This window comes from Peromyscus leucopus, chromosome X (assembly GCF_004664715.2).
Source record: "Peromyscus leucopus breed LL Stock chromosome X, UCI_PerLeu_2.1, whole genome shotgun sequence".
Taxonomy (NCBI): domain Eukaryota; kingdom Metazoa; phylum Chordata; class Mammalia; order Rodentia; family Cricetidae; genus Peromyscus; species Peromyscus leucopus.
The window spans coordinates 68,131,658-68,275,836 of record NC_051083.1 but is presented as its reverse complement, the minus strand read 5'-3'; the positions used below and the strand labels follow the sequence as shown (position 1 = coordinate 68,275,836).

At 38.8% G+C, this 144,179-nt stretch overlaps 3 protein-coding genes across 4 annotated transcripts; 1 reads left to right on the top strand and 2 right to left on the bottom strand.

The window, feature by feature from the left end:
* Nucleotides 1-3,362: 3,362 nt before the first annotated feature.
* Nucleotides 3,363-8,140, bottom strand: LOC114682175 (TLR adapter interacting with SLC15A4 on the lysosome-like). The gene is made up of 2 exons (XM_028855988.2): nt 6,653-8,140; nt 3,363-5,736 (listed from the first exon to the last, which is right to left on the bottom strand). Exon 2 carries the CDS (start codon nt 5,692-5,694, stop codon nt 4,783-4,785), a length of 912 nt encoding a protein of 303 aa, XP_028711821.1. The 5' UTR covers nt 5,695-5,736; nt 6,653-8,140; the 3' UTR covers nt 3,363-4,782.
* Nucleotides 8,141-11,220: 3,080 nt separating this feature from the next.
* Nucleotides 11,221-14,520, top strand: LOC114682176 (SH3 domain-binding glutamic acid-rich-like protein 3). Of its 2 annotated transcripts, none has more exons than XR_005089980.1 (3): nt 11,221-11,537; nt 13,835-14,002; nt 14,369-14,520. XR_005089980.1 is itself a non-coding variant. In XM_028855989.2 (3 exons), the coding sequence occupies exons 1-3, from the start codon at nt 11,441-11,443 to the stop codon at nt 14,456-14,458; spliced, it is 306 nt and encodes a 101-aa protein (XP_028711822.1). In that variant the 5' UTR covers nt 11,221-11,440; the 3' UTR covers nt 14,459-14,520. The 2 variants fall into 2 exon arrangements, 1 of the variants encoding a protein (XP_028711822.1); XM_028855989.2 differs by having other exon boundaries at nt 11,221-11,488.
* A 16,983-nt stretch (nt 14,521-31,503) lies between these two features.
* On the bottom strand, nt 31,504-111,528 carry Sh3bgrl (SH3 domain binding glutamate rich protein like). The gene is made up of 4 exons (XM_028855986.2): nt 111,271-111,528; nt 50,081-50,266; nt 41,049-41,129; nt 31,504-33,820 (listed from the first exon to the last, which is right to left on the bottom strand). Exons 1-4 carry the CDS (start codon nt 111,313-111,315, stop codon nt 33,788-33,790), a joined length of 345 nt encoding a protein of 114 aa, XP_028711819.1. The 5' UTR covers nt 111,316-111,528; the 3' UTR covers nt 31,504-33,787.
* Between the last annotated feature and the right edge of the window lie 32,651 nt (nt 111,529-144,179).

The following is a 144,179-nucleotide window of genomic DNA, read 5'->3' as shown; positions in this document are numbered from 1 at the left end:
CAAGTTTTAACATTATGGTAAATTTTTGGACAATGCTCCTCTCTCAATTTACTTACAAATAATTTTTCTGTTTTCATGATTTTCACACACGCATAGCTGTTAAATCTTTTTTTTTTTTTAATTTAACTGGCTGATTTCTTTCCTTCTTGTTTTTACTAAAGACAATTATTCACCTAACTGCAATTATCCCAATTTATTCTACTGTAGTAATTCTCATAAAACTAGCCCTTCATTCTTCATGCAAGCACACATTATATAATAATGCTATATTAACTGAATGTACCATTTCAATGTTAGCTCCAATTTTAGGAACTTCAGGAAGACTGGCTTATTTGGAAAACTAGCCCTTGAGAAGGATCAAGTATGAAAATTCCAAGAATCTAGCATAGACTTTATCTTTCATGGCCACTGTTTCAGAGACCCTGACAAAGAAGTTACCCAAGATTGGTTAAAGCCTTTTCTGGGCCCTACAATTGGTAGCTGATATTCAAAGATGAGTATAAATTATACTGACCTATACAAGCACATAATAATAATGTGCTAGGAATCATTCTTTGTGGGAGCCCACAACTGACTGAAGTCTATTCTAAATTTGAATCTGAAGTCTATTCTGAGTCAATAGAGTTCAAGCTTGCTTGCTCCAGGGCTGTGAGAAAGTCCTGATTAGCCCACAGAGTCTCCTTGAAGGGCTGTGAGAAAGTCCTGATTAGTTCACAGGAAGGAACACACTATCTAGCTAGACGCAGGCTGCTGATGCCAGCCGGAGGTACATCGAGATAGAAAATGAAACTGCCTGCTCCTTGACGCAAGGCAGGATAGATAGTGGTTGAATGCCTGTGCTGTGCATTGTTCTACCTCTGTCCTTCAAAACTGTATAGAAGCTGACTGTGAAATAAACTCAGGGCTGTCCAGCATTAACTTGCAGACCTCTCGACTCTTTTCTGTCTTCTTCATTGTCTCTTCAATTTGCATGCCTCTACCCAGCTACCCAGCTTACTGTCGGCAGACTCCAACAATTCTTAACTTCCTAAACTTATTCCCTGTCAAGAAACATGATTACACCTTTAATACCAGCACTTGTGAGGCAAAGGAAGGCAGATCTCTAAGAGTTTGAAGCCATCCTACTCTATAGAGTGAGTTTCAGGACAGCCAAGGCTACACAAAGAAACCCTGTCTTGAAAAACCAAGATGATGGTGATAATAATAATAATCATCATCATCATCATCATCATCATCATCATCATGATTAGAATCACTAATATTGTCAATTTCCATAGAAATACAAATTAATATTTTTTTCACCTGGAACAATGAGACAGAAATTGATTATTCCACACATTACAAATATGCTTTGAAGCTAAGAGTACTGTCATATATGTGATACCCATAATGAAAAAATAGTATGAAGACTATTAAAATCCAAACTATACAAAACCACAACCATAAATGAATATTTTTTTCAAACACTAATGTAAGCAGATACGAAGTCACAATAAAGCTGCACACCAAACACATCATCTTTCTATTTTTTATGAGTTTAAAATACTTTTTAAGTTTTTGAGTATGTGATAATATTTTATTTTGATCATATTTATCCCTATTCACCAATGCCTCACAGATCAAACTTTCATGTCATAACCATCCTTGTGTCCTTATCTCCCTTTTTAAGGCATGGAGTCTCATTAGTGTTGGATGTGTATATATATATATCCTTGATTGTACAGTCATTCATTTACTGGAACTTATTATACCTACTGGGAGCCACATCTTAAAGAAAGCTAATTCCCTATACTGACAGCTAACAATTACCAATACCTCCTCAAGTAAGGGTGGGTTTCATATTGACCTCCCTTCTCTTTGCTAGGATTTTGTATGGCTTGAGTATGCAAAGATCTTGTGTATGCAGTCACAACCTCTATGAGTTCATACATGAAACTATACTATTTTGTAGGGAAAACATTATTTCCTTGCAGTCATCTACCAGTCTTGATTCTTATATCCTTTCTAAATGACCCCAGAGACTTAGAGAGGGGGGGTCATGTAATATAAATGTCCCATCTAAGGCTGAGGTCTCTCTGGTCACCTATTTTATGAACATTGAACAAGTGTGCACCTCAATGGCAATCTTCTACTACTACAAAAAATAGAAAAACTAAAACACCTTAGCTGATGAGGTTTGAGAGATGTACTAACTAATCTATGGGCATAGTGAAAAATCACAAAGGCCTAAATCCTAGGACTTTTCTAGCCATAACTTTTCATTTATTCATTTATTTATTTTATAGTCTAACTGAAGTTTCCCCTCCCCCCTCTTTTCTCAGTCCCTCCACAACACCTCCTTTCTGCCTCCCCCAATCCACTCTTCCCCCATTTCTATTAATATACTGGCAGGCCTCCCATGGATGTTGACAAAACACAGCATATCAAGTTATAGTAAGACTAAGCACTTTGCCTTGTATTAAAGCTGGGCAAGTTATCTGAAGATGGAAAGATCTCCCATGCTCATGAATCAGTAGAATTAACACAGTAAAAACAGCCATCTTACCAAAAGCAATCTACAAATTCAAAGCAATCCCCCATTAAAATCCCAACACAATTCTTTACAGACCTTGAAAGAACAATACTCAACTGCATATAGAAAAGCAAAAAAACTCAAGCTAGCTATAACTATCTTGAACAATAAAAGAACTTCGAGAGGTGTCACAATCCCAGATTTCAAACTCTACTACAACAAACTGCATTGTATTGACATAAAAAGAATCAGGTGGATTAATGGAATCAAATTGAAGACCCAGACACAAATCCACACACCTAAAGACACCTAATTTTTTACAAAGAAGCCAAAATTATACAATGGAGAAAAGAAAGCATCTTCAACAGATGGTGCTGGCATAACTTGATGTTGGCATGTAGAAGAATGCAAATAGATCCATATCTATCACCCTGCACAATACTCAAGTTCAAGTGGATCAAAGACCTTAACATAAAACTAGATACACTGAACCTGATAGAAAAGAAAGTGGGGAATAGCCTTGAATGCATTGGAACAGAAGACAACTTCCTGAATAGAACAGCAATAGTCCAGATACATCATCTTTATTTATTTAATTATTGCATTACTTTAGGTCATTTTAATCATGTGAGTATCGACATATAATAGGTATTTTAATGAAGTGGGAAAATATGCATAGGAAAGGCAAAATTTTAAATCTGAAGCTATAAATGTAGTTCTAAATTTGATACTAGCTAAACATTCTTGTTTTATATAGTACTATAAAATCGTAACACTATGGATATACCTATTACATAAATGAAATATTACTACATATTACTGTACCTAAGAAAATTATCCACAACATCAATGTTGTCTAAATACATTTTATTCAATTTTCAAAATTACAAACTTTAAAACCAATGTAGTTTCATATGGGTGATCTGTATTGAAATGTTAAAATCAAATAGACAGAAAATGCAGTATTCAGTCTCTGAAAGACAGTAAATCAGTTTTTCCAAAACCTTTGCTCATTGTCTTTCAGAATCAAACATCTGAGTGACTGAAATTGATTGGAAAAAATATGGCAGATGATGATATGAATAGAAGTGATGAAGAGAAAAGCAAGATATTTTACACCATTACTATTTCATCATAAAAGTTGAAGCTGCAAAAATGAAGAAAATGTTATTAAAAGTAACAAGCTATGAAGACATTGAATTGGTTCATTCTATAGAATCAAATAAAAAACAATTACTTATTCAGAGAGGATTATTAATACACAAAACATTAATATATAACACATTCAAAAAACTTTAATAACAGAAATCCATAGCACTGTATTTTACAAGCAATAGTGTAAAATGATCATTTCACTATTCATAGGAGAAATGTGAACTGTTAGCCCTGAGATCTTGTTTCCAATTTGGCAATAAAACACAACATTACATAAGGTGTATTGTATTAATTTGGTTTAAATTTCAAATTTTACACATTTTCTTTCATTTCAAGTCAAGATCATGATTGTAGAGAATCTGAATAGTGTAAACCATTGCCAGGAGAATCTCAGAAGTAGATAGTGCTTTTCTATACACTTTAGTCACTCAACTTAGGTGCCTTCCTTCCTCCCAGCCTTCAAAACAACCAGGCATAGAGCAGTGCTTTACCAGTTAGTCCTTCTGTCAGGAGAGTTCAAAATATCAAGTTTAATTCAAATGGAACTAACCGATTCTTCATTTTTCTTTAATCTTTCCTCTACCTTTCTGACCAATGCCAGCCAAGTTGTATTTTTCTTTCTATAGGTTCTCTCAATTTACATATGATTATGGTATACATAATGTACAAAACAAAATCCCCCAGGCTATTCTCCTTGTCTTGTAAGTGATCTTATATACCACATATAAGTGGGAGGTTATCTAAACACTGGTCATATGCCTCTAAACATTTCTGATACAGCTGCTATGGTCTCTTAAGTAGCTTACAATTATGGACTCCTCATACCACTTTTGTGGTAAACAAAGCTTAGTGACAATATGTACATACAGAGCGTACCATCCTGAATGTGCTAACTACTAAAGGAGTCAAAACAGAAAGAAAACATAAATGGTCATAATTCTTAGTTGTACTTATCTCCTACAAGAATTCAGATGTACAAAGATAAAAATCATTTCTCCAAAAAGTAACACCACCACAATGGAAACTCAATGAAGCATAAAAAACAAAAGAATACAGTGGTTATTTTGTTCTCTTATTTGATTCAGTCAATATTTAGTTGATTCCTACTACAGATGTCACACAAGTTCCCGACTAGTCTGGTTTGATATTTGTAAGTTAGGTGTGCTTAATTCAGTACTATTTCGATGGGAAGCATTACGAAGATTATAGAGTGCTAAAGAGTGGAGGAGTGCTTCTCGGGCTTTGGAGGCCTCTATGTTCTGCTCTTGAGAGATTTGAAGGCTAATTTGATTAACATTATTCATCAGTATATTAGAGGCCATGAGGTTGGTTATAGAGAGGCACCTGGTAAGATTTTCTTCCAAAAACTGTTTGTAGAGTTCATCTACCTTTTTTTCCATGTAACTATTAAGCATAGAATTAGAGAGGGGTTGCTTATGTAATAGCATACTTTTTTCTCGAATCTCATCCCCATTTAATAATTTTGAAGTGGATGTATTCTCTAGAGGCTCAGTTTTAGGAGAGTGGCCCATTGATATATCCACTGAAAGTAAAAGAGGACCATTACAAACATCGTCGTGGGCGTGTTCCACAAAGCAGCCAGAATCATACATGTTTCTAACGTGGTCACCTCCTATCTGTAGGTCAGGATAATTCTGGCAAATACTTGTACATGACCAAGACCGATATAAATCCAGCTGTGTGTCATCATGTCCCCTCTTTGGAATGGGCAATGCAATGGATACATTTCCTGGAAGAAATGTACTTTTGAATTTTGCAACAGGTAGCTCATCCACAGATTTCATTTGAGATGTATTATCATCTTCTTCAGTTAGACTTCCTTCTATAACTTTCTCTTGATTTCCCATCTTAAGAGGAGGAGGTGGATTGTCCTGTATATTTAAAATTTTACTTTCCCAATTTTCCTTTTCATCATTTGATGTCTTCTTACATCTTAGTGGCTTATGAAATTTTGCATGTTTCTCTTCTTTGTAAAGGAATTCTGTTAGGAAGGCTTCTCCAAGCATTTTCTTAGGCAAGTTCTTCTAAAAATATGAGTGGATATATCCCTACAATATAAAAGAACTAATTAAGGCAATTCACATTAAAAGTCAAATAAGAATTTTCTCTTAGATGAACCATGTTTTAGGGAAGAACTGTTGCTTAAAGAACAGAGAATAAGACTCGAAATATGTTGATTCCTTTTTACTACTGTTTAACAATTGGGAATTTACTTATTTCTGGCTCTCAATTTACTCACCAGTTAAATGATAATATTACCCTCCCCCACCTTTTCATGGGGCTATTGTGAAGATATTACATAGCACTCATACAAGTATTTAAAAAACGCAAACTCTGGGATATGTATAACTGTCTATATCCAGCTGTCTTTTAATATTTAGTTAGAAATTAACAAATGCCTAGCCTTTTACTGCCCAAAATTCCACTTAAAACACTTAACTTATGAAAATTTTCTGAACTAAATTATAAACATAGCTATCTCTTTTCTCATTAATGTAGGTATCTCAAATTTACTACTGTTTTTTCTTTCCATTTCTTTTTAAGTTTTTCTTTTTATTCTTTTGGACTCAAATCTTTCTTCCTTATTCACTTATTTCATTCTTTTACACTACCAATTAATGCAATTTTAAAAGTTTAAAATTTCCCTATAAACTCCTGTGTAAAAAGTTAGGCATGTTGGTTCACACCTGTAATCCCAGCAAACAGCAAGCTGAAGCAATAGTATAATAATTCAAGGTCAGCCTCGGCTAAATGGCAAAACCTGCCTCTTGCATACCAAAATAAAAGCAAACTATAGAAGAATGAAAACTATCATTCACCTTTATTCAAAACAGAGCTTTCATTTCACAAGTCTATAGTATATATAATACATGTTTCCAGGAAATCCATTTATGTTAATGTTTGAAAGAATTTGAGAAGAAAATGAAACAACAGAAATCAAACAAAGCAAGAGTTTGGACTTACGATGTTCTCCAAGTATCAGGATACCTAAGGATTTGGTCTTCTGAGATGCCAACAGTTCAAGCTGAGAAAAAGTCTTTTCTCTCTGGTTCACGTCTCAGTGTCTGCTTACATCTTACAACGGAGGACGACAGCTTTAGTCACGTAAATTGGTTCTGCTTTCCATTCATACCCAAGGACTGAAACCCTAATAGGAAAATTATGTGGGTTGGTCACATGTATGGCATGGTAATGACCATGTACCAAAAGAGGATCTGAAAGTGTTTATTCAAGTTTCCAATGACAGAGAGTGGGAAAATATTAACAGCAACAGTTCTTCATGTATGTTAAGACAGAAACAAAGTTATTTTCACTTTTAAGTAGGACAAGAGTGGACAGTCTCAGCATCTTTCATAAAAACAATTTGAAATAAAGCAAAGGAGCATCAAAAAGAAAATGAATCAACAAATTGTGATACACCAATGACATGAAATACTAAATTAAGCATTTCTTTAAAAAATACTTTTATTAATTCTTTCAGGGGTTACACCCTTTAAAAAACTGTCTCTCCCTCCCCCTCAGAAGCCACCAACTGTTGATAGACCTTCAGTTATGGTTGGAGGAGGGAGTCATGAGCCACTCTGCCCTTTATGTTAGAATGGTGACTTTCTTGATCTTATACAGGTAACCACAGCTGCTGTGAGTCCATGGGTGCGCTGGCCAGGTTCTGTCCTGAAGACACTGTTTTCCTCTGCTCCTTCCTAACCTCTGGATGTTACAATCTTTCCACACCCTCTTCCACGATGGTCTCTGAGGAAATGGAGCATTTCTAATGATTTTTGATACTAAATTGATTGTTTCTTTGTTTGATTTTATTGTTTCCAACAGGTAGCACTGGCTGACCTAGAATATGCTATGGAGAACAGACTGGTCTTAAACTTGTGACCATTCTCTTGCCTCTGTCTCTCAGGAGCTGGGATTGTAGACATGTGTCAACACACTTGGCTACATGGCAATCATTCTAAATTGTCATATAGATTATTAATTTAAGAAACACATTATTGTCCATTTTACAGAGGAAAAGGCAGAGAAAAGGGTTATGTATTTGTTGACAGTCACAAAACTAGTAAGTAATAGAACTAAGATTTTCAGTATGTAAAGTATGTGCACTACAGGGAAATAGACACAGTTTGACTCCACCATGAATTGTGTGTATAATATGTCAAACACTATTCAGAATATTCCACACATACCAATTTAATCTTCATAAAATTTCAGGAAACAAATATTGTTTTTCCTTATGAGGAAAATGAAACACAGAAAGAAGTTAGGGAACATGTTCAGTTTCAGAGAAGTGTAAAGAGTAGTTTGGGTTTGAATTCAAGTAGCTTAGAAATCAAACTTCTATGCTTAATTTCATTGCTGAACTAGTTTTGTGCTTTTCATTGCCTTAATATATGTCAACATGCTAGTGAAAAAAATGATACAAATCAAATTGTTTATAGTAGTTTCCTATGAAGAGAAAGTGACAGGAAACAGGTAAATTGATAATTTTACAACTTACTTTCTATATTTCTATATGAGTTGAATATGTGTGTAATTACTGTGTATGTTGTACTGGGATACTGAAAGACAAAATACTTCACATAGATAAAAGACTTTTCTATCATCTTTAGAATAAAGCTTACAAAGCTTACAAAGGTCACACCCATTTTTGAATGTCTTTTAGTAGCACATAAAAACTTCCAAAGAAGATTGACAAGTACACTTTTAATATACATTATATTTGGGGCTTGAATTAGTAATATATCTTTTTTATTATATTTAATAACTTTAAATGAATCAAAAACAACCTAAAGACAGATCTCATTTAGTATGTCATACCAATAAACTCCTTTTAGGTTGTCAAAGTTATCCTCCCGTGAGAAGTACTGCATTATAAGAGCCCAGTGAAGTGAGGAGACATGTCAATAGCTCACACTAGAAATAATAATGGAAGAATGAAGAACTTAGAAGATATATTCCATCAAAGCCACCACAGAAGACTATTTAAAAAGAAACTAGAAATTTTGAATCCCTCTTTATATTCCATCATTTTGGTTATATTCCATCTAGTTTCTTCCCTTCATCCCTACATCTCACAGGCACAAGTTCTATTAATGCCCTGTCCTTAAAATGTCTGCCTTTCAAACCTAACATTACCTTTCCATACTTGGATTAATAGCTGATTCTAATCTTGTCCCCCATAACATTTAGCATACTAGTTGATCAAACTTTTATATAAACCTAAAGTCATCAAAGTCTTCTGCTTACTCAATGATTAATACGAATATATATATATATATATATTTACAATTGTTTGTCTCAAAGTAAAATAATCTTAGGCAAGTTTTTCATTTAAGCATCATAGCAAATCTTCAAGGTATAATTATCTGCAATTTTATACAATAATAAAAAGCCTCAAAAGTATTAAAAATCAAAATCCAACATGAAACCAAACTCAATTTCCACTGTTCAACCCAGTTTCCATCTTCTAATTTCTCTATGTACTCCTAAATCTAAAGTAACCAGATTACTTAATTACAGAGACAAAGAACCAGAAATGATCCCATTTAACAAGCCTGCCATCTACTTGGAGCCTAATATCAGTGGTGTCTTCTGTAAGCATTTGGAGCCTAACTCTCACTGACCAGTGGTAACTGAACCAAAAGGACCAGTTTCAAGAAAGGTAAGTTACTCTGTAAAATTTGCTACTAATAAAACAGGAAGATAGCCACCTATGTACAGAATGTACTAACGGCCCGTGAGATATGACCAAAAACTTCCCTCTCAATTGCTGTGAGACTCCCACGTACTCTGAAGCCTTGTGATGTCTTCTCTGTGAAATCATCAGCCGTGTCTTTGCAGTCTATTTCAACAAATCCTCACTTTTACTCTCTGTTTTCATCTCTGGTGAATATCTTTGGTAAACACATTTACAGCCTGTGCATTTCTGGCTTTTCAAGATGCTATCTCAAACACAGCATTCATGACTGTTCCTTCCACCTTAAAATGTTTTATTATCGTATTTTCCCAGCAGTATACATGCCTCAAGTCTGTTAAGTTCTGTTATTCCAGGATGCTTGCCTTGACCCCCATAATATGGTTTGATTTGATCTGCATTGTATTTATCTCATTTTATGGATTCTCACTTGATTCCTTGAAAACAAATACTTTGTCTTATCCATTGATGTGATCTCTAGCAGTATGCAGAATCTAGCGCCCATCAATAGTAATACTACAATGAAGCCAACAAATTGCACATGTTCAATTCATTTGATCTCTAAAATGAAATTGTTGGATAGGTACCACCATCCTCACTTCAACAAAGATGAAATTTTAACAAACTCATTTGCTCCAATCTCACCGACCTCTTCCTCCTTCACCACTAAGTCTCATGATATGTATCCAGGCTGGCTGAAACTCTCTGCCCATCTAAGTATGTTCTCGAACTTCTTCTGGTCTTCCTGCTTCCATCTCCTTCTGAGAGCTGGCGTTACAAATATGTGCCACTACCCCTGCTATATATGGTGCTAGGCATGGACCCAGGACCTCAGAAGCACTCTACCAAACGAGCTGCATCTTCGGCCACAAATTCATTCTTATTAGTGGATAGAGCCACGTAACACAATATTGTCTTATAGAAAAAATAGCACACTTAAGACCTTCACTCCCATTATATATCCACTTTTGGCAAACTCCTTAAGTTACAAATGTTATCAGAATCTTCCACAATCAAAACAATAAATAAATAAAGCTACGGGCTGGAGAGACGGCTGTTTAAAAGTGTGTATTAGTCTTCAAGAGGACCAGAGTTCAATCCCCAACATCAGTGTCAGGTCTCTTCCAAGTGGTTCCCTGTAACTACGGGCCTCTCAGGGCTGCACTCATGTGCACACACCTTCACACAGGCACGGATATATAATTAAAAAATAATTTTTAGAAATCTAAAAAAAAAATATAACTAGGCAATATACAGTGAAAAAAATGAACTATGGTTATTTCGAAGAGGAAGCAGACATTTTACACCGGGAACAGAAGGGGTGGGGGAGAAGAGGAAGTACTAAGAGGGGTAGGGACTGTTGCACAAATTGAAGGGTTGGCCTCATGACACAAAGGGCAAGCCTGCAAAGCACATTTCAACATGGGAGCTGGGTGGGGAAAAGGAAAAGAGAACTTTTCTGTGATTAAAATGGGGGCAATGTTTCTATGTTGGTCTTGTCTTCCCTGGGTCTGTTTGTACCGTCCTTATAAACTAAGGCAACACGACTTTGTCTCTTTGCTTCACATGCCACACTGTATTTTAATGATTTTCCTCCCTTGTCTCTGTCCCAGAGGAAGCAGTGGTGGCCAGCAAGAAAGCAGCAGGCCTCCCTTCCTAAACAGAGAAAGAAACCCCGTCGAGTGCAATTGTTTTTTCTGGGATGGAGCAGATGGGCTGAGAAAAGAGGTGTTAGCTAGTTCTTATTACTCTAGGGAGCACAACCTCGCCTCCCCTCCCTTCAGAGCAAGTGGGTGGGGCTTTTCTGATCTCTAGTCACTAGGCACCAGCTTTTCTAAGAATGGGCACCAGCCTGCGCCACAAGGGGCATATTGCTCCTTAGCCAAGCCTGAGTGCAGGCCCTTAGCAACCCTCACAAAGAAAGCAAGACTCAGCCAAGCTCTGTGTTCAGTCTTCAGGAAAGCGGTAACCAGAAAGGGAGCTGACCTCAACTTACCAGCCAAGGGTTCGTTCGCTCACTACTTTTGAAGATCAATCGCACATTGGAAACCATGAGTAACATTAAAATTTATTATACCAGCGTATCATGCTCTAGGGAGGTGAGTAGGAAAGGCCTCAGCTGGAGGGAAGAAACAGGAGCAGATTAAGGTAAAAACACTGTAGTTGGGGACTTCAAGATTTTACTAAGAGTATCATAGCCTTTCTGCCTTTTTAACTTTTATTTTATTTTATTTTATTTTATTTTTTTATTTTATTTTATTTTTTTATTTTACCATGGTGAATGGAGGTGGGACATGCAAGGACCTACCAAAAGGCTGGTTAACTCTCTTATTCAGACTGTGCTCTAAGAATTGACTGATATGGAAAGTTTCTGGTATCTGGAACTCAACTACCTTAAGGAACCCATTAATTTTGTCAATATTTCAAGTGTGCAAGAAATAATTGAACTCCATTTAGGATGGGAGAAAAAAATGGCAATAAGTGTATAGCAAAAATTCCCAGAGAAAACCAAGCAACCCATAAAGGAGTCAATTGTTTATTTCTAAGAAGTTGATATATTTTGCATATGTCACACATTTCTTACACAAATTAAAGTTTAGATGAATTACTTTCAGCAATATTTAGGAAATATAGAACAGCGCTGCCCAATAGAAACATAATGAAAGCTACTTATGTAACTTTAAATTTACTAGTAGTCATTTAAAAGAGAAAAAAGTGAGATTAATTTTAGTGTATTAAACACAAAATATTCAAAATGTCATTGCAAAATGTAATCATTATGAATGTTAGTATGTTAAATATTCTTTTATCATATTGTCTTCAAAAGCCAGCATGTATTGTGCTCACACAAAAACTGAAGGATTAGAATTTTTGCTCTTAAATTTTTCACTTTTACAACAACCACTAAATGGTTGCCAAGCATTCATCACACCCTTGCTGCATTCCATACACTATATCTGAAGAGAGGAATGAGATTTGATCTCAGCCTAGGAAAAGTAGATTGCTTTTGTATAAAGCATGGTCAAGTAGATTAGTGTTTTTGCACAAAAACAAGAAGCAGTTTTAAAGAAAGTAAATTATGAGATATTTCACTAGTTTTAAAAGAACAACAACAAACAGCATGTGACTTATATACTATTGGGTATAACAGTATGTAAAAGACAATGATTTCAAATAAGAACCCCAAAGATGCAATACACTAAACTGCTGATATATGACACTCAAACTGTTGTGTAACCATCATCCTGCAGGGATGCTAGAATGGATTATTCTTGGTACTCAGCATTTCTAATACTGTAGATTTGAGGTGGAAGTGATGCTGATGCTGCCAGTCTGTGAATCATGCACAGAATATCACTGCTCTATTCAACTGTTCTCTTAATGGGTTCGTTTGGAAAGGTTAAGATAAATACTCTAAGAAGATGACTCAATTCCCATGCAACATATTTTGCAATTTAAAGAAGTAATAAGAAAGTGGAAACATTGAATTTTGGAATTTTAGAAATTTCTCTACTGTCCTTTGGATACAGACAAGCATTTTTGAAGTATGACTGACCCACACCTTCTGAACATCAAACAAAAAGCTTACTGACAGGCACATCTACAGAAATCCCACTTCAATAAGCTGGGGTTGGAGCTTGTCAAATGGTTTTCACAGTCTGGTATCCAAAGTACCATTTGACAACATTACTCAAGATACCACATGAAAACGCAGAAATCTCAGCCTTACCTAATATTTATATTGTGGTTATTCAGTTTTTGGTTATAAATTAAATTTAAAAACAACCAGCAGTTGCAATTTTACTTTAGACATAGTGTGTATTTTAAAAGAAAGTAAAGTATGAGAAATAGTCTGTTAGTGTAGGATACAAATTTGGCAATTCAAGCATACAACACAAGTTAGCCATTTTTATCCTTTCACTTTTTTTAGATCTTAATTTTATGAGGCATTTAATTTTTCTTTCCATTTGCTGACTATTGTTTTCCTTCTTCTATATACAGATATGTAAACACACAGGTTGTTTGTTTTAAAAGCAAGGTTTCACTATGTGACCCAAGCTGGCCTGTAAATTGCTCACTATGGTCATCTTTTTCATTTTTTAGAATGTATTGATTGTACAAACATTTCAATATATATGTGAGTTTTCTTATTTTGCCACACATCTTTTCAAAAACAAAAATCTGTGGTCCTGTTCAATTCCATATTGTGCAATATATGTGTGTGCAACATAATACATATGACCAATAAACTATACATATTATATATATATAACATATTTATAAACATGATCTAACAACAAAATTGCATAATTGTTTTTTAACCCAAGCTTGCCACCAATAATGGCTGTTCCTTTTTCATGACATAATGGATAGGCAAGACAACAAAACGTAAAAGCATTAGGGCAAATTGATTAATAACATTCTATCTCTTTTTTACTATCTAGGTAAAACAAAGACAAGACGAAGTTATGAGGATTTTGGATACTTATAAAGTTAAGTATGAGTTAATAGATATAGCTGTCAGTTCCCAAGTACTGGAAGAAATGCGGACTAAAGTTGCCTCTCCTAAGGCTGCACCACCTCAGATATTCAATGGCCAAGAATATTGTGGAGTAAGAATGAATAATTGTTTTATTGGTTATATTTCATAACATAAAGTCATGTATGTCGGTGGAAATTGATGTATGAGGTATGAAACTCAGGCTTACTTATCTACAGAATAACTTAATTGTGTTTCTAACAACAAGACAATTGGTATTTAATACTAAAAAGATTGTCACTTCTTGGCGAGGTATAATTAGGTATATTTTTTTATCATTCATTATAATATGCAATAACTGGTACTCTGGGGAAATTATTCACCTTTCTTAGCTAATGGAAGTTTGCAAAAGTCTGGGCATAATAATTAGCAGACAACACATGAATTTAATTTGTAATTAAGAATAATCAGAACTAATTAACTACAATTTTATTTTTAGGATTTTATGACTTTCCATGATGCCAAAGAGAACAAGGAAATTCTGAAGTTCCTAAAGATGGAGAAAATGGACAATTTTGATAAATGGTAAATCTATCATGTATTCTTAACTGTAAAAGAACTACTCCATTAAAGTACCACCAAAATACTGGACTCCTATTCTTTTTTTTTTTTTTTTTTTTTTTTTGGTTTTTCGAGACAGGGTTTCTTTGTGTAGCTTTGTGCCTTTCCTGGAGCTCACTAGGTAGCCCAGGCTGGCCTCAAACTCACAGAGATCCACCTGGCTCTGCCTCCCGAGTGCTGGGATTAAAGGCATGTTTCATTAAAATGATTTTAAACTGAACATTCTAAAGATTTGATTTTGTTCTCTCTGTGTGTCTCTCTCTCTCATCTCTGTCTCTGTCTCTGTCTCTCTCTGTCTCTCTGTCTCTCTCTCTGTCTCTCTGTCTCTCGCTCTCTGTGTTGGGGGTTTGGGAGAGGGCGGTGCCCAAACATACACACACATGTGCATGCCTACAGAAACCAGAGAAGGTGTCAGATTCCCTATTAGTTACAGGCAGCTGGGAACTGGCCAGCATGGGTACTGGGAACCAAACTTGAATCCTCTGAAAGACTAGCAACTATTCTTAACTGCTAAACCATCTCTTCAGGTCCAGCTGTGAACACTATAAAAACGTACTAGCATCCATCAACATGAAACTTTAAACAAAATCACTAGTAACTGACTATGGGCTTAAGTAGACTTCTAGTGCAATTTTCAGTTTGCTTTCTGCTTTATTTTTTAAATGTTTGTCACTATACTTAACACAGGCTTGCATACCAATAATGGTCAATTTCCATAAAATTAAAGACAAAAACACTGTGTGTCATCCTAAATCCTCATACAAAAGAAACACAGGAAGAAGAATAACTTCCTTTCTTAACATTCTCAGCTGGTTTTTCATACATTAAAATATGGGAACCAATACCTGAAAATAATTTCAGATTACCTCTTATTTCCTACATGATACACAATGGTGGACTTCTTCCAATCTGTTTATCCACTCATTTCTTTTCGTTGACAGGCAAATTTATTTACCCAAACTTCACCTCAGAAACCATAGAGTCGACTCCATACGAAATGAACTACCAAGCCCTAGATGCGTTGGTCTTAGCATTTCAGTTATTCTCTGCTTCTTCAGCTACTGCTTTCCTCCATAGCCTCATTATTTTAATCCATACTCTTGGGAATATATCTCAACTCCTTATTGTCCACTTCTACCATCATAATATTTGTCAATCACAGTATTGCTAGATTGGTGCTTTCAATTTTGACTGAATGTTGAAAGTTGTAAAACTATGATGTCATGGTCCAAATTGTAATATTTTAAATGCACAACCAAGACCAACAACAATGGCTTTAGAAGGGTTTTTATTAAAGGTAAGTTTATTTAAGTCTAACAATCTACAACAGAGTTTGAAATTACATAATGGAGAAAAATCAAATTCCTCACAATTATCTAGAGTGTTACTAAATAGTCAGATTCCTAAACCCTTTCTTATATTTTCAAAGCTGGGGTAAAGACATAGAAATTTAATTGAGACACTCCTGATGATTCTCAAGTACAGTAACATCTGAGAAATACAGGTCAAAATGCAAATTCTGTACACCTTCTCAGAAACTGGCAACTATGGATCACTTTGCTCCTACTTTTTAATTACAGCTACTCTTTCCCTCAAGACCTCTACTGCATTCTTTGTAGCTTCCTAAATGCATCAGCATTGCATTTTCTTGCCATTTTCCTACATTTCAGTCCATACACCCTCACGTCATCTGTTGACAATGAATTATTGATCTTTCAGGTTTAAGTCCCTCATGTTGGTCTTGGTGATGTCTCCCTAACAGAATGTAGCTTCATCTTCCTTTGTGATTCAGGTATAATCTAATGTCCACTTCTCTCATAACACTAATAACAAGTTATTACTGTGGACTCCCTTAAAAATAGTATCAGCCAACACTTTATCATGTCTTTCAACAATGCCAAATTTTGTTGAATAATAATAACAAATTCACAAGGTACAGTGATTTCCCTGACAGTAATTGCCAAGGAGTCCTGCCTGCCTTGATAGCTTTCCCTGGGAAAGTTCTTTTTAAAATATCATTATGCCTCCAGGCAGTGGTGGTGCACGCCTTTAATCCCAGCACTTGGGAGGCAGAGGCAGGCAGATCTTTGTGAGTTCGAGGCCAGCCTGGTCTACAGAGTGAGATCTACACAGAGAAACCGTCTCAAAAACAAAAACAAAAAAATTATCATTATTCCTATTGCCTGTGTGAATACATATAAATACAGCCTGCTGTGTTCATTTAGTGTTACTTGTGTGCCTAAGTTTTTAGGGTTGACAACTTGCGATTGTATAAGCTCTTAGGGAGTTCATCCCCAGGAAAGATTGATCCTTCCTTTCTCAGCAGTCATCACTTGCCTCTAGTTCCTCATCTAGGGGTGAGACCTTGTGAGAATCAGTAATTCCCAAAAAAATCTAAATATTCTCCTTCAGCCCACAGATAAATGTAGCTCTCATTCATCATCAAAGAAGTTTCTTTTCTCAGCAGATGGAGATCATTATAGAAAGCCATAAAAACTAGTCAAAGTACAGAAAACAGTTGACTGTCGTGTGCCCAGCCCCAGGTAATACACCTACAATACAACTCATACACCCACAGCTCAGAGAACTTTTTGGGGAAGGAAGAAATAGAAAGATTGTAAAAGCTAAAAGATCACAATGTCTGCTGTGAGGGTGTGTCTTTTATCTAGTACAAAGAAGCTAGTTCCAAAAAAGACAACATCAGTTGATAGTCAACATTTCTTAAATACTATGTGCTGGGCCCTGTTCTAAAGTACTTTGCATGACAAATTCATCTAACCCTCTCAATTCACGGTCTATGTATGAGTGAAATGAGTTGCAAAATAGAAATTTGCAAAAGACTACACAGCTAATGAATGATCCAGATTTGAAACTTCTTCCTAAGTAAAGAAGGTAGGAAGACAAGAAAGCACCAAGGGGAATCAGAAGTGTGGTTCCATAAAAAGAAGTTCTATGGTTTAAGACTTTTAAAAAGATTTTATTTTATGTGTGTATGGGTGTTTTGCCTGCATGTGTGCCTGTCCACCATGCATGTTCAGTGCTCTGGAGGCAAGAAGGCATTGGATCCCCTGGAATTGTAGTTAAAGGTTGTGGTGAGCTGCCATATGGATGCTGGAATCTGAATCCCGGTCATCATGAAGAGTAGCAAGTGCTCCTGACCGCTGAGCCATATCTCCATTTTAGTTTCAGCCTCCTTTTAGGCAAAAATTCCCAGTAAGAGAGAGGAATAGACATTTTGAAAACTAGCTACTTTTAGGGGTAATGAGATCAGAAATGAAGGGTTCATCTTATTTGAAAAGATTTTCTAGAGAAGCCCAGCACTCTGTCATGTGCGTCTAGGAGGATGAAGCTGAAGGTAGCCTCACAGAGCCCCATTCCTCCTTCAGAGTAAGGCAACCTTTCAAAGTTTCCCATGCCTCCAGAGAAACCAAATGAAGCCATCCAATGAGAACAACGAGAGCCTCATTATTCAGAACTTGTTAGGAGCTGGGCATTTTCACTTGTATTTTACAGAGATTTTCAAAAGCAGGCGAAAGAATGGAAAATTTTGTAAGCTAAAGGGAAGATCAGCTTTGCACCAATTGACATTTATTGGCTTTAAGATGCTGGAAGCAGGCTAAGTAGAAGTAGGCAATCCTATGTGATAACTGATTTTCTCCAAGTAAGAACAACAGTCAGGGAAGTAGGCACTTACTCATGAAGTCTTGAAAGTCTGGGACTGATTGCTACAGAGACTGGTTCAGACTCATGAATGATTTGACACAGAGACTGTGCTTTCTGGTTTTTCGGATCACTACAGGTTACAGGCCAGCATTGTGGGGGTTTTTTTTTTGTTTTTTGTTTTTTTCCTCGTGTAAGATTGGGCCACTCCCAGAGAGGCTCTAAACTATTTAACTGTGAACATGAAGATATGGAAGATTTTCTGAAGTTCAATAAATGAATGGTGGGAAACAACTGTGAACCCAGTAACCAGTAAGTAGAAAGCAACAGCAGCCACAGTGAAAAAAAATCAGTTTCTCCCTTAGGAAAATATGCATACCATGTGCAAATAAATTTTTTCTCCTGAAGATCTATTCTCACAGCTTTCAGATACAAACTAAGAAAACTGAGGAGTCTAGTTTGCTTAATATTCACTGGAGCTATCCATAAGATACTTAATCTGGGTAGTATAAACATTCTACTAGTTTTTCAGATGCAACAACCTAAAAGCCATCTGCTGGGAAGAGACTCTCCAGTAACATATTGAAAGGTGACACCCCTCATATATGTGTGCACACGCACATGTGCACAAGCACACACACACACACACACACACACACACACACACACACACACATTCTATTCTCTGAAACTTAGGAAGGTTAACTTATTTGGATAAAGGGTCTTTATAGATGTAATTCAGGATTTTTTTATTTAAGATAATGCAATGAACTAAATGAATCCTAACACTGATTTCCAAACACCTTTGTAAGAGTGAGGAAGAGGAAGACAAATCAGAAGGGAAAGGAGAAGGAATAAAGTGGCAGACTGAATTAACTGCTTGTACCAACAGAGGCTGAAAATGGGCAAAGAATCTCCTTTTCCTGTGGTCTTCCTGAGGTACACTGCTTTAAACTTCTGCCCTTCTGAACTATGAAAGCCATGTCTGTTATCTTAAGTTACATATTTTGTGGTACTTTGTTTTTGAAGTCACAGGAAACTATTACATCCTCTAAGTATAAGGTCATAAAATGATGAGAGGAGGTAATAAAAATGCTAGAGTTATGGATGAGGTCACAGAGGGAAGAGAAAAAGCAAAAATGATAAATAAGCAATCAATATGACACTGGAGTCAATAAATTAATTATAAAGGAAGATTGAAACACAAGAAAGAAACAAAAATAAAACTAGAATTATAGATTCAGCAATAACTTCTCTATTGAAGTCACATTAAAGTACATTGTTCAATTCTCTAACAAGCACAGAGTGACTTCACCGAGATATATGTATTATATACCTCATCTCTAAAAACATACATGGACTGAAATCTTAAAGAAAGCAGGACTAGTCACAGTAGTATCAGATAAAATGGATTTTAAATGAAAAGCAGAAAATGGGAAAATAAGTGAGGCAAGTCAGCAAGAATAAATAATACTTAATACATGTGAACTCAATATCATATCACCTGAATATATAAAGCAAATATTAATAAACATTAAAGGAGGGATATACTACAATATGGTAATAATATATGACTTTAATGTTCTACTTTTAGCAATGGAAAGATCATCCAGACACTAAACTAACAACCAAACTGAAATTAAACTATACTCAAAAAGTACCTAACATATACTGCACACACCTCTCATCACTGCCAAATACACATTTTTCCACGTGAATTGTATTATCTAAGATAGGTAATGTCACAGACTACAAGATAAGTCATAATATATTTTTTGAAAAGCCCTGTAAGTACCCTTTCTAACTTCTATGCAATAAAAATAAAGCTAGGAATAAATTGCTTGAAAAGTCTGGAAATGACAAAAATGCATGTAAATCAAACTGTCTACTTTTGAACAACCAATGGATCAAATAAAAAGTCAACAAGGAAACTTTAAAAACTCTATAGTAAAGCGAAATTGGAAAATCAATTTATGAAATCGTTTGGGATACAGGAAAAACAACATTGAGAAGAAAGCATATAGCAAACAATGCTTACATTTAAAAGAGTGGGCATATTTCAAATAAAAATCATTACTGTTTCTCAAAAAAAAAAAACCCTGAAAAACACATACTATCAAGGCCCTGGGTTCAGTATCCAGAAATGTAACAAATAACAACAAAAGACAGCTTAAACAGATCAACACTGCAATTATAACCTATTTCTGAATTGTTCACAAAAAGTGAAGGGGAAGAAATCTTCCAAATTCATTCAACAAGGCCAACATCATCCTGAAACTAAATTCATGAAAGAATACAACAAAGGAAAAAAAATTACATGTTGATATCTTTTTTTTTTTTTTTTTTTTTTGGTTTTTCGAGACAGGGTTTCTCTGTGTAGCTTTGCGCCTGTCCTGGAACTCACTTGGTAGCCCAGGCTGGCCTCGAACTCACAGAGATCCACCTGGCTCTGCCTCCCGAGTGCTGGGATTAAAGGCGTGCGCCACCACCGCCCGGCAAACATGTTGATATCTTGATGAACATAGATTTTACAGGAACTGAAGAGATGGCTCAGTGGTTAAAAGTACTTGCAAAGGACCCCGTTTCAATTCCCAGCACATTTCGTGACTCACAGTGGTCTGGAATTCCCAGAATTGGACACCTTCTTGCCTCCATGGTCAGAAGGGACTCATCTGTTGCACAGACATACATGCAGACAAAACACCCATTCACATAAAATAATTTAAAAATTAAATGTTCACCAAAATTATACCAAATCCAATCTAACAACTCCAAGATCAAGAGAAATTTATCAGAGAGATGATAAGGTTGTTCGCCATACATAAGTCAGTAAATATGATACAGTACATTAACAGAATAAAAGACAAAATCATATGATTGGGCCTGCAAGATCACTAAGCAGGTAAAGGCACTTGAGTTCAATTCCCAGGATTTACATGGCAAAAGATGAGAACCAATTTCCAAAAGTTGTCTTCTGACTTCAACTTGCTCACTATAGCACATACTGCAGCATCTGTGCATTCTCTCTCTCTCTCTCTCTCTCTCTCTCTCTCTCTCTCTCTCTCTCTCTCACACACACACACACACACACACACACACACACACACACACACACACACAAAATGTAAGTTTGTTTTTTTTTGAGGGGGGGAGAGGTTCGAGACAGGGCTTCTTTGTGTAGTTTTGGTGCCTGTCCTGGAACCCACTCTGTATACTAGACTGGCCTCGAACTCACAGAGATCTGCCTGCCACTACCTCCCGAGTGCTGGTCTTAAAGGCATGCACCAGCACTGCCTGGCACAAAGTAAATTTTTAAACTTTTGATGATTCCAACACATACACACAGAGCAGCTGATAAAATCAACATCCTACCATGATAAAAATGTTAAATTAAGTATAGAAGGAATATAAGCAAGGTCTTTTATAACAAGCTCCCATGTGGTTAACATTGTGCTAGATGGGAAAAACTGAAATAAGACCTGCAACACGGCAAAAATGGATGTGTGCTCTCAGCACTTTTATTCAACACAGTGCTAGATGTCTAGCAAGAAAAATTAATTTAGTGAAAGAAATGAAGTGTATCTTAATTGGAAAATAAGTCATTTTGTCATGCTGATAAATGCAATTGTATATACTGAAAACCTCAAAAATTTCAGCAAAAGCCATTGTGTTGGTTATTTTTTGTCAAATTCACACAAATCAAGACATATCAGGAAAGACAGAAACTCACTTGAGGAACTGCCCCCATTAGGCTGGCCTGACTGTGGGACATTTTCTTATTAATGATTGATGTGGCAGGACCCAGCCTATGGTGGACCTTGGCTGTATAAGAGAGGTAGCTGGGCAAGCCTGTATTCCTCCTTGGCCTCTGCTTCTGTTCCCAGATTCCTGCCTTGGCTTTCCTTGATCATTGGCTATGCCTGTAAGTTAAAATAAAACCTCCCTTTGCCCAAGTTTCTTTTGTTCAGTGTTTTATAACAGCAACAAGGAAGCAAACTGTGACATGAGGCAAACACAGAGACACAATCATATCCACATGTATCATTCCAAAACGTTGACCTTGCAGAAGCATCCCCAAACTCCAGGCCTAGGCCCAGTTGTGCAGCCAGTGTTCCAACACAGTCTGGGGAGTCTCACCACCCCCAACCGTCAAACCCCAGGTTTAGCCTGAGTCACTCACCCATCCAGCCTTGTGAATTCCCAGAACCTTACTGACCTGTTCCCTGCCCAACCCCCCAGGTTTAGCTCCAGGTGCACAGTCTGTGTGCTGGCCTGGTGAGGGCTCAAGATTCCACTTCACCTGTGCCCTCCTCACACTCTTAGGAATAGTTCCGGTAGTTCAGCTTGTTACTCTCCCAGGCAGATCCAGCCACTTGTCTCATTCACATACTTTCTTGGTTACCACTGAACTGGAATCACTCCTAGCCTTCCAATCAAAAATGAACACCAAGTATCGGAAGGATTGCCCTACCAACTCTTCATATCTGATCTGAAACAAAGCAAACCAAACTTCCACTTATCAGAGACAGGCTAGAAAGTCACATAGATGTACAACCAATGAACAAAGTTCATATGCCCAAGTCATACCACAAAAATACAAATACAAAAGACCAAGACAGTATGCCCCTTTCCCCAAACCCACTGCCTCCATATTCTCCAATGAGAATTACCTATATAAACCTAAGACACAGAATTTAAAAAAAAAAAACAGTCATAAATTTCATCAAAAATTCAAGGAAATTAAAGAAGACAAAAACAGCACAATGTTCTTAAAGAGATAAGAATCAGCTGAGTGAAGGACAAGAAAACACAAATATATGACTGGATGAAATGACAAAGACAATTCAGTATTTAAAAACTAAATTCAACAATGAGGTAAAAGCACTTAAAAAAAAACTCTGAAGCTTAAATGAAGACAGGACTGACAAACGGTGTTGAGACTGTGAAAGAGTATGGGAATAACTGAAGTGGAACTAACATTCATTTTGCTTTGTGGTATGGCCATGAGCCCCTAGGGGTCAGCGAGTAGAATGTGGAGGTTTGAATAAAAACTGTTCACCATAGGCTCGGGTACATGAACACTTCATCCCCAGTTCCTGGTGCCGCTTGGTGAGGTGCTGTCTCCTTGCTGAAGGAAGTACATCATGGGGAGCGAGCTTTGAGAGTTCCTAAGCTTACCTCTCTGCAGTTTGCTCTCTGCTTGTGTTAGTGGTTGAAGATGTGATCTCTCAGCTTCCTGATCCCAGTGATCATCTACCATGATGGACTCATCATTATGAATTATAACCTTCTGGAACTAGAAGCCCAAATAAACTCTTTCTTCAAGTGCCCTTGACCATGTTACTTTATCATAGCAACAGAAAAGCAACAAAACCTGAGAGGGAGGGATTCTAACAGGGGAACAGCGGATGTAAGATGGACAGACACAAATGTGGTCAATTTGATGAGTGAAATTCCCAGGACCCACATAGTGGAGAGAATCCTTCAGGTTGATCTGTGACCTCCACACACGTAGGACAGCATGACAGCATGTTCTGTCTCTCTCTCTCTCTCTCTCTCTCTCTCTCTCTCTCTCTCTCTCTCTCTCTCTCTCTCTCTCTCTCTTTCTCTCTCTCTCTCCTCCCCCCCACTGTCTCTCTCATACACATTATATATATATAAAATTTTAAAAGATTGGTACTAGAGAGATGGCTCAATGTTTAAGTGAATATACTGCTCCTGCTGAGGGCATGATTTCAGTTTCCAGTATACACATCAGGTGGCTCACAGTGGCCTGTAACTTCAGCTCCAGGGAGATCAATGCCTCTGGCCTCCAGAGACACATGTGAACAAACTCACTCACACACACACACACACACACACACACACACACACACACACACACATACAAATTAAAAATGAAACCTTAATAAAGTTTAACATATTTAGAATGTAGTTAGGGACTATTCTGGGTTAATAAACTAGTGGTTGTAGATCCGCCTCCAAGAACAATGACCTCACTAGCCCTGGGTAATTGCCAAGGTTTCTAGTACTAGGAATGAGTTCCCTTTTGTTGAGTGGGTTGTAAATGCAGTTAAAGAGCTGTTGGTTATACATAAGTATTCAGTAATACTTAATGGAAAAAGAGGCCATGAATTTGAAAAAGAGAAAGGAGGGGTACAAGGGAAATTTTCTAGAGAGTTGAGGAAGAGGGAAATGTTGTTATTATGCTATAATCTCAAAAAATACTTTTTCAAAAGATGCAATGGTTAAAAAAAGTTAGCACAACTGGAATTGAGACAACAGAACTAGAGACTTGGAGGAGGGCAGAATGGGGAGATGTTGACTAATTCATATAACATAGTTTGGCAAAAGTAATATGTCATGGTATGCTACTACATAGAGCAGTGTCTTCCGATATAGATACTGTATTTAAAGTATTTTTCAAGTGTTTGCCATAAAGAAATAATTTAGTGCATATGTATATTTACCCTAATTTAAGCATTACATATACTTGCATACATACATGCTCTGTGGGTATTGTATTCATAAGCACATACACACAAATACACATAATTTAAAAATAAACTAAAAAAAAAAACCTCTTCCTACAAAGAAACACCCTAAGTCAATACACCACAGAGATATTGCATGTCTGTGTTAACTTGCAGCCCTGTTCACAATAAAAGTTAGTCACATGTCCATCAACAGATGAATATAGAGAGAAAATGTCAGTAGTAAATAATGAAGCAATGTCATCTTCAGGAATAGGGGTACAATTGAAGACGATCACACTCAGTAAAATAAGTGAGACCCAGGAAGGCAAATATTACACATTTGTTTAATTCCATCAGAAACACTGGATTTTGTGTAGACACAATTATTCAGGGGATATGCATCATGAAAGTAGAAGAGTAGAAGTGAAACTGGGGAAGGGAAGGAACTAGCAGGAAGAGGAAGAGGGTAAAGGGAGAGGGTTGGAGAGAGCAAGTATGATCAAATACATAATATACTTCTATGCAACCCATTACAGTGTACAGTGAGCATATGCCAATAAAAATAAGTTAGAAATCAATTACAAACCAAATACATGTAGGAGGATGTGTATGTATGTATACAAATGCATAGATAGGTAGGAAGACAGACAAAATAGATGATGGATGGATGCATGGATAGATGATAGATAGATAGATAGATAGATAGATAGATAGATAGATAGATAGATAGATAGATAGATATTCACAAATTCTGTTTATTTAGACATATATTTAAAGCCATGATACATAAAATGGACTCCTTACTGGAGATTGTAACACAGTAAAGTTTGGGTTTCTCAAATGGGTTGTAGAAAATAGTTTGTATTTAATTTACAGCTTCTTTATATCCTTAGAGATTGTAGGTGGGAGTAACTAGCTATATAGTTCAGATGTGACTTGTTCAGTTTTCCTTCAGTGAAGGAGATGTCACACTAAAGTTAGAGTGTATCATAAAAACAGTCCTGGAAAATGACAGTACTATAACATATCAATATAAAACAAATCTACTATAATAGAAACAAATTAATAGATCTGATGTATTTCATTAATCATACCTTATTTACACAACAGTTCTATGTTTCAGTAGCCTATACCTGAAATAATGATCCAGTATTAAGGCTAACAATTAAATCAATCAGAAATAAATCAGTAACAAATGTCTACGTATATTACATCATTTATGTAGGTAGGTAGCTAGCTAGCTCTACCTACCTACCCACCTATCTAATGTAACCATCTAACCATGCATCTCTACAGTTAATTGGTTTAATTTTTATAGTGTGATTCAAGCATCAATCTATCAGCCTTTAAGTTAGAAGAAAGCAGTGATATCTGAGACACAAAAAGTTTAAAATACTGAATAGCAGGGCTTCAGAGATGGCTCAAAAGTTAAGTTTATGCATAGATAGGTAGGAAGACAGACAGACAGACAAAATAGATGATTTTGCTGCATTTGCAAAGGACCTGAATTTGGTTCCCAGCAGCAAAAAACCTCCCGAAACTCCAGCTCCAAGAGATATGACTTGCTCTTCTGTCTTCCTCTGGCACATGCACCTATGTAGCACATACACACACAAACATACAAAAATATGCAGCAAGTCTTTCTTTGGACCACTCGAAGAGTGACACTGAGACTTTTCATTAATTTTAAAGGCTTAGCCCTAGCTTAGGCTTGTTTCCAACTAGCTCTTGAAGCTTAAATTAATCCATTTACATTAATCTACTTTCTGCCACGTGACTTCTTACCCCTCCTCAGTATCATATATCCATATATCTGACTTTCTCACATCTGGCTGGTGAATCACCCCCCAACCCCCACCACCTCAGATTCTTTCCCAGAGTTCCTATCGCTCTCTGGACATCCTGTCTATCCTCTTCCTGCCTAGCTATTGGCCATTCATCTCTTTATTAAACCAATCAGAAGGTGCCTTAGGCAGGTGAGAGAAAACAGAGACATCTTCACACAGTGTGCAAAAAGATTATCCCTACAAAAATAAATACTTTTAAAACTACCGAGTATGTGAAATTACCAGTTTCTCAGCTAATTCTTTGTTACTCAAATACAGGATTGCAGAAGACACTTGCACGGTGTTTTGAAACAACAAACTCCACTATATATCTTCAACACTAGCCTTACTCAACATATTTCTTAAAAAAATTTTTTAATGAATCAGGTTTTAAAATCATTACCTACTGATTGCTTCAGAGTTAGGGTTATGGAAACATAAAAACCTGATGTAAGGGAAACTCCCAGGAATCTACAAAGATGACTCCAGCTAAGACTGCTAGCAATAGCAGATACATAGCCTGAACTGACCATCTCCTGTGACCAGGCAAGACTTCCAGTGGAAGGGTTGGGACACCAACTCAGCCACATAACATTGAGCCTACAGTCTGTCTTGCCTATGGGATGTGCTGGGGTAAGGGTGGCTCAGAGATTGTGGGAGTGGTCAACCAATGACTGGTCCAGCCTGAGACCCATGCCACAAGAGTGAGCCCACCCCTCACACTGCCTGGAGTACCAGGAGCCAGAGGCTAGATGGCCTAGAGATCTAGGATAGAATCAAACACAATTGGGAAAAAATGTAAATATAATGATGCCTAACAATATTCTGCTATACTCATACGTTGGTGCCTACGCCAATTGTCACCAGAGAGGCTTCATCTAGTAACTGATAGAAAAAGATGCAGAGACACACAGCCAAACATTAGGCTGAGCTTGGGAGTCCTGTGAAGAGAGGGAGGAAGGATTGTAGGAGCCAGAGGGGTCATGGACACCACAAGAAAACCCACAGAAACATCTAACCTGGGTTCATAGATGCTCACAGGGTCTGAACAGACAACAGGGAACCTGTATGAGACTGATGTAGGCTCTCTACATGTATGTAGCAGTTGGGTAGCTTTGTCTACTTGTCTAACAGTGGGAGCAGAGGCTGTCCCTAATGCTTTGTCTGGCTTTTGGGAACCTAGTCCTCATGCTGGGTTGCTTCGCCCAGCCTTTATACAAGGGGAGGTGCTTAGCCCTACCACAACTTTTTATGCCATGTTTTGTTGATATCCACGGGAGGCCTGCCACTTCCTGAACAGAAACAGAGGAGGAGTGGATCGGGGGAGGAAGAGGGAGGTGGGAAGAGGGAATAGGAGGGGGGAAGGGAGGGGAAATTGATTGGGATGCAAAATAAATAAATAAATGTAATTAATAATAAAATAAAAGATTTTACTTTGTAATATTTTCCCCATTAGTTCACAAAAAAAAAATCTTTCAGAAATACCTGAAAAAAGTTAAATTGAACAGGAAACCCCAGAAATAGTGAAGTAGTGTCATATGTACACATGTAGCACACTGACAGGGAAATAGGATTAATTATTCAGAAATATACTATAACCTGTAGCATTAGTTACAGTAGCTAAGTAATGGAACCAATCTATGCACCCATCAATGAATAAACAGATAAAGAGAATGTGTTGTGTATACACAATGCAAAACTATTCAGTCTTTAAAAAGAAGGAAATCGTCATTCTCATTAGCATGGATGAGCTGAGGGAAAGAAAGCAGGTACGGAAAACTATGCACTGCATGTTTTCAATTATATGTGGATCTAAAACAATCAAATGCATAGGCCTGCAGGAGAATGGCTGTTACCAGAGGCTGGGAGGTGGTGGTGGAAGGCATGGCAAGAAAGATCTGGGGAAAACAGTGAAGTTACAGTTATGACGGAAGAATGAATTTTAAGGTGATAGTTATATTAATTAGCTTGATCATTCCACACTACACAGCATTCAGTTTCTTGAACACCATAATAAAACATAATGCTACATAATTACATAACTTGTAGGAATAACTTTTAAAAAATATATTCTTATTGTTACCTCAGCTTTAACAAAAGTCAGGAAAATTCTATTAAGGATAAAAAGGTTTTTTTGTTTTGTTTTTTTTTTTTTGCAAATGGTGCTTGGACAACTGAAAATCCACATGCAAAATAAAATGGCCTTGAATTTATATTCTATCATACAGAAAAAGTAATTCAAAACATATCACACATATAAGTGTTCAAAGCACAACATAAAAGTATTCCATGAAAATATAGAAATAGTATCATCATGAACTTGGTTTAGTATTGTCCCCTTAGTTATAATAGCAATAGCGAAAGAAATAAAAGATCAACATATGTAAACTGACTGACTTAAAAATTAAAGACTTGAACTTCAAATATCCACCTTCAAGAAATGAAATTTAAAAACCCATGGAATGGAAAAATAACATTTCAAATCATGTCTACAATGATAGACAAGTAATCTTATTATAGAAGAAATTATTATAATCCAAGAATAAAGACATCAAAATTAAACAGAGGACTGGAAAAGACGTTTTTCCAAAAAAGATATACATACAGCCATAACTGTATAGAAGGATGGTCCACATATTTTGCCACTAAAGAAATATAAGCCATAGCTCTAATAAGATGCCATATACTAGCATCTACAATGGCTATAATAAAAAGAAAGATAAAACAACAAACTTTTCCCCAGCATTAGGGAATTTACTAAGTTCACACGCTGCTAGTAGGAATATAAAATAGTAAAGATCATTTGAAAATATTTGGTAGTTACTCAAATTGTTAAACGGAACTACCACACAAACCACATCTGCACATATATGCAAAAGAATTGAAGGCAGGTGCTCAAACAAAAATGTACCTTTGCACTCATAGTATTATGCATGATAAACAAAGATGGATACATGTAAAATATACACCACATGATTTATGAAGCAAAAATGTGGTTCTAGCTATACAATGGAATATTACTTGACAATATAAAAATGGATGCTGTATTCCCCAATGACTTACTACATGATGCAGCATAGATGAAATTCAAAAGCATGGTAACCAAAGGAACCATTAACCCAAAATCAAACGCTTTATGGTTCCATTTATGTGATACTTGCAGAACTATTAAGTCCATACAGTTCAAAATTAAATTTCTGGTTGCGCATTGCTGAGGGAGTAAGAACTAATAGGCAAGGATGTCGGATGTTGAAGTCTTTCACACATTCCGTGGCAAAAGCCACGGAATTTTATATTTTTAACTGGGTAAATTCTAAGTATATAAAGTATCTCAATGAACATGTTAAAAAAAAACAATTGCAGCAAAATAATAATTACATTAACAGAATGGTTACTCTTTCAAAAATATTCTTTTTTTAAAATTTTTTTTTTTTTTTTTTTTTTTTTTTTTTTTTTGGTTTTTCGAGACAGGGTTTCTCTGTGTAGCTTTGTGTCTTTCCTGGCTCTCGTTCTGTAGACCAGGCTGGACTCGAGCTCACAAAGATCCGCCTGGCTCTGCCACCCAAGTGCTGAGATTAAAGGCGTGCACCACCACCGCCCGGCTCAAAAATATTATTTTTTAAAAAATTTTATTTACAATACTATTCACTTCTACATAACAGCCACAGATTCCCTTGTTCTCTCCCTTCCTGCCCCCCTCCCCTTCCCCCCAGCCCACCCCCCATTCCCACCTCCTCCAGGGCAAAGCCTCCCCAGAGGACTGGGATCGACCTGATAGACCCAGTCCAGGCAGGTCCAGTCCCCTCCTCCCGGACTGAGCCAAGCGTCCCTGCATAAGCCCCAGGTTTCAAACAGCCAACTCATGCAATGAGCACAGGACATGGTTATACTGCCTAGATGCCTCCCAAACAGATCAAGCCAATCGACTGTCTCACCTATTCAGAGGGCTTGATCCAGTTGGGGGCCCCTCAGCCTTTGGTTCATATGGAAAACCAAAAAACCCAGGATAGCCAAAAGAATCCTGTACAATAAAACAACCTCTGGAGGCATCACAATCCCTGACTTCAAGCTCTACTATAGTGCTACAGTAATAAAAACAGCTTGGTATTAGCATAAAAACCGACATGTGGACCAATGGAATTGAATTGAAGACCCTGACATTAACCCACACACCTATGAACATATAATTTTTGACAAAGAAGCCAAAAGGGTACAATGGAAAAAAGAAAGCATCTTCAACAAATGGTGCTGGCATAACTGGATATCAACGTGTAGAAGGCTGCAAATAGATCCATATCTGTCACCGTGCACAAAACTTAAGTTCAAGTGGATCAAGGACCTCAACATAAATCCAGCTACTCTGAACCTGCCAGAAGAGAAAGTAGGAAGTAGTCTTGAACGCATTGGCATAGGAGATCATTTCCTAAATATAACACCAGTATCACAGGCACTGAGAGAAACAATCAATCAATGGGACCTCTTGAAACTGAGAAACTTTTGTAGAGCGAAGGATACGATCAACAAGGCAAAGCGACAGCCTACAGAATGGGAAAAGATCTTCACCAACCCCACAGGTGACAGAGGACTGATATCCAGAATATATAAAGAACTCAAGAAATTAGACATCAAACGACCAACAGTCCAATTGAGAAATGGGCTACAGAACTAGACAGAGAATTCTCAACAGAGGAAACTCAGATGGCTGAAAGACATTTAAGGAATTGCTCAAAAATATTATTTTATGCGTATGAATGTTTGTTGGTGTACTGTGTGCATGCCTAGGGCCGGTAGAGGCCAGAAGAGGGCAGCAGATGCCCTGAAACTGTAGTTGCTGACAGTTGCGAGCTGCATGTGTGTGCTGGAAACAGAACAGTTTCTCTGGAAGAGTCCTATGTGCCCTAAAACTGAGTCACCTCCCTAACCCCAAGAATGGTTCCTCTTCATGTATAGGAAGGCAAAGCTTAGTTACAGCAGGATGCCTAGTAAGATTCAGAAACAGGAATTGTGGAAGAGGGCAGAAGACCAGAAGATTCAAATTAATCAAACAGGAATCGCTTAATTGGTTTTATTGGAATTCATCAGAAGAAAAGAAGTATCTGTGTTACATAGAAAAGGATTAATGACGAACTTGGTGTATTTTAAACACCAACAAGTGATTAACAAAATCCATGTGAATTCTACTGTATTTTTTTCCTTTTTACATAATGAATAAAATCTGATTTCACCCAAACTCCCTGTATTTACTTAAGTCTTTCCCAATCCAAACGATCCTTGTTTCAAAATTCTTTATTCACCTATGATCAGATTCCCAAAGAAATGTTTGCCTTTAACACCACAATTAACAATTTATAGTGTTTTGTGAAAATGGACTTTCTGAAAATCAAAAATTCTAAAAGGCAAATGAGCTCCAAAATGTGAAATTACCAAATTACCAAGTCTGATTTGTTAACACAAATATGCCAAACATAATATAAAAAAAAATCAAGAATTTTATTTCCCAGGCACAAACTGTGGAGTTTCTTTCAAAACTCATCTTAATCCTCTGAATTGTATTTCCTTTTCATCGATCAGGCATGTTTCTCAGTTGACAAAATGAAATACTTTAATTGAAGAAGATTCAATCCAAATTTTTACTTTACATCTACAGATTTAAGTTGATTTCAGGGCATTATCCCATTGATAGAAACATCAACCAATGCATCTAGTTTTGAATAATGCCTGTCTGAAACAGTATTATTTAATACAAAACAAAAGTTAAATTGTTCATATTACAAGAATCACCTGCTGCATTTAGCAATGTTAAAGAAAATATAATAGCTAAAATTAGTTTGCTCACTCCAGAATCCATTAAAAGCACTCTGTTTTCAACAGGGTTCTCTCAGAAATATTTTTGTAAGATTAAAAAAAATGGAATACTTTCAACTCCAATACATAGTCTAAAATTCAGGTCACTAAAACACTGAGAAATTGCCTTCAAATTGTTTGTTGTTTGTTTTGTTTTTTTGTTTTCTCCTTTCCAACCAACTATAACAATTACTCATCAAAATTACTGTATATTATTTAGAGTCCAGTAACACATAATTTCTAAAAACATTTATTTGAAAGCATCAAATCAAGTTTGAATTTCAGTAAACAAAGCTATGGCTTCATTATATGCTTGATTTTTGCAGAGTACAGTCTTGCAAACAGCAGATATGATACAGTCATTTGAAGTAAAAGGTGATTGCTTTGAAAAATAAAGTAATACAAGACAAAGGTACAATATCAATATCTTCTGGTTAAGTGATTTGGGTCATGCTTATTTTCAAAATATTTCAAAAGTTGTTCCTTTTCTTTGGTACTTGTGCTTTCTGACAAAATCAAAGCATGCTAGCAATTCTTTCCACTTGGACTAATGTGTTTACACAATCTGTCTAAAAAGTTCAGCTATCAGGGGACAGTGGCATTCATGATCACCAGCTATGTTAAAGCAGGAGAAGGGAGCCACTAAGATTTCTTTTAGCAAACACCAAAGGAAAGTAAATCTTTAACAATGAGAGGCAATATTGTATAATGGTTAATTAAAAGCCTGAGCTCTTTGCAAGAAGGGCCAGTTTAAAATTAATTGCAATCTTCTTTCCATGACTGACATGTCCATATTTTTTTACTGAGGCAAGCAATTTAGAAGCATGATTCTGTTATAACTGTATAAGTAGATAAGGAGTCTGTCAGTAGAATGCATTCAATGATTTTCTTATGGGAAATCAACTATTTTGATCACTGAATATGCAATGAAAGGTTACATCTAGAAGCCTGGAAAATTTGTGGTTCGGAGCATATAAGTTGCTCCTATGTAAGAATGAGAATGTCACAATCACCATAGGAAATTACAATGTCTAACATATCAAAAACATAACCTGCAAATACATTTCAGCAACAGTAACATCACATCAAAATATTCATGTTCACTAAAGTTAATGAGGCAATTCCGGAATAAGAGTTTCTTTCTTTCTCTCTCTCTTTCTCCTCTTTTAATTCCTCAAAGTTGCAATGAAGATATCCTTACACTACACAGTAATATCAAAAAAGAAGCATATGGTTTTTTGTAAAATCCTTACAGAACATAAGATATCTTGGCAGATAACAATCCTATTCTATGATATCTACTTAGTTTTAACTTCATCTCTCACTTTTCTCACCACCATGTTCACATTTTTATTATGCTTGTTTGCATGCGAGCACATCAACTAATCTATTATTTCAACATTTAAGCCTATTTCTTTTGAAGCCAGGAGTTTTATAAAAGCAATGGAGATACGTTATTTTTCAAGATGCTGAAGGAAGAACACATAACATTCAAGCTTGCTGCTTTGCCTGGGCTTCTGCTTCCTGGAATAAAAAACAAACAAAACATACGTTTAAATGTCAGAAGGCAGATACTCCTATGCATCTTGGTTAAAATAAATTTGTTCAAATTACTAAGATTATTCAAAAGCACGGTAATTATTTCTAGAGGAAAAAAGGCTTTCAAATAATTAGCAGAAGCTTTCATCGTGACAGAAAGTGCTATAGAGGCTGCTGGGAGAGAATAGGCATTAAATTCTTACTCAGCTGTGGATTCTGTATACCAACCAGCTCTCCAGGCAAGATGGGACCACCGGTAAAATGACGGCGTGACTTTTATGGGGGGTTAGCAACAGCTTTCTGATTGGACTGGAAGCCAGCTCCACAAGAGGAAATTCATATCTGGCTGTGATCCTGGTAAAAAGCCATGGGCCGGGAGGTCACAGGTATTAGGAAGAGCCTACTACTGTTTCGCTAAGTGGTTATGTTGTATTCATCAAATTCCCTTCTAAATGTTTGTGTTTATGAGCATATAATTAGTGTTGCTTATAAACTTGGTCAGAGAAGCTTCTTTTTGCAATGCACAGCAGTTAATAACTTGTAAAATTACTAAGGAAAATGACTGTTGAATGCTCAGGCATAAATGAGACATCTGTAGCAACCCCTCCAAGTGTGAAAAATCACCTTGGAAAAGAGAGTGGGGAAAAAAAGAGCAAAAGGATTGGGAGGTATGTCTTTTAGGTACATCACGACCTTTGCACTCCTCTCATGAACTCACAGGGTGGTTACCTATAGAAGACGGGAGTCTGACAACATTCCTTCATGGAATTAAGAGAGGGGCTTATGAGGCCCCATCCATCCTTGAGAAGATATCGGCAGTTAACCATCAATGTTTGCAGTTAACAGTTGCTGAGGGTGAAGGAAGGTATTTTCTTAAATGGTGTATGCTCCCCATCTATGTTCATATCAGCAACCCCTTTTGAAATTCAATGAGTCACACACAAGGCATAGAACTAATAGTGGAATTGTATAGAAAGAAGAGGTTCAGGGAGAGGGAGACAAGGGAATGGGGTAAATATGATCAAAATACATCATATAGTTGTATGAAATTATCAAAATACTTAAAAAATTAAACAAAACTCTAAATAAAAACTAGCACATGAAATTGGAGAAGCAGTTACATAATAACGTATCTATCCTTGTCAAGTGTTTCTTCACGTAAATGCACATCACTTTTGAGTACTTCACATAAGTGCACATCACTTTTGAGTGAGCAGTATTGGGAAACAGCCTAGCTTGCATAGTCACACTCTGTCTTTCCTAATGAAAGAAATTACTGAGATGGGCATCTAAAACAAAAGGGTATTCTACATTCTAGATAACTGTCCATTAGAATGCATCATATAACCAGGCGTGTTTAATCTCAGCACTCAGGAGAGGCAGAGGCAGGTGGAGCTCTCTGAGTTCGAGATCAGCCTGGTCTACAGAGCAAGTTCATATTTAACTTTAAGAATAAAATATAATGTAGGACCAGTGAGGCAGCTCAGCAGGCAAAGGTGCATGCTGTCCATGATGCAAGCCTGATGATCTGAGTTCACATCCTGGAACTCACTCCTTTTGTCTACACATGTGCACTGTGGTACTAATGCGCCCTCTCATCACACACACACACACACACACACACACACACACACACACACACACACACACCAATAATAATGATAAAATCCTAATTTTAAAAAGAATAAAATACAAACTTCATCCTATACCTGCACAGATTTTGAGCTAAGTAATTCAGGATTCAGATCCCAGCTGTGCCACTCTATTGTGTATTCTTGAACAAAGTAAGTTATTTGAGTATCAGTTTCTTCTGTAGAATTATTTACAGACACTTTGCTCATAAAAGTGACGTAAGGTCAAAAAGATGAAAAGGGATATATACAAAATGTGCAGCCCGGTGCGCGACTCATTACAGGCATCAGTTCTTTCTTCTTTTTCTCCTCTTGACTGGAACTAAGTCCAAAGTCAGGTGTTATTAATCTTGGTTAGTAATCTCTTGGATGGATTATTTTCAATGAAAATAGGATTGTTTCACATACCACAGCTGAGGCAGATTCCATGGCCACTTTCCACCACATAATGAATCAGACAAAATTAATGAAAACCTTTTTCGAACTGTAACTCTCAACTATGTTAACAGGTTACTGCAAGAGCCTTTTGCAGCCCAATCAGTTTCTCCTTAAAGACAAGTATCACTGGATTTACTTTTCCATCAGAGTCTAAACTACTTTATTATTTCCTATCTTAAAGTCATCACTTTCACTACAAAGTAAGAACCGCTGGTGCTAAGAAATACTTTTGAATTAAAAAAAAAGACAGGAAATTAGTAGTACCTCTTTCCTCTTAAGTACACCAAGTATGCAGAAGGGATAACAAAGCAGATCTGTCTTCCACAAGAACATGCTTTATTGAAATACTTTCAGTGCAGTTCTTTTAGGTAGCAAGCTTTCTACTGCATTCGTTTCCAATCATTTTAAAGGGTATGCACTATTAGTTATTTGGAAAATAAGGAACGAGAGAACGTCATTTCTATTGGCTACTATTCCTTCCAGGCTCCTTTTTGTCCTATGCATAGGTTTTGAATAGAATTAGAGAATTATCCAGTAGAAACAAATCTATAATTCATTTTCATATATTTCTGTCATAAGCTACAATAGCTCCCTCTTATCAATACAGGAGATATTCCAACTTCCAGCGGACACCTAAAACCACAGACATCCTAGTTAGTATGGATTTTTTCTTATAAACTCATAAAAAAGCATAGTTAGAAACTACCAACAATAACTAATAATAGTACGTTATAACAATAGTCTCTAGTTAAAGTTATGTGACTGTGGTTCCCTCCTTCTCTACTGCCATTGGGCATGTGGTGCCTACAGACCGATGTGCCAGGCAAAAGGGCAATTGAGATCCTGTATGGAATGGACTGGGATGGTGAGGGATTTCATCACACTATTCAGATTGACAAAAAGACATACGTTGTTTGTTCTAGAATTTCCAATTAGTGATTCCAGACTAGAGTGGACAGAACTATAGAAAATGAGACTGTATAAGAGGAAGCCGAGATATATTTTTAAATGTCAACATGAGCTCACTAAATGGACTAGTAGTTTTTTTGTTGGCTCTATTGTTGGCCATTTGTTTCCAATATTATAGATAACAGACATATACATAAAATGTATGTTTAAATTATATGATTCTCATATTTTATTCCATAAGTTTCATTGACGAATTAATTTAGTTGATGCTCCTTTGAAACATTTAACTTATCTCCAAAAGTTTGACATTATTGATTATATTCTTATTCATACTTTTATTCATAAAGTCATTTCTAAATCTAAGATTACTTCATCAGACTATATAATGCTCAGTGTGAAATTTCTGGGTTAAGGAGTAGAGTAATATTCTTGAGTTTCTTGACAAATATTTGCTTTTCTCATTTTCAAAGAAGAATAACAGCTTATTCTGCCAAAAGTATGGTTTCAATATACTTTCCCAGCACAGAGTCTTACCATTTTGTTTTACTTTTACTAATTTCACATTTTACTACAATTGCATCTTATTTTACTACATTTCATTTACTTTCAGTATACTTTTCCAATATGGATTAACTACCTGAATTTCTTTTTGGTAAGATTTATTTTTATTTTTTTTAATTCTATGTGTAGGTGTGTGTGTGTGTGTGTGTGTGTGTGTCTGCATGTGAGTATGTGCACACATGTAAATGAGTGCAGTTGCCCTCAGAGGCCAGAGGTGTGGAGCTAGAGTAACATCTGCTTGTGAGCCACCTGACAGTGTATGCTGGAAACCAAACCCAGGTCCTCTGGAAGAGCAGTAAGTGTCCTTAACTGCTGAGCCATTTCTCCATCCACTACTATGTGAATTTCTTATCTGGTACACTTTTTATTCAGCTAAGTCTTTCTTACAGATATAATACCATGGTGGTTGTCACTAAAAAAAAGTGACCAGAATAGAAAAATAGTCTTCATAAATCAAACTGATCACTTTTAGTCTTGGGAAAATGTGCCAACATTCAAAGTTTCTCTTTAATCAATCCACTCCAGATGTCTTTTTGTTAACCCAATATATTAATTTCCTTTAACCAACCCTTCATAATATCCAGTGCTACTGTATTTTATTCCTTCTTCTGGGTTTAAATAATGACAGAAAAAGCCATAATAAGAAACCAAATAACTGCACTGTGACCTCACACTTTCTGGCCTGAGTTGGATTCTCACTTCCACTCATGATCACAGCCTACCCCTTGGCTTATCTTCAAAAACAGAATCCTTCCAATTCCCCTCATAATTCTAATGTTCCAAAATTCTTCTCAAGCCTCACAGGTAATTTCAGTTTTCCTCAGGATTCACAGGCAATTGCTCTTCCCACTCACACTGAAGGAAGAATACCTTCAAATATGAACTTCTGCAGCCTTCCCTCATATTAACATCTGTTTGTAATCCTTTCCTTGTGCCCACCAATCACACCAGAAGACATTGTGCCTTCTCATTTTCAAGACTAACTCCCCCTCCCTGCTAAGTTTGTAAGTTTGTTTTATCACAGGCTGAAAGCTCAAGAAGACCTGTAGCCCATTCCAGTTCTAAGATGAACAAGCATCTTGTTAATTGTCAAAGCTTATAATGTGATTCTGCTTCTTGCCTTCTCAATCCAGCATTCTCTTTGTTAAAGCTGTTTCACCTTAAGGCCCTCTCCATTGTTTTTGTGGACTCCTAAAACATCCTAAAGTAGAAATCTGGCTATAAAATAGCATCCCTCTAATGTTCACAGTGCATAGCTGTGAACTCCTACTAAATTTAGTATTTTAAGACAAATTTTTGTAGCAAAGTGGATATGTAATCTCATCACCAGGGAAGGATCAAGGCTGACTGGGATAAGATCCTGTCTCAAAGTAAGAATGGAAAATAAAGGAAAATATGTAGATTAAGTTAAATTAAACCATATCTTAAAATACTGAAATAACCATACCAGCATTCAATGTGGCAATGCATACACATGAGGCAGAGGATGGCAGATCAATATCAATATGAGACCAGCCTGATCTACACAGCGAGTTCCAAACTAGCTAGGGACAAAGTGAAACAGTGACAAACAAATGAACAAGCAAACGATAAAACAAAACCCACACCATTGCCTTCCCGGATTTTCCGGTGACCTTGGGTGCCTAACAGATAGAGGTGAAGCTACCAGATACAGCAATCATAACCTGGTCTCCAGCTTCTGAGCCAATCTTCAGCCTCCTAACACTGTACCCTTTGTTTAATGTAAATGCTGACTCTCATTTACTCTCACACACAGTTAATAAATGCCCTCCCTATTCTGAAGCCACACTGGACTACACTCTGTTCCCTCAATGGAAGACTACCATGTGCAGCTATGTGCCCCATGCAGTGCTTTTAATCGTTGTCCCTAGGAAAAATGACTTAGTGTCATTTTAGTATTTTGCAAATTTCCAACAGCTCAAATATGACCCTTCTACTGAAAATGTCTCTAATGTCCTCAATAAGAAATCATGATTACGTTCCTGAATGCCTACAGCACTTTATTTGTGATAGTTGTGTAGAATTTACCATAGTATTGAATTAAAATTACTTATATACACATTTACTATATAATCTTTTGCACATATACACTCACTAGGTTCTAAGAAGTCTATAAGGATTACATCACACTTTATGTTTTTCCACCATTAATTTCAGTGTTTCACAACTGCAGAAAAATATTTTAAGGTGTGTTACTTTTGTTTATGCTGCATTTGCTTAACTCTGTGAAGCTGTGTTACTGTGCCTGTCTAAAACACCTGGTGGTCTGATAAAGAACTGGCCAATAGCAAAGCAGGAGAAAGGATAGGCCAGGCTGGCAGGGAGAGAATATACAGAGGGAGAAATCTGGAGAGAGAACAGATCAGGAAGTATCCAGAGGAGGAGGACTCCAGGGGCCAGCCACCCAGCTACACAGCAAGCCACAGAGTAAGAGTAAGACTTACAGAAGTAGGAGAATGGGAAAAGTCCAGAGAAAAAAGGTAGATGAGATAAGTTAAGGAAAGCTGGCTAGAAACTAAGCCAAGCTAAGGTCGGGTATTCATAATTAAGTATAAGACTTTATGTGTGATTTATCTGGGAGCTGGGTGGTGCCCACCCCCCAAAAAAGAGCCAAACAACAACTGATAAATATTTGGTGAGTGAATGAATTCTAACTTTAATTGAAGGGGGAAAGTCATCAGTCAAAGGAAACAGACTGTCTTTTTTGGCACTCCCTCTGATCTGCATTAAATTCAATGGCTTAACTTGGGTCTCACTAATTATTTAAACAAAAAAACCCCACTTTCCTTTTGACTTGATTCAGTTTTTACAAAGCCTAAAATATAACATTTATCCATGGGAAAGGAATGTTTGACAAGGAGGGAGAACTTCATAGTGAGACAAACATATTTACAAACCCTGTTTGGGGAAAACGTAGATGGTATTATAGGTTCTCAATATTGAAGAAGGAACTAGAGTTTAAATAAACTGCTGAACATAAAATCTATTGTTAAGAGTGGAACACAGATTCGTGCCACAGAGGAAACATATTTTGATTAAATGAGCTGGTAGGAAAAAGAGCAAATGGAAAAGACAAAGGTCTACTTCAAGTCCATAGCTTTGGGGCATTTCACTGGACAGGCAATTTTGCTTTGCTTTCCTTCTTTATTTGGGCTCCCCTGGGAACACTGTCACTTGAAAAATTAATTTTTCTTGGCAAGGAACAAAATACCAAATTTAGCTGGCAATTTAGTGACCCGTTTTGTAACTCGAATGTTCTTATCATACTCAAAGAGCTAACTCTATCATTTACTCTCACACACAGCTAATAAATGCTGCAAAGGAGATGATCATAAACTGAGATGCTTGATGCCCACGTAGATCTGTGCATGACAGCTGCAGTAATGGAGGTTTAATGTTGACAATCTCTTATTTGAGAATGGATATATACATCTGCTGCCTCAGGCAGCTTGATGGAGAAGTTCCACTTAATACTCTACTTCCTGCCTACACAGTGTGTTCTATGCACATTCGTCTACACTATGAAGGATTAAGTGTACATAGAACACATACTCCTCTAGACTTAATCTGAATATTTAACAGGGAGAACTTTTACTGGCTAAAAAACAGCAGCAACAAGACAGTCAACAATGAAGGAAAGAGAGGAATCCTACCTTTGAACCAGGTGGTGCTGTCAAGCCTAAAAAGGCGTAAACCGCATTATTTTCTCGGGCTTCAAAGAAGGCATCATAGTCCTGTGTGAAAAGAAGACAAGAAGAATTAGCGGTCTGCAACCCAACACAGAACAAGATGTGCTCACAATGACTTGACTGGTTGACAGATCTGCTGTCTTCTTGGGCGCTAAGCTCCATAATGCTGAAATTCTAGAAGGAATAATAGAGAGACAGGCAGGCTTCTGAGACTATGTGTGTGTAATGCCAACTTCAGAAGCTGAGGAAAAAGGACCACTAGTTCAGACCAGACTGGGCTACACAGAGAAACACTGTCCCCCCAAAAACCAAAGAAAAGACCTGTAAAGTTAGGAGGAAAAAAGAAAGAAAGAAAACGGGGGGGGGGGGGAAGCCCAGACAAAGCATTATGAGACAAAAAGAAAAAAATCCAAAAATACCAGTAAGTTAGTTTTGTGATAGATTTCCATTTTGAGTTTTTAAAGAGTTCTGTGAGAGCAAATATGTGTATCTCTGCATCTATATGTGTTTCTTGTGATTTTTCTTTGACTCTTTTTTCCATTTGTTTATTTCTCTTATCTTATTCTGGTCTGTTTGTTTTTATTTAATCATATTTTATTTTACTTTACTATTCTGTTTTAGGTAACTGTTTGGTTCCTAACAATAGACAGCAAGAAAGGGTGTGGATTTGGGTGAGTGTGGATATGGAGAGGACACAGGAGGGGAAAATATAATCATGCATTGTTTGGAAAAAAATCTATTTTCAATTAAAAACAATAACAAAATACAAAGAGGAGAGGAGGAAGGGAGGGAGGGCTTTTGGATACACTGGTCTTTGGGGCAGAAAATGCAGAATGGTTTATTGCACATCACATAGGATTTACATCTGCTTGCACCTCCCTCCACCACCCAAAGCAAACATTCTCAGCAGCAGATAGCTTATTTCCAGTGGGAGACGGATTCCAATTCTCCATATTTCTGTTCTGTTACTGAATTTAATAATGATTTCCTCAGCCTGAAATAAAACTAATATTAGCTACATATACGTAAGGCCAGAAGACCAGTGAGACTGTGCTGTCTTTGCAAAGAGAATGAAATGTTCTTGAAATGTGAGCAAAAGAAGCCTTAACCCTGAGGCTATAGAATCTTGACATGTCTCAATTTGGTTCAGATTTACATAGTTGGCCCTAAGCCACTAAGCCTTCACCAAAAGTAGCAAGTAGATTTGTCTACAGTTGTAACTTGTAATCAACAGCAAACATAGTTAAATGTCTACTTTCTGTATGTTGCCTTGATTAGTGTGATTTCTAAACTTACTCAGAGACTGACACTTTGGCTGATATGTTAAAGCTGAGATTCTCAAAACTTGCTGATTTCTCTAGAAAATACGGTGTTACAGCTCTGAGGGGAAAGGTATCCAGCAGTAGGGAGCCAAGGAATACCACAAAGTCACACCACACAACAAACCTCACACAAGAGGCGTGGCTGCCTCTGCTCCAGTGAGAAGCAGTAGAGAACTGAGCAGAAGACAGGGTTTATATAGGATTTCTTTGGAGGCAGAATTTTCCAGGATGCAGATTTCCAGGGTGGGGGATTGGTGGGATTTCAAGTCCTGAGCTTGGCTGCCTGCATCTGGAGAGGCTGGGTCTGGCTGTCATGGCAGTTAGAGTGTTCTGTGGGCGGAACCTGGCAGTTGGAGGTCCTCAGGAGAGGGGCCTGACCATTCATGTGCCTCAAGGGGCTTACCAATGCCTCACCAATGGATCGTCTTTACAAGGTTGCTTTCAAGGACATTACTTTCCAGCACTTGGATCTGGACAAAAAAGGCATGGATGACCCTAACAGTTTGGACCTCAAGAAATATCAGAACATACAGCGCCATACTGGCATTTGGAAGGTAGAGGCAGGAGGATCAGAAGTTCAAGGCCATCAGCTACATAGTAATATGGGGGTTTTTATTTATTTATTTTTGGCCAACCAGGGCTATATGAGATTCTGTTTTAAAAACAGATAGTCTTTTCTTTCCCTCACAGCCTGCATAGTCACAAAGGAAATTTGGCTTTGTGAAGGATAATAATAAGAGAATAAAAAGATAAATTACAACATGTAGCAGGCTTTTTTGGACCACCAGCCCCCAAACCATGACACGGAGACTTATTATTAATTATGAATGCTCAGCCTTACTTTACTCTTGTCCCACTAGCTTATAATTTATTTGAACCTGTTTCTCTTCATCTACATTTTGCCTTGGACTTTTTACCTTTCTTTCATTCTGTATGTCTTACTTTCCTGCTTTCTCTACATCTGGCCAGCAGGCTGCTGCCTGGCTGGCTGGCCTCTGGAGTCTCCCTCTCTTTCTCTCTCATTCTCGATTTTTATTGAGCTTAAATTCCTCCTTCTACTTATTTTTTCTGCCCTCTTTCCCCGCCTATCCCTCTCCTGCCTTGTTATTGGCTGTTCATCTTTTTATCAGACCAATCAGGTGCCTTAGGCAAGCAAGGTGAAACAAACGTAAAACATCTTTACATAGTTAAAGTAATATTCCACAACAAAAACATGGAAGAAAATAATTGTAAATCGTGTGTGTGGTAAAATTTCACATCTAAAAACACATAAAAACCATAAGGAATAACAGTAGTAAAACAAACTTAAATCTGAGAAAATGACTAAACAAACACTTAAACAGGATAGAAGGATGACAAGCACAAAATATGTGTTGACACCATCATTTTGATCATTATATAAATGCAAATTAAAATGACCAGAAGATACCAAGACACCAAACTATTTTGGATTGGTTTAAAAGGCTTACAATAGGGCTAAGAAGTAGTCCAGGGCTTCAGCATAATACTGGCTGAAATATGCAGCAGTGTAGAAAAAGAACAGACAGACACAAAACTTCTGACAAAACCACGAGCTGAAGGGAAAGGCTGAATATCAGGAACCCTTAAACAAGAATGTGAAATGGCACAATCAACCCAGACACATTCCAAATCCTTTCTAAATTAAAAATACAATCACTGTGTTTGGCAGTAAACACAATCCCAGCATTCACTGCTGGGAAATGAAAATTAGGATTCGTACAAACATCAGAAAATAAATGTTCAAAGTACTTAAAATTACAATGGCTCAGATCTGGAAACAATGAAACTGTCTACCAATGTACAGTGGTTAAATGAAGTATCTGTATAATGACATACCACTGTTCAGCTGTATGAGGGAAACAAAGTATTAGTGCAGGCAACAACCTGGATCTCAAATACACCTAATTCACTGAAAGAAGCCAGCATCAAAAGACTACATACAGTAGGAATCCATTTACGTAACATTACCAAAGACAAAATTATAGAGATGATGATAATTAGTACTTGCCGGGCATTAGGGGTAGGCATAGCATATACCTATAAAGGAATATCATGAGAGTTTGAGAAATGCTTCTATACTTTCATTATAGCATTAGTTACAGAAACCAATGCGTGCGTTAAAATTTATAGGAAACCACACTCCAAAAAAGACATTACTATAGACTAGAATTTCAAACATTAAACTTAAACAAAGACAAGTAATGTATGTATATTTTAAGAAAAAATGACAAAAATTAAAATATATAAATGAAACAGAAATAAGTACTAGAGGAGTGTGTGTGTGTGTGTGTGTGTGTGTGTGTGTGTGTGTTCCACCAAGCTGTGAGACTTTAAATGCAGAAGTTGCCAAAGCTAAAAATACAAATAAATGTAAATTCAAGTTAACTCAATTAAAAATGGGCTGAAATACCTGCCTAAGACACACTCAAATGAATATCTACAAAATGCCATCAGGCTCATGAAAAAAAAAGTCCATCACAATGAATTACTGAGGAATTCTAAATTACAACTAGTGGAATACCACCTTTAACCATCCAAGAATGAGGTTTTTCAAAAAAACAAAATATAACGAGTAAGTAAACCCTTCCCCACTATTGCATGTGAATATAAATTATTACAACCCTTATGGAAATCATATATATATAGGTTCCTCGGAATGTTAAAAATAGAACTACCTTAGGCCAGCCTGGTCTACATGGCAAGCTCTGGGAGAGCCAAGGTTAAATAGAGAGGCCATGTCTCAAAAAAAAAAAAAATGGAACTCTGCCATGACCCAGCAATCTCCCATTGAGGCAAATATCCAAAGGAAGTGAGGTCATTATGGGTATCGGTCTTACACCTGTATGTAGCACTCACAGTGGAGGCAAGCGAAGTGCCTGCGTTTGGGGCCAGCCTGGCCTATAGAGGAGCCGGGTTTAAAAAGCGAAGAATGAAATTAAAAAAAAAAAAAAAAAGAACAAGAATGTCAAAGAGATTGCTACAATTGGATATTTACTGCAGCACTAGTCACAAGAGGCAAGAAATGGAAACGGCCTGTGCCCTGCAAGGGATAAGGAAACAAAGAAAATTCAGTATGTGTACACAGTAAAACACCATTCAGCCTTTTAAATAAAACCCTGCTATTTGTGACACAGATGACCCTAGAGAATTAATTAAAATACAAATACCATGTTTTTTACTTTTGAATTAATAAATCTACATATAAGGTTAGCATTTTAATGAGTATACAAAGTAAAATATTTCATTATGGAATTTGTGGGTGTGTTTATATGTATTTTGTGTGTGTGCATACACGTGTGTACATGTGTGTAGAGGCAAGAAGAGGTCACTGTCAGATGTGCCCTACCTTACACTTTGGAACAGGGTCTCCCAGCGAACCTGGAACATTAAAGGCACGCTCTGCCTTGGCCAGCATTTTAACCTGGAAACTGGGGAGGTGAACTCGGGTTCTCATGCTTGTGCAGTAAAAACTTAACTGAGTCGTTTCCCCAGCCTCACATCACGGGATTTTCAGATGTCATTTTGGTTGCTTTGCTTCCTCTCCTGCCTTCCCCAACCTGCTCCCCCCTCCTCCACCCACTAGTTCTCTTCTGCTTTTGTGTCTCATGGATACAGTCACCTTCTTCTTTGCTATTTATATTCCCTCCACACATGCCCTTTAAAAGTTCTTTCCCCCCTCTTCAGGGTCTTTTGTCTGGTTTATGACCTGTATCTACACACACACATGTGTGTGTTATAATACTTAGTTTAGACATTTTTTTTAATCTTACTGGTCTTTTGCTTGTATATTGTGGTTTCTGGTTTTACATTTTTATTGTGTGTGTGTTTGTATATGTGTGTTTCTAGTGCTCTTAGTCTCTTACTTGCCTGTTTGTTTTCTAAAAAGTCAGAAAAAGAAGGTGAAGCCAGATGTGAGGGAAGATGAGGATGATCTGGAATGAATTGGGGGGAGGGGAAACTATGGATCAGAATATATTGTATGAAAAATATTATTATTGTTGTTGTTATTATTATTTTGAGACAGAGAGTGTCTGTGTAGCCCTGGTTGTCCTGGAACTCATTCTGTAGACCAGGCTGGCTTCAAACTCACAGGGATCCGCCGTTCTCTGCCTCCCAAGTTATGAAATTAAAGGTGTGTGCCAACTTGCCTGGCTGAAAAAATTATTTTTAGTAGAAAATAATAATAGTAATTACTAGTTCCAACTAGTTTCTTGCAAATGTCATGACTTTGTTTTTCATTATGGCTAGATAAAATTCCATTTCATCCCATTTTAGCCATTTATCTGTTGATACACATCAATATGTATGTTCTCACATGTAAAATCTGAGCAAATCAAGCTTATAAAAGCAGAGAATAGTACCATTGATACTAACATATTTTTCTTACATCCTGGATAAACTTTTGAGGTCCTTACTCCAAAGTGAAACTAGCAGGATTCTGACACCAATTCTATGCTGAGACTGGTAAATTATTCAAGGTTTAAAACATATATACAATATCCCCACGTAACCAGTTGTAAGTAACTAAAATACAATTCAAAAGACTTCAGTGTATCAGGCATTGTGGCATATGTCTGTAATCCTAACACTTAACTGGCAGATACCTAATCATGAATTTAGGCCTGCTGGGGCATATAGCATCTTCCAGGTCACCCTGCATTACAAAATGAGATCTTGAAGACCCTGTCTCAAAAGGGAAAAAGACAGGAGTCATACAGGAAAGTTTTTTTTTTGTTTTTTTTTGGTTTTTTTTTTGGTTTTTTCGAGACAGGGTTTCTCTGTGTAGCTCTGCACCTTTCCTGGAACTCACTTGGTAGCCCAGGCTGGCCTCGAACTCACAGAGATCCGCCTGCCTCTGCCTCTCGAGTGCTGGGATTAAAGGCGTGCGCCACCACCGCCCGGCAAGTATTTTTATTATCAAAAATTAATTTAAAACAACTTACATAAGTCTTTAGATTCATGTGAAATAAAGCAATTCTACAATCTGTATAAAAATCTGGTAATATAATGCTATGTAGAGGATCTAGTTGCCTATCTCAAGTATTTCAGGGTCAAGTTATATTATCATTTGTTGGTTCCAGACACAGAAAAAACAAGTGTTTGTGAACCTAAAGAACATTTTTTTCCTTAATTAAACCAGATCAATTCAATTGTTCCACAAATGTTTATTAAGTATACAACTATATAGACTAACACTGTTCTTTTGTTTATTTTGAGAAATGGTCTATGTAATTCAGGGTGGGTTCAAAGTCCTTATCTTCCATATTTCCCGAATGAGCTGGGATTGTAGGCATATGTCCCATGCCTGGCATAAGCAGTGTTCTTGATGTTAAATATACAACAGTAGGCAAGGTAGTTTGCGTTCTGAAGCAATTCTCTTAGGGAGAAAATGTAAAGAAACTTGATTTACACCTCTGGAATCCCAATCACATTAACCAAGAATGCATGACACCATATTTTGTTACCATGTTAATTCTCATTTCATTCTTACAACAAGACTGTCAGAACTGAATTCTCCTTATAAATTTGCTATCTTGTATAGCGGAGTTTCACATATATAGGTAGACTAGGAACCTCTGTCATCATCTAGTCAGATAATCAGATCCTGTGCCACAGTTCAGTGGCATTCAGTAGGAGGTAATTTCCACCCAGGGGCTATCTGGCAATGCCTAGAGTCATTTTTCATGGTTCAGAAAGTGAATGCTACTGCCATTGCATGGGTAGAAGGCAAGGTTCCTGTGAAAGTTCCTACAGTGCACGGGGGATCTCTACACACCAAAGAGTTGTCCTTCTAAGGTGTCAGTAGTACCAAGGTTGGGAACTCTTCGGATAAGTAAAAGAAAATGAATAGGGAAAGCTAATTACTCGGTATCTCCAAGTAAAAAAGGGCAAACAGAAGATGGCAAGGATCCAGAAATTAGCAAATGCAAGATGTTGCTAGCAAAGCTGCCTGGTACTCCAGATAAGTATGAGAATTATTACGATGCACAAAGCACAGAGCATAACCACTAGTGGACAAGTTTTCTGTGAGTGACTGCTACAAGTTCTTCTCTCTGGGATTGCAATCTTAATTCTCCTTGTCATTCAACTCTCCCCCACCCACCCACCCCCCACCCCCCGGTCAGGCACAAAGCAACACTAGACAGAAAATGGATTCCTTTTCCACCAATACATATGTATTTGGTTTACTGGGTCTCACCTCCTGAAGTTTCACTTCCAGCTTGGTAATTCTTAGTGATACTTGCCCCCGTTTTCCCCACAAGATAATCCATTCCCCTGAAGGAAGAGCTAAACCAGGGAGATATGGCTTCCTGATGAACTCTTGTGACCCACACTGTGTTTGTTTTCAAAAATCAAACACAGGCTTTTCAAAAAGGAGATAGAAACAATATGTTTTATATTTTCAAGAAACTAAGGGGACTTTGAAAGTACTCAACGCACACGGAAAAAAAAATGACAAATGGTTGAAGATAGAAGATGTGCACATCTTTTTTGTGGCTTTACCATAATGCACACTTGGATCAAAACATCACATGGTAAAATGAGAATATGTACCAACTTCTATGCCACTAAAAAACAATAGTTCTAAAATGAACAGTCGAGATCACATATTGGATTACATTGGACTGACTGACCATTTTTTCAATTGTTTTAATTTTTAATTAAAATACTAATTTCATTGTTTTCCCTTTCAATGAATTCCCCCTTGAATTCATGGCTTCTATTTTAATTTGTATTTTGTGTTGTGTGTGTGTGTGTGTGTGTGTGTGTGTGTGTCCTAACTACGTAAATACAACCTGGCCATGGACTGGCTGACATTTGCAGCCCCTTCTAGGTACTGATTTGCAGAAATTTCATAAGAATAGCCTAGGTGCCTTCACCTATCTTCAGATATAGTTTACACACTGGTCCCATGTTCAATAACATATGTAATCTGCAAAAGAATTGACAAATTCACTGATAAAAAACTTCTGTCACTGAACTTCCCCGTGTTGGTCTCTACCCCTCCCCTACACTGCACTAATGAGCAATAAGAGGTTCTTTAAGAAAAGGCATCATCTTCAGTCTTCTATAAAACAGTGATGTCGAGGATTTGTACTGGTGCCTCTGAAAACATTGATTCAAGCCCAGGTGTGGTGGAAAGCTCCTATAATCCCAGCAATCAGAGATCAAGCAGGAGGATCGGTAGTACAAGATCATCCTCAGCAACAGAGGAATCTGAGGCCAGTCCCAACTGTCTCAAAAATAATAGATCTAGAAAGAAAGACTCAGAGGAGAGAATAGGACTGTTCATAAAAGAGGGAGTCCCACTGCAGAGGAACTTCCAGTGGAGAATCTACACCCCAGGAGTCAGGAAAGGAACATGAGGGTCCAGATGACAGCCAACACTCAGGCCATGGTCTGACTGGAATCAAACTGAAGAAACAGAAAGCCAACCATACGTCCAGTGTTTGTCCTTACACATTTACACATTTTGTTTGTTTGATTTTTGTTTCCGGAAAGCAAAATACTATGTAACTGCTTAAGGTGGCTGCAGAGGGCCGATGACTGTGTGCAGAAGTGGCTGTCCCTGGGCTAGGAGGGAGAGCTGAAAGGTGGAAGCTCATTGGAGGCAATATATTTCAATAAACAAGACTGAAACTGCTTCCTTACCCCACGGTACTGGCCTTCATTGAAAATCTGAGGTGGCAGGGGGTACCCTGTGGCTGGTCGACTGTTTTCAGGTACATTTTCTCTCATCCACTTCCGATTCTCTTCATTGGCTGCAATATCTTTTTCTTCAAATCCTATTTTGTTGGCTTCTAAGAAACCAAGCACATCTTGCTGTTTCTTCTTAATCTAGGAGCCAAAGGGGAGAGGGGAATGACACTGTTAAGCAAGTAGCGTTTATTCTTTTTCTTTCTTTTCTTGGACTCAACAGAGTTTTTTTTTTTTTTAAGAATATGTAAGTATATTGAAATCATATATGCATGCAATAACAATTAATGAAAAAAGAGGTCATGAATTTCAAGGAAAGTGGAGGTGGATGCATATGGAAGTGTTTGGAGGGATAAAGGGAAGGAAGAAATGTAAATGACAATCACAAAAATAAACAAAAATGACACAGTTTTAATAAAAAAGTAATGAGATCTTTACTAAAAGGTCAAAATAATTTACCATTCAATTCTAGTGATAGAGATTTCAACACTGTGGTGATATTTTATTTGTGCTGAAATGTGGTGATATTTTATTTGTATGTTAATAAATAAAGTTTGCCTGGAGATCAGAGGAAATAACAAGCCATTTTAAGTAAACACAAAAGTCAGGCAGTGGTAGCACATGCCCGCAGTCTAATTACTTGGCAGGCGGGGTCTCTGTGTTCAAGGCAACACTTGGGAATAGAGCCAAGTGTGGTGACACAGGCCTTTAATCCCAGTACCAATTATAGAGACCTGGAGGTCAGTACAGGTGACAAAGAAGTGAGGTAGCTGGGCTAAGAGCCAATGAGAGGGCAGAACAGCAAGGCAATAAAAGCCTGGGTAGACAGGAAGTCATGGCATTTTGGAAGCTACAGAGCTGGTGAGATAAGGTTGGTTGGTGGCTCTCACTATTTCCCTGATCTCTAAGGCTTTCACCCCTATATTTGGCTCCATGATTTTTATTTAATAAGACCACTTAGAAATTTGTCTATACAACACAGTTAATACTTATGAGTCAGCAGGCATGAATTTAGACATAGATCAAATTTGCAGGACGGAAGATACATTTTCCCTCAACATTGTCTTGTTGATGATGTCTCAAAAGTGAAGACCCTGCAGGTCCTTTTATCAGTCTCACTTTCACCTTTTTGCACTAAAAGTTCCCATATCAAATAATGTCAACATAATTCTAGCTCATGCCTATCTCTAACTGCACAAGGATGGTTAATTCAAGCACCTTAACCAGCAGAAATGACTCCACGTGCCTCAGAATCCCTTCAGCCTATTTTAATGGTTCAGAGCAAAATCTGCCTATATACTAAGTCTGTAACATAACCTGTACTACTCATTAGCTCATAACATGCACAGTTAAGATGCCTTTCCATGTTCCTGCTACTTCATTCAATTATTACATAGAGATTACATACTTGTTTTGTCTCCTTATCACACCAAGTTAATACTTCCTACCTAGGAGAAACCTCTGAAATGCATTTATTTGGAAACCTTATCTCACATATCTATGTTCATATAACTATGTTTCAAGCCACTTTTTTTTTTTTTTTTTTGGTTTTTTGAGACAGGGTTTCTCTGTGTAGCTTTGGAGCCTTTCCTGGAACTCACTCCTTAGCCCAGGCTGGCCTCGAACTCACAGAGATCCGCCTGGCTCTGCCTCCCGAGTGCTGAGATTAAAGGCATGAGCCACCACCGCCCAGCTTTAAAGCCCCTTTGTAACATATCTGAACTAACTATATAAAGAATATGTAGGAAAAAAGATTTTATGGAGTCATACTCGGAGGACACACAAGGCAGAAGCGTTTTAAAAAAATTCAAAGTAAAATATATTATAAAGAAGTAGCCCACACAGTGGAAATCAAAATGTGAAGAAAGAAACTCACATGCCAAGCCCTTCTAAATTCACATTTCCCTCCTGTACCTGTGTGTACATGCAGGGGTTATATGTTGGTCAAAATTATTTATGACTATGGCTACATATTTTATTTTAAATAATACAACCCAAGTAAAGTTTCTCAATTAACTCCAGTAAAAACTAGAATTTCTGGTGCCTATTTGGATGGAATACTAAAAGTACTTTCAAAAAGATGAATTATAATCCAAAAAATATACCACAAAATTAATTTTTCTAATACTATTATTTCTTCACTGATATATAAAATTAAACTTTCATTTCTAAATGGAAAATTTGAAAAATAATCATTGAGAGTCAGTAAGTGCAAACATCTAGTATACAGTATACTTGGAGGAAGGCTCAAGTCAGTGACTTCCAACCTTTGTCACATAGTAGGGAAGTTCATTCAATGTATCAAGTAATTTGTGAATTGTTAGTCTATTTACAGATCTGAGGAAATATAAAATGTGGTACTTTCAGGACCTAGAATTCCAACAATAAGAATTATACAGCCCTAGCAGATTATCATCAGAAATGGTACCTAACAATTATTTAATAGTATTTCTTAGATCTGTCATTAGTGATAAACAAAGCACTTTACTGGAGTCTACTTCTAAAGAAAAATAGCACTTGTATCCTCTGAATATTACAGTCTACTGGAGAGCTAAGCCATAGACATAAGCTCAACTGTAACACACTACTTAAGTTAGATGCTAACAGAACAATGCAGGATGGTTAACTGAGAAGGGACCAGTGAATTACAAAGCCAGTAAGACAAAAAGAGCAAGCAATAGTTGCTATTAGCAATGCCTTTAGGCTAAATGTAATAATGACAGCACCAATACAAGAGTCTCCACCCATCTCCGTGTTTTTAGTCAAAGAAGGTGAACTTAGTAAAGATTAATAAAACTGGGCTGGGAAGATAAATTGCCTCAGCACAAGATTCTGAATTTTTACCCAGAAACAGAATTTTTTTTAAAAAAAAGCTGCACATGATGGCACTCACATGTAATCCCAGCATTAACAAGACAAAGACAGGCAGATCCCTGGATCTCACTAGTCTCTGTGGCACACTCTGAGACAGTGTGGGACCTCTCTTACAAACAAGCCGGACAGTAGCTGAAGAAAAACATCATACACACACACACACACACACACACACACACACACACACACACACACCGGCCAGCTATGAAAACTGAGCCCCAAAGTGACAACATACTGTACTTAAGACAAACTGAAGGCTTAGTATTATAAAATAAGCTGGGTCATGTGCTCCACTTCTACATTTCTTACAAACAACTGAAATCTACAAATGAAAACCACAACTGTATAGTTAAATGGGTTTTTCTTTTTTAGACAAATTCCAATTTGTGACCCAGTCAACTCCCTTATTCTCTCTAGTTGGTTGTGTTTCTTTCAAATTGTGCTCAGGAAGGGCAACTCAACAACAACAGAAGGCCCCGCCTTTTCCTAACCTGTGCTAAGGATTTAACAGTGAGTGGAAGTGAATGAACAGCAGTAGAGTTCCCTGTCCTCACTTGTTTCAAAATACTCAGGTCACAATCAACTGAGTAAGTAAAACCTGCAATGCATACCAGTTTACAACAAGGCAACAATTCCGAGTTAAGGTAAGTGTTAAGAATTCCCTTACTCCAAAAGCAAGCTGCCTAGCAAACCATGGCTTTGACTGAGGGATTTTGCCTCAATGACTAAGGTGGAAGAGCAAATGAGCATGATTCCCAGCATCAACCTCAGGCCTCTACATGCATGCACACACAAGTGCATGTGTGCCTACACTCAGTCAAAAATATGCAAGCACACGTATGCACCCTACACATATACACATGAAAATGGAGAGAGGGAGGGAGAGAGGGAGGGAGGGAGGAAGGAAGGAAAGAAGGAAGGAAGGAAGGAAAAGAAAGAATTCCTCTGTCCAGGCATAGTGGTTCATGCCTATAATCCCATCACTTAAGGAGGCTGAGTCAGAGGATGATCACTGGGTTCTGAGGCCAGCCTGGGTTAGAAGCTGAGATTTTTGCCTAGATTCCCCCTGTATAAACTTTAAATGCCATGTGATAAAGGTACAAGACACTGCCTTCCCATGTAATTCCAAGAAGCAATTTCCAAGCCTTTCTCTATGCTAATACTTATGTTCATTTAAGAAGGGAGACTATTGCTTGTCCCCAATAACGCCATTCTAACCTATTCATCCAGGTCCACTCCCTGTGTGACGTTCTCAGCAGGGTCTCTACTGTCTCTTTCTGACTGCCAGCAGTCTATATTACCCAGTCTGGAGCAGTCCCACCTTATCCACATAGTATTAGGCTCCTGGTCATCACTGAAATTGAAGATAGGATTAAGCTTTTATGTACTGTATTTTTTCTGGAATATGCATGGTCATAATAAAGTATAAGTTATATATTAGGTACAGTAAGATAGCAATAAGAATTAATGCTAAAAATAGAACAGTTACAACAATATATTGTCACAAAACTTATGTGACTGTGCTCTCGCTCTCAACTAGCACACACAATGGGTAGTGCGTAGAGCATGGGTATGATGGACAGAGACTGCTCACATCCTGGCTGAGAGGAACAGGATGGCATCAGATTTCATCACACTACTTTGAATGGCAATTTAAATTTTACGAACTATTATTTTCTGGATCCATCAATATTTTGGACTACCATTTGCCACAAAAAGCTAAAGAGTGAAATCATGGAAATGGAGGAGGGGGCTACTGGTCACAATGTTTGATAACCATTTCATACGTTGAAGTTATAGTCCTTTGGTGAGATGTTAAGGCACCTGGGCATAGGGACCATGCCTTTAACTTCTGTCTTTCCATCCACATAGAAATAGACACAGAAATAGAGTTCCCACTCATCTCTTACTCAGTTTCCCCTCAAAGAAGTACATCTGTCATTAAGTAAGAAGGCAGCAACTAAACCCCAGGCTATTCGAATTTCACCATGTTTTCCTTTAACGCCGTTTTTCTGTTCCCTTTCGGGATACCACATTCTGCTTAGCCATCATGTCCCCTTAGTTTCTTCTGCTCCGTGACATTTCCCAGACCATTCTCCCCACCATCTCGGCACTTTTGAAGCATACTTGTCAGACATATGGCAATGCCTCTCAAGTCAGACCTCACCTTGTTTTACTCCCTGATAACAAGACCGGAAGGAATTATGAATTTGGGGAAAGAGCATATAAAGGATGAACAGCTTTCTCAGTCTACCATGCCAGAGCACACCGGATAGGAACATAACTTACTAGGCTGACATTAACCTTGATTACTTGATATACTAAATGGAGTATATGTCAGGTTTCTTCATGCTTTTCCCTTCTGTACATTGTGAATTTGAAATTAAATCATTTTCCCTGTCCACACTATGTATTTGGAAGTCGATAAGGCCAGCCTATGCTTGAACAAAGTTTTCTTTCTAAAACTCCAACTTCACAGTGAAAATCTGACAGTACTTCATCGTCAGAGAGCCTGGGAAAGTCGAGAAATTTCCCTGGTGGCTATAATTAGCAACATAGGCGACATTGCTGAAAAGTGATATGCACCCATCTTTGAGGTTAAATAGGGTGGCTTTCTCATAATTCACTTTTTATGTGTAAACATGTCTTCAAAACACATCCTTGGATTAAACACATCAGTTATCATATTAGAGATATGGGTACTTTAAAAACGAATTGGAGGCAACTGTTTACGAGTGGAGTTTAGTTAGGCCTTAGGCACCTTTCTCAGTGAAAGATATTCCACCTATTCTTGAAGTAGCGGTGCCTGTGAAATGTAAAATATGCCAGCCTACATTCCTTTTAAGTCAACATACATTCCTTCTAGCAAGATTTCTTGTACACAGATGCTGGTAATGCTGTGGAAACTTGTTCCTTTGTGCACACGCTCATTCAGCCAATAAAAGAAAACTCTCTTATCTAGAATTTACAATTAACATCTATAACAAGAACACATAAAAAAGTATGACCTTTGAAATAGTGTCTGTCACTGTGCGGCCCAGCCTGGTCTCAGGTCCTAGGCTCATGGGATTGTTATCCTTCAGTTCCTCAAGCACCTGAGACTACATGTGCAAGCCACTATGCCAGGTTTGCATATAGATTCTCCTCCATCCTTATGGTTTCCAAAATAACACTTGAAAGTCCTAGAACAAAGCTGATACAAAGTCGGTACCTTTAGACATCTCCAGAGCTCTGTAAAGTCCCTAAATGTTACCCTATTCCACATGCAGAGGGATCAAAGCTGTTCTAAGCAAAAACATAGAATAAAGCCCCGAAGTTTCCCAAGAATGAGAACTCCTTGGCTTAAAAACTATGAGCTCACTTGGATTCAAGAGGAATTCTGGGCTATCAGAAAGTGTTCCCTGCTGTTATTTCCAGATCCACCAGATTTCAAGTTGCAGCTATTCAAAAAAAAAAAAAAAAAAAAAAAAGCCTGGGTAGAGGTAGAGAGATGGCTCAGCAGTTCAGAGCACTCACTGCTCTTCCAGAGGTCCTGAGTTCACTTCCCAGCAACCACACGGTGGCTCCCAACCAGTAACTCCAGTTCCAGGGTGAGCACCGACACCTCTTCTGGACTCCACAGGGAGCAGGCAGTCATGCAGTGTGCAGATGCACATAAAAGACCCATACACACAAAATAAAGACATCAAAAATAAATAAGGCAATTGCTGGGAAACAGACTTGGCTTCTTATTCATATCAATAATAGTTATTGGGGATAGCAATTAAGTGTCAGTTAACTACAATTGGTACTTCATGTGTATTTTTTCACTAGACATTCATAATACACTGTAGTGCAGTATCCTGATTTTCATGTTATGGATTAGATTGCTGAGGTTCAAAGAGATTATGAAAATTTACCCAAAATCAGAGAACCAGTATGTGACAGAAGTTCAAATTTAGACATTCTTTAACCGCAAATTTTATGTTATAGCACTACACTTGCCAGTCTTCTCCCATTTTACCTTCTGTGCTTATGGTCTTAAGAAATTCTTAGGCCAGCAACATGGCACCTAAGCCAGACAACCTGAGTTTGATTCTCAGGTCCCACAGAGCAGACAGAGAGAATCAAGCTCCACAAGCTGTCCTCTGGCGTTCACACGTGCACACTAAACAAACAAATAAATAAAGAGGAAACTTTATATAATACTGATAAAATCTTATAAAGGGTAATACTCCTTGGCATAGTGGCTTGCACATGTAGTCTCAGGTGCTTGAGGAACTGAAGGATGACAATCCCATGAGTCTAGGATCTGAGACCAGGCTGGGACGCACAGTGACAGACACTATTTCAAAGGTCATACTTTTTTATGTGTTCTTGTTATAGATGTTAATTGTAAATTCTATATAACAGAGTTTTGTTTCTTTTATTGGCTGAATGAGTGTGTGCACAAGAACAAGTTTCCACAGCATTTGGAGAAAAAAAGACATCTGAAATACCCACTTCCAGTTCAGGATCCTCTAATAGAAGAAAGGGTTCAGTCTTTGACCCAGTCTGCTAATGTTATAGGGTTACAGACTAATTGAAAATGATACTCTTTAATACAATCTAGGCCTCAAGATCACTCACTGCTTTTATTTTTTATTTGTTTATTTTATTTTTAAGAATTATTTTTTTATTATGTATACAGTGTTCTGTGTTTGCTTGCAGGCCAGAAGAGGAAACCAGATCTCATTACAGATGGTTGTGAGCCACCATGTGGTTGCTGGGAATTGAACTCAGAACCCCTGGAAGAACAGCCAGTGCTCTTAACCGCTGAGCCATCTCTCCAGCCCCACTCACTGCTTTTATACAATAAAAATAACATAATATCCAAGCAGTGATATTGTACACCTTTCATCCCAGTACCCAGGAGGCAGAGGCAGGTAGATCTCTATGAGTTCGAGGACAGCTTGTTCTACAGAGCAAGTTACAGGACAGCCAGTGCTGTTACACAGAGAAACTCTGTCTTGAAAAACCAAAACCAATTAAAATAAAATAATAATAATAATAATAATAATAATAATAGAAAATTTAAGATCTGAAGGAAAATATAAGTTATAATTATAAAATATAAATCCTAAACTAATACATGATTTTAAATAATTAGATCTAACCAGCCCTTAATCAAAGTCTGGCATAACTCTGCTTCAAGGAAGTAGATGAATTAAGAATAGACTAATAAAGCTGGGTGGTGGTGAGGCATGCCTTTAATCCCAGCACTCAGGAGGCAGAGCTGGGAGGATCTCTGTGAGTTTGAGGCCAGCCTGGTCTACAGAGAGATCCAGAACAGGCACCAAAGCTACAAAGAGAAACCTTGTGTCGGAAAACAACAACAACAACAACAAAAAGACTAGACTAATAAGAGGAAAGACTAGACATGCTGAATGTGTTAGCAATAAGCTATATGTATCAGGTCCCTTTTTGCATTGTACCACGTATAAGCTCACTGTAAAGTATAATGTGATAATTACTATTTATCAAGCATTTCCTATGAACCAGGCACTGTGGTAAGCTCTTCATGTGTTTAGTTTATTTTATTCTCACAATAATCTTCTGAAGCAGCTGGTATTATTTTCATTCCAGACACTCCGACAAAGAAACTAATGCTCAGATGGATTAAGAAACTTGTTCCAAATCACACACTTGTCCAATCTCTGCCAGAGTAAAAATCACCACTTAAAAACTAAGTATACGGAATAACAAATAATGCACTGCCATGCTTGATGCCTCCTCCTAATTAGATCATCTGTTGACTTACTGAAGTTGTCTTGAGCACAGATGTGGCTCATAATAATTTTTGTAGCAGTCTTCATTTCAAAGCCTGGTCAAAAGTAGCAGCAAGAAAACCTGGAGTCTCTTTTTTAGTGTCCTTTTTTGTTTATTTTTGAGACTGTAATAGAATTACTCTATTTTCCCTCCCCTTTAAGATTCGGTGGTTGTTGTTGTTGCTGTTGCTCTTGATTTGCAGTGCTGATGATCAAACTCGAGGTCTCGTGTACTGTAAGCAAGTCTTCTACCACTCAATCACATCCCCGTCCCTACTGCGTTCTTTTTGAGAGAAGATGTCCATACATGGTCCACACTCACCTCCAACCTACAATCCCCTTGCCTCAGCCTCCTGAGTCCTGGCACTAGAGGCATATACCACCATCCCCCAGATCCCCAAGGGTTTTATGCAGTGTTAGTGGCTTGTGTCTAGAGGTTTCTGCAGGAAACGGCTCTCATATGAATTATATTGCCTGTACACACAGTTATCTCCATTTGAAACCTTTTTCAGGCACATAGACAATGTGAAATGAAGAGCATTATGACATGCTTCCACAAAAGTGTCAGTGACTCATGACTACACCAGACTACAGGAACTGACTATTCAGAGGAAACAGGGTTAACAGGTACCCTAGGCTATTCTTGCAACTTTGGGAGTATCCTTAAAGAAAAACCCTTCCTTCAAATGAATCTCACTGTTAGAAGCAACTATCAAAGTCCAATAATTGGAACTATTCTAACATTACAGCTCTTCCACTCAAAAATTCCAGACTAGTGTTACACTAAGATTTTCAAAATAAACCTGTTCATCTCAGCTCCCACTTTCCTGCCTTAATTACTATCATAAAGAACTCAGTAGACTTGTTTTCTATATAGATTTCAATCCTCTTTAGGAGAACAGCATCATAATAATAGAATAAAGGGAATTGGAATGGTTATAAGGAGCATTAAGAACAATAAAATGGTGATTTTACAAACAAAAATATGTTTTCCATTTATCCCTTTCTCTATGGAACAAATTCCAGCAGTCAGGAAACTGTGTCCTAAAGCCACTTCCTGCTAATGCTACAGGGCTTCTAATTCCGGTCAGACAGAGTCACCAGGCAGCCTTCCCATATAAGGATAAGCAAAAACACAAATCCTCAAACAGCTGATGTGAAGTCACAGGGCAGGCAGATGAGAACCAAATATGGTAGCTAAAATCTGCAGCTCACAAGATGCCTTTTGAAAAGAGAAGGCTGTAGCCATCAACTCTATCAGTTCTGAAATCACAAGGAAAGTAACACGAGGGTTAACCAGATAACAACTATTAGCCAATCTACAGTGTGTCACATCCGCTGGCCTTCTTTTCTTTTCCCTCTTCTACTGACAGGCTATTATGAAATGTGTGGCCAAGGGGTATGCATATAACACCAGAATGCTGTATCTGAGTAAGTCAAGTCATTCAACCTACCTCCTCCCAAAGAAGCAAATAGATTTCCAAAGTGTCTCAGGATACAAACTCTGTCCCACTACAGGAAAAGCTCACTGTGAGCAGAAAAAAAATTCACAGATATGACATAATTCAGTAAGATTAAGACCTAAGGGGATACATGTTCTCTTCACCTACAAGTAGAACCAGATTCTGAGAGCTTCACATAGACCTGAAGAGGATATAATGCCCCATATTCCTCTCCAGCAAAACAGGAGGATTAAAGAGCACACACAGGCATCATCTCTATTTCCAGTGATCATAATGTTCCTATTAGTGGGATCAAAGTCAAATGAAATTAAAAGCTTTTTCCCAGTGTGTGGTAACAGCCATGGAAATATTCATAATTCTTCATCTTGTAATTTCATGTTCAGATTCCTTGTTTAAGTAAATAAAAGAGAGCAAAATAATGTGCCTGAAGAAATTGTGTGTGATATACTGATGAGTTTCTGTTATTTGTTTCTTTTCAACAGTGGAGATTTGAAAGTTTTCTGCATATATGCCCATTCAGACTTAAATGAATGTCTGTGGTGTGGTTACTTGCAAGAACACTGTGTGTCCACTGAAAACAAGCACATGTTGTATGGTTGTGTAGCAACACGGGAAGATTTTACAACACTAAAAGGAAAATCTAGAAAATTATGTGTTTTGGTAATTTCAACTGTGAAAAAGCAAAAGAAAGGAAAGATATGTTCTTAAAAGCCTGGCAAGAATGTAAAGAGTCTTATGTGCTCCTTCCTCAGAAGGCCGGCCAGCGATGTACTTCTTTGTGCAATCCCCTCACTCTGAGGGTGGGAGGACTTCTTGTGTACAGTCCAGAGAGCACTGCAAAGGTGAAGAGATGTCACTGTAATGTCACGCTAGACAAGGGTCTCTTTACAAGACTCTCACAGGAGTCGCCTGTGTTTACAATGAAGGTAACAAATTCTGGAGTCTCACGAAAATGAATTCTATCAACAGGCACATGAACACGAAAGTTGATTCGGCCTTAACGCAGCCTCCCAGTCAGAAGTCAGTGAGAGCTCACACCTTGACTGCCGGTTTGCAGAGAATTCAACTAAATTATACCCCGACTGCTGACCCACGGGCACTATAATGTAATGAATAGATGCTGATTCAAGATGAAAAATTACAATAATCTGCTCTATAGCACAGAAAATCAATACAGGACAAAAGTGACTTAGCTTTGAATCTCTCAGAGAATTTCTACCTATTGTGTATGGCAGAGAAAGTTGACTAACCCTCTGAGTCTCAAATTCATCATCTGTTAGTTGAGACTAATAATAATAATAATACCTGCCTCTCAGAAATGCCGCACAAAAAAATCATAGAGAAGAGAAACTGTGAGCCTATTGCAGTACCTACCAGAAAATTAGCTAGGTTGTAAATTCAAAGTTGTCACATGGCTGGGACCTTGTCTATTTTGATCATCATGACTCACAGTTTATTTTATAGTTTATTTTATAAATACGTGGTGAAGGAATTAATAAGTAAATGAAAGTAAGCTCTAGTGTGTGTGTGTGTGTGTGTGAGAGAGAGAGAGAGAGAGAGAGAGACAGAGAGACAGAGGCAGAGACAGAGAATTCGAGAGAATCACTGCCCTCAAGGTATTAAACACAGTGAATGACTCCATGGTGAAAAGGCCACAATCCAGGAAAAATCCCTTATGGGATTTTATGAGAATGAAAGTGTGTAGATGAGGAATCAGACTTTGGAATCAAACATAATAAGATTTATATGTGCAACTCAATAAAACCTTTCTGAAGATGCTATCAATACCAATATAAAAACCACACATGAGGACATAAGGTGTTAATAGGATCAATGCAGTTGCTAGGAAGCCACTGTAAGGCAAATGATATGTAACATGCTGGACAAATGTCTGAGCTAGTGACCTTCCTCATATCACAGGGCTCTGAGAAACAGAAACCCACTAAAACTCCAAAGGACTACCGGGAAACCAAGTTCTCTTTCCAAGAGTTTGAAAGATGCAAATTACAACAAAACTCCTAAGGCACAAGGCTCAGAAGTTACATCATTTAAACAACAATCCAAAAGGTAATTTGAACCTAACAGTCTATTAGAAAGCTGATTGGAAGTTAAATGTTGTCAAATAATACTTTTGTTAAACGAAACAATTCTTAAGCCTCAAAGTCAATCGCCACATTTACAAAAAAAAAAATCTAGTCACATTATAAAATTGGTACCTTTTCTTAAATTGGCTACATTAGATGGCAATTTACTCCAAAAGGAAAAGAACTGCCACTCCCAGCATAAAGGTAAAGTATGCAGCAGAAGAAAAAGTGCCTAAGTCAATCTAAACCTCAACCCTCAAAACCTACCCATTCAATTTATTGCTTCTGTTCATGGTAAAATTCCACCAACACTTATGTCTGAGAAGAAGAGGTAACAGAAAATATTGTGAAATAGCAAGGAGTAAGAAAGTCATCGCCTTAACCTCAAAAAGTTCCCCCAAACAATTCTGCGAATAATACAAATAATAGCAATAATACCCACACAGGGCTGTATGCAAGTTCTCAGAAATGCACTTCTTAATTTCTTCCCATTGAAAGAAAATTAACCGCTGTCCTGTCTTTCCAAGGAAAGGAAGGTGTTTTTACTTTTGTCTCACTGCATTTTATGCCCTGTAAAATGTTTTTCCCATACACAAAATCTTCCCCAATATAATAAATGTATTTTAAGACATTAACTTTCTCAAATTCAAAAGTAGTATTATGGTAAAAAGAAAGAAGAGGCAAAACAGAAAAAGATTCAAGGACATTTGAACCATTGAGAATTGCATCAAGTCAGGACAGAAAGCATCTCAGGCCACTCACTCTGGAAAACCATCAAATGCAGAAACAAATTACAATCTTTTGCCATCCTGATCAAATTCCTAGAAATGGATCACAATTCCAAATCCATTTTTGTTATTGTTTGGGTTTTTGCTTGTTTACAAGGCAAGATTTTGGTATCCATCCTTTGCGGGTCTTGTAATTGCAATGTCAAGGAGGTCATCTTAAAGTCACTGCAATCCTATCTTGGTCTCAGGGAGAAAAAATGCTAGGAATAAAGTCAGGCACAAACAGGCCTGTGTCTGGCTTTCAGTTCATCTTTTACAATTCAATTTATTTATCCTTAATCTTTACTATTTAAAGGCCCAATAGCAATGGACCTCAAATCTCTGTATACTTGGATAATATTCGCAAGTACTTCTTTCTAATTTTGTATATCACATGTTCAACATTGCCAATAATGATGGAAACCCTGTCTAGCTAAAAAAGCAAGCCATTTCATTATTTATTTTTGTGCACAAATTTTTTTGCACATGGAAAAATTTAAAAGCTGCTGCCCAATTAAAAAGTCATCATCAGGTGTAGTTGAGTTAAGGTAAAGGAGTTCAAGTGGCTTTATGCAAACATTTGACACTGTAATTTGTTTTACTTTTAAAAAAAAATTGTTAGAAAACTCCACAGAGAAATATACTGATAAATATTTAGCAATCTAATTTTTTAATTTCTTCACTGCACAGGATGAGTTGAGAAACGATTATTGGTCTAGTTACACACACACACACACACACACACACACACACACACACACACACACACACACACACACACACCGAGGTATGCACAAACAGGAAAAAATGGACTGGAGATATCATTCAGTTTGCAGAGTGTTTGCCTAGCACTGGAAGGTAAAGGCAAGAGGATCATGGGTTTAAGGTCGTCCTGAGCCACACAGCAAATCGCAAGCCAGCTTGGGATATGTGTGATTCTGTCTCAGAGAAGAAAATAGAAAGTACTCGTCATGTCGAAGTCATTCTCCCTAGGCTTTTCTCAGGAAGCAATTACTAAACAAATACAAACTGCTGGTGAATCTCTGCCACATTTTTCATATTTAAAAGGCTACTCACTTGTGCAGAAAGCACTTTTAAACAGAAATAAAATACCAAATACTATTTTTTTCTGACTACCTTAGCTACAGTATTGTACCCCAGCCCCTGACCCTTATCATGGTGAGGTGCTATCATTCCTTACAAAGAGAATTAAAAGGCTTTACTTCAATAGACCAGAAAATTCTGTGTTCTTATGATAACAAATTCATTTGCTGTAGGAAAAGGGGCCAGTCTGAAGCCTGAAATGAACACAGTGCCCCAGATGACATTCCTGAGGGCACCACGAATGTACTCCCACACTCAGGACAATGAGACATGTTCCAGACTATCCAGCTGAGAAGAGCTGGCATGTATCACCTAATTAGTTAGGCAAGACCAGAATGAAATGGTCCAAAAAGTTAGTAAGCTAGTAAACAAAGACTGCTAAGAGAAAAGAAGTCTGGGCTGGACTTGCAAATTTTGTGCAATGTAATTGTTGACATAGTTATGTGGTCTTGTGACTACCAAAAATGACAGCATGTCCAACAATAAGTACTACTGACTTGCAAAGTGCTAAAGGGTCAGAAACTTTATCCTATTTGTTATCAAGCAAGCCTGCCATAATTTTTATGGTGCTGCAAGAAAACACAGAACACCCAAGACAACATTAGTTCGAACATCAGCATTTCCTTGTACCTCTTTCCTGTTCTACAGGTGATAAGCACGGTCCAACTAAGAGACCTGTATCTTTTATAATGAGCAGTAAGCAAACCTGCCCTTTGCTCTAGAGGGAATCACAATATGGTTTAATGATACTTGTATGTATAAGAAGAGAATACTGAAATCAGTGGATCTGCCCACAAGTTGTGCACAAAAACAAAAAAATCAGCAAAGGATACTGTTGCCAACAACCACCACTTACAATATACTTTGGCTATGAAATAGCTTCTCATTCTTGCCTTACAGGTTTTGCAAGGTGAAGCTAATCTCAGAATCAAATGCTGTGTTGGGTGATGCAAGCCTATAATTTTACCACCTGGTTAAGCAAAAACACTGTAGGAGTTCGTTTGTATAACAATTCAATTAAAAAATATAAATCATGGGTGTTTCAAAAATTCATGGAGCAGACTTAACTTTCTACCTCCAGATATAATGCAGTCCCTTGTAAGGTGGGATGTTTATTTGTGAAATCCATTCTTGGGGGTGAGGTTACATTTTAACTTTTCTTACTCTAAAACCAAATCTCCTTGTGTGTGCCAAAAGACAAAAGTGAATCATGACACCAGTGAAAGTCTAGACAAGCTGGAAAGCATTTATTCTCTCTCTAAACACTTCCGTCTTAGGCATCCTGATCCTGGTTCAGTGTAGAGTTGCTGAAATAACTCTAATTTTACTCAAGTTAAAAAAACCTACAACTGGCAATTATCAAAAGAAAAACCCTATTAAAAGTAAAGTGCATGGGTTTAGCAGTGTATCTCAGTGGTAGAGTGCTTTGTCTCTGGGCCCAGGGCTCATATCCCAGCACTAGGAAATAATACTAATAAAGGAGAGGACAGAAAGACTCAGATGACTGGTGTAAGAACTGAAATGTTAGACTCAGTCCAGGCAGGTCCAGTCCCCTCCTCCCAGATTGGGAGGGGGCAGGAAGGGGGAGAACAAGGGAATCTGTGGCTGTTAGTAGAACTGAATAGTATTGTAAAATAAAAAAATAAATAAAATAATAATAATAAAAAGAAAAAAAAAGAACTGAAATGTTATATAAACAAATTTTTTGCTTTGTTTAGTTTTTATTTTATCAGTAATAAGAATACGCATAGCTTAGAAGGAATAAAATTACAAGAATTAAAATATTCATTTTATATTATGTTTTTTTTAAGTGCTCAACTGATTGCTATAAATGTGCCCCAAATCTTTTTAGGTTCCAATAGGAATCCATATACCGCAAAGAGAAAGAGGCTGGGGCATATATAGGCTAGTTTTATGACAAGACAGTAAGATATATCTCACTGTCTTCATTAAGAAGTACAATAAGGGAGACTTATAAGGCGTCACCTAATGATCTGATGATACCAAATTCACTGAAATGTATTTAACTGCACTAGCATCATATGTATAATTAACCAAAGACAGGTAATGGAGTCCCTGACAATCATGGTGTTTGAAAAATTATGTTGCTTTGTTTCTTGGCAAATATACAGTTTCCTTAAACATGTATGGATCTTTGAAAAGATCTATATGACAAATGTTTGCTAATGATTCCTTATAGCATATGGCATGCTTTTAACACTAACCATTTGGTGACTTTATAAGAAAACAGAGCAAAAGCAACAATCTTCTAGAATGAATGAAACCCCTTAAAAATAACTATTTTTGTCTTGATGTAAAAACACAGAAAGGATTGAAAAAATAAAACAACTTAACATTCCCTGCTTTACTATTTTTACCTAAATTAGGGCTTGAAAAATAACTAGCAATTTTCATTTTTTTTTATTCAGTCCATGTTTATATGCAACACCCAGCAAAGTCACCACCACTCCCATATTCAGTCGGGAGAATAAGATACGCAAATGCTATTTCTGTTCCATAAAGATTTAAAATTTCCATTTGCCGTACTTCAGTGAAACACTTAGAACCACTTCCCTACCTGCTATTACACTGAACACTTCGACTGTCTCATGTTAGCTAATGAGAAAACAGTCTGCACAGTCGTAAACTCTCTTGCCAAACAACACAGCCAGCAAATGGCAGAGCAGAGCATTCGAACCAAACAGATCAGCATTTAAACATGTAATTACAACAAAAATTGTCCTGTTTACTTAAGATCCACACTGGAAATAGTTCCTCTCACGTAATACACATGTTGTCAAATACATTTTCCAGTATTTACTTTCAAGTCAAAATCTGAAACTACACATAGACATTAAATCCTATTGCATGAAGTCGTACACCAAACTCATTTTATGATAATTAGAAGAGTATTAGGTGCTTCTTGCTTCAGGAAAGTCTTAGGAAATTTCTTTAATTATGTGGTGTTCATTAAACCCAATAAGATTTTAAGATCCACATCAGAAACTCAAGACTGGAGCTTGGTATAATCAAATAATAATTTTTTTCTCTTTACCTAATGGTATGCTATTAAATACATTTTTCCCCTTGAGGCTACACTGAATACATTCATTTCCCAAATAAAGACACACATTCCACACATTCAGAAAATGGTTTGCTGAAATAAATCAAATTCTACTCAAGAATTTTTATTTAAAGAAAAACAATTGGCCATTTTTACTACAAAATCTTCATGAAATTTAAAAGCTTATGACCTAAGGACTCTGATGTTTGGTGTTAGCACTAAAATACAAGCAGGATTTTTTTCTTTGGTGAGTTTTGATTTCATAAATATTCAGAGTTCATCTATAACACGAACTCAGTTGGGATGAGTAGTCCAGGTCCTATTCTGTCACCGCATCCCCTATGGGATTCATTTACATGAAGGGGTAATTTGTGAGGACCTGGAAATTCTGCTTCCTTACAGCATCCTTCCTATGCAGCCAATTTTACCAAAAGTCAAGGCACAAATATTTGCTGTAACTACTACATATATATGGAGCTTGTTGGTAATGTTATAAATTTTTCCATGCAAAAGACAGCTGCAATCATTTTACCCTTTTCTACCAAGATGCCTTGTGTATTACAGTAACTTTCCCATTTGGCTTCGCACACGGGAGAGCCACACCTCCCTCAGGACTGAAAACGGTTTTCCTTGGAATGGTTTACTCTAGAAAGCAAATGTCTCTGGTTTCATCAGCATATCCAGTCACAGGAAAAAAAAAAAAACCTCTCACACTCTTTCATCCAACCAAGAGAGGGAAAATTTTGGATATATATACTGCATGCTTAATGCCAATAAATCTGGTACCATTGGAAAGAACATGCCTGCTACCTGTTTGTGAATACTACTTACTGAGAAAAACGAAAAGGAAATCCTGCATTTTTCAAAATGCTGTATGGCTTTCCTTATAAAGAGCCAGCATTTGGCCCTGAAAATTTGTATCAAGAAAGAAAACATTGTAATTCTGTAGCCTTTACATAAATCAGGCTGATACATGTAAGTGAATGTATGCTATAATTAATTTATTTTTAAAGAGGAAAATGAACTGGGATCCTTAGCTCATGTCAATAATCCCAATGCTCAGGAAGCTAAGGCAGGAGGATCAGCACAAGTTCAAGGCCAGATTAGTCCACATTAGAGAGCCCTTATCTCAAAACTAAAGTGGGGACCAAGGGCTAGGAACATAGCTTACTGGTAAACCATTTGTCTAGCAACTATGTGGCCCTGTATTCAATTCCTAACTCTGAAAAAAATGGAAGGGGGGAATACCAAACACGTGACTTTGCCTGAATGAGAAGGGAATTTGTTGTCCTTCTCATCCCCAGTGCTCTCTATTGCCCTCCTTCCTTCTCTTGCTGGACCCCTTCTCAAGATACAGATGCCCTCCCTTGTCCCTCTTCTCCCTTCCTGTCTTTTGTGTTTGTGTGTCATCCACTGAATTTGATCAAAGTTGCTTCTATGAGCATGGGTGGGAGGTTATTTGCTGGCAACTTAGCAGAGTTCATGTCACTGAAAATAATGTACTCCATGCCCTAGTGAACATTAGCTACCAATACTCCCTCAGAAAGGGTTGGGCCTCACTAGGTCCCTGGCCTATCCATAATGAAGTGCTCATAGGCCCAGTATCGTGCAAGGGTTGCCCAGGTAACCACAGCTAGAGGAACTTCATGAGAGCAAGAGCTATGTTGTGTCCTGAAGATGCCATTTTGCTGCACAGCACCCCATATTTCTACCGCCTTTTGTAAGATGTTCCATGAGAGTTTGAACTTAGCAGGCTTCTCTGCACTGTTACTCTAATTTGTTTGTTTCTGGAGGTTACATATACCACTACCAGCACTACCATTACCACCCACAGAGCTGACTGGAGTTTACTTAGAATCATTTCTTTGCTTTTGTCTTACAGATCTATGTATTATATCTCGCCTGTTCCCCCAACCATGGACCCTTGTTTTTGGAAGCCACTGCTAGTTCTCAGAATGACAGCCTTTCCAGTGCTTAAAGGCATGGCCTAGTTTTGTCAGATCCTCAGCTCACGCTCTCTCTCTCTCTCTCTCTCTCTCTCTCTCTCTCTCTCTCTCTCTCTCTCTCTCTCTCTCTCTCTCCCCCCCCTCCCTCCCTCCGTGTGTGTGTGTGTGTGTGTGTGTGTGTGTGTGTGTGTTTGTGTGTGTGTGTATGACCAATTTAACTATTTTTTAATGGTGTACCTGTCGTTCAAAATACAAAATGGTGAGTCACATTCACATGGATCCTGATCTAGTAAGTCTACACCACTCAGGAATAAAATTCTGAATACGGCCTCCCAAGAGTTCACAAGCAGATGGCCCTCATATTGCACAGTAAGAGACAAAGGAATGTTTACCCAACACTCAACATTGCGCTTCCTGTACTGCTCTCAGCAATGCCCATTCCCTCCACCTAATAAGGAAAGTCTTGCTCAATTTCCTTGCTCCAATTCCAATGCAGCCTCCTGGACCATTTCTCATACACCCGGCACATGTGCTCTTTCACAGTGAAGAAGGCACAGGACATGGTCTACATGGGGCACAAAGACGTAAATACAGAATGATTACAAAGACTGTGCCCTTGAGTTGACTATTCATGTTCTAAATCAGATACTCTAATAAAAGGAAATTACTACTGGCCAAATGACGGGTCAGGGCAGAAACCCAGACCACAAAGAAAGTCGAGACACACAGAAGCAATGTCAAGACCAAAGCCAAAGAAATAAAAAAGAATTATCAATTAGAAAATTGTACCCCTTCAGTAAGGGCGAGTCAGTGATAATCCTTCAAGGGGCTGAAGGCAAGAGATGGCAGACTGCACAGCTACTTAACTAAATATATACAGTTAGTATGGTGTCTATTATAAGGCTGGAAAGGGGAGAACAGGGAGGCAGGAGCAAAGTAGGCTGTGCCATAGAAGAAGGCAGAGGCCACAGGTCAGGTAATACGTGGCCAAGAAACTTTCATTTTTCAAGAAGTCTTCTAGGTGGTGACAGACAGGCAATTCTTCCCAGCAGGAAACAGTGACTACTGTATCGTACTGCTCATGCAAGGCACTGTTTTTCTCCTCATTTGTTACTAACCTTTGTCAGCTATGGCAAGTTTCAAGGACAACTCCTCAGACGGACTCAGCTACCTACAAAGCCCAAGCATTAAAAAGTCACTTTGTCTTTTTGTGCCACCTAAGCTCTGATTTCTGATGACCAGAACCTCTCAAAACTTTCTCAACGTGCACTTGCTTTCTGAGACAGATCAGGAATTAGCAGGCTGGGCCCCCGAATTACAGGGACTTAAACTCTCAAATTTAAGTTCATTTTCTGTGCTGAAGTTAAACACTATCACCACCACAATGATGTTAGTTTACATTTATTGAGTGGCTATTATATACTACACACATTGTGAAAAGTATTACATTACCCTTTAATCTTTAAAAGGCTTCTGTAAGGTTGGTATTAGTATCTTCATTTGATAAAGAAATAATATCTAAAGCTGGGCGGTGGTGGCACATTCCTTTAGTCCCAGCACTCGGGAGGCAGAGGCACGTGAATCTCTGTTAGTTTGAGGTCACCCTGGTCTACAGAGTGAGATCCAGGAAAGCCAAAACTACACAGAGAAACCCGGTCTCAAAACACCAGAGAGAGAAAGACAGAGACAGAGAGAGACAGAGACAGAGAGAAGAAATAGTATCTAAGCCAGGCATGGTGGTACATGCGTGTAATCCCAACACTCGGGAGGAAGAAGCTTTGGATCAGGAGTTCAAGGCCAGCCTGAGCTATATGAGTTTGAGGCTTGTGTGGACTATATAAAATCCTGTATAAGGAGACAGTCTCTAGGATGAAAAAATTAACCACCAGTAAAGAGGAGTTTGAACTACCAAATATGACTTGAATCCATGTAGCCAAAGACTATGCACTGAAGTGCTCAATTCTACAGTGTGTGGAAATCTAAATGTCTCAGGACTACTCATCAGCTAATAAATATCAGCAATAACTACTGAAATGTATTTAAGGTGCTACCATTCAACTGTTGCACATCCATACTCATTTCTGCACTTTTCATAATAACTAAGAAACAGAATCAGTCTACATCAATATATTAGCAGATAAAAAATATAGTACATACATATAATGGAATTATTCATCCATGACGAAAAACAAATGAAGTTCTCACAAAAATGGATGGAACTAGAAATTTTTATGTTAAGTGAAATAAAATAAAAAAAAAAAAACAGAAAAGCCAATGCTGCACCCTTTCTCCATGTGTGAAGTATAAATTTAAATTTGTGTATGTGTGCATGTGTAGATCATGTAACTAGAATGGGGACCATGAGAAGAGATACGAAAAGAGGGACAAAGGATGGGGGAGGAAGGAGAGTACATGTGGCACGGAAGCTAAAGGCAGGCGTAGCTGGGGCACAGGAAGGGGACTAGCAAGAAGACTCCAGGCAGGATGGAGTGGGCCAATGAGGAAGAGCGATGAGTAAATATATTCACATATTATGTGTGAAACACCATGAAGCCAAATATACTGTGTGCTAACTTAAAAGATTAACTTAAAGTTTTTAATATATATATATCTGAAAGGCAACAAAAAGGGGCAGAGCCCAAAGCCCCAAATTACAATCGTCCATGCTATTTAAAAATGCCTAGGAAATAAGTGGAGGTACATAGGGTCTTGGTCACACTGTTATTTATATGCCTTAAGTCCAAACGTGCTTTAAGGATTTCAAAGGGAAATAGAATGTTTTCAAAACAAAAAGAGATGAAAAGGTCTCACAGAGCCTCGTCTAAGAACTTTGAAAGTCCTATCAAAGTCAGCTCTTATTCAGCACCACACACCCCTTTCAGCAAATGAAGTTCATCCATGTTACAGGATTAAAACGTCGACAAAGAACATTTTGCTGTTAACATATTATAATGCGGTATTATTAACAACTATTTCTGCTGGCCATATTTACTATAGGAAAATCAAAATAACACTGGAAGAAGAGAATTAATAAAATCTTAAAATAGCCACGTATAGTGGTACATGCCTTTATTCCCATCAGACAAGAGGCAGACAGATCTCTGAGTTTGAGGCCAACGCAGTCTACATAGTAAGTTCCAGGATAGCCAGATCTACACAGAGAAACCCTGTCTCAAAAAGAAACAAACAAACAAACAAAACAAAATATTAAAAATAAAAGTTACACCTAACTGTTCACAAATGTTTTGTGCAAGTCATGAAAGAAAAAGATGGGCCAGTAAGATGGCTTTAGCAAAAAAGACAATTTCCACCAAAAAACGTGATTATCTCAGTTCAATTTCTAACCCATACAGTAGAAAGAGGAATGGCTCCTAACACTTGTCCTCTGACCTCCACACATGTGCTGTGACACACACACACACACACACACACACACACACACACACACACACTCCATACTCATGCTATTTTATATGTATCTTTATATTTAGGCACATACTAAATATAAACACAATTTCTTAAAGAATTCAAGAGAATCTGGACATAGTGGTGCACATCTTTAATCCTAGCACTCAGGAGGCAGAGGCAGGCAGATCTCAATTCCATTTTATGAGTACATAACACAAAACTGATTTTACATCCTTTATCAATTTGCTTAACTGAGACTATTAAAGTGTTTCTAAATTGCTCAACTATTTGTAATGGGAACCCACTGCTTCAAATGTAATTTGAAAACAGAGAACGCCCTATCGAGGAACCATCTACATTTTTATGACCTGCTTGAAATTGCCTGTGAAAAACAGCAGACCATTCTGGACCATGTCAAATCTTAAAAGAGGGAAGGACACGATGGTACACCACTCCCTATGTTTGAGTCTATTGTCTTTAAAATCCCCACAGAATGTAAAGGGGAAGGAAAACTGTTGCTGAGGGTGGTGCCCATGCCTGTAACACCAGCAGCAATTAGAAAGCTAAGGTGGGGAAATTGGGAGTTTAAGAAAACTGGCCAGACTACAGAGTGAGATTCTGTCTCCAAAGAAAGGGGGGAGGCAGCTGGGGACATAGTTCAGCAAAAGATCACTTGTCCAGCAAACCTGAAATCCTGTATTCAACCCTCACTACTGCTTTAAAAAAAAAAAAAAAAAAAAAAAAAAAAAAAGAGCCCAAGGAGCAGTTGCACCTGAATAGTAAAGTGGATGGAAGATGAAACAATTCATCAATTCATCAAGTGATGGGCTAGGGAAAACGGATGTCTCAACAGGATATGCAAAACATCGAGGCAATAAGACGTGCCTGCCAAATGGGAAAATAGAAAAGCAAACAATTTCTGCACATTCCAGGCTTATCACTTCAAAGTAATACTTTATTTACCAGCATTAACTGTAGCTTACTTCAGCCAAGTGCTAACTTCAACAATGCCAAATCGTAGATATGGATCCTGGCTCTGCTAGTACCGTCTCTAAGACCTTAGGCAACCTGAATGCTCTGGAGTCGGTTTTCTTTTGTCTGAAATCCATACAGATGTAAGGATTAAATGAGGGAAAGAATGGGAAGTGCCTGGCGTTCTGCCTAGAACTTGAAAGGAACTGAGTAGGAAGTCTTACCACACTCATTATTCCTTTCTCCTACCTGTGCTTCAATCTCTTGCCAAAGTCCCATCATCACTAGACCATATTTAGATGCATTTTCCCTTCTATCTGAATTGTTTTGAAAAATATGCTGTCTGATATTATAATAAAAATACATCATTTTATCCTTCCCTCGTCTCCCTCCAAACCTTCCCATATACACCCCCGCTACTTCTCTTTCAAATGTATGGCCTCTTTTTCTTTAATTTTTGGGGGGTGTGTGTGTGTGTGTGTGTGTGTGTGTGTATGTGTGTGTGTGTGTGTGTGTATTCCTAAATAATAACTGCAACCTGCTGTCTGTATGTTACTTGTGTGAATTATTTTTAACCTGCCCTTTTTATTTTTGTTTTCATTTTAATTAAGCAAATAATGTGTTAGATAAAATTATGATATTTCAAACAAAGTATATCTTGTGGTTATTATAGCAATGGTTTCTAATCTACAGTATCAGCACTCTGTGGCAGGAGAATTATGAAATTTATACATAGTAGTGAGGAGCAGGAGTGGGAGGAGACAGCAGGGAGATAGGAACAAGTTATTATAAGGAGCTGGTGAAGCTTTACATACACACAAAGTGTACGTTTTTCATTTAAACACACAACTATTATTTCTAAATTAGATATACATGTTATTATATTAACTAAACTCCAAATTCATTTAGAAGAGTTACAAAGTTAATGGCAGCTTTACATTATTATTTATTCTTTCAATTAATAGACTGTAAAAATTCAATGACTGTGGGAGATTTTCTAAATTCAGAAAAACTGGATCCCAGCATACAACTGTAAGGATCCTGAGGTGCCTAAGACAGTCACCTGGAACACAAAATTTACGAGGGCATCAAATTCAATAATCAGATACAAATGTCTTCAAGAAAGCATCTTGGTTTAGTTGGTGCTGCTATAACATAGTATCACAGAACAGACAGTTTATGAAGAACAAGTTTATTTCCCTGTAGTTATGAAGGCTATAAAGTCCAAGATCAAGGCACTGGCATATGCCAAAGGCCTTTCTGTTGCTTCTGCAAAAAGTATCATAAGGAAGAGAAGAGAGAGGGAGGGGAGATGACATGAGGGAAGAGGAGAAAAAAGAAGACACACAAAAGAGGGCTGAATGAATCCTTTTATATAGAACTCACTCCTGTAATAGCATCAAGCCATATGCAAAAAACAGGGACCTCACGAGCTCCTGAAAGTCCCCTTCTTAATACCATCACAATGACAAACTTCAACATAAATTTGGAAAATAACAACTACTGAAACCATAGGAGAGAGTCCAATTAAAATTTTAAAGCAAAAATAAATATGGAGCAGAGTTATAAAACCTTAAAGACCTAGTGCGGCCGAGCCAGCACAAGGATGAGGTGAGAGGTGAGTCGCACAATAGAAGGATTCTATTGAGGATTTGACCTCGAATGCCTAAAGCCGAATGAAAGACTGGGTCACATTTCACAATACAAAAAGTGTTAAGTAGAATGTCCAGCTGGACCTCCAAAAAAGTAAGCTGATCCAGAGCACAGGTGCTTTCACAGAGAAAAGGCTGCCTTTGGCAAGAAAGTAAGAACAAGAGACAAGAGACAGCATGAGGGAGGGCTGGGGATTTATGTTGAAAGGCTGAATTTCCTAAGAGCAACAGCTCAGGGAGAGTGTCCATGAAGCAGTAAGCTCCATATGCAGAAAGCCTGCCAGGTTGCCCCCATTTCTTTCTCAGAAGGCAAGCAGCAACATCGTTCTCTCTCTCCTCATCACCACCACCCACCACTAAGACTATTTAGTGCTTACTGTGGGCAACAAACTGCATAGCAAGCTTAATCTTGTTTCATCATTACAATTCTGTGATCTATATGGATGATATTACCTATATTTCCTTTCCTGAGTTCTAGAGGGAGTTAAATAGTATATAAGATGGCGTATCTCGACAAAGATTTTAGGAATAGTATGAAATGTTCAGAGAGACCCATAATAACAACTAAAGCAGTATCAAGTAACACCACCGAACAGTTGCTGTTTTAAGCACTATGCTACACATATTATCTAATTTTACCTTTTTTTTTTTTTTTTTGGTTTTTTGAGACAGGGTTTCTGTGTAGCTTTGCGCCTCTCAATCTGTAGACCAGGCTGGCCTCGAACTCACAGAGATCCACCTGCCTCTTGCCTCCCAAGTGCTGGGATTAAAGGCGTACGCCACCACCACCACCACCACCACCACCACCACCACCGCCACCACCCCCCCCACCCACCGGTGATTTTACTTTTTTGAACAGTAAGGTATTATAGCCTCATTTTTACTGAGGTTTAGAGGGGAGTGTAACACATGCATACAGACAGAAACACACACATGAGGATGAATATGAATATCTAGCATTTTCTGTCTAACAGAGATTAAGCACAATTTTGTGTACATAATCCTGTTTAATTTTACTTGACAGCACCTGGGGAACGTTGCTGCCATATCTCTTCTAGTTTGTTTTCTGTTGCTGTGAAAAACATCACAATCAAGAGCAACTTGGGGGAAAAAAAAGGCTCTATTTCAGTTTATAGCTTATAATACATCATTCAGGGAAGACAGAGCAGGAGCTGAAGCCGAAACCATTGTGATTCTGCTTACTGGGAGCTTTCTTATACATACCAGGTCCACCTGCCTAGTGGAGGTACCGCCCACAATGGGCTGGTCCTCCTGCATCACTTAGCAACCAATAAATGCCCCCACAGACATTCTCATGGGCCAATCTAATAAAAGCAATCTTCCAATTGAGACCCCCTCGGGCTAAGTCTAACCTGTGTCAGGTTCACAGCTGAAGCTAACTAGGAGATACCTTTTACTTAAGTCACTTCTTTTATAGTGAGGACCTTCTAGCAGACCTCGATTCATCATTTTCTGCCTTCATTTATCTTCAAAGACACTGCTATATCCTATGGAAGCCAATAAAGGCAACACAAGCAGAACTGAAGAAGACCTTTGGAATTTAAATGCAAAGGATGTTTTGGTGGTCCTGGCAGCTCAGGCCTTGAAGCTGAAGCAGAAGGATGCAAATTCAAGGACTGCTTCAGCCACCAACTGTGAAAATGAGTCCCAGAGCAAAACCAAAGGGAGGGAGAAAAGGAGGGAGGGAGGGAGAAAAGGAGGGAGGGAGGGAGGGAGGGAGGGAGGGAGGGAGGGAGGGAGGGAGGAGGGAGAGCTCACCAGTACAGCCCTTGTATAACCTGTGTGAGTCATTTGCCGGTACAGGAGGGAAAACCTAACCTCTTTAACCCCAAATTAAAGGATCATAAAGATTGTATGGGTTTTTTTTTCATAACTCCAAATATGTATTATTCTGCTATACTAGCAAACCAGTTTTCCTTTCTCGGCATCCATTGGGCATCCAATAATCAAATTACACTGCCTGAGGTTAATATCAGATTCCACAAGTATAAAGGCTCAGTCAGGAAAGACTATCTCCAAGTAAGAGCACAACAGCCCAAAGTATGATCTTATGAACTATACTGCAGCCTCACAATTACAAACTCAAGGGTTTGTGTAGCCTCTGTGATAATATGAATGAGAATGTCCCCTGCTCATAGGCTCCGGTATTTGAACGCATGGTCCCTAGTTAACAGTGCTGCCTTGGGAGGCTTAGGAAGTATGGCCCTGCTGGAGGAAGTATGTCACTGGGGAAGAGCTCTGAGGTTTAAAAGCCTCTCAGTCTTCCCAATTGGCTTTCTGCTTCCCACTTACAGTTCAAGCCGTGAGCCCTCAGCATCCTGCTCCAGCCTGCTGCCTGCTGCTGTGTCCTCTTGCTGGAGGACAGCAATGGATTCTAATCCCTCTGGAACCATAAGCCCAGACAAACATTTCCTTGTATAAGTTGCCTTGGTCACGGGGTTTTATCACAACAATAGAAAAGTAACTAATACAGCCTCCATTTGGGATCATAATCCACTACAGCAACTCACAAAACTGAGAAAAATGTTCTTCTTACTATTACAATTTACTATGAGAAACAGGAAGGAGTAGATGGCTAGGTCCCTCTCTATCTGTAAAGTCAGAGTACTTTGTCCTCCTAGCATATGGAGTCATTGGACTCAGATTATTCCTGAACCCAGTCATTGTCTGAAGGCCAGCCCCGCCTTGAAGCCATCCAGCCATAACTCCACCATTTCCTTATTAGCATAAGGTCACAATAATTCAAAGAAAAAATAGTCTATACTCTTACCACTGAGAAAATTTCAAGGGTTTTAAGAGTTCTGTGTCAGACATCAGGAATGTACACACACACACACACACACACTGGTATTATGAAGCTTAAATAAGTAATTTTGGAAAGTGTTAATGTGCATTAATTTTGCAGAAATTAGACACTTTATTTTTAATACAATTAAACATTATCAGAAAAACTTTAGCTAGTTCATAAGAAATTAATTATCCTCATCTAACAGAAAGTAATTCAGTTAAATGGACAACTGTTAGGCATTATTAACAGGTCGGAGTCCAGATAATTTGTTAGAGTAATAGGACTGTTTCTTAGCACAGGACAAAAATCCCGTACTATACTACTAGTTTGTTTTGATCCCTAGGTCCAGACGTAATTGATCACATACATAAAAAGAATTACCCAAGATAATATCTTAGTTCCTCCAACCTAAAAACTACGGCAACTAACATTTTAAAAAGTTAGCAATATATGTAAGATAAATTCCACCTCTCCTCCTTTAAAAGAAGGCCAATGGCACTGTTATCCACCTATTTCAAATGATAAACTAAGTTAGGAGTTATAAGTATTTGTTGACTCCAAATTTATAAACAGATCATCAAATTTAAGTCCCTCTTTTAGATTTAAGTCTAGTGAAATGTCAATCACTTCACCTGAAAACAATTTTCTGAAAAGATTAGGAGCTACAAAAGATTCTGTTGATAGGCTTCTACTGAAAGTTTGGATGCAGTTCTACATGACAAATTTCCAAAATAACCCAATGTGACTTTCCTAACTTCTCCCTGAAGAAACACAGAACACTAACTAGTGAGTGACTTATTTCATCATATTAACATATTGTTCTAAGCAGAAATAACTCAGTCAACTAATTAGAAATTCCCAAGTGCCAAAATTCACATGGGGGAAGAGTACAGAATGAATACAGGATACTTTTGCATTTATATCAGTGAGGGAAATGCAGTTTTTCCCTGGCTTGGCTCAGAGTCAGCATACAAACACGGGAATCCACAGGTTTACCTTATGTGTCAAGAGTCAGTTGGAGTCATTCATTACAGATAGGAAAGAACACAGCTTTATATCAACAGCACTAACGTCAGTAGTACCAGCAATGTTTTAAGTGTGTAGAAGGTTTTAGACCTTGCAATGTCGGCCCCTAGGTCTGCAAGGCTCTACAGAGCTCTCCTCTGACTTCCACACCAAATATATTCCATATTTTCAAGCCGTTCCAGTCACAAAAGATATTGTTGATAGTCCTCAAATATTCTTTCCCTAGATTTGTCAGTGCTGATTCCTTTACCCAAAATGTTACCTTTACTGCATACTGTTCAGCTGTTTCTTTCCTTCACAGTACAACGTTCCCAGACCCCACTATTTCAAACAGCTCTCTCATTATGCTACCTTACTAAGCATTGTCCTATTACTGTTTGGCATGTATTACAAGTTGAAATTGCAAAGTTGAACTCACATTCTTTGTTTATGAATTTACTTCTTTAATGTCTGTGATCTCCTTTGGAATAATGCACAACTAATAAAAAGGACTCCATCGATCTTGTTCACTGATAAAGCCCAGGGCCTAACACAAAAGCAAGCACACTGAAAATACTTAAAATACACTTGATGTTATGACAACAATTTCATGGAATAAGTGTGGAAGTGCTTGCATTCTCATTTTCAAGTGGAAGTCAGGGGGGTTAGTAGAAACTAGAGAACTTATGAATCATGGAATTGAAACTCAACCACTAAACTTCCTACTCTCTGTCCACAGTCCTTTCCATCATGATATGACTAAAATCTCCCTAATTACTAGCAACTTCATATCAGATAATCCCTGACAACTTTTCTAGCCTCTGGAAATGAGTTCTAGGAAGCAGATATGAAATCAAATTACATAGTTGTGCTTTTAAAGATTTGTTTTATTATTTGTATGTGTACTTACAGGTAACTGTGGAGGTCAGAAGCAGGCATCAAACCCCTGCCCCTGGAGTTACAAGCCTCCCAATGTAGGTGCTGGGAATAAAACTCTGGTCCTCTGCAAGAACAGCGGGCACTGTTAACTACTGAGCAATCTCTCCAATCCCAAAATTCTTTTTTAAATAAAACTTATTAGTTTTTCATGTTCATTTCAAAAGAAGGCTGCAGTTATACCCAAACCACTTAAGATTCCTAATATAGCCAAGCCTGGTGGCATACACCTATAATCCCAGCTTTTGGAAGACTGTGGCAGGACCATCCCTAGTTTGAGACCAGCTTGGACTACATGGCAAGATCCTAATATACAAAATAAAATCACCAAACTTCAGTAATAGCTAATATTATGACCTCTGGCTTATATATGTAAATATTACAAGCTAGATTTCACAGAGTTGTAGTCATAAGGCATGTGTGGAATGAGATTGGATGTCATCATTTTTTTAAGAAAATGAGCTCAAAGTATATACCTAAAACAGATGAATAAAGAGAGATAGATGAATTATATATTATGACTTAAAATGGGCTATTTGTCCTCAAAATTTATTAGTAACAAGTATCTCCAGGAAAGAAATACAAAAGTTTAGGATAATCCTACTAGTTATTTAAAACTATCTATATGCTGAAATGTATGACAAAATATGAAGCAATGTAATCACATACTAATTTGGAATAATGTATGACCTTATTAGAGGACACAGAGATGTAAAAACAAGCTCTTTTGTCATTTGAGGTAATACTCTTAAGCATGAGTTCACCATTCATTGTATTCAGCAAGCTTTTGGCTTAGGCTCTTTAACAAACAATGAAGGTTGCTCTCCACATTGCCTGTATCACAGACTTCAAGCCGGCTGTGAAGAAAGTTAGAAAGTTGTAGGTGGAATAAACACTTTGGGTTTTTCAAAATACTATTATGGAAAATGAAATTTCACAGGTCAAACATTAAATAATCCAAGTGGTTAGACCCTCCCCCACCAGTTTAAAAAAATGTGGTAGAAATTATTCAGTTAGTTTAAATATTTCAAGCTGCTACATTTGGGACTAGGGAAATTAGCTCAGTAGGGAAAAGACTTGCCTCACGAACATGGGGACCTGAGTTCTATCCCACCACCTAAGTAAGCAAGCCAGGTGTGGAGGTGCGCTTGGAATCCCAGTGCGGAGGATGTGGAGACAGGTGGATCCCTGGGGCTTCCCTGGCCCAACCCCCCCTGGCCTAGATGGTTAGCTTCAGACCAGTGAAAGACCTGTCTCCAAAAAAGGTATGGCTACCAAACACAATTGCGCGCATGTACACACACGCACACACACACACACACACACACCCCACTCACAATTTCTTTTGATCTTAAGAAGGGCAGTAGAGACACTTAGGAGTTCTATTTTGGTTTTCTACTTTAAATCCACTGAAATGCTCTCTCCTGCACCCTTCCAACCACATATGCCCTTAACTGTGCCACCCGACTTCAGAACACACAGTGTAGCTTGCAAGAACTGAAAAAATAACAAAAATAGATAAAATTCTATGATTTGAAAACTAGTTTAACATTTACAGATTCTTACTTATATCTTTCAAATTAACTAAAAACATTATGTCTTATAGAAGCTTATCTAAAAGAAAAGTAAAATTGGAGGCCTGATTTCCTTTAGGCTATGAAGCTGTTGATAGACTCACCTGATAGTCTGTTGAAATTTCATTTTTCACAGTCTTCACAGAGTCTTTAAGCCCAAGAGTTTGCAAGCAAGGGGGCCAACTCTGTGTTCTAAAATAGATCCCTACAAAGCATGGGTGTATGAGGTGGGAAGTGTACAGAAGAGATTATTTTGATGGACTTGAAGTAGAAAAATAAAATTGGATTCCTAAGAGACTGATTGCTTTAGTGGTGGTTCATGTGGTCCCTTCCATATTAAAATAAAGTATAGCAGTTTTAAACCCAGGAAGCAACTGGGAAATTCACATCATGTTTTTAATGGTATAGAGGTCTAATAACACAGATTATTTAATATGTAGCCTTTGTGCCTCCACATTACAAAATAACATTCTTTGGAAAAGGCAAAGGAATTTCTTCACAACAGGCTTTGAATCCATAGCAGAGAATGTTAGAACAACTTTACTTGGGAGAACAGAAGCATGGGCGGAAATGCCCATGGATAGACGAGCTGTGTATGGTGCATAGATATGGCAAATCTATTGTGGTTCCTAAAAGATCTATAGCAAACTATCACCAGCTGTGTGACTTAAACCGATGCGGATCTTGTCCCCTTACAGCTCTCGAAGTCAGACTGACAGGGCTAACCTAACATCGAGGTGGTGGCACAGCTGTTCACTTCTAACAGCTCTGGGGGAGATTACATTCTCTTTACCTTTACTGGTTTCTAGAGATCACCTACATTCCTTACCTTGTGACCCCTTTATCACATCACTCCATCCTCTAACCTCCAGAGTAATATCATCTACTTCCCCTCTGTCAATAAATTTCTCTGTGCCCTCTTATAAGAATACTTCTGATTACATTTATGGCTCACATAGACAACCCAGGAAATTTATCCTATCTTAAAATCTCCAATAAACCCTTCAACATTTCCTTTGCTATATAAGACACACAGACAGGTTCCATAAATTAGGACCTGGCTATCTCTGGCGGGCATTATTAAAGCAAGCTACAAGATAAGACTGAATCAATGCACACTCATGATGCATTCATTCACTAAGCCCTGATTATCTTGCCCACAGACATATAGCTGTTGCAGGTTGTTCCTCGTTACCTATGTGACTGGGATTCTCATAAAGGAAAATATTCATCCTTTCCCTCTCTCTCTCACACACACACTGTCTGAGGTAAATTACTGATAAAATCTTAAAATATTCTTTTGAAAAACATAATGAAAATATGGACAAATATGCAACTGAGCAAAACATTTTCATGGTAGAAAAAAATAAATTCTTTTACAGTTTCAAAATGACTGTCAATAGTCCAGGTTACATTATGTAAGCTAAAGTCAGGCCTATATACCAAAAAGTAAAGAAGATGGACATCAATTATCTAATGAATTCAGATACTGCAACTTCAAAACATCTAGATGAACCAGAAAATTCTTCATCCCTACTTCACCATATCCCCCAAATATCTTTGTTTCTCTCTCTCTCTCTCTCTCCATATATATATATATATATATATATATATATATATATATATATAATTGTAGACATTCCATCTGAGTACTGAAGATGGAATGAAGCTTTAGCATCAGCGACATGTGTACGATTGTATGTGTTTTCTAGCTGATATTACCAGTGAACTATGTGACCTTAACCAAGTTCCTTCTTTATAGAACTCAGTTTCAGGTAAGACGAGATAACTCTTGACCTGATGACAATAAACTTCTTCTCTAATCAAAAGTTATTGCTGTGAATGATGGAAGTGACCATCAAGAATTTTATTATAGCAAAATACTATACAATTAGAATATTCTTTTACCCACCCAAGTTCTAAGCCTCAATCTACTCCTAGAGTTGTAAGGATGCCAAGGCTGGGACTAGGCGTGCAATCCCAGCGCTTGGAAGGAGAAGGCAGTAAGTCCCAGAGTATAAGGCCAGCCTGGGCTACCTGTCTCCAAAACAACATCCAAGATCAGTCATTTAATATCTTCCATTTAGTGATAGATCAGCTTCCTTCATAATAACTAAACTCCTCATTATTTATCTTTCTCATAAAGCTTTAAGATAAGCGGTGTTGGGGCCTGCCTATATATCAGTTCAACACTATATGGGCTCAGTATGTGTTCGTTCTCTCTCTCTCTCTCTCTCTCTCTCTCTCTCTCTCTCTCTCTCTCTCTCTCTCTCGCTCTGTGTGTGTGTGTGTGTGTGTGTGTGTGTATGTAATGCTAATAATTATAGAAGATGTCATGAATTTGAGAGGAGAAAAAAGAGGTTATGGAAATTATGAAAATATAAAACTTGTATACCAAAACCTCACAAAACCTCAAAAACTAAAAAAAAAATAGAAAGTAATAATAATTCAAAGTTTAAAAACATACGCCAATGTTTTATTACTTTTGCCAAACTGTCTCTATAACTAATTATCTGTACTATCAAGTTAGGAAAATGAAGTTGCATTGACAATCAGTAAAATATTGACTGTGCCTGGAGTGATGTGTCTTCTGCTTTAAAAAGAGGCACAATTAATGTGAAGCCAGATTAGATACTCCAGAGCTTTGTTCATAGTTCTGTGTAGACAGCTAGAAAACGAACAAATAATTGGAAAACTGCTTAACTGTTTCCTAGAAGAATCCCATCATGCCTCTTCATTACTGGTATGATTCTAAAACCTCTTAATTTTAATTCCCAAAAGTATGGCAGGGGAAACATACTAATCTGAATATTGGCATATTAGCTTTCTGTTGTTTCTGTAACAAAGTATACAAACAACATAAACCTATCTTGAAGTTCTGGAGGCCAAATTTCCAATTTTGTTCTCACTGGGCTAAAATCTAGGTATTAGCAGGGCCAGGTTCTTTTGGGACATTAGTTAAAATAGTTTCCTTCTTTTTTCTTTCCCAGCTAACACATGGTGCTTGAATTCCTTTGCTCACAGCCACTTTCTTCATTCTGTAATCAAAAATACTTAGAGATTTTTTTTTCTCATATATTATCACCCTGACAATGACAGTTTGGTCTCCATCTTTCACTTATAATGAACTTGTGATGAGCCCTCTTGGGTAATCTAAAATATTTAATCATATCTGCAAAATCCCTTCTGCCATGAAAGATAATAATATCACAGGGTCCAGGGATTAAGATGTAGACATCTTGAGGAAGCTATTATTATCCCTACCACAAAGGGCCTTAACTCTAATAATTAAACCACTACAACTGTATACAGACATGCAGTTATGTAAAGTCATCCAGTGAATTTAACCAGTGGTATACCCAGAGTCAGGCACTGGTCCTAAAAATAATCCTTCCCTAAGTAGGGAAATGGCTCAGTTGGTAAAGTGTTGGTAGTGTGAGTATAAGCATCTGAATTTGGATCTCCAGGACCTGCACAAAAAGCTTGGTGCTGCCACATGCACCTGTAATCTCACTGCTAAGGAAACAGAGACAAGGAGGGCCCCAAGGCCTTGCTGGCCTTGATTCAATCACACTGGTGAGCTCTAGGTCTAGTGGGAGACCCTGCCTCCAAGGAAAAAGGTGAACAGTGAAGCATTCCTGGCTTCCCCGTGTATCTGTACACAAATGCACATGTGTACCAATGCACGTTCATATACATGTGAACATACGCACCACATATACACATACCCACACATACTATTTCATAATTTGTCATAACAGAAAGGGGAACAGAGGTACTCTGGAGTAAGATGGCAGATCAGAGGCCTCACCACTGCAATCTGGGGTAAGAAAACAGTCAAAAGATAAAACACAACAAGCTTTTATACTGTATGAGAAAAAAAAATGTTTAAGTGAAATTAAGCAAGAGAGCTCCCTGCAGGAAAGCCAAACTACAGGCCCTTTCCTGGGGGAATCAATCACACAGCTAAATAAAGGTGCCTCCTCAAGACAACAGCAGCAACTTCAAAGGGGGCGCTGTTCTTCACATACACAGGGCATGCAGGACCAAAAGGGACAAGAGTGGAGTGCAGGAGTACAAAGGAACCACCAGGACAGGACTTCACACTCCAGTTCTTCCCAAGAGAGAAGCACACAGAACATCGAGGCCGCAGACGGGAACCGTTCCCATTTGCCTTTCCCTCAATATGGCACAAAGTAGAGCCTGTCAGAGCCAGAAGGACTGGAGAACATCACCTTTCAGCTCACCGCAGCCATGCCAGCAACTCAGCGCAGAAGTATGCTTTGTATTTCTTATATTATTTCATCTCCATTCTCGCATATGTCTCCAGATTATTTTCCCTTTGCATATTGCTCATTCAGGTTTTAGGATTGCTACATATGTTTCTTCACCTAGTCTTAAACAAAGCATTCTTTAACAACCTTTCATCCAAATCTCATATACTTTTCCTCTTATTTATATGTCTTCTTCTCCATCATCCTTATTGCCTCCTAGTTTTACCTCTTAAGGATTTTAACAATCACTAAAACCTGCAGACCCTAACAGGATCCCAACTTTACCCTCCTAGGCACTTTTTTACCCACTCTGATTTCTTTTCTTTTCAAAGTTGATCTACTCCTTAGCCTTCTCTCAACTGCCATCTTACTCATCTCCCAGTCCTGAACTTATTAACTGAAACTCCACTGCACTTCATACTATCCTTGGCTTATCCTCCAACAGTTACTGCAAACAAGGGGGGCAAGATGAATTGGCTAGTACAGGATGTGCATGGTGTTAAAGTGGAGCAGTTGTGGGTTTTCTCACAGTCTGTCATCTACTAGGAATAAGGCAGAGCTGGCAACACCCTGAGCTCCTGCACGGATGAACTGTTTCTGAAGTCCTTCACCTGAACTGTACAACGTTCGAGTGTCACTTGAACACCGCGAATACTTCAACTGAAAGAAAATAGCTGATACACACACACACACACACACACACACACACACACACACACGCACGCACACACGCACGCACGCACACACGCAGTGAAATAACCTCAGATGTGCAAATGCAAGTGCAGTAACATATGAAACGCACACACAAAGACAACATAACTCCTCCAAAAATGACTAATCCTACTTTAATGGCATCTACTGACAGTGAATTAGAAGAAATTCCAGAAAACTCAAAGCAGTGATTATTAAATATGTTCAAAGACATAGACACCAAAACAAAATAAAAATGAACTGAAAAAAAAGAGACAAAAAACACTGAAGGAAAAAAAAATGGTCTGAAATGCAGGAAATGAAAAACATAGTGAGTCAAATAAAGCGCCCCCTGGAAACTCTCAGCAACAGAGTGGGTCAAGGAGAGGACAGAAAAAGTAACCTGGAGGACAAGGAGGAAGAACAGGAACTGATCAAACTGCAAAACCGCTAGAAGAAAACACAGGGAGTACACTTCAATACCTGGGCGTCAGTAAGGACATTCTGAGTAGGACTCTGATTGCTCAGGAAATAAAACCGGGAATCACCAAACAGAATTTCCTGAAATGAAAAGTTTCTGTACAGCACAAAAGAACTGGGAATCGATTGAAGAGGCAGCCTGGAGAATGGAGAATCACTCTGCCAGTTACACAGTGGACAGAGGATTAGTGTCTAGTATGTGCAAAGAACTCAAGAAACTAAACATCAAGAAAACAAGCCCTCCGATAAAAATAAACAAATAAAAACAAACAGGCTATGGAACTGAACACAAGTCTCAAAAGAAGAAATATAAATGGGCAATAAACAGCTTTTTAAAATATTTAATATCATCTGGGCGGTAATCCCAGCATTTGGGAGGCAAAGGCAAGCTGATCTCTGTGAGTTCGAGGCCAGCCTGGTCTACAGAGCTAGTTCCAGGACAGCTAGGGCTGTTATGCAGAGAAACTCTGTCTCAAAAAACCAAAAAGAAAAAAGAAAAAATGTATTTGGTATCATCAGCAGTCAGGAAAATGCAAACTCAAACTACTTTAAGACTTCATCTCACTCAAGCGAGAATGATCATCAACAAGAAAACAAGTGAGCTAGAGAGATGGCTTAGGGGTAAGGAGCACTGGCTGCTCTTCCAGAGGACCTGGGTTTGATATGCAGCATCCACAGGGCAGCTCACAACCGTCCAGTTCCAGAGAATTTGATACCTTCTTGTGGCCTCTGTGGGTACCAGGCAACACGTGATGCAAGGACATGCACGCAGGTAAAACACCCATACACATAAGGTAAAATAATAATACATTAAAAAAATTATTTGAAAAAATACAAAAAACAACCAAACCAAAAACATGCAAGGAAACAAACAAAAACCCAAAAATGAATGACCATAAATGATGGTAAGGTTGTGGAAAAGGGGTAATACTTATCCACTCTTGATGGGAATGTAAATTGGTACAGCCACTATGAAAACCAGTATGGGAATTTCTCAAAAATCTAAAAACAGAACTGCCATATTACCCAGTTATACTAGTCCTGTAGGTATAAAAGGTGTCCATATCATATCACAGAGATACTTGGACATCTGTGTTTATTCCTGCTCAATTCACAACAGCCAAAAATCGAATCAGCCTATACTTCCATCAACTAATGAATGGATGGTGAAAATATGGTACACATAAGGAATTTTATTCAGCTGTAAAGAAAAATAATATTAGGAAATGTGTGGGGAAAATGTATAGAACTGGAAAATTACTAAGTCAGATAACCCAGTCTAGAAAGACGAACACCACATTTTCTCTCATATGTGGATCTTAAGTTTGAATGTTTAGATTTATTTTGAATATGGAGTATATGTACCTAGAGATCAGGAAGCTGGAGAGGGCACATGAAAAGGGCAGAGGACTGTAAAACACATATGATATGAAAGTAAAGAAAGTAACTTGCAGTTAAACTCTGTGGGGAGGAGGCAAAGGGAAGGAGTCTGCTAACCAAAACTGAGGAGAGGTGGAAACCTACTGCTTTGTAAGCCAGTTATAAAATATATATTTTTAAAAAATCAGGAAGTTAAGCACAGATACCCCTACATGGGTGGACAGTATGTTCTCAGAAGAAAACCTGAGTTAATAAATGAAAATCGCATTGCCCGGTGTGGAACTGCCCCACCCCCTAAGTCTTTGACACAGGAGGCTCTAGAAGCTACCAAAACCACACAGCTCTTGCCACTGCTCTTAGTTGGTTAGCACTAGATAGTAAAATCCTGTTGAAGACACCACATACTTGGGTTGCAGGACATAGAGAAATCAAGCTAGAACTTCCCTGGACACTTCCTCCCTGCTGACTATAGTGAAGAACTGTGTGGGCTACCGTGGTACAAAAGACATCAGCAGCCTTATCCAGTGGTGGAATCCACATGCTACAATACCAACCTCCTAAATAAGATGTGGCCACTCACTGGTGCGCTACTGGCCCAAGTATTCCTGGGGAACTGATTGGTTTTGAGATCTGTTTCACAGGAAGGAACTCACACTTCTTCACACCTAGTCAGAAGCCCATGGCTGGGGAAGTCATAAGGCCCTAAGGGGAACCCACTACTTGTTGCTTAATTGATGTGTTACCAAACTGCCTTGCAAATATTTTATGTTTATACCCACATGTAAATCCTACTCTCAAGCTCTTCTTCTTGCAGTAGACAACAGCCACTGCAAAGATTTACAACTGGCCAAGGTGCAGAGAATAAAGTACCATTGAGAGCTCATCCCTAAATAAGTTATTTGTGTTACCTCCCCAGCCCAGCTCAAGCAGCTAGGGAGACATCACCCAAGAGGCCTTGGAATATAAGAACTGGAGGAGAGGGAGGAATTTGATGACGTGCTGTCCTCTGGACATGGCGGGACCAAAGCACTCGCGAACTCACAGCGATTGGGATTACCCGCAGAAAACCTACACAAGATCAAGCCAATAGACAATTAGCCATGAATGATAGAGGAGCATGAGGCTCTATCACGTGCTGAACAGCTGCTGGTAACCGATGACAGCTTGGAGCGGGAGCCCGGGTTTTTTTGAGGAGTGTATCTGTTGGTAGGTAGCCCATCCTCTGGTGGATGGAGCCATACTTACGCAAGTACAGGCAGCACTAACTGAACTCAGTGGCTTGAGGGGCAGATGTACTTGGAGAGCCAATGGGAGAAAGAAGGGGAATTTGGGATGGATATGATCAAGATACACTGTGTACATGTATGAAATTGTCAAATAAAAATATCCTAAAAGAAAAAAATGAGAAATATGAAAATAATTTTTCCACTGAACTAAACACAACCACAACTCTTAACTAAAAAAATTGCATACAATATGATTTGATCATGTTTTCCCTTCCCCTGACTCCTCACAGATCCTTTCCATCTCCCTACCCACCCAACTTTATCCTTCTCCCTAACAAAAACAAAAAAGACACAAAACCCCACAAAAAAAATACAAAAATGAAAATCTAAACAAACAGGCAAAAGACCAGTAAGATGGGGGAAAAATCCAAAACAAAACAAGTCCACGAAAATATGTTGAGCTTGATCTGTGTTTGGGTTGGCTGACCACTCCTGAGCATGGGCCCTGCCCTAGAGTGTAGTTGATAACCGCAGTGACACTCCAATGGGGAGAACTTATCTCTAATGTTCCGGCGGGTACCAACTGCAGATAGCTTCTTGGCTAGAGGCAGGATCCCATGTCCACTTCCCCGTCTCATGCTGGGATCCCATGTGGCACAACTCCTAACTTTAATCTAACATTTACTCTGTGTAGCATTGCCATCAGTTTCTCTGTCTGAAGGAAAACTCCAAGAACACCATTTGTCTTAATATGCATTTATATATCCTGAAATATCTGTCTCTGTCTCTTTCTCAATATGCATGCAATTCCTTAAAGTTTTCAGTGTAGAGAATAAATCAATCATAGGTGATTAAAGCATTTTAAGAGAGTGGCAGAGAGACATTTACGAGTTCCATTCAGGAATTAAAATTTTGACTGTGAAGGCAATCTGTCTACATCTGTCACCCCAGTCACTGCACCAGCTGGCTAAGGTGGACCCTTCTTCACGATTCTTGCACATCCCTCCAGAATTTGTATACTTGTCAAAAAGGACACCCTTCTGGAATAGAAAAGAACTGTCCTTTGGTCATGAGTATACATGTAACTGTAGTTCTCCCGTAGGAATCTCCAAATACATTCTGAAGAAATAATAAATTGAAAATAGTTGGTGAGACTCAAATTCTATCAAGACAATCATAATAGTGGACATAAAACACATGCACCATACCTGGAGGCAAATAATCAAACACTGCTTCCAGAAAACTAAGTGCTAGGGATATAGCTCAGTCAGTAAAGTGGTTTGCCACACAAGCATGAGGAAGAGAGTTCAATCCCCAGGAGCTATATAAAACACCAAGCATAGCCGGGTGGGGTGGTGGTGGTGGTGGTGTGGTGGTGGTGGTGGTGTGGTGGTGGTGGTGGTGGTGGTGGTGGTGCACGCTTTTAATCCCAGCACTCAGGAGGGAGAGCCAAGTAGATCTCTGTGAGTTCGAGGCCAGCCTGGTCTACAGAGCAAGATCCAGGAAAGGCGCAAAACTACACGGAGAAACCCTGTCTCGAAAAACAAAATAATAAGAAAGAGAGAGAGAGAGAGAGAGAGAGAGAGAGAGAGAGAGAGAGAGAGAGAGAGAGAGAGAGAGAAAGAAAGAAAGAGAGAGATAGAGAGAAAGAAAGAGAAAGAGAGAAAGAAAGAGAGAGAGAGAGAAAGAAAGAGAGAGAGAAAGAGAAAGAAAGAAAGAAAGAAAGAAAGAAAGAAAGAAAGAAAGAAAGAAAGAAAGAAAGAAAGAAGAAAGAAGAAGAAGAAAGAAAGAAAGAAAGAAAGAAAGAAAGAAAGAAAGAAAGAAAAGGCTCCTGGGGAACAACTGAAGCTTACCTCCAGCCTCCACATGCATGCACATATACGTGCACATGCCACACTTAGCATGCAAACATGCATACAGATACACACACACACCCCACACGAAGAAAACTTCAGGGAGACATAACAGGGTTTTGTATTAGATGACATGTTCTAGCGTCAAGTTTCAGACCTCAGAATATAAAAATCTGGAGCACTGGGCAGAGATTAAAAAGAACAGACATTCTGGCTTAGTTTTAAATCTTTCTCATAACTGGGGTTATCTAACAGTGGGAAAATTTTCCTTTCTGAATAATTATTACAAATATGAATAGAGAAAGTAAATGGCTACAAATCGCCAGGTCAGGGGGTGGTTCATGCCTGGAGTCCCAGCACTTGGTGGACTAAAGCAAACTTCTTGTGAGAGGCCATCCTGGCCTACACAGTGAGTTCCAGGCCAGCCTAGACTACAACATGAAACCCTGTCTCAAAAGCAAAACAAAACACAGCTGTAAACTAGATGCTCTCTTTAAATACGATGTTTAATGGAGTGCGCTGAAGGTCTATTTCACCTACAAGATTCTTTCCCTCTAGAATCAGACTTAACAAATACAATGATTTCCACCAAAATTTACATCAACATTCCTCAATATATGAAGGCAGCAACATCATCATAAAAGTTGAATAATTTATCAACAAATACTAGAGAACATCTTTTCCATGTTAGGGACTGATGATACATGACACAGTCCATTTTTATAGTTTACTTATTAGCTGTGAGATTAACTGACAATAGGATTAGTCTCCCTTTTGAAATTCATAGACCAGAAACACCAACATAGTCGCTTCAAACGTCTGGTCTTTCCTCCTCCTGAGACCTCGGTTTCCTAGGAGGTTTGTGCTTCTGCACTTTTCCTCAGAGACTCAAGCTCTCACCTTTCTGGGCTCAGCTTTTCTTCTCCCAAAGCCTTCTGTTGTGCTTAGTAGGCAAGTCCAAAGGATTGAGCCATGGCATCAGAAGAGATTATCACCACCAGAAAATGGAAGATCCCTCAGCCGCTATGGAGGTGCGGCACATCAACATGGGTCAGTTTCTATGGAAACCACGGCGAAGCAAACTGATGGTGGTGTACAAGCGTAACATCACCAACTGGGAGCAAGCAAACCACCACCACCTGGATAACATTATACAAAAACCACTCAAATTACCACCAGCCTGAGCCATGGAGTCTACAGCCAGGAAACGAGGTCTGGGGGAGGCTACAAAGATTCAGAAAGCCAGCCAGGCAATGGTGAGATCCACAGCCAGATGGTCCTCCGGGACACCAACAAGGAGACCCTGACCTCCCTGTCAGCCTCCATGGCACATTGGTCCATAATCACCTTAAGCACAGCCCTTGCTGTGGGAAGGTAATGAGGACGTCAACAGGCAGGCTGAGGTGGGAGGTGCCACCAGCTCTGACCTGAGTAACAAGTGGGAGCAGAAGTGGGTACTGACCAAAACCCTAGAGAAAGACTTCTTTGTCTCTGCGTTGCCCTCAAGCAATGAAGAAGATGAGCTAGGGCGGCCAAGAGCACTCTCAAAACTCACCTCCTGATTAGTCCTAGTACCAGCTGGGGAAACAACTCCCTCCTGAAGTTTACCTGACCTTGATCTGTCCAACGGTTAGCATAGTGCTCCACTGCTGAGTCCACTGCATAAATATTCATTTAATAGCTGATATATACATCCTGTATTCTAGAAAAAAAGAAAAATGGCTAATCTAATAAAGGGAAAAGGATATAGACAAAAAGTGGTAAATAGAGTTGCACTAAGAAAGACTTTATTAGTGAAGAGAGGATAACAACGGATAAGAACAAGAATCGGGGCATAAGAGGAGGAAAATCCATTTGCAAAAACACAGAGGCAAGAACAAAACTTGGTTATGCAAAAAGTAATATGGCCCAGATGTCTGGATCAAACAGTGTCTTTCGTGCAGTGTTTCCAATGACAGCACCTAAGGCGATTTTTAGTATGTGAATGAGCATATTTATTCAATTGAATGTATTTATGTTACTAGGTAATAGAAAGCTGAGCAAAAGAGCACATCAAATGCATTTCACCTATAATCACTGTTTAGAATAAATCTGTTGTCCATGCATGCATTCATTCATGCATTCAAATTCCAAAAACGTATATTCATTATATACTTGCCAATGACTGAGCACAGTGTGGTGGTCTGAAAACACAACAGAGATTAACATCAGAAACTTTATAAATTCATGAGGAAGAGCTATAACAGAAAAGCTGAGTAACATAGAAAAGACTAGACAAAATGAAACCAGAGTGTAAAATATACTTAATCTCTGGAGTTCTCTGGAGATTGTTCAAGTACTTTTAGTTAGTAAATGACTTTGTGGTAGAATGGACTGCACAGGGAAACAAGTGAAAAAACACTTCACTAGAGTATCAGCTCGGCGGCAATTCAGTCTGTGGTTCTCAGTGACATGTCTTATCAAATGGAGGCTAACATCCATGAGCCTTGTCCTTCTTTCCTTTACCATTATCAATATAATCCCACACATCACTATAAAGATCAACTATCAGAGGGGCAAAAGTCACGCTAATTTTTACAAATTTACTCGTTTATCCAAAGACTATCCAAAGGAAACTTGGGCTGAATGTTGATGTCTAAACCTCTGATTAAGGTTTAGTAATAAAAAGACACTCCAGGGCCAGGGAAAAGGCTCAGTGTGAAAGATGCATGCTGCGGGGTCTGACAGCCTCAGTTTGATCCCTGGGGCTCATTCACATGGTAAAACTGACTCCTTCAAGTTGTCCTCTTTCCTCTACATGTACACCATCACACACACACACACACACACACACACACACACACACACACACACACACACACACACACACGGTTGGGAAGGGAGCTAGATCTACTAAACTTTCTATATAATCCATCTGGCCATTACTTGATCCATTTCCTTTAGAAAAGATGAAGTGGAGTCAGTTTTTGTCTCCTTTGGGGATAGAGTTTTTTTTCAATTTGTAGCTCAAACAGACCTTACACTTGGCAGCAAACTTCCTGCTTCATTACCCCAAACTTGGGGATCACAGACATGGACTGTCGTGCCTGGCACTTGAGTCACATTTAAATCAGGAATAACCCAGAAGAAACTGTAATACCCCTTCACAATTTCTCTTCAATGTTAAAAGTGTTCCCAATTCCAGAGTTGAAGACAAGGAAGGAAATCGAGTGTTGATTTCCTAAAACATCTGAACAAAGGATGATTCATGAGTCACTTATTATACTATGTTAAGAATGCCATTTGGAGAAAACATAATGGAATCATAAATTAGACTCAAAGTAAACTTTTCATATAAAATGAAATTAGCAAATGCCAATTTTCTTACTCTCAATTTAACTGCGACTAGAAATAGTGCCGTTTAATTAATATCTATTCATGAGTCATCCTCAGCCTTGTCTCCAACTATGCGGTTGAGGGGTAAGTACGTGATCTATGTCTCAACTTGTCTTCTTGACTAACTGTTAAAGAAGCCATGGGTTGGGAACGTAGTTCAGTGGTGGAGTATTTTTCTAGTACCCAGCTTCTTAAACTGTGGGTAATGACCCCATGTTGGACTGAATGTACTGGATATGAAAAGTTTATCAAGAGTAAACGGCTTCTAAACACACAAGACTCAAAATTTAGCATGGAATCTAATGCCGAATGAATGGAAGGATTGATGTTCTGTCAGCACTCATCTGTGCTGCACCGTACAACTTAGCTGTAGCTGTGGCCCTTCGGACTCATGTCCTCACACAAAATACCTTGGCCCAGATTTGAGACAACTGCACATTACAAATTTCAATGGTTTAGTGTACAAAACTTATAGAAACACAATGGTTTAATCATAGAAAAGAAAGGTAATATTTTCATACTGTCATTCTACAGCATAAATATCAAATTAGTGTGGCATTGGATTGGATTATACTAGAATATTTGATTTTTAAGAATGCTTTTTTGAGATGATAACCTGAGCTTCAAGAACAAGCTGTTAAATAAATGTTGGCTTGGAATTAAGCCAGAATTTCAAACCATTTCTGAAGTGGCCTTGAACATATTTCTGCCATTGTGTATAACACATTTGGGTGAAGTTGCATATTGAGAATTAATTAATAAAAACCAAACTGATCTGAGAACATGGGAGATGCTCTGTATTCTGCAGCATCAAATATTTAACCACTATTTAATTCCTTATGTCAAACTAAACAAGCACATCTTCTTTCCTTCTATGCAAAGTTGTTTTCATCTTTAATGAATGGTAACATTATACATATACACCAAAAATTGTTCTATGACACATTTATGATTTGTTATCAGGAAATATTTGACCTTTTAAGACAGGAAACAATTCTACTGAGGTGTAATGAGTACTGCCCTTAGCCTAAATGCTTGATTTCTATACCTGGGGTCACATTCAAATTACTCGGGAAGGAAAGGATAGTAACTGGAAAAGTTTACAAAGCCATGCTCTGTAACACCAGTATTCTGAGAATGTCCACCTAATTCTTATCCTTCTGCCCATAAATTAGTATACCTCTCAACCCTCACTGGAGAAACTTCTTACAGTGCATGGCAATTAATAGAGAGACACACCATAAATCAATGTGCAGAGAATAAGAGACTGTGGAGTCCTCAGCTCTATGTAAACTAGGCTGGCTTCAAACTTCCTCCAGTGCTCCTCCTCTGCCCCATCCCTAGGATTGCCACTGGGGCCACTTATACTGTGCGTGCTTTCAAGACCACAGGGGCAAAAACAGAGCAAGAGTCAGAATAGTGAAGAGGGCAGGAAATGAAGGAAGAAGGGGAAGATAGAAAGAGAAGGAGGGAGGGAGGGAGGGAGGGAGGGAAGCTGGTTGAGACTATTTCTTTCCTCAAGAGACTAACTCATTTACATTGGAAAAGGAATAGCCGGCCTCTCTTCTGTGCTAATATTAGTGTTTCCAAACAAAACAACTGAAATTCTTGTGAACCGTATATAGAATGTCTAAAAACACAGGCAAAATTGTAATTTATATATAGAAAGAGGAAAGACATTTTCTTCAGCTAACAATTTTAACCAAATGATTGGGGGTGCTGGTGGAAAGTTTCCTTCTTTCAACAAAATTCTAAGTAGTTACTATTATTCATTTAAAAAAATTCTAGCATTCCCCGGGATGCAAGGTTAAGGTCTCTGATTTTCACAAGGCATGGGCATTCCAGGAGCTAAAGCACTTCTCTAAGCTGCTTTCTTTCCCAGTGTCAATTGAGGGCTCCCTAGTTGAGTAGGAACCAATGATAGGAAAGACTGCGAAGGAATTATCATTTAACTACCTAAAAAGTCGCCACCTGGAGTTCAGAGTCCTAAGGCAGGTATTTTTCTCTACAACAGAGGTAGTTTAGTTCAAAAATTTGCAACAGTTCTTTTTCTAACAATTGAACCTTTGAAAGGCATTGCACTGGGTTTTGAATTAGTCTTGCCCTGTAATTTTCTTCATTAGTATGCCATTCAACTATGCCCAATACTTGAGCCTTAGGGACCTACAAATGTAAAATGTTTAAAATATCTATCTTGAAGTTTATTTAAATCTAGTAAGTTGCAAGCCTCATAAAATAAGCATCACGTGGTAGTGGTAATATCATTTTATGCTATGATATTATAATGTACCAATTGACAGGCATGGGCAATACACAGAATGCTTCCTGGAAAAAGAAGAACAGAAGGAAGAAACAAAAAAATTGTTGAGAGTTGTTTTTAACTTTCTCAAAATACAAGTTACAGGCTCTTTCCAAAAACTTTTTTAAAAGGCTTTGCGTGTTAGTTTAGTGGATACTTGGGAAATCTATGTTCAACTGATAGCAGGTGAATGTGTATATATATAGTGCAGTTCTTTACTTCCTGTATATTTGATTTCAAGAATCTGATCTCTCTCCTGCAAAAGAAAGAGTACACTATTGTCGACTGGTCACCCAGATTTCCATGTCATACCCCTAGAGTCTAAAGAAAGAAGGAACACAGAGTAGTAAGTACCCCAGTATACTACCACAGGAGAGTGGATGTTTACTAAGAGAAAATTGATTATAATCTTTCCGGGCCAGCTCCAAGCAGTCTGTATGTGGATGTTGGATGACCTTCTATGACCTCACCTATACAGATGATTCTAATATTTTGCTTTCAATTCAATGGTCATAAAAATAGAAGCAAATAAAAGCTGATTTTTATCCAGTAAACACAAAACATTCTGTGATATGGTCAAGGAGTCTTAATAACAAATGAGTGAGTACAAAAGACAAATTGCTTTCAATTGGTGATGCTTCTACCTACATAACACTGCTTTAGTCTACCAAGAGCAGTACAATTACCAAAAAAAAAAAATCTTACATTCAAAAATACTATGTGAAAAGGAGCAACCATGGTTCGAAGAGAAAAAAACCTATCCAGCAGAATAAATGGATTCAGATGCTTATTAGCTCCCAGGGAGAATGCATTAATTTTTTCTGAGTTGAATCACTGTATTGAGCTGAGCTAGAAATATGTTGAGGACAGGGGAAATTATCTACTTATGCAATTATTTGGTGGAAGCTTAAGAAAAATACTAATTACTTCAGCATTTAGCATTTTTTGTCATATAGTTGGCCAAAGGCCAACATACTGAATAGCCCCTATGTAGGAAATTCTAGCACAGGATATACAACCCTTATCTAATTTATCAGGGATATAAATAATGAAGCAAAAGCAAACTGTGTGCAAAACCTAAACTAAACCTCAGCCAAAGACTTGGGAATCCTATAAGCTTTAGAAAAGCAAAGGAAAGACCCAGGGAGAGTGGGCAGGATGAGACTAAGTGAGGGTAGCTAGGCTTTTTTAAGTACTTAATGGATGCAGCTCAAGTTTTTCTAAGGCGTAATTATTTATACAAAATGTCCCAGCCAGATTGATCCTGAGGTGAAGAGATTCTAGATAAGCCTAGATAGGATTTGTCATACAATAAAAGAATGCTTTAGTATTTCCCCTAAAATTCCAAAACAACTGATAGAAATAGTTGAGGCAGAAAACCTGAAAATCTTTCAGCTTATTATCATAGCTGCATTTGACCTTAATCAGAACTGACCTTAACCATGCCTCTGCTGCATGTCCAACTCCAGAAAAAACTGAAATAGTATATTGTACTTAAGGTCTAATTCCCACACCCTTCCAAGGAAATGGCAAGAAAACAGGGGAAAAGTTCAACTGAAATTCTAAATTATTACCATTTTTAGAATAACTATTCAAGAAGATATGACTGGAAAGTAGACCAAAAATGTATCTGAACATCTGTTGAAGACACTGAGTCCTGTGAGAGTTTATATCAGCAGAGATGGCCCAAAAGTATGTCAGCCTATGAAAATCTCATGTATTCTCCTCATTTACAGACCACATAACTTAGTCCTCTAAAAGGACATCCCCATAGTTTCTCCTTCTGAACCATATAAAGGTGTGAGAGACATTTGTTCCAGGTTCTTTCTTGTCCTTGAGAACTAAGGTACATAATATACTCCAGTGACTGGCATAAATGTTTTCTTAATGAACGTGTGAATTAGAGCATGAAAAGAAAAAAATCCACAGCACAAATCATAGAACGAGAATTGGCAAAACCTGGCCTAGCTAAATCTATTCAAAATGTTCACTCTTTAAGAAGGTTCTTTATTCAAGTCTTTCAGTTTTTATATGGTTTCGCAGATATCCACATGCTATCAAGTTAGTTCTATATAGAAGTAGAGAGCCAAGGTTCTATAAATGTTCAAATCTAGACTGCAACAATTTTGTTTATACGGACTCCCAAAAAATGGCATTAATCTCATTATCTTCTTTGTATTTCCGTTCACAAGAGTCCAAGTCAGCCTACAGATCTTAAGGCTACAGAAACATCTGTTTATTGATCTCTCAACCTGAAGGCTTCAGTGGACTCCAGTAACATTAGGAATAAAACTGGCCAAGTATAAACAATTCAACTGAAAGAAACATTACATTAGTTGCACTTTCTTAGGACTAAAATAATCCATCTCCCAAAAATAATTTCAAGTGTAAAACACACGCATACACAAGTATTTATGTATTTATTTTGATTTCCAGGGCTTGGGATCAAATCCAGGCCCTTACACATACTAGGGAAGCACTGCCAGCAAACTATTATTTTCTAAAGAGCCAATTTTTTTAATTGGTTTGGCAAGTGAGGGTAGTGGCAATTGTCCAGCCATTCATGCTTTATGTAAGAGCTGTGACTTTCCTGTTTATGCTCTTACAAAAGCAATTTAAATCTGGCCAGTAAAAATAAAAGAACTCTCTTCATGGTCAATACATACTTTATAGGAAACTTAAATCAGTAAGGATAATTATTTATTATTGTTGTTATTACTTGAGAAAGGGTCCCATTGTATAGCCCCGGCTGATATGTTACTCACTATCTAGCTTAGGCTAGCCTTTCCTTTTGCCACACTACAGAAAAAATAGACACTATCTATCTCTTCTTCTTTGAATACTCTATTCCTTATTCCTTCCAAGCAAGTTATTGTTTTCAGCATAGCACTGAAACTACGATGTCCAAGATCACTAATAATTTCCTGCTTTCAAATTCAATGGCATTTTCTAAATTTTCCTAATTCTTGTATGGCACTACCAAACAACGCTTAAGCTCCCTGAACACTTGCCTCTACCCTAGCTTCCATTCTAGACCTCTCTCATCTTCCTTAATGAATATCCCTCTTTTTTCTGCCCTCTTCACCGCCTCCTATGTGTAAATTTTCAGCAAGGGTCTAGCCTCATCTCATTTTGTAATTCCTTCCTCTCAGTTTCGTCATTCCCATAGTTTCAAATGTGAATGACTCCAACGCTTTTAACGTTCTAGCCACCATCTTTGCCCAACTCTAAAAATGCATTTCTGAATACTGACCACAAATTTCCAATTGGTAGCCTATTGCATTTGAACTGCAACATGCCATCTACTGATGCATCAGCAAATATTTAGAATCCTACTCCATTCTAATTATATACTGGGTAGTAAGAAGCAGGGAAAGTAAATAAATTATTATTCATGCCTCTGTTGCATTTTGTAATAGTTCTAAAGTAGGACCCTACAAACTACTCCTAACACTCAACAGGACGTCAATAGAAAAAATTGAAAAAAATCTAAGAAATAAAAACACTGACCTAGCCTCAAAATCTGTTCTCTTAGATACAGGAATCTTCCTTGTATGGTTTGAAACAGTTATGACAGAAGGAATTTCTACAGCTTGAGGAAATTTTTAGAAAAACACATTTAAGTTATCATATATAATACGCCACCTGTCTTTTCTTTTTTATCATATGCTTTCACATAAAATGACTCACACATACAAGCCATTCATGGTGGTGCATATACTGTAATCTGAGCACTTTCAATTATCATTGGTTCAAGGTCACCATCAGTCTCAGTTACCTAGAAAGGCGAGGGGGGGGGCGGGAGTACCTTCAGTTGACTCTGTCATAGAACAAAAAACAAAACAAAACAAAAAAAACCCTAGCATTCCAACTTCAAATATTTTGAAGAAATCTTGTGACATCAAATGGTAGTCCCTGTTGATGGAGAGATGGCTCGGTGGTTAAGAGTGCTTTTTGCAGCTGGGTGGTGGTGGCGGCAGTGCATGCCTTTACTCCTAGCACTCCTGAGGCAGAGGCAGGCAGATCTCTGTAAGTTCAAAGCCAGCCTGGTCTACAGAGTGAGTTCCAGGACAAGCTCCAAAGCTATACAGAGAAACTCTATCTCGAAAAAACAAAGTGCTTTTTGCTCTTACAGAGGACCCATTTTGGTTTCTAGCACCCAGCAATTCACAACCATGTGAAATCCCAGTTCCAGAGGATCCAATGTCCTCTTCTGGTCTCTGTGGGCCCTGCATTCGTGTGCTACACAGACATACATGCAGGCAAAACACACACATACACATAAAATAAAAAGAAATAAATAAATAAAATGGTGATCCTTTCCTCAAGTGTGGGTCAGTTCCAGTTACTTCACATATTAAGAGATCATCTAAGAACTTTTACTTCTAATTGTTTTCAGACCAATCCATGTTTGAAGAATCCAAGGAAGCCAATTTTGCTTGTTTCTCATGAATCTCTTAGGTTGTGCTTTTACATGATATAGTATCTCATTTTTGCCAATAGTTGCTCTTTAGATGTTTTCTCTATACTGTAAGTAGTATGGTCATGAACAATTTTGCTTTAATTAATCTTAAAGCAAAACTCTTAAGGCATCATGCCCAACCATGGGAAACATCAACCTCTGTAAATGAATGATTTTCAAAATGCATTACATATAGGTTTGTAGTAAATCTCCTTGAACATCTAGGCATCAATTATTTAGGCAAGCTTGTGTTACTTCTGGTTTTCACTAACTGTAGAGACAGTGACTTTAAAGGAGATGCATGCTATGTGGCTGGCAGGGCACACCTTTCCCCTGGAGTCTCTGGTGTTGGGGTAATGCTAGGATCCCTTGGGGTGTGAAGTTTGGTGTTCACGTCTTTTTTTTTTTTGGTAGCATCACATTAAATTCTCAATGTGATACACAATCTTCTCTTAAACTCCCCACATAATATAAACACATAACAGTATAATGTACTATCTAACAATAAATATAAACTCGCCATATAACACAATCATATAACAGTATAATAAAATATAAAACAGTAAAATATGAATATTAACAGTATTTACAAAAAATACTACATAAAATCCATTCTTCAATTTCAACTTCAGAATTAGATCAAATTCCTTATTTGTCTAGATAATAACTAGATATTTTATTACAGTTGTTTCATATTCTTGTCATACATGTCTTTCAACAGCCTTTTAAAAAATAATGCCCGATAAATTCCAAAGTGTTTGGCCTTATTCTGGGTCTTGTCACACTGTTTACTTACTCCCTTGAAAACTTAGCAAGTGTTTATCATTCCATAAACTCTCACTGGCAGCAACTCTCCTCCCCAGCCACCAGAAACTTGGTTCCCTCACAATTGCTTAGAAATTTTCATTTGAATCTCTTTATTCTTCATATTTCAGTAGACACTCACTAGGAAAGCTTCATTACAACTACCTGTTTTAGGAAATTCAAAAATTTTAGTTAACACAAATAGGCCAGTTATATATAAGTTTCTGAAATAATGAGATCAGATTCAGTAGTTTTCAGTAATGAATTCCTTATAACACTAAGAGAAGCTGTCTTCCATGGTACCCTTCATTTTACAATTCCCATATTCAGGCTATGAGGATAACAGTCAAAGAAAGGTGTAGTGGCCTACTGACGTCAAATAAACAATAATATAAAATCCATTCTAAAATCAATTTGTTTTATCTTATTGTTGTTAGGATAGCTTACACAAAGTGATTTTATTATATTGACCTAAAAAATGTATTTTTATTCTAACTAATGAAGATCAGTCTTGAGAGATCATTACTTTGTTTTCCTGCTCTGAAGAATTCTTAGTTCTCTACTTGACATAATAAACCCTTAGAATTATTTGTCCTTGATACTGTTGTAAGCCAATTAGTTATGAAGTATTTTCATGATTCTTCCAAGATTAGCAGAAAGGAAATATTGTAGTGACTTATAAGTTCAGAAACATAGTGAGTAATATTAAATATCAAATATGTAGGTAGATTAGCATATAGATTAAATCCACTGGCTTCAGATCAGACAAATCTAGGAAGTGGTTTCCTAGTTCTGTGGCCTTGATAAATGTTTTAGCCTGATTTTGCTTCTTAAGGTTGGAGGCCAGGCATCATGGTGCATTCCATTAATCCTAGCATGTGAAAGATAGAGGCAGATGGATCTCTGTGAATTCAAGGCTAGCTCTGTTTTATAGTGAATTCCAGGACAGTTAGAGATAGACAGTGACCTCAAATAAAAAGGTGGAGACTAGACTCCAGTGTGGGACAGGACTGTCATCTCTGCAATAAGGGTGCTAAAGATAGAAAATGTCAAATTATAGGCCCACAGTAGGCCACATTATGAAACCCTATCTCAAAAAAAAAGAGATTTTAATACTGGTTTCACTTAGTTGTTACAGAATTAAATGACAAGTTGCATATAAAGTTGTTGTTGCTATGGCAGGTTTATTTAAGAAGTCCATGAAAGACAGCAAGACAGCTCTTAAAATCAGTTTCTAGACTTTTTTTTAATACAGTGCTAGGGATCGAAACCAATATTTCACCCATACAGGACATCATCCCACCACTGAGCTGGACCATGACTCTTTTTTCATAGTACTGTCAACTAAAGCTGACTAATTGCACTAGAAATTAAAGCAAGGTAATTTATCACTCTTTTGAACAATAAATAACTATATACCCATGTCTTCCTTCTAAATCAACTTTCAAATGTTATACTGGATACAGTGGATTCCCAAACCATACAACTCGATTAAATACATACTGTTGCAATTTTAACAGTAAGAAATATGTCACACTTGAGATGAAGCAACTGTGTGAGAAGTGATGGTGAAATGAACAGGCCAACTCGTCTCATGTAGTAGTTGTTACCTGAGGTGAATATTGTCTGGCGCTTCAAAAGCGACATTTAATTAGTCTTGACTCACTGTTGGAAATCTCCCAAGCATAAATGTTTGGCTGCAACCCAACTCTGTGATAGGTTCTTATTTCCAGAAAAGCTAAACCAAAGAATATAATTCAAAGACGAGAATCCAAAGCCAGAGTTGATAAATCATAGCAGTACTGCTTTCAAATTTAGTCACAGACCCATAAAAACCTACCTTTCTTTTTTTACCATACTAGTGTGTATAGCCACAAAATATATGTTTTTGTGCTGGTTCCGGTGTTTGGGGTTGGGTGGGTATGTTTTGTTTTCTTTTATCCTTTTTCCATTTCTTTCTTTCTTTCTTTTTTTTTTTTTTTTTTTTTTTGCCACAGGGTCTGACCATGGACGCTAGTCTGGCCTCAAACTTACTATACTTGTACCTCAAACTTCCAGAGTGCTATGATTACCAGTTTGCACAGCCATGCTAAGCAAAAAAGATAGTTTTAAAAATGAGAATCAAAGTCATAGAAGTTCAATATGCAGCACAAGCCCCTACAAAAAGGGTAAAGACTACTGAAAAGTAAACCCCAGGTAAGGCCTGTGTGTATGCATGCATGCATGCATATTAAGTTGTAAAAGAAAATGCAACTGTAGGCCTCCCTCTTAGTCACCTGTCTCCTTCCCATGTTATTCTCAAGGACGGGTCGTAGGTGAGAAGACATTTACCTAGTAAGATGATCTTCTAAGTATTTTTTATTGTATGTGCACATGTGCATGTAGATGATATGTATGTATAAATGCAGGCACCTCACAATGAGTGTTTGGAGGACAACTATCGGGAGTCGGCTTTCTCCTTCCACCTGTGTGGGAGGGAATTCTACAAATGAAACTCAGGTCGTCGGCATAGACTGCATTATCGCTTTTACCACCTTTACCCACTGAGATATCCACACTCTCTGCTTAAATGGTTTATTTGTTTGTTGAGACAGGATTTATCCTGGGTAGCCCTGGATTTCACTCTGTAGACCAGGCTGGCCTCGAAGGTCATTATACTTCTAATCATAAATCAAAATGTCTATGTGATATCTACACATGGAGGATATGTAGATAACCATGCAGAGAGCTCTGAAGGCAACATCCTGTATTCATTCGAATCCCAGCTCTGCCATTTCTAGCTTTTTGGTCTTGATCAATATATAACTAATATTTCTTTTGAATCTTAGTGAGAGTCTTTTCAAAGACATAAATGGGCCTAATTATAGCATTTTACAGTTACTTTAAGAGTTAAATTAAATGTGATAATGTATGGAAAGCCCTAGGCACAGTGCCTGGTATGTGCGATGCATAAAGAACACATGCCAGTTTTTACTATTACTGCAGCCAAATCTTGAACAGCCGTGCTAACAAAAAGGTAGTACAAGGACAACAAAATCCAACAGTGCTGAACACTTTAAATACACAGAATCTGATTTTGCTGTGGTATTTTTAAATGTTTATTTCAATCTGTATTATGTTCTCTAAGTCTGACCCTTTAAACATCCATCCATGCATTCGGCTAGGAAATAATTCCTTTGTTTAAACCTCTTCTGGGCTGGCCAAGTGTTAAATGTCACCTTTGTCTCCCATACTAACAAAAGCAGTTGTCATAAAAGAGCTGACCTTTTGTCTAAAAGTATGCTTCTTTCGTCTTGGTCTATATTGGAGGAAGCAATTAAGTTGTAATTTTAAAAGGTCTCTAGGTAAGTAGCAAGGTAGAATTGAAGGCCAACAGATTGTCAAATGTCACTCACAGATCCCCTCTAAGCTATTTAATTTTACCGATAAAACACAGTATGACATTAACCCTTGACAATTTTGTTAAAGCAAAACATAGTCTATAAAGACATATAGTTGTCAGCAGCTGTGGTTGCCTGCACAAGATCAAGGCAAACAACATTCTAACAGGGATGAGAGAGGAGCTCATGCGCCCCCTCCCCCTACCTGAGGAGCTACTGACAGTTGGTGGCTGCCAGCAGAGGGGGAGTCAATTTCCTTTAAAGGTGTGGTCGCCAGTAGGTTTACCATGTTGCAATGGATGGCCCACACCCATTCATATAAAAGCAACGCAAACTGTACTTGACAGATCATATATATATATATATATATATATATATATATATAAGAGGAGAACAAGTTGGGAGGGGTTGGGAGTGAGATCTAGAAGGAACTAAGGGATGGAATGGGAGGAAACTAATATGATCAAAATACATTGCAGGCATATATGAACTTCTTGAAAAATATGTATTTTAAAGATACATAATAAATTGTGCAATACATATTTTAGAAAAAGACACCTGAGGCTGGGCAGTGGTGGCACACGCCTTTAATCCCAGCACTCAGGAGGCAGAGGCAGGCAGATCTCTGTGAGTTCAAGGCCAGCCTGGTCTCTAAAGCGAGTTCCAGGAAAGGAGCAAAGCTACACAGAGAAACCCTGTCTCGAAAAAAAAAAAAAAAAAAAAAAAAAAAAAAACAACCTGAGACTAGCCACAAAGAATTAGAACACTCAGTCTGACCGTGTCTAGACTTTAACATAGGCCATGCTAAGAGGAGGATTGACCTTAAGGTTATTATTCTTCCTCAACAGAATAACAAGTCTTTATGCTAAAGATAAATTCACGTGACCCTTTTCATCTATGAGGTTATGACACTTACTTACCTTTCATAATACATTCTGCCATAGAATAACTGTGAGCCTTTCAAATGCACAAAGACCACCACCATTGCTATGTTTCCTGTCTATGAGCATACAACCCTGAACGCATCCAATCTCATCTGATCTCGGAAGCTAAGCAGAATGGGACCTGATTAGTACTTGGACAGAAAATATTTGTGCTACATTTTAAGCTGGGCCAAATGATTCCAACAGCTTTACTACTGTTACAGGGATATCAGCTTTCAAGTACTAGGTACCAGATTGAGGGTACTGACTGTCATTCAGCCTTTGCATTTGACACCTGAAAGTCACAATTGGAGTTTCCAAAAAGTATTCCTATTCATTTGATGGCTTCTGATTTTGACCTTCTAATTAGATTATGAATAACTTGAAATAAATACCACTCTGACAGAGCTTGACAGCACCAAAGCATATTTCAAGTCCATGTTCAATTTATACATACAAAGATAGAACAGCAAGGTAAAATTCCTTAAGAACCACATGACAAAGAACAGTGGCTTGCTGCTCTACATACCTATTATAAATGAAGAAAATAATGACTAGTGAGTCGTGATTTGGTTATCAGGAGTGTTCATCTTATTCACTTCCTTTTATTAATTGTAAGTACCACCATAAAATTAGCTTCATTTTAGTAGCTATACGAGAAACAGAGAGAAAGAGAGAGTAATCATTGCATATGCCATCCCCTAATGAAATCCTCAAAAACCACCTATAGGTGGTTTATAACCTTCAAGTGTCTGCACCAACACACACAGAAAACATAGAAGACATAAAATGCAATTCAAGTAAGGATCTTGGAGAAAGGGTTAAGTGGAAAATTCTCCTAAGCCAACTAAACCTTTCTATCATCATTCTAACAATTTCAACAAGAGGTCAATGTTGTTTTTTGTTAAAAGTTTAACTGAAATTTATTGTTATGTTGACAAAGGGTTCAATCTACCATTTTCTTCTAAATATAAATTTACAAGGCATTGCAAACTAAATTGCTATACTACATACAGTATATGAAGTATATATGTAGTATTCATATATACATATGCTACTACATGACATCATGGCAATAATGGGAACAATTCTAAACAAATGAGGGAGTACAAAGCCAGATGTGGTGGCACAAACCTCCAGTAGTCCCGGCACTTGGGCAGCTGAGGTAGGAGGATCATGAGTTCGAGTCTTATCTGGGCTATGTGATGAGTCCCTGTCTCAAAAAAAATTAAGAAGAGATGTTAAGCTCAATTAGGAAGTGTTAAGAAATAAAATATGAACATGCGGAATTCCCTTTCTGTTGACAACTGGAAACTACATCCTTGCTAGATGGTTCCACCAAGAAAAACAAAATTAAGGCCTGAAATGTCACCTAAAAAATATCAGGTTAGGCTTTCCCAAATGTACCTGTGTCTTCTCTACTTCCCTAGCCTTGAATGAATAAGCCACATACCCCACTTACTTCCATTCACTTATAGACACAGCATCCCTCCTCTAGCCTGGCTCCCCATTTTGCTATTCCCACATATGGGCATGCCCAGGCAGTTCTTCTCAACCGGTAGGACTTACTCATTCTCCTAACAACTAAGGTCATGTTCAAATGTATGTCTTCATGCCTACTAACTGCTTTGAATTATTGCCAGCATGTACTTTTTTTTTTTACACATGAGTTTAAATATAAGCAGCTTTCACTGCATTAAAACTCTGTGGCTTGGTAGCTGTGTGACACTGGAGAAGTTGCTTAACTCCCCGTATCTGCATTTCCATCTCTGAAAGAAACATAATGATGAAATTATCATCAAGAAAATGTAAGGTAGTGCCTAAGACAACTTAAGCATTCCCATCAGCTATCCTTTTTGTAGTTACAATCAAGAAGCCACTGCAGCCAGGTGGTAGTGGCACACATCTTTTATCTCAGCACTTGGGAGGCAGAGGAAGGCGGAGCTCTGAGTTCGAGGCCAGCCTGATATACAGAGTGAATTCTAGGACAGTGTGGGTACACAGAGAAACTCTGACCCAAAAACAAAGAAAAAAAAAAGAATCCACTGCAAAGTCTGGTACATTTGATTTTATTTCTAACCTTGAGAAGCAAGTGTTATTCCTGTGTATTAGGGCAGAGATGAGTATACATTTACAATTTGGTTTTTCAATAAAGCTGAGAAATACAGGAAGTCTTGTGCTATAACATTGCTCATTATTGTTGTTCTAGATCACTAGCAGAACAATTAACCACATAATATTGCTGATTTTTATAATATTCAGGAAAAACATGAAAACAGGTTCAAGGCTGGAGAGCTAGCTGGCTCAGTGACCAAAAGCACTTGTTGCTCTTGCAGAGGACCTGGGTTCAGTTCCCAGCACCCACATGGTGGCTAAAAATTATCTGTAACTCCAATTCCATGGGATCCAACACCCTCTTCTGGTCTCCATGAGCATCAGGCGTGAACATAGTATACACATATGCAGGCAAAACATTCAATACATGTTGTCAATCCAAAGCCAAGAAACTTAAATACTCATCAGACACATAACTTGCAGAAATGTATCTTTTCAAATTTTTTAGACTCCATCAGATCATTTGCCTCCAAATTTATCAATCATTTGTTAAAAGGACAATGTTTTTGCTATCTTAAAGGAAAATTTTGGTATGGTAAACTGAAATTTCCTTTCTCAAATAAACAGCTACCACCCCACTCATGTAAAGTAGTTCTGCTTAAAGATACTCTCTTTGTACCATTTTAGAATTATTTTTAAAAAATTGCAAGATTATAATGAAGCAATCATTTATTTTGGCACTACGAAGTAGAAAATTTTGACATTTTCACAAAAATGGAATTAGTGAAACAGTGGACAAATTCTTACTTATCCTTATCCACAAAAAAAAACAGTAGAAACTAAACACAAATACCATAATTATCTGTCATGTAAATAATCTAATAAAAGTCTTAATCCCTTCTAGGACACTTAGAAATTTAAGTCTTAACAAAGAAAGAGGGGGTGTAACTCTATTACTTGATGAAATTCTTAAAGCAGTTTCTCCTTGAGTTTACTTCTGGAAGAAAAAGAAAGCAAAAAACAAATAGCAGTGTTGAAACTGCATGCCATCAAACTCAAAAAAAAAAACCTGCATACTTGAGAGGTTCAAAATAAGGATGAAGGCATTAGCTGAGTTTTAAAAATGCAGTTATTGCAGTAGATAAATATCAGAATGGTACGTATGGAGGCCAAGAGGCTTCTAAAGTGGGGTCCCAAGGAAATAATAAACAGTTCTTTTTTTTTTTTCAAACAAAATGTCAAATAACTTCTAGAGTAAGTTTTCTTATATTTTAAAATACAGTCTATCCACACCCACGCACATTGGCATGAGACAAAGTTCAAGGTTCGAGGCTCTGGTGATCTCATGTAGCCCTCAGTTCTAGTCCAGATCCTCTTCCATGTAAATATCAACAACCCAGCAATCCAGGATCTCCAGCACTCTAAAGCTGGAGAAGGGGGTTTCTACATTCCAATTCCTAAGCCCAAACATCTGCTCTTGCCACTGCTGGCCTTTTTTTTTTTAACCTCCTAGGGTGGCAAGAACTGAGGCTCTTTCATTCAGCTTTCACCTCAGTTTACCCAATCCTCCTAGATATGCTAAAAACTGTTATTCTAAGTTAACAACTGGCAAATGAGTCAAGGAAGAAAATCCTATCCTATGGAGAGGCAGCAACTCAGTTGTCACATGTTCTTTCCCCAGGCTTAAAAGTAGTAGATTTTAGAAGGAAAATCTTTTGAAGGAAAAGAAAAAGTCAAAATAAGAGCCAATATGGGGGGGCATGTCTCACACTACATTAAATAAAAACATACACACACATACACACACACACACACACACACACACACACACCAAAAGAAGGAAGAAGGAGAAGAGAGGAGAGAGAGAAAGCGAAAGAGGAGGAGGAGGAGGAGAAGGAGAAGAAGAAGGAAGAGGAGAAGAAGAAGAAGAAGAAGAAGAAGAAGAAGAAGAGGAAGAAGAAGAAACAAAAACCATTTGTGACATTGTTCTGACTTTCTCCTATTTTCTTTTAATGTTCTATGCCCTGCCTACACGCTCTCAAAATAACTCCATTACAGTGGCTTCACAATAATCTCAGTACCTCAGGAGTCTTCCACTCCCTTCCCATCAGTACCCCCATCCTTTACAGAAATGCAGTACTTGCCTGAACTCGGTACTTAGAGCATATTTGTTAAATGCCTCACTCTTGGAAGCCTGAAAGCCACTGTTTTTTATTTTACTTGACTTCACCTAACCTTGAAATCCATAAACCAGTTCTCTCTTCTCATCTACCTAAAGGAAATACGGAACTAATGTCTCAAGGCAAACAAAGCTAACTCCACGAAAAAAAAAATGAAATCGACGCAACAAAGGAAGAAAGGGAAGAAGGGGGGTGTACTGGGCGATGCTTGCGTCTTCTAAGGAGAAGCTTCCAGTGTAACTTGTACAATTTAACGGTTCTGGGACAGAGGAGGACTAGTGTGTTGGAAAACAACAAAGGTGGGCTCCCAGTCTCCTTACCGCCGTAGAGCCAGAAGAAGATGCAATGTATACACGGATCACCATCCTGGAAACAAGAGCTTGTGGTCGGTCGCTGGAGTCTTGAAAAGGGCTGAGAAACAGCTGCAGCAACGACTGGAACACAGCAAGGGGCCAAACAGAGGTTGGAAGAGGAGGGTGGGGGAAGGTGGAAGGGAAACTGGCCGGAGCCCCGCCTCCACCAGTGGCTGCTTTCAATGAGCTGCTAGCACTGCAGTCCCAGCCCCAAACCCCGGAAGGCTCAGGCTCATTTGCATCATTTCTAAATTGTTTTTTTAAAACACAGGATCTCGAACAGCACCGCGAGATCTGTTGAAACAATTCTTTTTGACTATTCCCTCTCCTAGAAGGGGGCGAGGGAGAAATAAAATAAGGGGCGGGGAGGATGGGATCCCTGAATTGCACTCGGTTAGAATAAAGCACGCTTTCCCATGGACACCAGAAGTTTTGCGTGGTACTTCCTGCTCAGAAATGTATGCAAATAACATAGCTGAAAGCCAGCTTTGTGTTGAATCCAGACACTGGTTTAATTTTTTGAAAACCCATGTTATCAAAGCCTTGTGTATTTTAAGACGCCTGTAATGAAGTGAGTGATTTTTTTTTTTTTTTTGACCTTAGTTGGTTGCAGGAATTCAGTGCGTTCTGAAATGCTGCGCGATTTGAAGGAGGTCTGGAGAGAAGTTTCAAGTTTCCCTAAACCGGAAAGGGTAGGTTTTCTTTCTGTCTGGGGTTTTGTTAAAATAGGAAACAATCCTTGAGAGGGAATTTGCAGGAGATATAACCGACAACACTAGAATGAAGGAAGAAATTGCAGAGAAAAATTAATCAACAACTCTAGAAGAAAGGAGAAAATTGAAGAGAAAAAAAAATCATCTGAAAATACTTGGAAAGAACTTTGTGGCCTTGGTGTCTCAGACCTGTAATCTCTGCACTTGGAAGGTGTGACGTGACTGCCAAGAATTAGAAGCTAGACTATGATACAGGGTGAGACTATTCAAAACCAAAACCAGACAAAAAAGACTTTGTACAAATTGCCACCAGGCGGTGGTGGTGCACGCCTTTAATCCCAGCGCTGGGGAGACAGAGTGAGTTCAAGGCCAGCCTGGTCTACACAGCGAGATCCAGGACAGGCACCAAAACTACACAGGGAAACCCTGTCCCGAAAAACAAAAAAAAAACAAAAAATACCAAATTGCCAAGTACAGTAAATTAGCATAAACTAGCCACCATCCTCATTATCAATATCATGGTACTGTTAATTTTACTTCCCAGATCGCATGACAAGGAAAATTTTTATAACTATAAGTCAAAATCATAATTATGATTTTGGAAAAATGTATATAGTTTCTTTTACATTATTATTATTATTATAAAAACTTCTCTCCTTTTGGAGTTCTACATTGTTTGAGCTCTTAAACCAATGGGGAAAAAAGGAACAGAAAGAACAAAATATTTCTATTTAGTCTATAAGCTATTGAAAGCAATTAATTATTCCCAGAAAACTGTGTAGTGGCATTAGCAGAGAATATGGTAGGCCTTATCTATACCTTAGAGAAATGGGGGCTGGACATGTAGCTCCCTTATAAATCACACAAAGACCCAAGACATACAGACACACACCAAAGACAGACACACACACACACACACACGCGCGCGCGCGCGCGCGCGCGCACTTGTGTAATAGATGATATGTTTGTCTTAGTGAAAATGAACCAATAAATTGTTTGATAAATAAATTCTGCTAATTCTTAATGATAAGACTTCTGGCACATTTTAAAGGAGACTGTTACCAATATTTGTAAGGTAAAGAAGGATAATGGCTATTATTATATTATTAGACTTGTTCCTTACTACATTCACTTATCCTTAGGATAGGTTTTCTGGAATGGTCATTTCTGCTTAATTTAATTTTTCCATCAGGAAATCATCCTAGATCACTTGATTTTATTATTTGGTTGGAAAGGTTACAGTCAGTCTGAATAAAGTGGGGTGGATCAAAGAGTTTTCAAATAGCATGTGTAATCTCTCTTATAGAAATTCATGATAGCCAATTGTCAATACATTTCAAAAATTAAAAATAAATTGATACCTTGTGCAAAACTTTAGAAAACATTGAACATCATAGCATGTGCCGATAGTTCCTGGTACTCAACTAAGAAGATTATTTGTGTTCAGGAGTTCCAAACCAGCACAGGCAACATAATGAGATCTCGTCTTGTAATTGAGTACGGCCCCAGTACCTAAAGATAATTTCTCCTGTGTGACATATCAGCCTTTCCGGGCAGAGGCGAAAGGGAAAGGCATAAGTTGAATGTAATGGTAGAGATTTCAAATTTTTATTTACTAAGAAATGCTACTGGGTAAAGTTTTACCTACAAAAATAAAATAAATTTAATCTCCCATGTTAGAAAATAATATTTTCAATGGTCTCATGTGTTTCAAATTTATAGGCATACCAAAAGTTACATGAACAGTTGTCCTGGCTAGTTTTTTGCCAGCTTGACCCAAAGTAGATTTATCTAGGAAGAGGTACCTCAGGTGAGAAAATGCCTTCATCAGATCGCCTGGAGGAAAGTCTGTGGAGTATTGTCTTGATGAACAATTGCTATGGGAAGGCCCAGCTTACTGGGGGACAGTGCCACCTCTGGGCTGGTGATCCCAGGTACTGTAAGAAAGCAGGCTGAACAAGCCATGAGGAGCAAGCCAGTAAGTAGCACCCCTCCATGGTCTCTACATCAGCTCCTGCTTCCAGCTTCCTGCCTTGGCTTCCCTCAGTGATGGACCGTTACCTGACAATATAAGATGAAATAAACTCTTTCCTCCCTGAGCTGCTTTTGGTCGTAATCTTTATCACAACAATAGAAACCTAAGACAACAGTTGTCCATTATTGAACATATTGCTTGTTTTAAATTATTCTGTAATGTTGTAATGGTATAGTATGTATCAATAAATGTTTATCTACATCTCTAATAATTTTCTAGGAACTTGACAGTGATAGGGCTCAGTCAGTTAAAAGCCTCACCCCTGGTAAAAAGTTTGCTCTTGGGACCCACAAGGGAAGGAGAGAACTGAGTCCTAAAAATCGTCCTTTCATCTCCACATATGTACCATGTCACATGTGTGACCATGCAGACATGAACATTCTCTCTCTCTCTCTGTCTCACACACACACACACACACAAACACACACACATGCACATCTGCATTAAACAATTCTTTTATAATATTGTGATTATTATTATTATTATAATTGTGCATGGATGTGTGTGTGTGTGTGCGCGTGCGTGCACGCCTGTGTATGTAGCTAGAGTTTTCCTGCCTTGCCCACAGTCAGACAAATCTCTGTCACCCGCCAGCCCCACAGCCGCTCAGAGCCAACCAAGTAAACACAGAGACTTACTTTGCTTACAAACTGTATGGCTGTGGCAGGCTTCTTACTGTTTTTATAACTTAAATTAACCCATTTCTACAAATCTATACCCTCCCACGTGGTTCATGGCTTACCGGTACTTTACATCTTCCTTCTCCTGGCGACTGCTGGCAGTTTTTCCTTCTGCCTTCCTGTTCTTTTATTTCTCCTCTCTGTTAGTCCTGCCTATACTTCCTGCCTAGCCACGGCCAATCAGGTTTTATTTATTGACCAATTAGAGCAACTTGACATACAGACCATCCCCCAGCACAGCCAAGTGCAGACCATCTCAGACACCTGCACTCAGGCCTGTGGTCCTAATCATCCTCTATGCGGACCTGCTGGGTAAAGCCATGAGGAACCCAAGAACGGGCTCCCACAGGACATACAGAACATCCCACAGCATGTGTATGTGTGTTTGTGAATTCTGGCCTGCACTCACAGGAGGTCTTAGGACAAACTGTGGGAGTCAGTTCTCTCCTGCTACACTGTGTGATCCAGGAATCAAACTTAGGTCAGCAAGCTCACCTGCAAGGGTGGAGGCTTAAGACCTCCTGTGTGTATAGGCCAGAAGGAGGTCAGAAGTTATTCAGAGCTTCTTCTGCCAAGGAGGTCCCATGGCATGGGAGTGGAGGTCAGGAGTCTGTTCTTTCCTTCCACCATGGGAATCCCAGGGATCAAGTTCGGGTCCTCAGTCTTGGTAACAAACCCCTTTACCCACTGAGCTGTCTTTCTAGTCCTAGAAAATGTTATTTTCTTACTCCGTCCAAACATTTGACCTCCTTGGCAGAAGAATCTCTAAATAACCTCTGACCTCTTTGTGACTACAGCTAGCTTCCTTCCTTCCATCCTTCCTTCCTTCCCTCCCCTCCCCTCCCCTCCCCCCTCCCCCCTTCCTTTCTCCCTCCTTCCTTCCCTGTCTCCTTCCTTTCTTTTTCTTCTTTTCTTAAAATTACGTTGATGGAGCTGAAGAGATGACTCTGCATTAAGAACACTGGCTGTTCTTCCAGAGGCCACAGGTTCAATTCCCAGCTCACAACACTCTGTAATTCCAATTGCAGGGGGGAGTCTGATGCCCTCTTCTGGATGCCATGAGCACTGCATGCCCATGGTGCCCAGAGGTGCATGCAAAACACCCATACATATAAAATGACAATAATAAAATCTCAAAAATATTTTGAGGGCAACCTGGACTACACAGGGAGGGGAGTTTGTTTATTTGAGAGTTGTTTTTATTTTATGTATATGGGTGTTTTGCCTGCCTGCCTTCCTGTTTGTTTGCTTGTATGTGCAGCACCTACATGTCAGATGCCTTCAGAGTCCAGAACAGGGCATCCGATACTCTGGAACTGGAGTCACAGACGGTTGTGAGCCAAGTGGATGCTGGGAATCAAACCTGGGTCTTCTGCCCGAGCATCCAGTGCTCTCAGTCACTGTGCCAACTCTCCAGCCCCCACTCCCTTTCTAGAAGGGAGTGTGCACTTTCCTGGCCCCCACAGCCACCAGACACAAACATAATGCATAGACATAAGTGCAGACAAAACAGCCATACACATTAAAATAACTAATTTAAAATACATGTTTGTAGTTATTCTTGGAGAATGCTATACATGAATACGGGATATTTTGATCATATCCACTCACTGCTCTCCCTTCTAATGCCTCACAAACCCTCCTCACATTTCCTTCCCAACTTTCCATCTTCTTTTTCTAACCTACTCAGTCCAATTAGTATTCCTAATATGTGGATGGGATAGGGCTGGCCACTGGAGCATAGGAATCCTATTAGAGGTCACAGTCTTCAAGAAAATTGACCTTCAGTTGCTTTGTTTTGTTTTGTTTTGAAATCCAGGTGAGCCACTTCTTTCTTGTTTAGGTCGTCAGTATTTTTAATTTTTTATTACACTTTTATGATTTTGTGTGTGTATTGTGTGTACATTATGTGGGCATGCAACAACTTGTGGGAGTCGGTTCCCTCCTTCTACATGTGGGATCTGGGGATGGAACTCGGGTCATCAGGCTTGGTGGCAGGTGTGCTTTTCCCTGCTGAGCCATTTCACCAGCCACCGGGCTTTGATATTTTTGTGTGTTTGCTTTGACAAAGGGACTCAATGTGCAGGTCTAGATGGCCTGGAATAGACTGTGTGGAAGACAATGTGAGTTGTTATCAAACTCACAGAAGTTTGCTTACTTCTTCTTCCAACATGCTAAAATTGAAGGTGTGCACCATCACACCCACTTCATCTTTCATTTTTTTTTTTTTGTTTTTTTTTTGTTGTTTTGTTTTTCGAGACAGGGTTTCTCTGTGTAGCTTTGCGCCTTTCCTGGAACTCACTTGGTAGCCCAGGCTGGCCTCGAACTCACAGAGATCCGCCTGGCTCTGCCTCCTGAGTGCTGGGATTAAAGGCGTGCGCCACTACCTGGCCATGTTTGATATTTTAAAGATTGTTTAAAACATCCTTTAATATTTGAAATTGCCTCTAGCAAGTGTTGTTTCAACATGTAGAAGCCATGGAATTAGAAAGAAGCCAGTGGGGTGTGAGAATCTTAACACATGGGTGACATACAATACAGGTAGAATGAAGGAGAAAGGGGAATATTGGGGACGGAGGTTTAAGAAAGTGTGGAGGTGGATGGAAGGGTAGTGCAGATACTGGAGTGGGGAAGAAATAACTAACATTAAGGACATTTGAAAAGTCTATTTGGATACTTGCATATATATATGTTAATATATACACACACACACACACACACACACACACACACACACACACACACGAGTTTATGGGAAATACTACATGTATGCTCCCAGAAGCCATATGTTGCTAAATAAAAAGTCTACTACCAGGTTTGAGATAACTCCCCTGGAATTTTTGGTTAAGGGGTGTCCCAGAGGCCTCCCAAAGAGCACAACACAGTGCCCTTGCTTCTGGTTGCCCACCAGAACCTGATGGTAAGTAAGCCCTTTTTGCTGAAGACACCACACACTTTGGTCACAGGACATGGACCATTCAAGCTGGCATGGACCTGGAAGATTCCTCCTTGGTGGATGATAGCAATCATCCTACCAGAAGGCACTAGGTAGGCCACTGGGTGGAAGATGTCATCAGCAATCTCATCCAGCTGTGAACCCTGTAGACTGTAGTGATGACCAGCATGACAAGGTATGTCCATGTGTATAGTAAAGGTATGAATATTATGGTGGTAATGAACCACTTTCTGACTAGATTTAGGCCCAACTTGACAGGAAGAAACTCACATCTTGTACTGTAAATCTGAGCAAGAATTCATGGTTGGGAGACTCATAGACCCCAGGGGTGAACCTACTAGTGTTATTTTGCTAAAGGAAAACAGTATAGAACTCCTTTCTAAACCCATGTCTCTGTTCCCATAGATAAGTGCAGCTCTTGGTCCTCATCAGATAAGCTTCCTTTTGCAGTAGACAGTAAGCAGTTAATATAAAAATTCCAAATCTGTCGAACGGCAGAGAATAAGTATCTGAGGAATATTCAACCCTAAATAGGACATCTATCACAGCCTCCTCCCAAGGCTCAAGGACCATCCTGGAAGAGGGGGTAGAGAGATTATGAGACCAGAGGTCAGAAGACTGTAGGAAATGAGTGTCTTGTGAATATGACAGGTTCATTGCATTCAGAAACTCACAACAGTTGTGGTTACCTTTGCAAGAGCTGCAAAAGATCAAGCCAGTCAACCTTCCAGCATAGAGGGATGTGGCTCACCAGTATCCATGCTTAGTTAAGAAGCCATTGGCAATTAGTGGGTGCCAGGAGGGGGAGCGTTGATTTTCTTTACCAGTGGGGTCCCTAATAGGCCGATTGTGCTCCAGTTGATGACCATACACCTGAGGGTATATGAGCAGCACAAATTAGACTCCGTGAGTTATTCAAAAACGAGGACATGAAGTTGGAAAGCGGTGGACAGATGAGGAGAGGGAGGATGTGGGAGACATTCGGGGAGGAGTGGGAGTGGAATATGAACAAAGTATATTATATGCATGTATGAAATTCTCAAAGAATTAATAAAAACATGCTATTAAAAAATGTCCTTCCAGGTGAACTAGCACGCTATTTCTAGAAGCAGAATTTTTCTGTTTAAATTTTTTAAAAAATAGAAATACAATAACATTACAATAAAGTTATGTCTAATGTATTGAATTTCCACAAATACTGCCAAGTTTTACTAAATATATATAATGACTACACACAAATCAACCAAGCATAGTTTAACAAATTCTTTTTGGATAGATACTTTTAGTGCGTGCATGCATGCAAGACAGAGAGAGAGAGAGAGAGAGAGAGAGAGAGAGAGAGAGAGAGAGAGGATATATGTGTGTGAGCGCAGTGTACGTGTGTGTGGTGTATACACAATACACAATGGGGGTTTGCATGTGCCCATGCATACAAGAGGCCAGGGGAAGACGTTGGGTGCCCTAACCTATCACTCCCTGCCTTATTCCTTTGAGGCACAGTCCCTTGCAAATCCTGAAGCTAGATGTTAAGCTAGCAAGCTCTTGAAATCCTCCTGTCTCCTCTCCCACAGCACTGAGGCTACAGAGGAGTGCGGCCCCTGCAGGGTTTGTTTGTTTGTTTTGTTTTTTAAGCATAGGTACTTGGATCAGAATTCAGGTCCCCATGTTAACACAGCAAGTTCTCTTACCCACTGAGCAATCTCTCCACACACACCCCCAAATTTTTCAATCTAAAAACAACGTTATGTTATGGGGGACCTGGGGAGAAAAACTCTCAAGATATCTGAATAAATCATATTGAGTCTTTATTTACCACAGGCTGAGCTGTCCCAGTCAAAATAGTTGGAAGCAGCCTCGACCTCCTGTAGTACCAATTTTAAAAGGTCTTTTAATAAGATACCTGGAGCCAGATATTGGGGTAAATGCTGAAAGATCAGAGAGGCAAAGGAACAAGCCACTGCCACTTCTCACCTCACCAACTCCACGAATCTTCTGTTTGAAAGCCTTCTGAGACCTCAGCAGAAAGGGGTCCAGCCAAAAAAGTCTTCAGTTCCTATCTCCTCACACCTTATATATCTTTCTCTGTCCAGCCATATTACTTCCTTCCTAGTGCTGGGATTAAAGGCATGTGTGCTTCCCAAATACTGGCATTAAAGGTGTATGTCACCACTGCCTGGCTGTTTCTCTGTAGTCCAGGGTGGCTTTGAACTCACAGAGATCCAGAAGGATCTCTGTCTCCTGAGTGCTGGGATTAAAGGTGTGTGCCACCACTGCCTGGCCTCTATGTTTAATCTAGTGGCTTGTTCTGTCCTCTGATCTTCAGACCAATTTTATTAGGGTACCCAATAGATCACCACAACCTCCAATTTGTTCTTGTTTTTAAAGGCAAAAACTATAATGGTGGCACATACAGAAAGGCAGCTCTGGACATCTGCAGCAAGCATTGTTTACAGAAGTGGAGAGAGAGCAGTTCAGTGGTCAGGCAGTTCTCATAACCTTTAGGTCAGGGACACATGGTATAGGAATTTATGGCTGGTCCAGAGACCAGTTTACTCTAGGAATTTATGGCTTGTCTAAGTGACCAGAGACCAGTTTACCCAAGACAGTTTTAGCACTTTATTCTTAGGAATGCTTTCATGAGATGCGGTAATTATAGTTCAGTAGCCTACTACAGTTACACAATTCTTAAGAACATACATGTTGTTCTTTATTAAATGGAATGTTTTATTGCTTCTTGAGAATTCCGTACAATATACTTGATCATATTCACCTCCTATCCATTTCTCCCACTCACTTCATGACCTCATCCTTTTAAAAAGTAACCTACGGAGTACAATTTATGCTCAACATATATACTCCTAAGCATGGGACTGTGTAGTGAAATATGATTCAACTACCAGCGACCACACCCCTAAAAATACTGTCCTTCCCATGGAAGCCATCAGCTTGTCAATAGCCCCTCAGAAGTGAAGGTTCCTGAGCTCTTCTCCCATTCATGTTAGAATATTGACTAGCTTGATTCTGTGCAGGTCTTGTGCAGGTAACCCCAGCTGCTGTGAGCTGTCCTGTTGTTCTATGCCATGCCCTCCTAATTGGGACATTCTATCCCAACTGAGACATTTGCCCAAGGAAGAAAGGGGCAGCTCGGTAGTCTCAGGAGGCAAACAGGAGCTAAACAAAGGTCCTATGTCCGTCCTGTGAGGGATGGAACACAGGTACTTGGAGTGTTCTTGAGGGCTCCTAACCAGTAGTAAATAAGAAGAAAAGCAATTGCTGGCAGTGGAGGAAGCAGGGAGACTCAGAGCAACCAAACTGCAGAAAGGAAGAAAGGTGTTGGACATGGAGCTGCCCACAAGCTCTGCAGAGAGCTCCTGGGTGGCAGCTTTGGGAGTTACCATCCTTGTTGAGGTGGTTTTCTGCTCAGGCAGCTGCTTTTGAATGATTCCTGCTCCTAATAAGTAACCCTTCACCCCTACTCTTGTTAGTAACTCAAAAAAAAAAAAAAGCCCACACCTCATTAGTTCAACAAAGTGGGCCTTTGTGCAGTCATTATTTGGGCCAGTTGCAGGCTCCCTTTCTGGGGTAAGTAGACATGTGTGTGCTGCCTCTCCCCAGGAAATGCCTATTTCATAACACTCAACACCCAAGCGGGGACAGCCCTTTAACTGATGGAATTGGGGAAGAGCTTTATTTATTCTTACTTTTATGTGTATGGATGTTTTGCCTGCATGTATGTCTGTGCACCACATGTGTGCAGTGGCCACAGCAGCCAGAGGAGGGTGTCAGGTTCCCTGGAAGCGGTGTTACAGATAGTTGTGAGCTGCCATGTGGGTTCTGGGACTCCAGCTTAGGTCCTCTGGAAGAACAGCCATCTCTCTTAACCTCTATGCCATGTCTCCAGCCCCAAGGATAAGAATGAAAGAGCCTATCGCAGCCCGCCTGGTGAGGCTGTGGAATATGGAGCAGATAGAATCCATCTAACTGTTGTGGAGGCAGAAAAAAAAAAAAGCTGAGCACTATTCCTTAAGCCAAAGACCACATACGCTGAGGCTATGTGAGGGAAATCAGTCCTTCATGGACTGGCTTAATCGGAGCCGTCAGTAACACTTGGTTATCTCATCTGAAGTCCCTACGAAAATCAGGAGCTGGAGAAACACAGAGTAGGAGATGAGCTACAGAGAGAACTAGGTAAAAGGAAAGCCATATATGATGCCCCATTCACTGGGCCGGTTAGGATAGTGCTTGCCTTAGCCTTCCTTGCTGGAGAACAAGGACCTGGAGACTGATAGGGAGCTTCAGTGACTGTGCTGAGCCCTTTGGAGGCGAGAGCTCTTTACAAAGGAGGAAAGGCTTTGGTGGGTCTAAAGAACATCCTGTAAAGAATGTCCGAAAGTGAGAGAGAAGACTAGAAAAGATAAGAAAAAGGCAAAGCTAAGGAAGAGATTTGTCTGGGTTACTCAAAGTCAAATGTGGCAAGATTTGCATCAAGCCAGAGTTCCTAAGGAAAGACTATTGGCAGAAAGCCTAATTGTGGGCTAAGGAGCTTCTGGAAGGCTTTCAAGCACAAGAAGCAGTTTACACAAGACATCCATGATAAAACAATGCAGGTAAAGACAAGCTGTCCCAGGGTGGGTAATTAGCCCCCGAGACTAAGCGGGGTATACTTCCCTCCAGCACAAGTTTATGTTAGAGGTGGGGCCAATTTGCCAAACCAAGGCCTCCCCCCAGCAGCCAAGTGTGGTGAACGGAGTTGCACCAGCTATGGCTACAGCCACAGTGCCTACCCAAAGCCTCTTGGATCCAGGGCGCAAAGACCACAGAGGTTCCTCGAGGAGGTCCAATCTAGACAATGAAGCGTTTGTCATCTTGGACATCCTGTCTTTGCTCAGAACCAGGGCGACCATGCAGCTGTCTGGGCAGTGTGTTAGGGGGCTGAGTCGAGGGCAGGCTCCAGGCTGCTTCACACTACCCTGTTGGCCCTACTGGGCAAGGTATCGTCCCCTATCCACCACAGCTTCCCTTAACACCTATTACCGCCATCACGTCTCTATTTCCACCTCTCTCCACCACTCAGTCGCCGCTCGGTTCCTCCATCTTTTCCACCTTTCCATTGAATATTTATTTGTCCTAGTGGCATTGGAAACTACAGTGTGTGTGTGTGTGTGTGTGTGTGTGTGTGTGTGTGTGTGTGTGTGTGTGTGTTCATCCCAGGCAGTCTTGCATGCAAACATTTCTTCCAATGAGTCGTTGGCCTGGTTCAAGGTTTCTGGTCCCTGAAGCACCATAAACACCGGACCGTTGCCGAGACTCGCTGGTCTTGGATAGCCTGCTGTTGCCAGAGTCATGGTGATACTGCAGCTCTTGTTGGGCAGGACCAGCTCCTTCACATGCTCTGGCAGCTCATAGGTGGAGTAGATGTTGGGGTGGACTGACTCGAAGGGCTGGACACGGTGGCTTCCACTGCTGCCGTCAGCTTCGGGGGCATTCTAGTACTGAAGTCCAGCCTCCAGTGCTGCACTCCCGCCAGCACAGGAAAACTCCCCAAACGTCACCAACAACTAGGAACCACGTGTCCCAATGACTGAGGAGATGGGGGACATTCATCATTTAGACCACCACAGAGAGGGTGTAGTATAGACGTCCCGTTTAAGGTTAAACATTGCACAGATACTTATTCTCTGCATCTTCACCACTGGTGAGTGTGTGTCAGCCACCAACGAGTGCACACAAAGAAACTTCTTTGATGATGACTGAGATGCACTGATCTACGGGTGTAGAGACATGGATTTAGAAGAAAGTTTGATACTATCCCCATTCTGCAAATTAGCAGTGGTAGGTTCACCCCTGGGGTCTATGAGTCTCCCAACCATGAATTCTTACTCAGATTTACAGTACAAGATGTGAGTTTCGTCAGGCGGTGGTGGTACACACCTTAAATCCCAGCACTCGGGAGGCAGAGCCAGGCAGATCTTTGTGAGTTCGAGGCCAGCCTGGGCTACAGAGCGAGCTCCAGGACAGGCACCAAAACTTCAGAGAAACCCTGTCTCAAAAAACCAAAAAAAAAGATGTGAGTTTCTTCCTGTCAAGTTGAACCTAAATCTAGTCAGAAAGTGGTTCATTACCACCATAACATTCATACCTTTACTGTACACATGGACATACCTTGTCATGCTGGTCATCACTACAGTCTACAGGGTTCACAGCTGGATGAGATTGCTGATGACATCTTCTACCCAGTAGCCTACCTAGTGCCTTCTGGTAGGATGATTGCTATCATCCACCAAGGAGGAATCTTCCAGGTCCATGCCAGCTTGAATGGTGCATGTCCTGTGACCAAAGTGTGTGGTGTCTTCAGCAAAAGTGGCTCACTTACCATCAGGTTCTGGTGGGCAACCAGAAGCAAGGGCACTGTGTTGTGTTCTTTGGGAGGCATCTGGGACACCCCTTAACCAAAAATTCCAGGGGAGTTATCTCAAACCTGGCACTAGGCTTTTTATTTAGCAACATATGGCTTCTGGGAGCATATATCCCTTCTGTAGGGCAACTCCAATCAAGCTCTACATATAACAGTAGATTTCTAAATGACTTCAAAAAAATCCTTAGTGTTACTTATCACTCCTCCCACTCTCCCTCCTTCACCCTGTCACATCCCTCCTCCCAACTGAAATCCCTGTCCCCATTTATCTTAGCTTGCTTTCTATTGCTAGGACAAACCACCATGATCAAAAGCAATATGAGGAGGAACCCGTCCGTCCATCACTGAGGGAAGCCAAGGGACCACAGCAGAGACCATGGAGGAACACCGCTTACTGGTTTGCTCCCTATGGCTTTCTCAGTTTGCTTTCTTATGCAATGAGATACTACCTGCCAAGGGGTAGCATTACTCACAGCAGGCTGGACCCTCCCGCATCCATCATTAATTAAGAAAATCCCCACAAACTTGCCTACAGGCCAATCTAATAGGATGTACTTTCTCTATTGAGGTTTCTTCTTCCCAGATGACCCTGGCTTGTGTCAAGTTTTAAAAACAATTAGTAATCACCCTCCATTATCCCCCTTTCCTCTTCATCCCACCTACATTCTTCTACCCTACCGAAAGACCTTTCTTCCCCTTCCCCACACCAATGGTCTCTTCCTAGCTTCATGGACTCTACAGTTATGCCAAAATGAACACAAATCTAAGATTGGGTGCTAAAATCCACATCTGAAAGGAAATATGGAAAGTTTTCTGGGGGATCTTACCTCACTCAAAATGATTGTTTCTAGTAACATTCATTTACCTGAAAACTTTATTTTTCTTTGTAGCTGAATAAAGTTTCAGTGTAGATACCACATTTTCAATACCTGTTCATCACCCGATGAACAACTAGAAATAACACATATTTCAGGTGTGTATTTAACTAGAATTGTGTATACACTTACATTTTATGTATTCAATGCATGGTACATTGATTGTTTCAAAATAAAAATAATCTTAGTGGCCTTTAAAAATTCTTGACTGTTGCATGTATCATGAGCAATGTCATTCATAACAACTGATGTCCATCTGAAAGATGGAGGGCAAGAAATATGACACACAGACATCAACATGTAAATATTTAAATCATGCCACACACACTCACACTCCCACCTACACACACACACACACACACACACACTACGTTTTGATGGACTTCCTCTTGTTCTTGCCAATGTCAATAACGAGAATATCAGCAGTGGAGTTCAGGTGAATTAACATAAAATGTTTGGTTTAGTAATTCTTAGCTTTTATTTTCCAGCTGGGATGAGGTAGCTTTAGGGCACTTCCAGAAAAGTGTTGGGTTCAGGGTTCTGACCACATACAAATTGCGGTACATCGGTACGATCACTAGAGGGCACCACTGGCCTATGGAAGAGAAATGTCTGGCACTTAGAGAAGCAGAGACTTTTCGAGAATTTTTACCAGCTCTGCTCAGCATTTCAACGGAAGGACAGAATGTTGTTTCATTCATTGTCCCAGAGTAGTTACAATGAGGGGTCTCAGGAAACAACAAGATTCCAGGCAAAATCAACAACAGTTTTCAAAACATTCTGATACTTGGTCCAATCCTCTTTCATCAAATTCCATTGATTCCACAAAAGGAAAAGGTCAATTCAGTTATCATAAGAACAAATTAACTAACACTATTCTGGAGACTGATGTCTTAGGTTTTATTTCTTCCAAAGAGTCCGGTTTGAGTTCAACTCCTCCCCCTCGCCCTCATCCCACACATTTTATAGAATCTTTTTGGCTTTTTAATTTATTTTATTTGGTTATAACTTAGTTTAGGGTTTATATTGCTGCGGCAAAACACCATCACCAAAAGGCAAGTTGGGGAGAAAAGGGTTTATTCAGCTTACACTTCCACATCACTGCTCATCATTGAAGGAAATCAGGACAGGAACTCAATCAGAGCAGGAACCTGGAGGCAGGAGCTGATACAAAGGCCATGGAAGGGAGCTTCTTGCTAGCTTGCTTCTCATGGCTTGCTCAGCCTGCTTTCTCACAGAATCCAGGACCACCAGCCCAGGGATGGCACCACCCACCATGGGCTGGGCCCTCCCACTTTGATCACTAATTGAGAAAATGCCTTACAGCTGGATCTTATAGAAGCATTTTCTCAATTGAGGTTCCCTCCTTCCAGATAATTCTAGCTTGTGTCAAGTTGACATAACACTAGCCAGCACAAGTGACTACTACAAAATTTTATGCTTTTCCAAAAACAAAACAATATATTTTGGCTTATGGTGAAGTGAGTTGGTAAATTTTCAGTTATAATTGTTTTTTATATTTTCCTGATTTCTTCTACTAGGAATATTAGTTAAGAGTCTTGATGTTAGATGCCTTGGTTTTTGATACCTTGGGGGGGGAATTCTATTTTCTAAATAGAATAATTCATGTTTAGTTTTTTCCAAAACTCCCCAAACAGTCACATCCCAGTTTTACAGATTGTTACAGTAATGATCCAAGTTTATAAACTCTAGAGATCAGGTTCTGAATCCTAGATTTTGCAATTGTCTTATGACCTTGAGCTAGTTTAATTATCCTGAAGTTCAGCTTCGTTTTGTGAAGAACAGTCATAGTAATATTATCCACGTCCTAAAATGATAAGGACATAAGGTCATGTATGTAACACTTTTAGCACAGGCAGTAATGATTTTAATGATTCTGTAAGTAACATGATTAATTATTGATATAATCGCATTAAATAAAAGCTGTTTATAATGCTAAATGTGATTTTCTATCATCTGTTCAGCAATAAACTTTGTGACCAAAACGAAAGATACAATAAAATTTACTAAGAAAAACACATAAGCCAATGTGTGCAATCATTTGAGTGTATTTGTAATATGTTTTAGTAATAGGTTTTCTGTAACACAATAAGAGGTTTCTACATTGACACAGTAAGACAGATCAAGTCAAACTGAAAAAGTAAAAGAACAGGTTTATTTGAGCAAAGCAAGTGTCAGGTGAGCCCTCCAACCCCGGAGATTGGAGCCAAAGAAGTCTGAACTAAAGCAGAACTAGAGCAGGGAGCTTGTATACCTGCAGGCAAGGGGTGATGACGTATCTACCTCAAGCTGGGTTTATGCCCAAGTATGGTCAAAAGCTGAGCACTTGGGTTGGGCGGTGGTGATATACTTTAATCCCAGCACTTGGGAGTCAGAGGCAGGCGGATCTCAGTGAGATCGAGGCCAGCCTGGTCTACAAATCGAGTTCCAGTACAGGGAGAACTGTTATACAAAGAAACCCTGTCTTGAAAAAAAAAAAAGAAAAAAAGAAAAGAAAAAAAAAAGCTGAGCCCTTTAGGCAGGGCCTTGGGCTACCAGGAGAGGAGCTGCTGTAGCAACCAAAAATGCAGAACTGGATTTGGTGCCTTTTCTTTGTTGGAGATTCTCTGAGAGGGTGGGGCTTGGAGAGAGGGGCTTTCTGGATCAAGCTGGAGGAGAGGAATGGGACTTTCTGGAACAAGCAGGGGTGAGCTGGAGGTTCCCGCCGAACATATAGTACTCATTATAGTTTAGGACAGAGTAGACATATGTCAATTATTTTCATAACAGCAAATCTTTTGTAAACATTTACTTACAAATTGCCACAGTTAAATGAGGTAGACACTGTTAATACCCGTATCGTTTGGGTTCAGGAAACAGACTTTCAAGTTGAGTTCTTTTCCCAAGATCTTTTAGATAATACACAGTAGCGTGAGGATCTGAGGTTTTTAAAACCGATTTGCTTTTTTCCCTTTTATTAAAAATAGATTTTTCTCACGTATATTCTGACTGTAGTTTCACCCCCCCTCTACTCCTCCCAGTCCCTCCCAACTGCAGGACAAAAGAAGCTTCTAATGAATAATAAGAAAATAAAATAGAATAAGATAAAGCAAAAACCAACACACTACAATTGGACAAAACAACTAAACAGAAGGCAAAGCATCCCAAAGAAGGCACAAGAACTAAAGCCGCACTTCTTCTCACACCCAGGCATCTTACAAAAGCACTAAACTATACTATATATGGACCTGGTGCAGACCCATGGAGGAGGGCCCTGTGCACTCTGCCTCAGTCTCGGTGAGTTCAAATGAACTTTGATCTAGTTGATTTAGAAGACCTTTTACTCCTAATGGCCTCCATCCCCTCTGGCTCTTACACTCTTTCTGCTTCCTCTTCCCTAGGGTTCCGTGAGTCCTGAGGGGAGGAATTTGATAGAGACATCCTGTTTAGGGCTGAGTGTTCCAAGGTCTTTCACTCTCCGCTTTGGTGTCTGGCTGTGGGTTTCTGTACTTTTTTTCCCAGCTGCTGCTTGAGGAAGCTTCTCTGATGATGACTGAGAAAGGCGCTCACTGATCTCAGCAGAGCAGAACGTCATTAGGAATCATTGATTGCATTGTTTAAAGCAGTAGTATTTGGTTTTAATTTTACCCTTGGTCCTTGGGCTGTTTAATCTCTGGCTCTTGGTCACCCAAGCAGTGTGGTGTACGGGAACCTTAAGTCATGTTTCGTGTTTCCCGAGATATTGTTTGGTTACTCCCACAAGCTTTGTCCCACCATTGCCCTAGCATGTCCTGCAGGCAGGACACCACTGTAGATCAAAGCATTTGTGGCTAGGTTGGTGTTTATGTTCCTATTTTGGTAGCATGCAGAGGACCTTCTTGTACCAGAGATGTTAGAACGTAGGGTGAGGGCTCTGTGTAGACACCAGCTGGACTACTCCAAGTTCAAGGAATTGAGTAGGTGTTGTCTTCAGCAATGGGCCTTGCTCTCAGTTTGTGGTGAGCTACCTATAGCCTTGGCAACAGCCTGGGTAGTCTGGAGATTACCATGGGACCCCCTTTGGCCAACTCAATTAGATGTAACCCAATACCTGGACTTGAAGCTTCACTTGGTGACAAGAGATGGCCAGCTGGGGCTCTGTCTCCCCAATTATTTGACAATTTCGTTTAGATCATCTTCATATATGCATATATTTTAGGAAGCTTCTACTGTATTGTTTCTATACTATCTCTCAAATGTCCCTTAATTTTAGCTGTCTCGCCCAGTATTTCCTCCTCATCCTCCTTCCCCACCTCCCCACTTGGTCCTCCTCTTCCCCACACACTCCCCAACCATCCATGACTATCTATTCTATTTCCCTCTCCTAGGGAGATCTAGCTGTCCCTCCTAGTCCTTTATTCTGTACCTAACCTCTGTTGTTCTATGATTGGAGCTTGGTTATCACTGACTTAACGGCTAACACTTCATAGAATTACAAACAAGAAAAACAGCTAAAAAGTATGACCCCCTCTAAAGAATATAAAGAAAACATTTCAAGTTGTCATTGTAAGCACCACATATTTTTTTCATGTATCCATTGCCAGTCTGATACTTTTTTTTTCCCCCTTTGGTTTTTTGAGACAAGGTTTCTCTGTGTAGCTTTGTGCCTTTCCTGGAACTCGCTTTGGAGACCAGGCTGGCCTCGAACTCACAGAGATCTGCCTGCCTCTGCCTCCCGAGTGCTGGGATTAAAGGCGTGCGCCACCACCGCCCCGCAATTCTGATACTTTCTTTTGTTTAGGAGCCAGGCACGGTGGCGACATACCTGTAATTCCCATGCATGGAAGGCTGAAACAGGAAGAGCATGAGTTCAAGACCAACATAGCAAGTTCAAGGCCAGCCTGGGCCACATAAATGATAGTTGTGTCAAAAACACATGAATGAATGAACAAGGGAAATATTGGTTTAGAGGCTTTCACTATGTCTATGTCCACATGTCCCCGAACACCAAACAATGTTTTCTTCATCTCTAACTACCTGTGTTAGGTACTTTTCTCGTTGCTATGGTAAAATAACTTGGCTGAATTGACAGGTTTGTAGCAGGAACGACTCTGGTCTTGATACAGGATGCATAGTGCTTTGATTCCTGACATTGGGATGGATCATGAATCAGAGAAAAGAAGACTGAGAATGCTCAGCTGCTTTGTAAAAGGGGCCCAAGGCGCTTTGTACTTCGAAAACAGTTTCATTGTTTATGAAGTATTGTCCTTAATTTTAAGCTTGTTCTCTCTCTCTCTCCCCCCCTCTCCCTCCCTCCCTTCCTCCCTCCTCCTCTCTCTCTCCCTCCCTCCCTCCTTCCTCCCCCCCGCTCTCTCACACACACACACAAATTCCCCCCTTGCTTTTGCAATAGCTTTATTTAGAAAGCAAGTGATTATACATGTATAGGTCTGTTTCAGGCCTCTGTGTTCCATTCTGTTTGTCTTCCTGCCCTTGTGCCACACCATGTCATCTTAAATACTATAAATTTAAATATCTTGACATCTGATATGGCAAGTTCTCCTACTTCAATCTCTCTTCAAATGTCTTATATCTTTGTACTTCCTTTTACAAAATTAGAATGTAAAACTGCAATATAAAAATATAATTGATGGCTGGGCAGTGATGGCATGCGCCTTTAATTCCAGCACTCAGGAGACAGAGGCAGGCAGATTTCTGTGAGTGCAAGGCCAACCTGGTCTACAGAGCAAGTTCCAGGACAAGCTCCAAAGCTACACAGTGAAACCCTGTCTTGAAAAAACAAAAAAACAAAAAAACATACAATTGACTTTTGCATGCTGAGTTTTTAACACTTTTTTAAAGTCATACTAATCATTTATCAAATATATTTTTTATTTATATAGTCATGTTTTTCATGAAAAATTACATTTCTAGTTTTTATTTCTAATATTAGTCCTTTTATTTGTTTTCATTTCCCTGCTACAGTGACACCTCATTCTTCCTCTCATTATTGTGTATCAAATAACTCCAAAATTTAGTAACGTGAAATAACAATTTTACTTTCATACTTTGTGGGACAGGAATTCAGCCAGGGGACATTGGTACCAATGTAACTGGGGCCTCAGCTAGAAAGCCTTGAAACTGGGAGTCACTTAGTGCTTGGAAGTTGGAACCTCCTGAACGCTCCTTTATTCAGGTGCCTGATCCTGGCCTTACAATATTTCAAAGAGTAAGTTCAGTTGTAAATGCAACTGTGGAGCATACATGTGTCTTCACTATAGGACTTCAGCTTTCTAGTGACACAGAAGCTTCAGAGTGTTGAACCCCTTGTACTTGGATTCATAGTACTGCAAACAAGACGCAGACCATGTCAGTCTTCATGACCTCACCTCAAGACTTATATAGTATCAGTTCTTCAAAGAGCTGTACTCCAGAAACAAGAAAAAGAAGACTGGAGTGTACTCTAAAGGTATATGATTCTAGACAGAAGATGAGAAATTGAATAGGGAGGAGAGAGCATACAAACAGTAAATATCTGAGTAAATCTGAAATGACTCGATGACTACAAAGCCAATGTAATGATGTCTTATAGATTTAAAATGTATAGAGATCTAAAATAAAATATCAAAAAATTTAAAAATTATATATGCAGGGCTGGAAGGATGGCTCGGCAGTTAAGAGCGCTTGCTGTTCTTCCAGTGGACGTGAGTTTGGTTCCCAGCAGGTACATGTTGACTCTCAACTGTCTGTAACTAACTCCAATTAGGTGGGATCTGATGCCTTCTTTTGGCCTCTGCTAGCACCAGGCACATATGTGATACACTAATATACACACAGGCAAAACACCCATGCACAGCCCGGCCGTGGTGGCGGAATCCTTTAATTCCAGCACTCAGGATGAAGAGACAGGCAGATCTCTGTGAGTTGGAGGCCAGCCTGGTCTACAAAGTGAGTCCTAGGACAGCCAGTGCTGTAACACAGAGAAACCCTGTCTTGAAAAACAACAAAACAAAAAACCCATGCACATAAAACAAATTAAGTATATTTTGAAATTATATATGTAATTTTCAAAAACCTTTACATAAAGTAAACTACAGACCTAGATTATTTCATTGGAAATTACTGCAAAATATGTAAGAAATAATAACAATTTATCCATATTCTTCAAGATCATAAAGGAAAAGGTATTTTTCAATTGTTTCAAAATGAGTTGTGTACTCATTCCAAACCCTAATAGGTATGTTACAAAAAGGAATAATACTCTTAAAAAGCAGAAGCATGTTGGAGGCTAAAGAGATGGATCCACAGTTAAGAGCACTGGCTGTTTTTCCAGAGGACCCAGGTTCGGTTCCCAGCACCCACACACATGGCAGCTCACCACTGTCTGTAACTCCAGTCCTGGGGATCTGATACCTTCACACCAATACACATAAAATAAAGCCAAAATATAAATTACTTTAAGTATATATAAAATAAAAGAATTTTAAATAAAAGCAGAAGCAAGTTACTACACAAAATAGTACTTTTTTGTTTGTTTGTTTTCTTGGGCTTTTATAGTGAGAGCAACAGGGTCTTACTAGTTCAGGCTGGCCTTTAACTGTGTAGCTCAGGGAGGCCTTGAACTTCCTGATTCTCCTGACTCACATACTGAGTGCAGGAAGAACAGCCAAGTGTTAGCAGGCCAGGTTTGAGAGGTTCGGGGAGCTTGACCCAAGGTTTCACACAGGCTCAGCAAGCACTCTACCAACTGAATTGCATCTCTAGCACCACAGTAGCAATTTTTATGGGCAAGTGGTGATTCTAACTCATAGACAGACAACTGCATACCAATGACTGATCCAAGAGAGGACTGTGATCACTTTGGCCCATTGCATCTGGGCATTGAAATCAAGTAAGGAATAGAACAACATTTTATTTACACACAAAAAAGAGGATAATCTGCTTCAATGGTGTGTGTCTGCTTGAGTGTATGTGAGCACATGTCCACAGGCACACACACACACACACACACACACACACACACACACACACACACACACACCTGCAGCTGCAGCTACTACATCTTCTCTAGTCAACACAAGGCAACTGAACTAATCACATCCATTTTGTACCTCAGTGCAGGGCTCTGCCCCTCACTCCCATTTGAAATCCCAAAGTGGAGGGCATGCCTAAGGGCCACTGATGCATGTACTTATCAGAACAAAAGAACACTCGTTGCGTATGGAACAGGGAAATACATTCCCACACAAGGTAATAAGCCCGACACTGTCCATGTGAACATTTTGCCTCACAGTAAGCAATTTAATAAATTCAACAGTCCTTCATGGTTAGAAACAAATGGCAAACTATAAATAAAAGAGAGCTTCTTTAATCTATTCAAAGATGTAAACAAAAAACCTAAGCCAAATACCATATTAAAGTTTTCTCCTGACAGCAATTGAAAAGAACTAGAATACTTACTATTACCTTCCTATTCAACATTGTGCTAAATATTTTAGATAAGATTACAAGAAGAAAGAGGTATTATGACTTAAAGGATGTAAATATGATTTCATTAATTGTAAATAATATTCATGTACACCAAGTATAAAAATTCAAACTATACTTTAAAAAGCATATTATCATCATCATCATCATCATCATTATTGGTGGTGGTGGTGGTGGTGGTGGTGGTGGTGGTGGTGTGTGCACGTGTGCATGCCATGGCATGACTGTAATGGTCAGAAGCCAACCCTCAGCAGTTGATACACTCCGAGGATGACACTCAGTTTGTCAGATTTATGTGGCACTTTTACCATTGGGCCATCAGGCTGGCCCACTTATTATTTATTTATTTATTTGTTTGTTTGCTTGCTTAGTTACTTGCTTGCTTGTTTGTTTATTGAGACAGGGTCTCTTGTTTCTAGGCTGACCTCCCTATGTAGCTAAGGATGACCTTGAACTTTGTATTCACCTGCCTCTCCCTCCTAAGTGCTAGGATTACAGGTGAGCAAGACAAAGAACTTTGTCCATCTGGACAAGCATTCTATCACCTGAGTTCCATCCCCACCCCCTAACCTGTCTTTAAATGGTAAGGTAGGAAGACAGCTGATTAAAGAATCAACATCAAACTAGACGGCCATTCTGATATATTTGCAACCAATTCAAGAAATTGAAGACATGCATGCCATTTAAAATAATGTAAAAACTATTTTCGGAGATAAGCTAAATTGGAAGACTGACACTATCCTATTCCAAGACTTACTGGAAAACTACAATAATTGAGGCAACTGTATTACCGAAAAAAAATAGACAAACAGATCAATGGAACCAAATAGGGAGCTTAAAAATAAATATTGTCAGATGAACAACATGAGCGAAAGCAACACAACGTTTCAACAACTGCTGGAGCATCTGCGCATCTCCATACAAACAAACAAAGAATCTGTACACAGATCACATACACTTACCAAAAAGTTTCTCAAAATACGCTGCAAACTTAAATGCAAACGCAAAACTAAGGCTCGGCATGGTAGCTCACATCTGTAATCTGAGCACTTCCAGGAAGCAGATGTTTAAGGACTGCTTTAAGTTCAAAACCAACCTGGGTTGGAGCTGAACAGATGGCTCAGCAGTTAGGAGCACTTGCTGCTCTTTCAGAGGTCCTGGGTTCAATTCTCAGCACCCATGTGGAGGCTCAAAACCCTCTGTCACTCCAATTCCAGGGGATCTGACACCCCCTTCTGCCTCCATAAGCACTAGGCACACACACATGCACTGACATTCATGCAGACAAAACATGCACAGAAATAAAATAAAAAATAAGCCTACTTGGGCTGCGAAGTGGCTGTTAAAAAACAAAACAAGATCCAACTAATCAATTACCTGATCGGTAGATAAACAGAGAAATGGAAAAGTGCTAGAAGACCCCCTCTAGGTTTTGGTGACGACTTTCTAGAAATGGGACTGAAGGAAGAATTCGTAAAAGAATTGATGAGCTGAGTATCATTATAAAAGATCCTGTCAAGAGATAAAAAGAATCCATGGACCAGGAGAAAATATTTACAAAGGATGCACTTGTTGAAAGACTTTAACTGGAGATATATGAAAAAGCACTCAAAAGTGAGCAGTAAAGTACAGAAATCCGATTTAAAGATAAGCGAAAGACTCTACCAGATACTTTATGAAAGAAGGCACACAGATATCAACTAAGTGTGTGAAAAATATGTCATCAGACAAAATTAAACAACAATGAGTTACCATGACACACCAATTACAAGGACCAAAATCCACAACAGTGACAAAGGCAAATAAAGGCTGTCATTCATGCCAGCTTAAAGACCGTGTGGTGGTGGCACATGCCTTTAATCCCAGCACTTGGGAGGCAGAGGCTGGTGGATCTCTGTGAGTTTGAGGCCAGCCTGGGCTACAGCCTTGGTTTCCAGGACAGCCAGAGCTGTTACACAGAGAAACCCTGTTTCACAAAACAAAACAGAAAAAAGAGAAAAAAGACCGTCATTCATTGGAAGAATGCAGCACAGGCACTTAAGATGATTTGTTTCTTAGAAAACTAAACATACTTATATCATATGATCCAGCAACTGTGTTCCTTGGTATTTACTGACATGTGTCCATCAAGACCTGCCTATGAATGTTTACAGCAGTTTTGTACATAATTTCTGGCATGAGAAAACAACTAAGATGTCCTTCAATAGGTTAATGGATTAATTATGGTTCATCTGAATAATGGAACATTATTCAATACCAAAAATAAATGAGCTAACAGGACATGAAAATACATGGAGAAACTTCAATATATCCCATTGCATGAAAGAAACCAGCCTCAGAGGACTTGGTGTTAAGGACTGAGTCTAAGCAAGGCCAAGGGAAAGGAAGATGGGATATTAGAGGAATATATCTGAAAGAGCCACTGAAACCCTAGTCCTCCTTCTCTTGTTCTTTAGTTGCTGACTGCCATGAGATGAGCAACTGCTCTGTCCCCCATGTCACGCCATATTATACTATCTCACCACAGTACCAAAGGCAAACAGTAATGGACTGAAACCCGCCAAACTGTGATGTAGAATAAACTGCTGTTCTTTAGAAATTGGTTGTCTTAGATATTTTGTCATGTGTGTTAAGGTAAACAACGCAGTAGCACATATCTAATAGTATATCTGTGCACTCGTGGGGCCAATTTGGTAAAAATAATTCAAGCAATTAATCCAACTCTAATTAAACCCACTGAGCCAAAAATAGCAAAAGGAGACATGAAAGTAGGAGAGACTAGGAAATGGAATTCACCCCCCATCTGCCATGTGGTGGCCCTCCCACCTCCGCCCCTTGCTACCTGTGGCAGGCGAGAGAGCTGGTCCCAGGGTAACCAATGAGAATGAGAGAACTAGTCCTGCCCCACAACAGCTGCAGCACACAGGAGAGGGGGTCCTACACCCCAGCCTGGGCAGCACACTAGAGCTGACCCTGTTGTGGGAGGGAGGTGAGCAAGTGAGCCAGCCCTGAGGGCGTGAGAGCAGGAGAGCTGACCCCACCCCCACTGCCCCCCTCCATATAACCCCTAAAGCAATTAGGAAAGGGGGCCCTGAACCTTGCTTGGGCAAAACAGTAGAGCCGGCCCTAGCAATGTGAGTGAGGGGAACCAGAATCTGAGGGCCAGAGAACGGCCCTGCTCCTTGCTGTAGGCAGCATTGGCTGAGATAGGCAAGGCAGTATTGGAGAACTCACAGGGGTACTGACAAAGAGGGAAAGCCAGCAAACTGACCAACCCAGCTACCACCTAGGCCTAGAATCAGGGCTAGGAGTTGGTCTACCTCAATATCCACGGCATCTATGAACTGTTGGAGCATGTGAAGGAAACGAACTACAGAGTCAAACAGCAGGTCTCTGTGACAAAGGACAACAGGATATTCAACAGACAGGAGCCCCAGTGAGAGCCCATTATAGGTGCTTAACCAGAGGCCTTGAGCCAGAGCAATGACTCCAGGCAATGAACATTTGCAAGTAAAGACAAATGGACTAAAGGGTAAAGTGTGTGACTCACAGCCCACACTGACTACAGCTTCAAAGGCAAGATTCTTCTTCTTCTTTTTTTTTGGGGGGGGTTAGGTTTTAGCTTTTCTTTTAAATTTGGTTTTGTTTTGGGGGGGTACGTTACAAGGACAGAGGGCAAATGCAAGAAGACAGGAGGTAAGTGGGATTAAAACACACGATGTGAAATCCACAAAGAATCAATAAAAGTTAAAGAGAGAGAAAGAGAGAGAGAGAGAGAGAGAGAGAGAGAGAGAGAGAGAGAGAGAGAGAGAGAGAGGAGAAATTGGGGTTCAGGGGGTAAAGTAGGGAGATAGAGTAATTTCTAGTACACGTAATCACAATACACGAAGATAGATAGATAGATAGATAGATAGATAGATAGATAGATAGATAGATAGATAGATAGACAGACAGACAGATGACGATGAAATTGTCTAAGAAAACATCTTCTTGAGACAGTATGTCATAGGGTTCAGGCTGGCCAAAACTCGCTACATAGCTAAGGTTGGCCTTAAACTCCTGATTCCCTGCTTCCATCTCCCAAGTGCTAGAATTATAGACATATACAGACTACCATGTCAGGCTAAAAGACATTTTATAATGAAAAAATGGTTGATGTTAACTCTATACTAAGGCTGCCTACATCCATATGGAATGGGATCATGTGGCACACATCCTATGAAGATAAAAGATATTATTATGAAAAGGTACTTTATAGAAAATAAACTTCTAATTTCTGTAGTATGAGACTGAAAATAGACAATTTTCACAATGTTTATGATTTTCTGGGCAATGTGTAGCACTTTGTATGTGCATTCATTATTTCATTTAGCTCTTCATGACCACCTATGAAGCGGTTATAACTGGCAGAGTTGTCAAAGGCTAAAACTGAAGCCACTTTGGGAATAACTCACTCTAGATTATGTAAATAGTAAGGAGAGAAGCACTGCTCAAAAATGCCTTATTCATTTAATGCTATATCTTAACTATGGTAGTATACTGCTTCCCTAAAGATGAAGATCATATTGTTTGCCTAGATTTATTTATCTTTGTTTTATGTGTGTGTTTTCCTAAATGTATGTCTGTACACCACATGTGTGCTTGGTGCCTGTGGAGGCCAGAACAGGCCAGAATCCCTGAAACTAGAGGGACAGACAGTTGTGAGGTGCCATGAGAACACTCAAAATCAAATCCAGGTCTTTAATCATAGCAGCGAGTGCTCCTAACTACTGAGCTCTCTCTCTAGCTCCATATTTTATTTCTTTTGTTCTCTCATGTTTCCCTTTAACTTTGTTTAGTGTGCGTGGGTGTTTTGCCTGCCTATACGTCTATGCACCGCCTGTGTGCACTGTCCTTGGAAGCCAGAAAACGGAGTTGGATCTCCTGAGACTGGAGTTACAGATGGTTGTGAGCTGCTGTGTGGGTGCTGAGGATTGAACCCTTGTCCTCTGTGAGAGCAGCCAGGGCTCTTTGCCACTGAACCACCACTCTAGCCCACTTATTTTTTGTCTTAATATCTCAACATACCCAGAAGAGCAGTTGCTCAAAAGGTATTTTCTAAATGTGGGTCAGTGAGCTAGATGGTCAGAAGGTTCAAAGCTGGATGACCTGAGTTCAGTTCCCAGAAGCCATATGGTGGAAGAAGCAACTTCAGAGAGTTGTCTTCCAATTTTCACACTCTCACTGTGCATGTGCACCACCCCCACCCCCACCACCCCCACAAAACAAACAAATAAACGCGATTTTTTTTGCTGAATGAATGCTTATATAAATAGACACATTTCAGCTGAGTTAAATGACTTACATGCCTTCCAAGCGTTTATGTGCTATAAGAAAGTATCATTATCAGTCTTGGAACTTGATTTGTATTTATTACTGCCATTCTACCCTTGACGGTTTATGGAAGTCTGTATAAATAACACTAATGTCTTTCAAAATTAATCCTTGAAACTCTGGAAAGTAAACAAAAGGAGCTTTTTTTAAAAAAAAAAATAGCCCAGCAGATTTCTACATGTCCTTGAATAAACAACTGAAAGATATGTAATGAACAAAGAAAAAATTTTCCTCCAATGAGAGTTTCTCGTTCTATTAGAAAATTATCTTAGATATGACAGTACTGGCACCATTTCCTGATGAATAACTATGGAAAAATTATTTTTTGTTTTTCAAGGTCTCTCAATTCACCATCTTAATTGAACACCTACTATATCTCCAGGGATTTACAGCCTCTAAGACAAAAAGAAAATGCTAAGTACAAAATTGTACTACGTGAGAACAAAAACCCAACAAAATAGAATTGAGCAAATGCTGTGGGTGGGCACTCATTAAGACAAGGAGCCTCTGAGAAAGTTCATTTATTCAAAACAGAAGTTAGTGTACATCTGCCACATGGCAGGCACCGTGCTGCTCACAAGACCAGTGCAGATGTATTAACACGGGATTTCCACAACTAAGATGATCAGAGCTTTGTGGGAGTAAGTAATGAGAAACGAAAACAGTGGACTTGGGGAGTGTTGGAAAATAATGTATATAAAACAGACTACCTAAAAGAGTATGATAGTACAATAAAGGAAGAGTGTAAATCTTGAGGGAAATGGGGTATTTTATCCATTTAAAATGTTATTTATATGGTTTTTATTTATTTATTCTTATTTTATGTGCACTGGTGTTTTGCCTGCATGTAAGCCTGTGTGAGGGTGTCAGATCCTGGAGTTATAGACAATTGTGAGCTGCCATGTAGGTATTGGGAATTGAACTTGAGTCCTCTGAAAGAGTAGTCAGTGCTCTTAACAGTTGAGCCATCTCTCCAGCTCCCTGGTTTTATTTTTGAAAAGGTAATCAAATTGGCATAACCAGGTTTAGCAAAGAAAAAAAAAGAAAAATTCTGTCTTTATGTCCTCCGTTGACTGCTCTGAATTAGTGAATACTAAGAATATTTCTTTACATATTTTCAAGGAAACAAAGGCATGTGTCATTATTATTTACCTCCTTCCTTTATACAAAGGGGTATGACATACATACTGTTCCTTTTCTTGCTTTTTTCCCCATCCAGCTTTATAGTGTGAGCTCTTCCTATGTCGTTTATATAGAGAGACAGAGGTCCTCATTCTTTATGATACAGATTCATACTTTGTTGGAAGGATAAGCCACAATTTAACCAGTTCTCTATTGATAAAACCAATTATTTCCAATGTCTTTCTACTTCAAACAGTACAATCACAAATAGGTTTGTATTTATATATAGATATACCTGTAAACATAAATTTTCAGTACAGTTATTTAATCAAAGGAAAAAATAATTTGTATTTTTTAAAAATACTGCCAAATTACTTTCCATAAGGATTGCACCCACCAAAATATATGAGTGCTTGTTTTCTGAAGGTGACTGGCAAAAATTCTCTCATTGTGGTCTAGTGTGTATTTCATTACAACTGAAATTAACATTTTTTGCTGTGGAATAATCCTTCTGTACACTGTGTGAATATATGTCACTATGATTGGTTTAATAAACAAGCTAACTGCCCAATAGCTGAACATGATAAAGTTAGGGCAGAGTTAAGGGAGCTACCAGCCAGACAAAGAACAAGTCAGACACACATAATGGAATAGAGGTAAAAGCAGCAGATAGATTGATAGAAATGGGTTAAGTTGTAAGAGCTGATTAATAACAAGCCTGAGCTATTGGCCTAGCATTTATAATTTATATTAAGTCTCCAAGTCAGTTATTTGAGAAGCAACTCCCAAATCCTATTTACCTGTCAATATATCCATATTTATGTTCTCTCTCTCTCTCTCTCTCTCTCCCTCTCTCCCTCCCTCCCTCCCTCCCTCTCTGGAAAAATCCAAAGAAATAAAGCAAAAGGACAAAAGTTACCAAAATGAAATGAACAAACAACGAAAGCACACATAAAAAAGTGGAGTCCATTTTGTGTTGGCCAACTACTTCTGAGCATGAAGCTTGCCTTAAGAGTGTGGTTGAGCCGGGCGGTGGTGGCGCACGCCTTTAATCCCAGCACTTGGGAGGCAGAGGCAAGCGGATCTTTGTGAGTTCGAGGCCAGCCTGGGCTACCAAGTGAGTTCCAGGAAAGGCGCAAAGCTACACAGAGAAACCCTGTCTCGAAAAACCAAAAAAAAAAGTGTGGTTGATATTTCTTTATAAATTGTGAATATTAATTCTATATATCAGTTCTAAATACTTTCTATAGTTTTTCAGTTGCCATTTAAAAAAGGATCTGGGGAATCCAGTGGAAGTGGTGGGGGAAGGATTGTTGGAGCCAGAGGGGTCAAAGATTCCACAAGAAAACCCACAGAACCAACTAACCTGGGCTCATAGGAGCTCACAGAGTCTGAACCAACAACCAGGGAGCCTGCATAGGACTGATATATGGACCAAGTTGTGTAGCTTGGTCTTCTTGTGGGGCTCCTAATAGTGGGAGCAAGAGCTGTCTCTGACTCTTTTGCTGTTTTGAGACCCTTTCCTCCTACTGGATGGGCTTGTCCAGCCTTAATAGAAGAGGAAGAGGTGCATAGTCTTATTGCAACTTGAAATACCATGGCTGACTGATATCCATGGGATGCCTGCTTGTATCTGTAGAGAAACAGTGGAGTAGGAGTGGATGGGGCAGAAGTGGGGTGATGGGGGAGGGGAACTGTGAAGAGAAGAGAGAGAGAAAACTTTGGGATATAAAAACAAACAAAACCCAAATAAATAAACAAAAAAATTAAGATTTTTGGTTTTCCTTTTTTATGAATTTTAAACTGTGGTTAAAAAGTCTTTCCTAGCCATCTATCATAAAGAAATTTACTGATATTTTCTCTTTGTCCTTTTATAGGTCTCTATATAAAATTAAGAATTCATTATGGGTGTTCAACGTACCTTGTGACAATCTCCTTACAATCTATTCCATCCTTTGATTTTTTTTTTATAATATTTAAGTAAAATTCCAGGTATCATGTCAGTACTTCAGTGTATCTAACTAAAAGAATTTATTTTTCCACATAACCACCATGTCGTTATGACACTAACAAAAATGGACAATTCCATAATCTGTCTAATGTCAATACTATGTTTAAGTTTCCTAATTATGTAAAAGGGTTTTTTTCTTTACAAATTTCTTTTCATCATCTCATTTGGTTCCTTGTTATGCTTATTTTATTATTTACTTTTACATCTGCTGTCTTTCCTCCTGTTATATTTGTGCTCTTAGTGACAGAGAGAGGGGACTAAGAAAGGGCCAGTGTCAGTCTTTGAAATTAGATTTAGAGTATTCTAAAATTCAAAGGAAAAACAATAGTTAAACAACCAGCATTTAGCTTTGTTCAGAACATCAATCATGTGATTCCTAGCAATACTTTGTTTTTCCTAAATCTGAACTTTATGGCACTAATCTATGATTCTTCAAATAGTTCTTTGTGAACATACTTATCAGTTCTCAATTTATACACATTGTTCCATTTGAAATGCTTTCTAACTGGAGGATGAACTCATCTGGGGGATGGATTATGATATGGAACAGTACAATGACCTTGAGCTGATGCGCTTGGAGTGTGGTGGTCAAGGTTTGGAGGGATTTAAGATGAAATGGTAAAAGAAAAGCAGATTGTAAAACAAGCAGGACTTTCTGGGCAGTTCAAGTTTCGGGATTTTCTACTAAGAACACAGGACATCAATGAAACCTTTAAATTACAGTTGTATTCCTTCAACTCAGGACCCTTCTGAATATTGTATGTGTGATTAACTAGCCAACATAAAAACATACAAGGAAATGTAAGATGTTTGGCTCTCATTCATGTTTATGTGAGACAAAGTTACATGAATTAAAATTGTATCTACTAATATAACTTTCAAGAATTTTAATTTTTTTTAAATTTTTCTATTTGAAAGAAAGTACGTTGTATTTGTGGAAAAAAGAAAATTCATTGATTCATTATATTTTTAGATGTAACTCGGTGCCATTCATTTTACTTCTTGGTTACCTAAGACGTGTTTTCTGTGATAAAATGAAAACTAGAATTTCACCAGCAGTGGTTGGTGCATTTATCAAGTCCCACTCATACAAATCTCCAAGATATATTTTTTTATCGATAACTTACCATCTACCAAGTGAAATTTAAAATATTAGCAAAAGTGACTTAGATAATGACAGTCCATCCACCTGAGTTGCAGTAACTAGAGTGTGTTGGGACTGTCTATGCTGCATCCATTTTCCTTATGCATTTCTCCCTCTTAAAATTTTCCTTGTGGTTAAAAGTGCTTGTCACCAACCCCAAAGACAAGTGTTCAATAAGACCTGATTCTTTCAAGTTGTTTTTATCCTCCACATATATGCCATAAATTTGGCCTACACACACACACACACACACACACACACACACACACACACACACACACACAAGCACAAACACATAAACTTTCCTTTTTTTAAAAAAAAAGTCCTTCTTAGAAAGAAGCATATTGTAACATCAGGACTGAAATCAATCAGAATAAAATTACTGAGTTCTAGTGTAGCTTTTTAGTATACTTCAGAGCTGCAGGCTTTCTTGACCTCAGTATCTTTCATCTACAAACTGAAAAGAGTGACATCCATAGAGAAGAGTTGTGGGTTGAGCTAGACAGCATATATAAAACACATGCTCAATGTAATTACAGCATTTTATTGTGGTACTAAACAATGTGGAAATTTGAGTAGTTTGAGATATATATGCATTTTTCGGTGAAGTACTAGTTGATAATTCTTAGTAGTAGCTGATAACTTCATCAATGATGTGTCACATTGAAAATCTCTAATTGACAGTTTTTGAAAGGTCATTGGTTTTATTCTTTATGCTTTTAATGGATTAACATTATGTCAGATAGTTCACATTATTAAAGTATGTCTAATTTTACTTTGTGTTAATAGATTCACATATTTACATACTGATTTTTAACTAAAGAAAAAAGATAACCTTAAGTGATTTTCCTCTTCCAAGCTACATCATCTTGGATATGAACTACAATTATGCTAACAATTATCTATTTGTATTACTCTGGGTATATTTACTCTAAAAAAAAATGAGTGCCTATTCTATTTCACACCACTCATGAACCCAGTGCATCAGAAATAGGCTTAAGAGCTGAAGGGACATTTTTCAGATGCCATATGAACCAGTTCTCTTGGATTCAACATAATGTCTCCAATTTTCTTCCTCTTCTTGCT

What these genes read in the sequence shown, in the direction of transcription:
- LOC114682175 (XM_028855988.2), bottom strand. Translation starts at nt 5,694, where the DNA reads ATGCTTGGAGAAGCCTTCCTAACAGAATTCCTTTACAAAGAAGAGAAA.
- LOC114682176 (XM_028855989.2), top strand. Translation starts at nt 11,441, where the DNA reads ATGAGTAACATTAAAATTTATTATACCAGCGTATCATGCTCTAGGGAG. An exon ending in GCGTATCATGCTCTAGGGAG is followed by an intron (nt 11,489 to 13,834) that starts GTGAGTAGGAAA and finishes TTTACTATCTAG; the next exon opens with GTAAAACAAAGACAAGACGA. An exon ending in ATGGCCAAGAATATTGTGGA is followed by an intron (nt 14,003 to 14,368) that starts GTAAGAATGAAT and finishes TTTTATTTTTAG; the next exon opens with GATTTTATGACTTTCCATGA.
- Sh3bgrl (XM_028855986.2), bottom strand. Translation starts at nt 111,315, where the DNA reads ATGGTGATCCGTGTATACATTGCATCTTCTTCTGGCTCTACGGCG. An exon ending in ATGAAGGCCAGTACCGTGGG is followed by an intron (nt 41,130 to 50,080) that starts GTAAGGAAGCAG and finishes CTTTTCACACAG; the next exon opens with GACTATGATGCCTTCTTTGA. An exon ending in CAGCACCACCTGGTTCAAAG is followed by an intron (nt 33,821 to 41,048) that starts GTAGGATTCCTC and finishes TTTTTATTCCAG; the next exon opens with GAAGCAGAAGCCCAGGCAAA.